The sequence below is a fragment of the Phalacrocorax aristotelis genome, chromosome 3, assembly GCF_949628215.1.
Source record: "Phalacrocorax aristotelis chromosome 3, bGulAri2.1, whole genome shotgun sequence".
NCBI classification, from domain to species: Eukaryota; Metazoa; Chordata; class Aves; order Suliformes; family Phalacrocoracidae; genus Phalacrocorax; species Phalacrocorax aristotelis.
Genome location: NC_134278.1, coordinates 69837191 through 69981369, shown reverse-complemented (window position 1 = coordinate 69981369; position 144179 = coordinate 69837191). Strand labels below are relative to the sequence as shown.

The following is a 144179-nucleotide window of genomic DNA, read 5'->3' as shown; positions in this document are numbered from 1 at the left end:
GGATTGTGTCCAGAGAAGGGCAACAAAGGTGGTGAAGTGTCTGGAGAACAAGTCTTATGAGGAGCCGCTGAGGGAACTGGGGTTGTTTAGTCTGGAAAAGAGGAGGCTGAGGGGAGACCTTCTTGTTCTCTACAACTACCTGAAAGGAGGCTCTAGCGAGGTGGGTGTTGGACTCTTCTCCCAAGTCACTAGTGATAGAGTGAGAGGAAGTGGCCTCAAGTTGCATCAGGGGAGGTTTAGATTGGATATTAGGAAAAACTTTTTTACTGAAGGAGTGGTCAGTCATTGGAACAGGCTGCCCAGAGAGGTGGTGGAGTCACCATCCCTGGAGGCATTTGAAAAATGTGTGGAAAGTGGCACTTCAGGATGTGTTTTAGGAGGCATGGTGGTATTGGGTTGATGGTTGGACTTGATGATCCTAGAGGTCTTTTCCAACCTTAATGATTCTGGTTCTCTAGGTGGAATCTAATTTGCACATCACTTTCACTTTCAAATCTTGGGAAAAATCAAGTTTAAGCTATTTGGATGCATGAGTCCTCTTTGGTGGTTGGAAGTTTAACAATATACAGAAAATATTAAATGACTGGAGTTGAAAAATGATCCCCCTGAGTTACATAAGCTGTAACAGGCATACACCCTTCACACACACATCAAGCATACTTACATACATACATGTATGAAAAAAATACAATATCGAGGCTGTGTGGGTTAGATCAAGTCTTAATCTCTATAAGTAATTTTATTCATATCTACTTTTCTTCCCGTGGTCTCAGATGCATACTTAGCAAAGCCCAAGAGATAACAAGCTCTTCAAGTGCATTTGCATGGACATGGGGCAAGGACAGTGACACCCCACCTGCAAGTCTGTGTTAAGTGAAAGAGTATATTTCAGTTGCACATTAAATTCTGATCCCTTACTCAAAACGGCTCAGAAATTCACACTGAAACAAACTTAATACAAGCCTTCCTTTCCATCTTCAGTCCACGGTCTCATATTCAACAGTGTTTGAATGTTTTTCTTCCCACTACAAATTGTTAATCACCTCATTGGTTTAAAAGGTTTATCAAAAAAAAGGGTTAACTCATAAAAGAAATTTCAGACTTCAAATCTACAGACGCCTAAAAGGCAATTTAGAATAAAAGCATTATGATAACCTAAATCATATACAATGCCACATCAGAAAATCTATTTCTCATCTAATTAAAATTAAATACATCTTTGGCATGAAATAAATACCAATAAACTAATCCACTGCATTTTCTCAGATGTCCCAAAGACATGAAAAATAAATCTGAGTTTTCTTTCTATTTTTTTATTAGTCCCTGGCAAGCATAGAAAAGTTTTTACTCAAGAACCGCAGCAGAAAAATTATCATAAACTCACCAAGTATTTGCTCAGATTTTTATGCTAATTGACTTCCTGTGTTTTCCCATTCCTTGCATGTTCTCTTCCTGTTAAGGTAAAAAGCAACTGACTTTGAACAGCATAATTTGCTCGTAGAAAGAAAATTTAGACACACATCCTTGAATACTTGAGGTAAGTGGATTTAAAACTCAGTGTTCAGAAGAATTTACTTGGAAACTTGATTATAATCAGCTAGCTTTCATGCTATCCTGGAACCACAATAGTCAGATGTCACTTGTGTCCCAGCCCTAGAAGATCTCTCCCTCTGTTTCTGACTCATCCAGGGGGTTCCCCTCTTCACCCTCCTCCATATCAGCTGACCTTCATCTGTGTAGTCCCACATTCCATTTTCCACATGGCCACACACAAGCTCTCCCCATTCCTGTTTACCACTGTCCTCTTTTTTCATGCCAGAACTCCTCTGTAACCATTTCTTCACATGCTCCACTTTTTGTGTATCTTCTTGGAAGGCAAAAGGTTCCCTTGTGTCCTTGAACCTTCCTGTTCCCTCTTCCTTCCATCTCACAACTCCTCTGAGGTTGCTCACAGGCCCAGTGTGCCTCCTCTCGAAGGAGGTGGAGAACAGTGGGTTTGAGGGAACTAACTTTTGGACAACATTGAACCCTGCACAGCTGAGGTGGTAATACCAGGGGAAAGAGGGTTCTGTTTTGTGCGCCTTTTCTGTATTGCAGATTTCATTATCTTAAGCCCCTGTAGCACTAGAGGTGGTAGGGTAAATACAAGACATTTCTGAAGTGCAGCCCCAAATAGTATGGTAGAAAGAGGAGAAATCAGAAAGGAAGGATTAGCAGCAATTCAGTGGCCGTCCAGAATTGCAGGCTGATATTAAGTTAAAAAGGCATGGTTATGCATGCAGAAATCTCAGCAGAATGCCTGCTTGCTTCTAAAAAGTACAGCAGCACCTTCAAGGACAATAAACAGCAGGATTCTGAAGTTTCTTCCTCATTTATGCCTTGTATGACAATTCCTCAAAGCAATACAGTGGCTCCTAACATCTTATCAGAGCTCTGGCTCAGTAATAACTTTATGGGAAATGTGACACCCAAATCATCAGCATCACTTACGGACAGTATAAGGTTCCCTTGGAGTATTCTCAATTACAAGTAATGTAACACCTCAAGAAAACAGCATGGTGCACAGTGCCCTTCTCATTAGCTCCTCAGTACAGCGTAGATATAAAAATGCCATACATTACTTAAGAAACCCGTTAGTAAATTCTAGCGATTGGGATATGGTGACAACCTCTGAGCTGGGGTTTATTGTCATAAATTCAATGACAGTTTGTCCCATATCCCCTTACAGCTACGTTCTTTTAATTGGCTTTGCATGTTTTTGAAGAGTGAGCTTTTCTCTTGGAAAGTCATCTTTGAACATGGAGAAGATTACTGATGATGGGACAAACTCTACCTTCATTAACAAATTGGTACAAATCCAGACAAAATTTTACTTTATGTTTCAGATGTGTACAAATGCTTTCAGACGAGATTGGTCCTTGGCTGTTGTATAGGGAAGTAGCCCAAACAGACAGAAATTTTACCTCTTACATAGCAGAAAGACAGAATAAACTTTTGGCATTTCCAGTTTTTGTCTTTTCCTCCCAGTTGTTTGATGCATATCAGAGTAAATACCAGAAAAATAGAATCAAAATGCTTACACTAATCCTGAAGTCATGTGTAACCCTTACTAATGTCTCTTACTTCTGTCACAGAATAGAGGCTCCACTGGCCTTTGACAGAGAGAAGCATGTGCCAGGAGTGAAACCTTAGAGAGACTGACCAGATTTGCAATTGGTAAAAATCATCAAAGCTCCACTGGATTTCATACTTTTGCAACTGAATGAAGATGGCCTATAGCTTCAGAGAAGACAATCTGTAGGTGCTTTTTCCTAAGCCTTTGTATAAAATCTTAGCATTAAATCATGAAACAATGGCAAGACACTAACTACAAGGCAGCAAAAGTAAGATTTGAAAGGATAGCGTGACAAAGCAGAGAAATGTGTACCACAGATATAAATGTTTCAGAGCTAAAAAGCAAGTGCTACTCCCTTGACATTTCTTTTCTGTCAAAATATAATTAAAGAATAGCAAAAATGTGATTCAGTAATGCATATAATTATGTCTCCAGCTGTAGACATATTTGCTTGAAGTGATGAAAATAAAGGCATTCCTAGGTGCTAATGTTGACTAATCAATCAGCTATGAACGGGTAACACACCTTCAACTGAAAAAAAGGAACAGGGCATTTTCCTACATCCATCAACGCATCAGTCAAGAAGTCAATCAAGAGAAATCAGGATAGCAGAAGCATTAGATGTGTACCACAGGCCCTGAATTAATGTGAATTACTGGAATTAATAAAATATTTCTATCAGAAAAGTTAATATTACCCCAGCTCCTGCCAGAAAGGTAAAACTGTTGATGACATTTCTTGAAAAGCCTGAATTGTAACTTTTGCATATTATTCTTCAATAAAGAGGGAGAAATTATGAGTTTCAACATGTAGAACAGTTTCCTGATCCTTCTTTGGAGAGAGAGAGTGCAGCAAAATTTGCAGCTGTTTCCTGCCTGCTTGCTCTTTTCCAAAACATGTGTCTTTCCAAAACTGTGGACTCCAAAAGTCCCTCGGTGGAGGGAAAATGCATTTTCACCTAAGCTACCCGATGACACACTGTCACCCAAATTGATCCCCCCTTCCCAATCTTGACAGAAGAGTTTGTTTTACCATTTGATCCCTTGCCCCTAACTCTAAGAAGACTTCATCCAGAAACAGGGAATGGAAAAAGAATTTCAAATGCACAAATGAGTAAGTGAAGGTCACAGCAGACCCTGGTTCACCATTCACAGTGCACATTGCTTTGCCTTGCAACCACTGAGGAAATGGAGGAGGCTGCACCACAGTCTTTTAGGGTAATCCCCACACCTATGCCTTCCACTCTTCACAAACCCAGAGGTGAAATCATAGCTAGGTGGCCCAGAAAGACCATGCAAAAGTCTGTGCCAACTGGGAAGAGACTGGCAAGTCTAGTTCCTGCTCTCAGGTTTACTTCTGATTTATTGCTTACTGTTGGGAAGCAAGCAAGTTGTTGGCCAGAGTCCTCTGCCTTGTCACTCATGTAGATGCTGCTCTGGAAACGCAGCAACACAGCAGTGCTGGCACTGAAGGGACATCCAGGTCAGAACAGAAGGTATCAAGTTAAAGTGCTGTTGGCATTACAGTGAAAATGGTGATCATAGTACGGGATCCTAAAATCCATCAAAGTCCTGCCTTAATTGTCATAATAATTTTCTAGATGCTTCTTCTCTCTCCCTATAGAAATCTAGCACCTGAACAGCAGGCACGAAAATCTCCAGTTATTTTGATGGCATTCTTATTGTATTCTTCCTCTCCTTCAGACATTTCTAATTGTTCCTCCAATGTCTCCGCAGCACTACTTACCTCATTTATTGTAAGCCTAATGCAATGGTAGTACCAGAACATCAAACTGCCTTGCTGATCAGCCAAGCAGTCCTTGTCTCCAAAGGGAAAAATACTCCTAATGAAACAAAAAATTCAGAAAGTCTAAATTATTTTTGTTATCAAAAAAAGGTAGGTAAATAAGCAGGGTTTACAAAGTCTGTAAACGTCTCTGATTTCTACTGGGATATTTCATTAGCTCCATTTTTAATTCATGTACAGATAAAGGGTCACATTTCTGAAAAGTGGTTTCTATTAGCTGTGGGAATATTATGATTCAGTGTTCTTCTCACAATAAATGTAATGTTCAGGGAGTCCTTTATATGGATCCAGTTCAGCAAAGCTCTTAAATAGTTACACTGTAGTGATGCCATGAACAAAGCAACATCATACATTTCCTGTTTTTCCAAAATGGTTATTGGAATACCTATTTTGACAGAAACATTTCCAACAACTATACACCACACACAAAAGAAAAAAATCAGTAAAGGAATTGTTGAGTATTCTTCCTACCAATGGATAATCATATTGGCAAACAAACTGATCCTAAACTCCTAGGGAAAAAGACCTTCTGTGTCTGTGTGGAACAAGTCACATTTAAATTCTGCTTTACGACTGGGACTCCACAATGCTATTGTACTTCATAGTACTAACAGCAGTCCAACCCTTGCTCTCAGGGATATCTCCTTTCACACACCGTGACTGCTGTGGCACCCTACCTTCACCCAGGAGAAGCTTCTTGTACCACTGTATGTCAGAAAAATGAAGGAAAGGCACTTTCTCAGCAAAAGCACCTGAGTGCTGCTCTAGCCACCCTAACCCAAGAGCACACAAATAGAATAAGTTTTTTGATACTTCCCAGCACAGGTAGACACACTCCCTGACCATCACGAGGAACACAGACCGCACCGCAACCAAGTCCACCCTGCATTCCACCGAGCAACATCTTAGCGATGTCAGCTACAGGAAATGCTCTGGGAAGTGCAGAGATGGACAGAAAATGCTGCGTTGACCTTCTAGATGTTTTCAGTTAGTTCAAAAACATCTTGCTAAATGTCTAAAGGAAAAAAAAATAAAAAATAGTTTAATGCCATTGGGTTTCTTTGCTGCTTTTTAATAATTTTTCTAGCCAGATAGCCAACAACGATAATACTTCATTTGTATCAATTTTTCTTAGCAAGTAACATTTCAACACAAAAGCACAAACAATTAAGACAAAAAAGTTTATTGAGGATTTTTATGTTAAACCACTATGCACTTTTGGAAAAGAAAAGGAGGTAGAGAAGTAGAAATGCAGGATAGCTTGTTTTCCCATGAGTCAAAGGCATCGGCTCTTGTCTTTCTATGTCATCTTGCTATCAATAAGCTGTTGCTAGGATGTGTATGTTTCCATGGCAATGAGTGAACTCTACAGCTTCACCAACAGTACTGTTCTCCACCCTCCCACCCCCCTTTCGGTTTCTGAGACTTTATTTTCTCATACGTCTGGAACAAATATAGAAATGAAATTAGGACAAGATGGGCAAATCCTGCATCAGGCTAAAACCTTCAAAGGCCTGAGGACTTCAGTGTGACTTCAGGTAATGTCACTGAGAAGAGATCGTGGCTTTAGACATAGTTTGCAGTTGCTTTCTTTTATTTCAGACTTCTGACATGGAGCAGAGTACTGTATCAGTCTCAGAAAATGGTCTGAAACCTGGAAGGCAGCAGCTTGTTGAGAGGAATCTGAATTTTAAGCACCAGCTTTGCTGGGTTTGGAAGATTTTGGAAGACAGAGGCTCCTGCGCAGGTGCTCCTTGGAGGCAGAGGTACAGAGGCCGGGCTTCAATTGCCACCTGTTGGGTCTGAAATGGCAACTGCAGGGCTGGGAGCCCCACGGGGCCGCCCCACTTCCCCAGACCCTGGTACCCTGGCTGGGTCGAGGCTGCTGGGGCGGCAGGAGCCTGCCTGCGGGGTGGCAGGCCTGCTGGGCACCCCTGCCCCAGGCTGGCGCTCCCCATGGCAGCCAGCCTCACCCTGGCAGCCCAGCCACGTCCAGCCTCTCTCCATGGGGAGAAGATAGTGGCTTCCACTGCCACGGCCTTCAGAGTAGATCATGCTTCAACTTGGTTGTCAGGTATCTACTTTTGCTTGGCAAACAGTTTAAGTAAGCAAACATTGCATCAGTAGTAGGTGAGAAAAAGACAAGCAGTTCCTTTACTTCCCCTCTCCTCCTCTCTGTTTTTTACATGAGGAAAAACACCTTGGAAGGTAATTTGTTGGCTGAAAGTCTCCCTCCTTAGCAAAGGAGACAATGGGTGTAAGGCCATATAGATCTCACCTCTGTTGCTCTGCTTGCTCTTTCTTCTTCAAACAAAACAAAAGGAGAAAGGGAGATAAATGGCAAAAGAGGAAACTGAAGTGCCCCTTCTCAGCTTGCCTCTCTGTGTCTGAAGCACTCTGGGAGCAGCTGGCATCTCAACAAGCTGGGTCTAAAACCTGATATCACACCCCTATTGCTAAGAAACTCCTGGCTGGCTTGCCCTGATGTTCCTTTCAGGAGACTTGCAGCCCATCCAGTTGCTCAGTCTTTATCTTCAGCCTGTCAGACTAGTCACCCTCAGTTCAATTTTGGATATTTTTTAGCTAGACGGCAAAGCTAGAAGGAAGAAGAAGGAAAAATGTAATAGAAAAATCATATTCAAAAGGGTAGGAATCAGCAAGAAATTTTTATTCAGCATACAAGAAGCAGTAGATAAGGTAATCAAGGAAATACTAATCTGTAGTTGCTTCTTTGCCTCCATTCCTCAGATGGCTTTCTAGCAAAACGATGAGTGGCAGGAAATCCCAGCAAGTATACTTCTTGTGGTGGTGGAGTTCAAGGGCAATGGAGATGATTAGCCATGCTAGAAATGAGACCAAGAAACTCATAAAATACTTTAAAAGATCTTTGCTTTAGAATGGATCAGATTGACCAAAAGTGAGAGGCACATTTATTCCATTTTTCTTAATGACAGGAAAATACAATTTCAGAGCCCAATTCATGAGCTCTTTACATCCCACCCCTTCTGCCTCACAATACTTGTGTGGCAACTTGTGCTAGACTCTCAAGTACACTCAGCATTATTCTTTTTTCCTTAGGAATAATGCATAAATATTTCTGGCACTAAGTACTTTGTGTGTTTGTTTGCCAAGTGGTTTTGACTGCTCTCCTTAATTATGAGACAACATTTTTCTTTAAACTACTCCATTTTCTAGACAGCCACCTTAGGCATAGACCATTTCCTACAACAAAAAGCATATTTATGGAACTACATTGTTAAAAAATTAATGGTCTGTTACTGCTTTTCATCATCTGGCTTGTCCCGTTTCCCACAGTCAGCTCCATCACTCAGCTGAGACCCCTCAATCAGAGTCACCAGAGCCACATATTCTGAGGTCTAGTCAAGATCTTCAGTACCAATGAATTTATCCCCTGATAACCATTGCCTTCCCTCACTGATAAATCTGCCTTTACACCGAAGATATTTTTCTGTGCCACACAGGAAGTCAAAGTGTTTTTCAGTGTTTCCTCCTGAGAGGCCAATGAATCAAAAGTAGATCTGCCTCTGATCCACACACCTATTTGAAGCATTTGTAACCATAAAAATATTGTTTCTCAAGTTGCAAAATTAGTGTAGGGCCCATGATCTGTTACTAGCAATAGCAGTACCAATCTTACTGAGCCCCTTGGCAACAGCATTAATGGATTTTTCATAGATACTACCCTCACAGTTGGCATAAGGCTGTATTTTGCAACAAGTGTCACCTGAGGATGCTGATTTATGACAGCTGGGGATCTAACACTACAAACTTTGTAGCTCACAATGAACCAAATGTTGGTGGAGTAAGTTATATGATGGTAAGGTAGCACATGTTGGGCATAATCAGGTTGCTAAAAAGCTGGAAGAGGGCACTGTTACTAGCACAAACTCAAGAGAATTCAAGAGAAAAGTGGAACACACTCAGAGTTGCTTCTATTTGTGCTAAATTCATTGTTTGTAAAATGAATTCAGATCCTTTAAACTACTTAGCAAAATGTTGTCATTTATCCACTTTGAGAAAATTTGATTTGAATAGAATGTGGGTCAGCTTGAGGCATGGCATAACTTACGCCTGAGCATTTGCAGTGCAGATGAAGACAAACTACATCCTAGAATCTGGTCCAAAATTCCACACAGGCTAGTGGAAATCCTGCAATGGATTTCAATGGGCTTTGGGATTCCCTTTAGAAGGGAATGAAAAGTATTGAAGGTAGGAAGAAGCACTAACAAAAGATAATACTTTTTGAAAGGAATCAAGCAAAGGCTTACATTAAGTTCCTAAACACCAGCTTCACATGACACTCAAAAGCAAAAAGACCAGCGTGTCTCTCAGCTGTCTTTTTTTTCTGCCGGTGCAAATAATTTCTGGGGGTAAGATGTATGTCTCTACTGCAACCCAATGATAAGAAAACCCCTTTGGGTTCTAAGGCAGCTTCACACTCTGGCATGGGAATGCTGCTGGGAAGGCCACTGGGAGAACCCAAGGCTGTTGTCCGAGGCCAGAGATAACACAGGAATAGCACAGTACAGAATTGCCTTGTGCTGCTCCCATGGCTGCAGTGCTCCTGTACCCAAGCAGGCTAGTTTAAAGCAAATGTGATGAGTCCTCTCAGGTGGCATCCCACCACAAGGTATAAACACACTTTGGCCTTCCATTGCAGCTTACAGTTCTCATCTTCCCTGACTTGAACCCAGCGCTAAAACCTCTCTTTGCAAATTGGGAGAACGTGTCCACAAAATAAGCTTCAGGTTACAAACCCAGCCTTTTCCCACCATGTCCCCCAGATTCCTACCAACATTTTTTGCCTTAATATTCTCTTATAGTAAGGCCGCCATGGGAGCGAGGAGATAAAACAGTATAAGATTTAAAAATTAGTACACTGTAAATTAATTTAGATCAATAAACATTAAAATTACCCAAATGCAATCTTCTAGGCTTTGCATAATGTCACTATGAGGAAAGTCAAGATTTCTTCCAAAGGAAGTCATTTTACTGATGAATGATGCAAAAGTAGAGGCAATATCTGAGCTATTTAGTGAGCAAGATTGCAGCCTTTAAATAAGGTGAGAATTTGGAAAGATTCTGAAAGGGAATATTACGGTTCTTAGCTCACTCAAACACATGTTCTTATGCCTTACAATGTTTAGATTCACCTATCTAGTACTACATTCTCTTAATTTGTCACTTTTGGTTTGAGATTAATTAATTGTAATAGCCTGTAAAGATATTTAAACATATTTCAACTTAAAATGTTGAGATATCCTTTCATACTGGACTCATGCCTGTGGATGAATCAAAAGAATTTGAATCTATTCATAGTTATCTTATTTAGCGATGGAAGTTGATGCAAACTGAGATGGGCCTTTGCCAAAAAAAAAAATACTACATAGTAAAACTACACAAAATATCTTAAGCTACACAAAGTATCTTGCTATTCTACATTATTTTCAGCATTTACCAGCATTTCTCAAATATTTTGCTTTCTTCAATCGTGCCGGTTTACACAAGATAAAATTAATGTTGTCTTACTACCAAGCATCCTGATGTGCATTGATTTGTTTTCTCTATGTATATCACTTATTTGTTTCAGTTTCTTGATCTAGGGCTGCCATTGCATAAAAACTGTCCTTTTATGTACATTCATGGAGTTTTATGTCTTGCATATACTCAAGACAGTTTGCTTTTCATTTTTGTTACTGCTAATAAAGCTTACTTTTTTGACAGTTTTATTCTGAAAACAACTTTATTTCACCCCTGAGAAATGTAAGACAATATCTAATTTAGAGATGTAGCATATCAGGAAATCTGGATTGCAGTTTAACTTGAACAAGAACCAGCATCTACCATGATTAGACATCTGCTAAAAGGAACAGATTTCAGTCCTATCAGAGCCACACAGCTTTTCCTCATATCTGAAAGCCACATTATAGGGACGAAGGGAAGCAAGGTAGGGGGTGGTAATTTTAGGATATTCAATCTAATATTATTTTGGCAGTACTTGAGAGGTGGTAATGTGCCTTCAGGACTTCGTATGGCCCATGGAGAAGAGAAAACGGCATGGGAGGCTTCCTGGAGGCACCAAGTCATCACAACAAGTTTTCTCTGGGCCAGCTGGGTGGGCATGGTCATCTGACTCTGACAGCAACTGTTTACAATTGGGAAGGGGTGGCTCAGCAGAAGGGATATGAGGAGTTCCCTAAAGCCACAGGGCAGCAACCAATGGTCATAGCTTGAATACCTCCTTTGCCCATGCCAGGACCCTGTAAAGTCAGGCTGGCTGCTGGTGAGGGAGAGGGACAGAGCTGAAGGGAAGGAGGGAGTTGGCATCACACTTGTGCTTTTGAAGCCCTGCTGACCTAGACTTTGCCTCCATCCCCTCCCTGTCTCTCTTCTCCTCTGTGTTTCTATGACCTTTTTCCTCCCTATGTCCCTTTCTAAGGGCAGGAGCAGCTAAGGTTGAGCCCAGGTGTGCTCCCTCCAGCTTTGCTCTGCAACATCTTGCTTACACCTACTCCACAAATAAATTTGCAGTTAGCTAGAGCTTTGGCCTGGATTCTCCAGAATCAAATGGAACATTATTCCTGGCAAAATACTTAGATCCTCCTAAGAATATACAGCAGATACAGACTTTTTCCAGCCATCAGTTTCAATCTCCTATAGCACCGGCTGTTATATCACACATCCCTTTCACAAACTGGTGGAGATCCAATCCTGACACTAGTTAGCATTTCAGACCCTTTACTGGTCTCAGAAAATGTTTCCAGAGCCTTGTTGTTCAGAGCGGAAACCTCCTCCCAGTATTGAGCTAATTAATGGTTAATTCATGCCCACTAGCTTTGCTAGCATTTACTTTAACCTAGTTATTTCCCCTTCAGCAGTTTGCCCCCTCCATGCATTTTCAGAGAGTAATGTTACCCTCTCACAGCTTGCCTTTTGCCAGTTTAAATGAGTCAACCTCTCATAATGTCTTCTCATACTGTTTTCTCTTCTCCTCTTCCTCACCCTAGCAGTCCTTTTCAGCACGGACTTGTGAAGTCTTCTTTCCTGAACAGGGGGCAGCAGATTTGAACTTGGTATTCCAGAGCAATTCCATAGTGCTTTTTAAAAGGACTGAACATTTTCCATCTGTACTGCTAATACTTAATCTGAGACTTTTTGGAACAGCAGTTTGGTTCTTTTAATGCAGGACATTTTCAATTCATAGTCACTCCACGACCAAGCAGTATAGCTGGGTCTTTCTCTTCCTCTGTAATTTCCAACTGATGAATTACAAGCTTGTCATAGAAACCCACTTTATTAGTCCCTAAATTCATGACACTATTTTGTATAATTAAATTGTAACTTATTTCTAGTACTAGAACCTTCAGTGTCAACCAAAATCCTCTGTGTGATATTCTGCTTCTGTTTTTTTCTTTTGTGCTAGGCCTAGTTCTGTATCTTCAGTAAATTTCAGTAGCCTTCCATTTCTCATGCACCATTTCACCTTACCTGAAATGTAGATCCATAACATATATCAGTGGGAGTGGTTCAGTTTGTTTTCTCTGAAACCAGAGAAAGTTGGAATTAATCTTACTCTATACCCAGGTCGTCTTTTTTAATTATTTATAGCTGCTCAAACAAGATGGTTGATTATGGAGAATTTCGCCTGTTCTCCTATTCTGCAGAGCTATTTAAAATAGAAAACTTTTATTCTGGAGAAATAAAACAGTGGATCTGTTTGAAGACTGGAATATTAGAAATACCTACATCTATCCTCTGCTCTATTGTGAGCCTTCTACATGGTCTGTCCCATCACTGGACATTTTAGAAAAGGATGGACAAACATTTGTCAGAAGTATATTTTGCATGTTTAGTTCTGTCTTGGGGCTGGGGATGAACTAAATACATTCCCAAGGTTCATTCTAGCCTTAGAATTCCGTGAAGTAAACCTACTTCTCTGTCTATCCATTTCTCACTCCACACAGATCTCAATCAATCTATTTATCTATGGGTTTTATATATGATCAGCAACTATTGCTCAACTTGTGTTGGTACTGTATCTTAAACATAGTCTTTTCTGAGGTTATTAGACCACAGGTCAAGAGAAAGCATTTCATCAGTTCCAGCAGTATTAACATACTTCCTACAGTTAACACACAGTTAATATAGAATAAGGTTAGGAAATATTCTTTGCATGGCCTACAGTACAATACTGTACATAATACTGTATTATTTCAGACAGTCTGAAGTTCTGATTCAGTTTAATCTATTACAGATATCAGCTTATCTATAGTTACTTGGGTAGTAATTATGTTCCTCTCATAGCACCTCAATAAGAAAACCTCATTGTATGGTATAAGTTCTCACTTTGAAAGTGATCTTATCTAGATAGTATTGACAAGTCTGGCTCTTTTTTAATGTATGTTCTTTTATTATTGTGGAATGCAGCTCTTGCCTTCTTATCTGATTTGCTATTTTTTGTAAATTGCTCAGTGAATATAACCTCTAGGAAAAGAATATTAATGATTAATTGGCAGCCGAGATGGAATATTAGCAAGCATGTGGCTTGGTAGCTTAAAAGTTTGAGCATTCAGACTAAAGTGAGGAGTCCTGTGTTCCCGCCCCTGGTTTATAGACCATTTGTGTATTCTAGCCTAATGGCTGCTTAACATAAACACCCAAGTGACGGTTGAAATGAAAGCCTCAAGCTAGTTCCCAGGTTAACATCCTAAACATGTAGCTAAAGATCAGACCTTTTATTTTACCTTCTTTCACAACTACCCTCAACTCTTTTACAAACAACACCACAACTGTAACAGAAGAGCCTGACAATATTTTCCTAAGACAAAATCACAGTCCTTGGAGGAGGAAAATAAGAATTCCTTTTTTCAGGGGGAAATGTTAAGTGATGGCAGGTGATGCAGAACTCTGCGTACGTGTTGTAACCAAGGAGCTCTTGCTTAGCAAGGGGACACCTGCTTGGAAAGAAAGCAATGGTGACTGCGATATCACCTGCAACCTGGGCAGCATGCTCTGAAAAGATCAAACTCCTCAATCTAGGCAGGCAGAGGAACACCTTCAATGACATATGGACTTCCTTTATTTTGCAGTAAAATGGAAATGTCACACTGTCTGATAGAGTGCTTCAGCTGAGGGAAAAGCTGCTAGCAGCTCATGGGTGGCAACAGGATGTTAGTTGTTTTATTTAATATTCTCATGTAACTGTCAGTGGGGATAGTTGAAATGAACTTTAAGTCAGTGCCAAAGTCCACCATTAAGTCTTCAGATGTCTACATTTCTTTCACAGATCTTACCATAACCTAACATTTCTGTAATGCATATATCTCCATCCAATATTATACACAGCAACTAGCTATAGTGGTTTGGAAGTCTCCCTTTTCCCATTTTCAGTATGTCACGATCACCAAACAAAACTGAATGTACAGATGTTTTACAGAAATTAAACACAGAATAACTTTCTTTTGTTCTTTAATTTATGCTACATTAAAGAATTGGTAAATGTTGAACACTGACTTTCTGCTTGTCACAAACATCACCTTTCTCTGCACCTACCCAAAATTCAGTATCTCACTCTCCCTGTAAATTATTTTTTAAAAAAAACAAAATTGAAGTCCATAGAAACCTGAATATATTCCTAACTAGCTTTCAAAGAATCTATTAGTGGTTGATACCTACATACAGTTCAGCTAGTCAGCAGAGAGCAATTTGGCCATCAAGGGAATTACTTGATCAGAAGAAATGCAAAACTGGGCCTATTTATTGATTCATTTATTATGCTTGTTTAACTGCTGTCAGACATATGACATATATTGTAAGTTCCTTGTTTAAAAATTCATAAAGCACGGGGCACGCTATAAGTACTTGTCTTTCATGTACCAGTGAGCAGATTGCAGGTGTCACACTGTTCAGTTTAACTCTTTTCAAATTTTTGCCCACATGGCAACTCGTTCCCCTGACACCAGAAGCAGGTCCATCTTGCTCTCAAAGAAACCGTGGACTGAAATCTTTGGAAGGACTGACTGTCATCAGTAAAAGTCTACTTATTGAGTCTTCTCCTTTTTCTTTTCCTTCCCACTGTTCTCTTAATCATGTGCTTTTGACTTCATGGAACAAAATCTTTAGACATCCCATGTGATAATTAAGAATTTGAGATAAAAGCTATCCAGACACCCTACTTTCACCTCTGTTTTTAAACAAATTTAAAGGAGAAATTAAGGAAAACAGTTAGAATGACTGAATAGAGCAAAAAAATATTAAACTAAGATGGAAGATCATCTAATCTATGCTTCCCTAATCGGGATTAGTTGTTGATGAATGACGGGTGGGCCACTCTCCAGCTTTTTCAAAACTCTCCAGTGCTGAAGATCCCATGATCTCCCTAGGCAGGGGTTAGCTGTCCCCAAGGACAGGCAGTGTTCAGTCCTGTCTTGCCTGTGACACAAGTCCCCAAAGTATCAGGCAGGGCAATGGCCCATTATATCGCCTCAGCTCCAGAATATGCCTCACAGGTCAGGTTTACACGTTGACTACTAAGCTGCTCATAGGTTTTACACTTAAAAAGGAGCTCAGCTATTACAATATAAAATAAATCCATAAAATATGAAATAACACCTTTGGAATGAAATCAAACCTCCTCCCTTACGGTTTCTGCCCTGTGTGTGACTTCAAGCCAACAGGTCCGGGAAGGCTGAAAACAGAATCTCACCATATTGAGTGCAAAAAATTATTTTATATCAATTACTCTGATGATTCAGGTTCCTGCAATGATTGAGTGATAGAGGTGTATTAAAAAAAAAAATGTTCCTTTCCTCTAAAAGCTGGAAGACTACCTGGATAAACTTCAGGCACTAAGTAATAACCACAACCTGTAGCTATCAGGTTTGGGAGAAAGAAGGGCTAATGCAATTACAGCCTCCAATGGAATATTTTTGCTACAGTTGTTTCTAGCTACTTGATGATGCATTGAACAGTATTTTAAATGCCTATCATTGGTGATTGAATGTATCATTGCATCGAAAGAAAAAATAAATATGAGATTAAAAAAAAAGCTATTAAAAGTCAGAAGGCAGAGCCATATTTAAAGGTAACTTGTTAAGGCACAAAATTTTGCCTAAGATCAGAGGAAAGTTTCAAGGAGGTTTCTGGAGCATGCGGGAAACTCAGCATGTATACGAATTCAGTGCCGGAGGAGCACCTCCTTGGCAAAAGACTATTCTTTTATTAATCACTAAGAGAAAAAATCTTAATGTACATAAAATGACTGTATACCATTTTAGCAAAATAAGATAAAATATATGTCTGCTGCATCCTTTACAGTCAAGCTAGTTCTACTGACTTTCTTGCTGGTTGAAACCCTTAACTCACCTCTTTTTCTCATGTCAGTATTCCAGTCATCTAGTTTTCAACTTAACTAAAGCTATGCTGACATAAACCACTTGAAACAGTTACTCATATATGCTACACTGCTACTTATGTTTTATTCTCTCCCTAGGGATTGTCATGTATTATTTCCTATCTTATCTGGCAGTAACGGCTACAGCTAGGACTGCTAGAAGGATTGGTTTAAATGCATAAATAATACAACTACCTGAAGAAACTGTGAATTTTTTTTTCTTTTTAGATCCAGCCCTGACTTTAATTAACCTAAAGCACGTATTTAAATAGGAGGTGAATGCATGGATACCTCTCTGGTTGAACTGCAAATCAGGAATTCATATCCTAAGGTCACAGCTTTCTTAACATTCATAAAGCATGTCTACAGATTCAATTTTTTCCTCCAAACATGGGAGCAATTCAAATAACACCAAAAATTAATCCATCACTGGGTTTTTGCTCATGCAGTAAACAGCACTTTCTTCCTGAGGAGAAATCAAATGAGGTAAGGCTAGCAGTCCTAAGCCACTTTTCCTCAAGCTGTGAGGCAGGGTCAAAGAAAAAGGAAAAGGAAAAAAGGAAGCATTAATTTTTTTTCCTTAGAAAAAAGAAGAGCTTGCTTTTCCATCTTTGTGCATTGTTTTCTTTTCCAAAAATAATTTTTATAACCCCAAGGCTCTCTGGCTTTGCATGCCTTGTCCCATTAGTTTTCTTAATGGAAAGCAGTTGAGGACATGCCTAGTAAATTCATTCCGCTTTGACATGGTAAAGGACAATGCTGAGCAAAAAGTACGTTCAGCTTTAGCAAAAGAACATAACTACCTCTCTGACTGCATAAATTATGAACAGGAGAAATGTATTTTCACTCCAGAAACTATTCTCAAAGGTAGTACTAGATGCATGTGCAAAGTATGCTGAGGCAAACTGGCTGTTTGGGGTGCTTGTTTGCATGCTAGCACTCGGGAAACTCCTCCATCCTGCAGGCCTCACTTGGCAGTGGTCCAGCCTGAGACCTAGGAATCAGCCTGAAAGGTGTGAGCTTCTTCCTGCCTCAACAGATGAGTCTGAGCACTTCTAAAGCTAAAATTAAGCAAGCAAATACATAATTTTTGCAACTGCAGTGCTGCCCAGTTATACACAGAGGTTTGTAAAGTCATAACTGGCACTGAATCAGTGAATAGGGAAGGATTCTTCTCTGTTTCATTAATTACAAGAAGAATGCCCTGTAGTGCTGCCCTGCGGCACTGGAAAAAGCTTTTTCCAGCTGCTACAGACTTGACAAAAAAATGCTGTTAGTCTCGTGTGAACCAGAGCCAAAACAGAGAAGTCAAACACTGGCATCGTTCCAATAACCACTATTTAAGTTCAAATTTGACAATGGCATCACATCAGATCAATCAGAAAACCAATTACAGGTCAGCAAGTCACCATTAAGAATGCTTACATAGTGGGTGGCAAACAGTGGCCAAAAAAATCAGAATATCATACCAGAAGAAACATGAATCATTGTAGAAAACATCTGTAAACTTAACATTATAGTATTATATCTTGGAAAATCATTGGACTTCATCCTTAATTGTATTGCCTACAAGCAGTCATGATGCATTTGGTAGTGGAAGAGACACTGACATTTGGAAATAATACATTAAATACAGATGAGTGTTACTGTATTTCAGACAAGAGGGCTAAATACAAAATGCCCACAATTCATTTCTGTCATTATTTACAGCTGACTGGATTTCTGATGAAAAAGTAACAAAAAAAGATAGGTGTAGGCTGTCCTCAGACAGTAGAAAATACCACATACCATACTTAGTTGTCTGTGAAAAAAAGTACAGGGTTACAAATGGGAGCCAAGGGAAAGCTCACTGACAGGTCCTGCTGGATTATTATAACTCATTATTACCATATTTATAATAAAACCCCTTCCACATAGGGAGAAAACAAAAAAAAGGTGGTCAAGGAATAAGAAATCTAAGGATTCATAGCTGGCATTGCAACAATGATTGGAGACCAGTTGTTTACAATTTCTTTTTGGAACGTCTCAGTAGGAACTAGCAGGTACCAGGTTCAATATTAACAAAAGAACATATTTCTCACATCATGGATTGTTAAGTCACGTACTACTGAATGCCTTGGATGGTAAGAGATTACACAGGTTCAAAGGGGATGGGATGAATTCCAAGAAAAAAAAAGTGATGTCTTAGCAAGTGCAAAGATATCCTCCCTGTCTTGGGAAATCACCATGTGAAAGCCTGTGGAAATCAGAACAAAATCTGAGGAAGCACTGCTACGTGCTTGTCCTCCTACTATTCTGTTCCAGACAACCCTGCTATTGATCACTATGAGAGTCAGGATTCAGGCTAGCATACTTATATTCTTACCCTGTGTGTGGTTTTCTGAACCATAAATGGTATTCTGCCTTTCCCAAGTAAACACAGCCTTGATCCTTCGACTGTCAGGGTTCTGCTGAAGTAGGTTAACACTGAATTCAGTGGAACTGCTGATATGATTCACTTTAAATAAACTGTAAGATCAGGATTCTTGTACTATTTAAAGACACTGTGTGGCTGCAATGATACAGGACTTCCTGAAGACACAACAGGAGGCCGGGGCAACACTATTATAGGATATCTTTAATGGCAATAGATGTCTATGTTCAAGCAACAGAACTTCACCCCATCCTGGGCAGGCCACTGAGAAAGGCTACTGTAGGGGAATAGACAGGGATCGGCGACCGGAAGATCACGGGATGTGACGGAAAGATAGACTCCTCCCCATAGGAGTGGCAGGAACAGGAAGCGCAAGAGCTATATAAGCGTGTGACGCAGTTAAATAAACGGACCTTTTGTATCCATCATATTGATGTCTGTGCATCACTGTCCCCAGGGTGGGTAGAGCCCTGTGTCCCGGAGATATGCGGCCCAAGATAAGTTCTCCCATAGAAGCGTACAGCAACAGGCTACAACAGTTCAGGACTGAGCCCTCTAATTCAAGTTCAGCAGCCCACATTTCACAAAGCTTTTATGCAGATAACTCTTAATGAACACTTAAATATTCTGCTGTCTTGGGACACAGAGGACGTACTAATGGTCTAAAAGCCAGAGGAGAAGGAATGCTCTGGGACCTGCTCTGGAGAAGGTCAGAAACTTGAAGATATTTTTCATTTAATTTCTTAATGTAATTCCAATCCTTTGAACATAATGTGAGAAACCACAGGGACTCCAACACTGAGAAATACGATGGTGTGGAGTGAGACCATTCCATGCACAGGCGCAAGACAGTGAACCTTATAGAGATGGAGTGATAGAAACAGACAAAAGATCTTGATACGTGAACTGGAGGTTCTGGGAATGATAAAACATTACACACAGTGCCATGACTGTGGTGCAAACTGATTTTGATTGCAACTCTTAATTTTAAAATTACAATTAGAGCAGATGAGACTAATAAGAATAATACATAGACAGAAAAAAAATCCTTGGAAAGTAATACTTTGCTCTGTGTGAAATTATTTTTTCTGGAAATTCTTTCTTGGGAAAATTTAAAATGTCAGGTTTGATATATAATTGGAACGAAAGTAAATTTTTAAAACTGTGAACTCTGAGAGACTGAATTTCTACTTTGTGTGTCTCAGAAAGGGATTCTGTATGGGCTTGAGAAACTTATACAGGAAAAAGTAATTTTAGAAGGAGACAGAAAAAGATGCAATTAAAAGTAAAACATTGAAATTTGCACTATCAGAAAATTTAAAACTGAATTACTTTTTAGCTGGTGGACTTGTGAATTACACCCAATTATTTCTTGGACATAAAGAGAAGGCATTCTAAATGAAAGTAGCATTATGGCCAGATAGAGAAGGCAGCTTGAGTTCTCTATTTGTGGAGCTGATTGGGACATATATTAGTTATATCAGAATGGGTCGCTTATTTTTTGGTGCCCCCAATTTCAATCTGGAATATAGACTCCTGACTCCTTTTACAGCGTCCTTCCAGAGAGAGATTTCGGAGGGAGGCAAAGGAGTTGATGTTTTTGTCTATCTGGAGGACTTCCTTTTTAGGAAGTCACGTGCTGTATACATAATATGTCCCACCACAGGTAAGCCGCCTTCTCCTTTCTTTTCCCTTCTTTCCCCTTCCTTCTGCTCTTAATGCTAGAAACAAACCTCACAAGTTTGGTGATCTTTGTAGGAGTGGGCAGTTAAGGCCAAAACAGAAATATAGATCCATCTTTATATTAAAGAACGTCACATAAACTGAACATTGATAATACCCATGCCTATACATCCTTAAACACTGTTCTGGGATTACAAGAAAACTAATTTTTTTAAGGTAATGGCTTCCAGCCTGCAGGGCATAAATCTATTTCCTAAGATGACTGGAAATGTCTGGTAATGATGCCTCATCCCCTCTGCCACACAAATACTATTAGATGGAATGAGCAAATCCTTTAAAAATGAGATATTCGGTTGTTCTAATAGCACATTGGGAAAAAATCAGCCTTCCACTCTTAAAAAAGAGTGCATAAAGCTACTCTACTCGTATTTCTCCATGCCACCACCAAATGTTCAAATCAATAGTTAAAAATAGCAAGATATTTATGGTGAGAAGACACTCATATCATCTACTGATATCTGATGACAGATACGGTGATTAATATACTTTGGTTTATTCGCTAGTGTTGCTTATAAAAAACCACAGAAAAAAAAAAACGCATGAGGAAAATGTACAGCAATACATACCAAGACAGGAATCAGCCCTGGCACCTCCCAAGTATACCTGCCAGAAGAGGCAGGTGGTACAGTGGGCACCCAATGCAGCGAGGGCACCACTTGGGATCTGAATGCATGCTGACAGATCAGCAGCAAGGAGCTGTCTGGTAAGGAACAAGACAGGGAGCGTGCCCAGCCCCAGTTCAGGGCTCAGTACCTTTGTGCCTGCACTGGTGTCTGGAAGCAGAAGCGAGGAATAGCAAACAACTCCTTCTATCACCAAGTTACATCAGGTCAACTGATGTTTTCTCCCCCACTCCTTTCTCAGATCCACACAGATCTCAAAGCAGCTCACAGACTCAAACCAGCCCCACTCAGTTGTTGCAGCTCACCTGCACCCATTTCCTCCTCTCCAGGGCTGTGACAACAGGCATCAGAGTCTATCCCAAAGGAAGAAGTTAGTACTCTATTATGCCACAAACTGACAAGGAAAACTAAGCAGAATGAATTCAAGAGAATATAGTACCTGCTGTCTTGAAAAGGCACAAGTCCACTGACTCCTGCAAACCTACCTCTATTTATACCCAATAGAGCAAAAAAGCTGATCCTTCTTGTCTTACAGTGCCATGGAAGGAAAGAAATAGATAAACTTAAGTCAAACTCCTGTTGCCTCAGTCTGAAAACAACTCATGGTTTTAGTCAACAGAAATTATTTCAGCTCCTTCCAGGGTAATATAAGACATGACATGTTCTCCTGGGCAAGTTATGTAAGCGAAAACCCAACCCCTACATGTAAATTAATGAAACTGAAGTCTAAATTCACTTTAATTACATTTGGGCACTTAACAGAGTAAGTTAGCTTATCCCTTTTTTTTTTCTCTAAAATCTTTTTTTTACTCTAAACTAAAGCCGGTTAGTAGCAGAGGCACCTGTGTAAGGGATTTTGAGGTCCAGCATAGTCCAGCATGGACACAGTCAGCAGAGAGACAGAAGATTCCTCAGGAGGGAGAAATCCTGCTCGCATACCATTCAGTGTACTTCCCACACCAGCTCTGTCCTCTCTCTCTTGTGCATCCTGCAGAGCTGGGACTCTTTCTTCTGTTCCTGGCAGGAAAGAAATCTCATTATGGCTAGGCTGGAATAACAGCAGGTGCCATAAGAAAAGCAACACTGGAAGTTGCTGCACTCTTATAATCCTCAAGCACAAAGGAAAACTTTCCTAGCAGGACCTGGAAGGTAAAAATAAGCTCATTGGCTTGCTGAGTTATTTATTAGAGCCAGATCCTCCATCTGTATTACAGCTGAAGGACTGTATGCATTTGCTTACATTTTATTTTGTGCTTTTGCTCTAACCCCAAATAGCATTTGATGGTACAATGCTCTCCTGGGTGCTTGCATTTCGAGAGGGCCACCTAACTGATCAAGTGGGCTATTGGAAAGCATGAATCACTGGGTGCTTTGAAACCAGCTTCACCATACTTGTATATAAAAAGCCTTTATTCATTCAAAGAGGGCAGACTGACTTCAGCCTTTCTTCTGTGCAAATGATTCATTCCAGGACTAATGAAACTTCAAGGTTTTGGCAATCCATCCTCCCACAGTCTGCCATATCAAAGGGCAAACTTACAATGATGATTGGAACTCTAAATTCATGTTCTAATTACTATGCTTATGCTACTTGACCTTACAAGTGGTGCGGAGACTGCAAAGACAGTCATGCATGGCAGGTGAAACCTTCACAGTGGCAGGATCATGGCTCCTGCCTTCTAGACTTCCTTTCCTTTGTGTCTATTTGCTCACCGACTTCATAGGCTTTTATAAGTTGTGGGACTGAGAATCGTTAAGATTTTCATAAAAATAAAGTCTTGAACAATGATTTGTCACTCTTCCTTCAACTGTGAGTGATTTCAATGAGCAAAAAGTCTCACACCTCCTAATGCTACATTTGGCCAGTACCACTGCACCAGTTCAAGTGGCCTTCTAGCCAAGAAAAGAACACTTCTACCCAGCAGTAACTTGATTAAAGGTATATACACATGAAAAATTACGCATTCAATGGGTAATGGCCATTTTGTGTGCTTCCACTGTACATGGCGTCTGAGGATTGCAGAACACTTCTCAAATGTTAATTGAACTTTCATAATACCCTTCTGAGATACATAAAAGATGTAATGCATGCTTCAGCTCCTCAGTAAAATGTACTGGCTTCCAAAAGAGAACTAAGAATTTATCTGACAGTATATAAACACTTCAACAGGAAGTGAGAAATGGCAGCATATTTCTTTGAAATAAAACAAAGGGAAATCAGTAGCAGTTTATTCTAGAAGGCTGAGGCTTCCTTTTGCATCAGATCTACTGAATCATTAATGAACACGTAAGTCAGGAATTCATTTTGCTCTCCTATTAGGACAGCAGACATACAAGTGTCCCAACCTCCTCCTGAAGTACTGGTGCAGCAACAATTCTGCCAAAAAGTGCCATCCATTGCTTCTCTGCTCCACCTCCTGAAACATTTGCTATTACTGCATGGTAGCTGTACCATCAAATATGGCTATTGTACAATCTCCCAAAATGGGCCCTGACACAGCTGCAGGGGGAGGTTGTGCAGCCCCAGGCATCGCCAGGTAGGTGAAAGGCTTATTGTTGCTGTTTCCTTTCCCCTTGGCAGCCCCGCTCCATGGGACCAAGGCTCTAGCGACCTTATTTGCCATGACTCTCTGCCCTGGTGCTCCACACAGTTATTTAGAGCAATAGGAAGACTTTTCCCCCCAGAACTTACAGTCTAAGTAAACCAATATACCGGAGAGAATCTGTTCCCCCAGGTAATGATAACTGACACCAAGTCTTTCCTCAAGTTCCTGTTGCCCTGTGCAGCTCCACTGATTTCTGTGGAATTATATCTTCCTTACTCTGGTAATATCAAAGCCAAATTAGTCTCATAGTTTTTTTTCTGATTAAGTGCTTTATGGTACATAAAGATAGTAACATCCACAAAAGGAACAGTTTTGTAATTTGAATGTGATACTTCAGGTAGCATACCCAAAACAGACAAGAATAAGGCTAACACAGATATTACTATCCTATCATTTCAAGCACCTCACATACATAAAAACACTCAAAAACAAAAAAAAATTATGCAACTGCGGCATCCATGTTTTTAGTCATCCATCACACAACTTTCCATTGCACTCCCCATATGTGCTCCCATTTACCTCAGGCAAAAATGCACATACTTCTTCACTCTGTTAATTCTTTCAGGCAAAGACAACATCAAAGTCACACTTCAGAGGTTACAAGAGATCCCAACTTAATAGACTACAGATATTTCATAGGAGAGAGAAATCAGAGAGAGAAATCAAAGAGATAAAAGTTTTTCTAACACAGCTGAAATCATGGAACTTTCCATAAATGATCATTTCTACAATCCAAGTGGGGGAAAAAAAGACTATTTTTTTTCTTTCACTTCAAATGTCAGTGTACCTCAACAGGACACCTTTTTATTGCTAGTGGCTGTTAGCATCCAGAATTTCAGTGACAAACTAAAGGTCATCTTCCTACATGTCATCTCCTACTTCAAATTAACTTTTGCAATCACTAATTTATGAAAAATTACAAGTGCTTATTATAGAGACAAGTGTAAAAGCCTCACTTGAAGTTGTTTTCTTTATAGTATTGTGTTTTATTTGGAAGTGAATCATCTTCTATGCTCATTTTTTAGTAACTGCAGGCTACTTATAAATAAACAGAAAATAGAAAAGGAAGGAATATAGAACAAAACCCAGAGAAATCAGAAACAAATGTTTCTTTCAAATTTTAGTTTCTATGTCACTTAAAAATATGTAAATAAATACAGGACATTCTTACAACCTTTCATCCTGATATAAGTAGTACTGTTACCTCTTCTATACAAATGTGAAACTATGACTCAGGCAAGTTGTATAGTTTGCTGACTCTGTAATGCATTTGATAAAGAGGCTTAATAATTCACTGAGCAGAGTCTATGCATGCCTGTACGCATTCACAACACAACTACCTTATGGCACTCTGAATGCAATAATACATCTTCATGTTCCACTGAATTGCTATGCCAAGTGGCACCAAGAAGGATTACTACCTGTTCGTAAGTGTCTCTTGTACTTGCTTCAAAGAAATAAGCTGAGGAGGTATACCTCTCCTGCAAAAATCGATCAGGAAAATTCTTTGTCTTCCTGCAATGTCTCCTTTCACTGGGTTCATCATTCAAAACAGATTAGTGTGGGAACAAGGCTACAAAAGTTCACCTCTTTCCTCAGCCCATGAACTGACAAGTCACAGGTGAAAGAAGGATCATCCCAAGACAGTTCTGCTTTCTGAGGCAAGGGGAGAAGTCTAAGTGCCTTTCTTTGGTGCATTATGTAGAGACACAATACTTGTAGGATGCAATCCTGAACATTTGGCAAAGATATGACAAGGATGAACGCAAGTAAGGCGCTCAGAAAGAGAAGTGTTGTGTTTTCTGTCATAAATCTAAACTGAAGCTCAGGACACTCCATCAGCATTCTGCTAAGGTAGTCTATTTAGACATGTTATTATCTGGCAACAGTCATCTATAGAGGATTGAGTGGGTTGAGTTAAAATCTAAGGGTTTCTTTACAGCAAGCATTTGCAAATGTTAAAGGGAGTTTGAGCACCAAAATCAGCAGTTCTGCCTGGGACTTAAGTTCCCTTAATCTACATTTCAGGGAGATACCTCCCTCCAGCTTGAAATCACAGCCACGACTTCTTCCACTGTTGGGTGCCCATCTCCATGTCATTTCATAAATCACTGCTCCTGCCATGATACTTTCTCCCTCATACATCCTAACCAGCACTTCAAGGACAAAGAACACCTGCCCAGGAGCTAGAAGGCCTCAGCTCATCTCTCTCATGATATCAAAAGGAGTTAAGGACAATTTTCAGCAGAGTGCCTAAAGAGTAGATGATAGTTCAGGGCAGATGAGGAGAAAACATGACGTGAAAGCTCTTTCTTTTTGGAAGCTGTCCCACTTTGCTTTGGATAACTAACCATTTACTTAGCTGGAGCAAAGGGACAATGATAATTCCCAATTCAGCAACTAAGGAGCTTTCCTTCCCGAGGTGAGCCTTAGTACTAGTTCTTAATCCAAAGAACTCTGTAAGGATAAAACATTTAGCATCTAGTGATAAATGGCAGCCAAAGAGAAGTGTGGAACTTTACATTTTGGAAAGGTTTGTGATCTGGTGGTTGTGGATCTAAACCTTTTGGTCAAACTGACCCTTTGTGGCTAAACCAATGACTTGACCTTTGATGACTTGACCATTGATGTATCTCAAAGTGATTGTTCCCACCACCCAGTGACCAAAATGAGGCTCAGCATCCCTCATTATTCGCAGAGGTTTCTATGGCTGCATCTGACGTGTATGAGAAGCCAGAGTTTGACATTAGACTCTTTATGGAATTCAAGGTTTCCCAGCATGTCTCTTCCTTTTCTGTTCTTTATGTCTTTGCTTAGTCTTTAGCCCTCCTTCTGCCTTCTGGTCTACATCTGTTAAGTGCAAGCTTTAAAGCGTAGTGCTCTGTTACAGAAAACAGGCAGTCTTCCAGACCAGTTCTGAAAGAAGCTGTCATGGTTCAGCCCCAGTCGGCAACTAAACATCACGCAGCCGCTCGCTTACTCCCCCCACCCCAGTGGGATGGGAGGGAAAATTGGAAGAGCAAAAGCAAAAAAAAGAAAACAAACCGGTGGGTTGAGATAAGAACAGTTTAATAATTAAAGTAATAATGGTAATAATTATTATGATAATCATAGAATCATAGAATGGTTAAGGTTGGAAAGGACCCTTAAGATCATCGAGTCCAACTGCTAACCTATCAGTGCCAAGTCCACCACTAAACCATATCCTCAAGCACCATGTCTACCTTTCTTTTAAATACTTGCAGGGATGGAGACTCAACCACCTCCCTGGGCAGCCTGTTCCAACATTTGACAACCATTTCGGTAAAGAAGTTTTTCCTTATATCCAACCTAAACTTCCCCTGGCGCAGCTTGAGGCCATTTCCTCTCATCCTATCGCTTGTTACTAGGGAGAATGATCATGATAATATAAAACAAAGGAAAAGGGAAAAAGGAAAAAAAAAAACCAAAACCACAAACAATACGACCGCTCACCACCTGCTGACAAATGCTGCCCGTCCCCGAGCTGCGATTGCTGCCTCCCTCCCCTGGTCAGGTCCTCCCAGTTAACATACTGGGCATGACGTTACATGATATGGAATATCCCTTTGGCCAGTTTGAATCATCTCTCTTAGCTGTGCCCCATCCCCTCCCGGCTTCTTGTGCACCCGGCAGAGCATGGGAAGCTAGATATGTGCTTGACTAGTGTAAGCGCTACCCAGCAACAACTAAAACATCGGTGTGTTATCAACATTACATTCATACTAAGTCCAAAGCACACCACTATGCCAGCTGCAGTGAAGAAAATTAACTCTATCCCAGCTAAAACCATGACAGCAAGGCACGCTGCCCACAAGAAGATTGCACAAAAATGTTTCAAGGAGTATTTTGAGTATACATTGCAATAGGAGACAAATCAAGCAGGAAACAACAATTACTGTCATGAGTTGGCAAAGAGAGTGCCTTCTTTCACACTAATTGGTAATTACTGGGAAGACAAAAGAGACATTAATTCACCTTACAATATCGGTTACTGTGGAAACATTTGAAAAGAAAAGCCCATGGCGTGCCTGTAGGTAATTGCTCCCAGTTGGGTTTGTTACGGGTGCCTTTTGCAAAAACTGTTGTGAGGACAGTGCTTTCATGATTTATATTAGCTTCTAAAATTATCTCCCTTAAGTTACTATGGATATGGTGGTGAAGTCTGCTTCCTCTGCATGTGGAAGAATAGAGAGATAAAGGCTGTGAGGAGGTGTGCTCAGTTTTTATTCTGCCTCAATCCAGTGGTGTCTCAGCTCTGTCTTATGCTTTCATGGGGGAGCAAGCAGGGTGTTTGTAGGACATACCAATGGCTTTCTCTCTTTATCCCCATTCAATATATTTTATTCAATTTGGTCTGAAAAAGAAACAAAAATAATAGAAAAAAATCCTAAAATAAAACATTTACTCTTTGTTATTAAACTTCACATTTATTAGAAAATATTTTTATAGGATTTAAGGTCCATAATCTGAGCCAAAAAAATAATCTCTTCCCTGCTTCTCTTCATAGTTATTTACAGTCTATCTAATATAATTTTTTATTAGTCCTTTGAAATCTTCCACCAACTTCATGAAGTATACAGGGTTCCCCAGTGGAGCACTCTGAAACACTATTATTCCTTCAGATTTTCTGAATGACAGAAGCTTCTTCTAGGAAGTTTATTTTTATGTTTTACATTAACAGCAAGCATATTTCTGTCAGTATTAAAATAAAAAGCTGGGGTGTGTGAATATATGTATAAAGATCATTTGCTATCACTGCTGGCTTCTTATATTAGAAGCTATCTCAGTACAAAGAATCACTATAGAGTTTAAAAAATCAATAATTATCTGAAAAACACAAGCAATATCTCCCCACAAAACTCTGGAAAACCTGTTCTTAACTTTTCCAGTGGTGCTAAGAAAAAGAGATCATAACTCCTTGATTAAGATTTAAATTTAAAATACTGTCTTTAGGACGTATTCAAATTCAAAAAGATTGCTTGACAGGCAAAATGCACACATACATAAAACTCTAAATCACCAATTTAACTACCACAGCATTGACTACTGTGTCCTTAGCCAACCAGCTGGTCTAGCTGTCAAATTGAGAACACAGAGTCCAGAGTTCTTGCTTCCCTGTGCACCAAACAAACAGGTTTAAGCACCTCTGAATGTCATCCATCAAACTGCCTGCCAAGGATGTGACCCTTACATTAGCTGACGTGATACAGCAAGGACAAAGGTGAGTCTGACACCCTGCCCTTCTCGGTGCCTCAGAGATAACAAAAGGTATCACCTTCCACTTACTCGATCCTTCTCTCAACCCCTGCCAAGAAAAGACAGTTTTGTCTTTGAATATAAAGCTGAAAGAGATTGATTTTAGACAACAGTTAGCAATTCAGAACAATGAACAGACATGGGTTCAGATCCTTCCTTTACCCTGTGAAAACATCTGGAAAGCAGTCATTATTCCTCTAGAACTTGTCTGATCAATAGGAGAAAATTCAAGATTCAGTAGGTGAAGAAGAGGAAAGCAAGCACATAAATCTATAATCTAATAATTAGATCATAAAGACCTTCTCTTCCCCTAAAAATAAATTATCACTTAATGCAAAATACACAAACAATCTTTGCAGCAGGACCAGAAATCTCCCAAAAGCCCAAAAATCTCCCAAAGGCACATACCCTTAGCAAAATAATCCTCGCTCTCCTTTTGTGGAGGATGAAGTTCATCTAACCATAAGCAAGAAGTTTCTGAGCAACTTTAACAATGTCTATGGATCTCAGATTTCTCCAGGATTAAGGAACAACTGACAGGCTCATAATTTTGAACCTCAGAGCTTAAACTGTGCTGACATCCCGCTGACCAAGATCCAAATGATATTTGATATTTTTGTCCATGACAGGATGTTATTTGAGTTCACTTAAGGCAAATTACAACTCCTAAGTAAACTGCATTGAAATTAAGGGAGTATCTAAAGGGACTGAAGACAAGAAGGAGTAATTCACTAACCTAAACAAAGCTCACTAAAAACATTCGGAGGTCCTTCCAGAAGAACACAGAATTAAATTCCATTGAATGCTCATAAAAAACAATGTATCCTTTTATGGGAAACATTACCAGGATGATCCCCTAGTGTGCTGAACACCTAGTATTTATATCTAACCAACCCTTAAAGTACATCTCATCTGCAAATGAACCTCCCAGAAGAAAAAGCATACATATCTCTGATTCAGGCAAGCTGCTGACACTGCGCTGCCATCCATCGGCTTCAGTTGCACACTTTCCTCAGCACTTTCATCTTGTCTTAGTGTATTCACCCCTTGTGAGCAAACAGCAGCGAAAAGCAACAAAGTATGAACATCATAACACAAAGAAGCAGCAATCCTTTTCTGTGCAGCATGACTTGTGCAATGCATATAACACCAGGATGTCACTATGAAAAAGGGAAAGAAAATTTGCCAAAGCCTTGCCAGTCATTATATTTTAAATCGGCGTCTTGAAATTTAACAAAACCTTGCTATTACAACTTAAGAAGGCAACAGTTCCTGCCATTGAAAAAAAGAAAAAAAAAAAAACCCTTTGCTAACCAGCAGGAACTTGCAGATTTAATTTTAACATGATGCTTTCAGTTCTTGTGGTTAAGCTGTTTTCAGTAGGGGGCTTTTAAAAGTAACTTAGCATATATTTTTCGTTAAGTTGCATAAACTTCAGATTGGAATAACAAATATTTTAATCTTGACCAGCACAGGGAGGAGTAATTTCCCAAGACAGGCCCGTTCTGAGAAGTTAGACATTGAAAATTCTCTATGAAGAGATGTATGAGCAACTGAACCTGAAATCAGTGCTTGTTACTGCTTGTGCTTTTTGGACTTTCACCCCTCTTTTTATATAAAGAACAACTGCACTGTTGCATGCCAAAAGACAAGTCTGAGAATCTGACTAAATCTGACTAAAAGAGGTGTCAACAAAGAGAAATATGCTTAGCGGTACAGGGCACCTGCCCCAGGGGTAAGTTAATCAGCTGTTTAAATCAAATCCTGTCTCCTCTCTCTCTATCTTTCCAGTAGCCAGGATCCAAACATTTTCAATTTTCCAACCTTAGAAGCTTACAGCTGGCTTTCCTGAGGGCTGAAGATCATGATTTTGCCTTGAGAGCAAGCTGCCATATGTGCTCCACCTAAACTTCAAAAAACTGAGATGCATATTCCGATATGGATATTACTGTTAGGGAAGACAATTATTCAGACTTGGCATCCTATTTTTTTTTTCTCTAAGCTGTGAAATTTTAGAAAGGCAGGAAGGTGCAGCTCATATTGTATTTTTATTAGCTTTCTACAATTTTGTTCCCTGCACCACAGGAACCAGGGGAGACCTGAAGCATACCAAACATGAGTGACTGCATGGCTCTATGGATGATCCAACTATGGGACCCCCTTTGAGGATCAAGAACTGCTAGGAAGAGATGCAATCCATCTGCAGTGGGGCAAAGAGAGAAGCACTGGTGGGAGATGTGGCAGTTGGAGGCCGTCTTGAGCTTAGCAACCATGAAATGATAGAGTTCTCAATTCTTGGTGAAATAAGAAGAGGGGTCAGCAAAACCACTACCATGGACTTCAGGAGGGCAGACTTTGGCCTGTTCAGGACACTGGTTGGGACAGTCCCTTGGGAGGAAGCCCTGAGGGGCAAAAGAGTCCAGGAAGGCTATGCATGCTTCAAGAAGGAAGTCTTAAAGGCGCAGGAGCAGGCTGTCCCCATGTGCTGCAAGACAAACTGGCAGGGAAGATGACTGGCCTGGCTGAACAGGGAGCTTTTGCTGGGACTTGTGAAAAAAAGGAGAGTTTACCACTTTTGGAAGAAGGGGCAGGAAACTCAAGAAGAGTACAAGAATGTCATTAGGTCATGCAGAGAGAAAAGTTAGAAAGGCAAAAGCCCAGCTAGAACTCAGTCTGGCCACTGTTGTAAGAGGTAACAAAAAATGTTTTTACAAATATATTAACAAAAAGAGAGTAAAGGAGAATCTCCATCCTCTGTTGGATGCAGAGGGGAACATTGCCACTGAGGATGAGGAGAAGGCTGAGGTACTTAATCCCTTCTTTGCCTCAGTCTTTAATAGTCAGACCAGTTATAAGGGTCGGATCGCAGAACAAACCCCCATAACGCAGAAGGAAGCAGTTTATGACGTGCTGAGCCACCTGGACACTCACAAGTCTGGGGCCAGATGGGATCCAACCAAGAGTACTGAGGGAGCTGGCAGAGGTTCTCGCCAAGCCACTCTCCATCATTTATCAGCAGTTCTGGTTAACAGGGGAGGTCCCAGACAATTGGAGGCTTGCCGATGTGACACCCATCTACAAGAAGGGCAGGAAGGAGGATCTGGGGAACTACAGACCTGTCAGCCTGACCTTGGTACCGGGGGAGGTTATGGAGACGTTCATCTTGAGTTCGCTCTTCAGGCATGTGCAGGACAACCAGGGGATCAGACTCAGCCAGCATGGCTTCATGAAAGGCAGGTCCTGCCTGACCAACCTGATCTCCTTCTATGACCAGGTCACCCTCTATAGTGGATGAGGGAAAGGCTGTGGATGTTGTCTACCTGGACTTTAGCAAAGCCTTTGACACTGTCTTCCACAGCACCCTCCTAGAGAAGGTGGAGGTTCATGGCTTAGATGGGTGTACTCTGCTGGGTAAAAAACTGGCTTGATGACCAAGCCCAGAGAGTTGTGGTGAGCAGAGCTAAATCCAGTTGGTGGCTGGTCACAAGTGGTGTTCCCCAGCACTCAGCATTGGGACCAGTCTTTTTTGGTATCTTTGTCACTGGGTGAGGGGATTGAGTGTGCCTTCAGCAATCTGCAGACGACACCAAACAGGGCCGGTGTGTCGATCCACTTGAGGGTAGGAAGGCTCTGCAGAGGGATCTGGACAGGCTGGACCGATGGGCAAAGGTCAACTGTATGAGGTTTAAAAGGCCAAGTGCTGGGTCCTGCACTTGGGTCACAACAACACCATGCAATGCAACACTACAGGCTTGGGGAGGAGTGGCTGGAAAGGGGCCCACTGGAAAAGGACTGGGGGCTGCTGGTTGACAGCCTGCTGAACATGAGCCAGCAGTGTGCCCAGTTGGACAACAAGGCCAACAGCATCCTGGCTTGTATCAGGAATAGTGTGGCCAGCAGGAGCAGGGAAGTGACCGTGCCCCTGTACTCGGCACTGGTGAGGCCACACCTCAAATACAGTGTTTGTTTTTGGGTCCCCAACTACAAGAGGGACATGGAGTAGCTGGATTGTGTCCAGAGAAGGGCAACGAAGGTGGTGAAGTGTCTGGAGAACAAGCCTTATGAGGAGCCGCTGAGGGAACTGGGGTTGTTTAGTCTGGAAAAGAGGAGGCTGAGGGGAGACCTTCTTGTTCTCTACAACTACCTGAAAGGAGGTTGTAGCGAGGTGGGTGTTGGACTCTTCTCCCAAGTCACTAGTGATAGAGTGAGAGGAAGTGGCCTCAAGTTGCATCAGGGGAGGTTTAGACTGGATATTAGGAAAAACTTCTTTACTGAAGGAGTGGTCAGTCGTTGGAACAGGCTGCCCAGAGAGGTGGTGGAGTCACCATCCCTGGGGGTGTTCAAAAAACATGTAGATGTGGCACTTCAGAGCATGGTTTAGGAGGCATGGTGGTGCTGGGTTGACGGTTGGACTTGATCCTAGAGGTCTTTTCCAACTTTAATGATTCTATGTTTCTATGACAGACCCACAGGCTGGCCAGCCTTTGAGGAGACCTTTGAACTAGGAATGATGGGGAGGGAGCGGATGATCAACAATCAAGTGAGGAAGTGGTGGACTGTGCACGGTGAGCAGGATGATGTGAACAGGACATAATTAACAAAACAGGGCAGAAGGGGGCCTCCCCCAAAAGTATGCACACAAACTACAAGCACCTACATGACAGCATGGTGCAGGAAGATCTAACACCTCTTCTGAAAAACCCACATGACTGGATGTCTCTGTGAAGTGCCTGTACAGTGACGCATATGGCATGGGGAGAACACAGGAGGAAACATAGGCCTGCATGCTGTTGCAGGGCTATGATCTCATTGGGATCACAGGGAAAAGGTGGTATAGCTCACATGTCTGGAGAGCTGCAATGGATGGCTATGGGCTGGGGAAGCAAGGAGGGGAGAGAGCAACAGGAATGCAGAACTATGCCTGGGGATGGATGAGGAGCCAGCTGAGAGCTTATGGGTCAGGATTAGTGGAAAAGCTAGTATCTTAATTGGGCAGAAGATCTGTTCACAAAGGACAAAGAAACGATCGAGATATTCAATGCATTCTTCACTCAGCTTTTACAGATAAAACTGCCCTTCAGTAATCACAGGCCTGAGCCCCTGGAGAAAGACCGACACAAGACTTACCCTTGGCGGAGGAGGATCAGGTTAGGGAATGTTTAAACAAACTGGACATATACAAGTCCATGAGCCCTGATGGGATGCACTCAGGAGTACTGAGGTAGCTGGCTGGTGTCACTGTGAGGTCATTCTGGATTATCTTGGAAAGACTGCAGTGATCAAGGGAGATTCTGGAGGATCAAAGAAAGCAAATGTCATTCCTGCCTTCAGGAAGTGCAAGAAGGAGGCTCTGGGTGATGACAAGCTGGTCAGCCTCAGCTCACTCCCTGGGAAGGTGATGGAGCAAATCTTTCTGAAAAACATCGCTAGACACCTCAAGGAAAAGAAGGTGATAAGGACTAGTCAGCATAGATTGTTACAGTGAGAAAGTCATGCTTGATCAACCTCATAGCCTTTTACAGTGAACTGACTAGCCTGGTTGATGAGAGGATAGTAGTGGGTTTTGTTTGTATTCTCTCTATCAAGGTTCTCAACACTGCCTCCCATAAGATCCTCACAAACTAATGACATATGGACTAGATAAGCAGACAGTGAGGTAGACTGGCTGAGTGGCTGATCTCAAAGGGTTGTGACCAGCAGCATAAATTCCAGCTGGATACCAGTCAGTCATTAGTAGTGTACCCCAGGGATCAATAAGGGAGCCAGTGCCGGTTTACAACTTCATTAATAGCCTGGACAATGGGGCAGAGAGCACTCTCAAGAAGTCTGCAGATGATACAAAACTGGGAGGAGTGGCTGATACACCAGAGGGTTGTGCTGCCATTTGGAGGGAGCTCAGCAGGCTGGAGAAATGGGTCAGTATGGAATCTCATGAAGTTCAGCAAAGGGAAATGCCAAGTCCTGCCCCTGGGGAGGAATAACCCCTTGCACCAGTACAAGCTGGGGGCTGAGTGGCTGGAAAGCAGCTTGGAAGAACAGGCCCAGGGGATCCTAGCAAACAGCAAGTTGACCATGAGCCTGCAGTGTCTCCGTACAGCAAAGGAGTCCCATAGACTCCTGGACTGCATTAGGAAAAGCATTGCCAGCATGCTGAGGCAGGTGATCCTTGCCCTCTGCTCAGCATGGGTGAGGCACGTCTGGGTCCAGTTCTGTGCTCACCAGTACAAAAGAGACATGGACATACTGGAGATAGACAGGCAAAGGGCCACAAAGATGATTAATTGGACAGCTGCTGCTGACGAAGTTATGCATTAGCTTTGCCATTTTTATGTGTAAGAATAATTAGGAGTAAAACTATCAATATATTTAAAACTTTCCATTATTTCAAATTAAGAGTATTCATATGGGAACATGAATGATGGCAATTGTATCAGTAGAGTTATAATGGACAGATTTCCCCACAGTACATCAAATGTACCTCTTTCTTATCGCTTCTTGCAAGTGCTGCAGAGGAAATGAGAAACAAGAACGGACTGGGAAGGGAACAGGACATGAGTTTGAAGGATGGAATAAATAATGCAGTCCTAAAAAAGATCCAGAAAGGATGCCCAGGAAAAGGTTTCAGAAATGTAAGCAGATAGAAGCAATGAAATGTTAAGTTTGATAAACATGTCAGGCAACAAGATCTCAGAGTTGGATTTATGGAAAGAATCATAAACTCACACTTCACACAGGAGCAAATTGAGACTATTTCCTCATTTGAAAATACGTAGATCTTGTCAGATTTTAAATTCTGTAGCTTTTAACCATTTCTAAAATTAACCAGAACACACATTGGAAAATTCTCGAAAACATTATCAACATTTTCCTTCTCCGTTTAATTTTAAAAATATTTTATTTCTCAAAATAAAATCACATCGAGAAATCAAAAAGCTAGGCATCACCATAACTGCTCTGCAGCGATTTCACTAGTGTTCTTCCACTCCAATAAATCAAATTCATCTCTTTATTCTGCAACAGTGTTTTATTTAATTTCATGAAAAAAATAATGGGTGTCAATTGCTTAGTGTCACGCAATGCTCCATTTTCAATGCTACCAAAACGGCATTAAACTGTGATTTAGAAGATATATTTGTTACAGGACAATTTATGATTGCTTCCTAGAGTCTTCTGTTTATTTCAAAATGCCTTCTGGAACCCGTGAGGCCCATAACAAGTACTTTACTAGTGCATTCTGAGGATTTCCTAAAAGTATGTAGATTTTATTTTATATTGCCTATTTGAATGTCCTCCCTTCAGCAAAAGCTAATTGTATCACCACAGAAACGTTTTTCCTTACATTACCATCTGCAGCTGGCCAGAAGACTCAGTCTCTTTGCGGCCAGTATTTCTCCAACAGGTGCATCCTTTGCATATGTCTAATGCTGTCTTTCTGGCATATCAGAGAAATCAGTATTTAGTACTGAGATTGCCAAAGATGACTCTTAAGTTATGTGATACATGACTGCACGTATGCAAGGAGCACAGAGAGCAGCAGGCAGGGGAACCTAAATAATGCTCAGCCCTGGCTACTCCAGGGGCCACCACAGAAGCCATCAGCCCGTCAAAGATCCATCTCCCCACATGGGAAGGAGCACCGGGACACAAGGGCAGGTGGGAGAACCCCAATAATGCCATCAGAGAAATGAGATCCCTCCCTAGACTGTCCCCAGGCTGTCACAGGGGAGCCTCAGCCCCATGGCCAGGCATGACACCCAGCACCATGGGTCAGCCAGAGAGGGGAACAGGATGAGGCCGTTGGTGCCGTTTGTGCGTCTGTAAGTGCTGAGTGTGCGTCTATGCTGGTCTGTGTAGCCAGCTGTGTGCACAGGTATGGGTTCTATACAGGTGTTTGCGTGCATGACTACAAGCCCAGCCTTGCTAGTGGTTGGACCTGAGGGCACAGAGCTGCAGCAGCCTCCCCTCTATTGAGCTACTGGATTTGGAAAGCCTAACCAATGACCATGAATTAAACTTGCAGAGTCGAAATATTCAAGAGTTAGAAAACATAAGATTCTATGAACTTAAGTGTTCCCCTTACTACAGAGTTTAATTATATCACATACTAACTTCCTCTAGACCTCTTTCAGTACAGTGGTAGTTTTTCAGAACACCTTTCATTCTTCTCATTCAATATGTAGCTTCAACTCAGCAAATGCAAATCTATTAGTTTCTTCAGGGATACTTCTGTTAATACTATCCTTAACACTAATGAATCTGCCTAGTAGCCTTGCCATATTAGGGAGTCCAAGTCTATATTCCCAAACCATGATGCCCTTCAGACTTGTTACACAAACACAAAAGCTATCACTCATAGCTACATTTATTAAATGTTGAAGATACATTTTATTTTCCACAAGTTCAGAGGAACTCAGAGATCCTAGAAGTCAAAGTACTTATTTTCAACTAATGCATTTAGTATTGGCCACACTGCAGATTACCCTTATTTGCAGAGTTACTGTCACAACTTAGCAAGGAAACACAGGTGACCTGGGTCACTAATACAAAAGTAATGCAAATGACTGAGACTGCTCATTCAATGTGAAGAAGGAAAAAGCTGAACACAGAAACTTCTACTTTCCATAAAGATAATTGACTGGAGACCAGCCTTGTATATGAGTTATTAATACTTTATTATTATCCATATGCTAGAAAACAAGGCAAAAATGTTAGTGTCAAATTTGTTAAAGCATTCAATTAATTTTAAGGACCCAAACTGTAGCAAGCATGTCATATAATCCCATGTGCTGGTTTTGGCTGAGAAGGGGTTAATTCTCCTCACTGTGGGGGTCGGCTACCTTTCCAGCTTCCCGCGCTCTGCCGCGTGGCGTGGCAGGGGGGGCTGGGAGGGGCAGGGCCATGGTGGGGGCGGCTGACCCCGACTGGCCAATGGCAGGTTCATTCCATACCATGTGACACCATGACCAGTATATTGAGGGGGGGCAGTGGCAGCGCGCGGGCGGCGCGGCGTCGGGTCGGCGGGCGGCTGCGGCGCGTGCGGTTTGTTCCGGCGGTTCGTTCCCCCCCTCCCCTCCCTTCCCCCGGGGCTTTGCGCCTCTCGTTGTTCTCCTTTACATTGCATTTCTACTGTTGTTTCTTTTAATTTTAATTATTAAACTGTTCTTATCCCAACCCACGAGCGTTACCCTTCTGATTCTCTCCCCCATCTACCGGTGGGGGAGTGAGCGAGCGGCTGTGTGGGGCTGAGCTGCCGCTAAACCACGACAGTCATTTTGGCGCCCAACGTGGGGCTCAAGGGTTGGAGATAACAACAGCTGCTGGTCACAGCACAGTGAATGATTCACAGTGACTTGAATGAAATCAAGAATGATTTCAAATGGGGCCCTGAGCAACGACAAGCCTTTGAACAGATTAAACGAGAAATAGTCCATGCAGTAGCTCTTGGGCCAGTCCGGGCAGGACAAGATGTAAAAAATGTGCTCTACACTGCAGCCGGGGAGAATGGCCCTACCTGGAGCCTCTAGCAGAAAGCACATGGGGAGACCCGGGGTCGACCCCTAGGGTTTTGGAGTTGGGGATACAGAGGATCCGAAGCCCGCTATACTCCAACTGAAAAAGAGATATTGGCAGCATATGAAGGGGTTCGAGCTGCTTCAGAAGTGGTTGGTACTGAAGCACAGTTGCTCCTGGCACCCCGACTGCCAGTGCTGGGCTGGATGTTCAAAGGAAACATCCCCTCTACACACCATGCAACTGATGCTACGTGGAGTAAATGGGTTGCACTGATCACCCAGCGGGCTCGAGTAGGAAACCCCAGTCGCCCAGGAATCTTGGAAGTGATTATGGACTGGCCAGAAGGCAAAGATTTTGGATTATCACCAGAGGAGGAGGTGACACGTGCTGAAGAAGCCCCACTGTATAACAAACTGCCAGAAGATGAGAAGCAATATGCCCTGTTCACTGATGGGTCCTGTCGCCTTGTGGGAAAGCACCGGAGATGGAAGGCTGCTGTATGGAGTCCTACACGACAAGTAGCAGAAACTGCTCAAGGAGAAGGTGAATCGAGCCAGTTTGCAGAGGTAAAGGCCATCCAGCTGGCCTTAGACATCGCTGAACAGGAAAAGTGGCCAGTGCTCTATCTCTATACTGACTCCTGGATGGTGGCAAATGCCTTGTGGGGCTGGCTGCAGCAATGGAAGCAAAGCAACTGGCAGCGCAGAGGCAAACCCATCTGGGCTGCCACATTGTGGCAAGATATTGCTGCCCGGGTAGAGAAACTGGTTGTAAAGGTACGGCATGTGGATGCTCACGTCCCCAAGAGTCGGGCCACTGAAGAACATCGAAACAACCAGCAGCTGGATCAGGCTGCCAAGATTGAAGTGGCTGAGGTGGATCCGGACTGGCAGCATAAGGGTGAACTATTTCTAGCTCGGTGGGCCCATGACACCTCAGGCCATCAAGGGACAGATGCAACATACAGGTGGGCTCGTGATCGAGGGGAGGACTTGACCATGGATATTATTGCACAGGTTATCCACGAATGTGACACATGCGCTGCAATCAAGCAAGCGAAGCGGGTAAAGCCTCTGTGGTATGGGGGACGATGGCTGAAATATAAATATGGGGAGGCCTGGCAAATTGACTATATCACACTCCCACAGACCCGCCAAGGCAAGCGCCATGTGCTTACAATGGTAGAAACAACGACTGGCTGGCTGGAAACATATCCTGTCCCCCACGCCACTGCCCGGAACACTATCCTGGGTCTTGAGAAACAAGTCCTGTGGCGACATGGCACCCCAGAGAGAATTGAGTCAGACAACGGGACTCATTTCCGAAATAGCCTCATAGACACCTGGGCCAAAGAGCACGGCATTGAGTGGGTGTATCACATCCCCTATCACGCACCAGCCTCTGGGAAAATTGAACGGTACAATGGACTGTTAAAAACTACACTGAGAGCAATGGGGGGTGGAACATTCAAGCACTGGGATACACATTTAGCAAAAGCCACGTGGTTAGTCAACACGAGGGGATCTGCCAACCGAGCTGGCCCTGCCCAGTCAGAAATCCTACATACTGTGGAAGGGGATAGAGTCCCTGTAGTGCACACAAAAAGTATGCTGGGCAAAACAGTCTGGGTTCTTCCTGCCTCCGGCAAAGGCAAACCCATTCGTGGGATTGCTTTTGCTCGAGGACCTGGGTGCACTTGGTGGGTGATGCGGGAGGATGGAGAAATCCGATGTGTGCCTCAAGGGGATTTGATTTTGGGTGAAAACAGTCAATGAACTGAATGGCACAATGTGAACTGCTATATAATACTGTGTGTCACCTCTGTGTTGTATCAATGATATCAGAGTACGAGCCTCCCAACCCATGGAAGATCAACTATGAAACAAGCCGTACAGCAGTGATGGAACGATGACTGACTCGGTATGCAGCAACCCACCGCCACACACCATCTCTCCCACCCGGAAAGACTGATACAACAGATGGAGCCCAGAGTCATGGACTGGGTGAACTCAATGGACATTTTAATGGGCATTTTACAGGGAAGGTCCATGAACTAAGGGACTGATGTCTGTGTATTATGTTAAAGGATGGGAAGGGGAGGGGTGGTGGTTGGTACGGTTGTATTGCATCATATGGGACCTGGGCATGGTGTAAATGGTATGGAATAAGGGGTGGAGAATGTGCTGGTTTTGGCTGAGAAGGGGTTAATTCTCCTCACTGTGGGGGTCGGCTACCTTTCCAGCTTCCCGCGCTCTGCCGCGTGGCGTGGCGGGGGGGGCTGGGAGGGGCGGGGCCATGGTGGGGGCGGCTGACCCCGACTGGCCAATGGCAGGTTCATTCCATACCATGTGACACCATGACCAGTATATTGAGGGGGGGCAGTGGCAGCGGGGAGGTGGCGCGGCGTCGGGTCGGCGGGCGGCGAGCGGCTGCGGCGCGTGCAGTTTGTTCCGGCGGTTCGTTCCCCCTCTCCCCTCCCTTCCCCCTCCCCCGGGGCTTTGCGCCTCTCGTTGTTCTCCTTTACATTGCATTTCTACTGTTGTTTCTTTTAATTTTAATTATTAAACTGTTCTTATCCCAACCCACGAGCGTTACCCTTCTGATTCTCTCCCCCATCTACCGGTGGGGGAGTGAGCGAGCGGCTGTGTGGGGCTGAGCTGCCACTAAACCACAACATCCTAGCACCCCAGAATCCACAGCAGCCCTCCAGGCCATTTGAGCTACTGGCACTGGTGTCCCTCATTTCCAAAAATCACTCCTCACATGGCTACTATAGAACACAAACTAGTCAACTCTAAACATACTGCTTTAATGATGCGCACACAGATTTTATGCCAGAAGTCAGGACAACTTTCATTTCCCCAGGTCAGCATCTGGTTCCCTCACAGCTAAACACCTGTAAGAGGGAAGGAAAAGCTCTGCTACCTCAGACCAGTGATCTACCTCGCATCTAACCTCTCTGACACTGGCTTGTACTAGACACCTAAACTGAGCTGGTTTTGTCTTTGACTCCATTAGCACCTGTCCATCTCCCTGTTAGGAAGGCCTAACAGGCTAGGACCACAGTCCTAGCCAAGCCTCTCACGTCCTGGATCTTTCCTTCACTACTGCCTACCTCCTACCAACTGCTCCGTACCCTGAGCTCTGCATTTCTTCTCATCAGCTACCACCATTTACCCTAATCTCTTCTTCATCTGACCAGCTTTTGGGCCCCTGCCACCAAAATCCACCCAACTATTTTCATTGTCTATGAAGATTAGGAGCAGAATTTTCAAAAGGGCACAGGTCAATACTAATTATTTTTACAAATCCTGAAGTTATATCCAAAAAATATTAAAATCTACGGTTCTAGATTACGCATATTTGTCATCATATGAATTCTGTAGCCTAAGTCTAAGTTCCAGGATTATGTAGCATCATTATATAAAAATCATACTTAAAATCCTTATACATTGACCAATGGCTGTTTTGTTTACTTCAGGGAAGAAAGACAAGTTTTGGATAAAACATTAAAACATTGCACTGGCACTAAGGAGACAGAGACATGCTGATCTCAGTGTGATTTGGGGTAAATCTTAAAAACTTAAAGAAGAAACAAGACATAGAGAATTTGTCTGAGCTACCTTAGATAAGATATCAGTCCATGTGTTCACAGTCAGCCCTTCTGGCCACTGAAATATTAATAATAATTAACAGACTTGCCTCTAAATTCTTAAATAGCATTTTCTGTGCCACACATTCCTTACATTGCATGGTGAGTTGGGCTCTGCCTGGACCCCAGCCAAAGCTGAGACCAGGTCGTACAGCCTTCTAGTATCATATATGTGATTTAAAACATCCTTCACAATGCTGCTACCAAGATATTATCACTCTATCATCTTGAGGATGTCCTTGAGGGGAGAAAGCAGGATGTGCCTTTGGAGGACTTCAGAACAGTAAGGCAATGATGCAAATGGCTCTGGGATTACTGAGATAGTGCCCTTCTTCCCCTCTCGTGTGTAACTTCTGCTCCTCACTGTGCTCAGGATACATGGACGTAGCACAGGCTCTTAGGTAACACACTGCAAGGAGAGGGAATACTTCCACCACCAGAGAGAACAGCCTGCTTCTAGGACCCTTCGTGCCCTTTCTAGACCCCTTCTTTCTAGAAGAAACAGGTCACACCACCATGCCACTAGTACACAGGCCATCTTTACAAAGTGCCAAGCCACAACAATCCACCTCTCAGTGCTCTTTCTTATCTAGACTGTAAGCAAGGCACATGGTTTCCATTTAGTTTAGGACTCATGGAGAGGCTGTGGAAGTGAATGTGCTATATGAAACTCTGGTTTTGCTACTTTTGTATGTTCTTATATATATATATAAAACTGCATCAGAGTGACCACTACAATAGTTTATCTTTGACAAACTATTTTCATCCTAAAATTCTCTGCAAGTGTTGAGTCTTTCTCAAGCCTTCAGCCCATCCATTTCTAGTTACAGCCCCAGACACTTGCTTATTGCTAGCGCTTTGGCAGAAAAGAGACAAGCAAAAATCTGATTTGAGATGGAGGTTGCAATTCTGACCCCAACCTGATGTCGAGGCATCCATTTAAAATGTACATGTCTTAAAGCTATGTATTTCCCTTTTCTACATGCACTACACTACTACCCACAGGAGGGAATTACTGGTCTGCAACTTCACAAACACCTTTTCAGCAGGATATTGACTACACCGAAATTATTTGAAGAAAGGGTCTCATGCATTATTATACTTAAAATGTCCTTCACCATCTGAGAACATTATTGTAAAGATATATTTCATATTGCCTATGCCCTTGAGGAATAACATTGGTAACAACTTCACAAAGAGGTGCATTTAACTATCATTCCCCTACCTTGAAATTTTGCTTAATGAGGCCTATCTTAAACAAGCTCATTCCCCAGGGCTTTTTGCCAGTCCTCTCTGCAGCCGGAGTTTTCATCTGCACCTGCCAAAAGGTTGATTTAATCAGGTATAACAATTCCTCTGTCTTTAGTAATAAAGACTTGTCTACAACACCAGATTTACCTGGGCATCTATTTTTAAGGCTTTTTTAAGACTCTTATTTTTAATACACCAAAGGTCCTTCTGACAGAAAAAATGATACAAATTTGGCTATGACACAAGATACAGAGTGGATCTCCTAGCGGCCTTGATTTTCATTTCCCATCTTCCTCATCCCTTCCACAGCCAGGCAGAGGTGTACTCAATGGGCTAAATACCAATTGTCCAGGCTCACATTAAACTCTTCTGATGGCTTTGGTGGAACAAAGGGCAAGCACAGAGAAAGGCTCCTGCACACTATGCACATACCCAGAGATAAAAGTCTTTGAGAATGGCCCTGTTTTAAAGCCTTGTTGCTCCCATTCTGTGTATGACTAAACATGCCGTACTTCAGAAGGGGATAAAGAGGCAGTGACTTTGACCATGTGAAATCTCAGAGTTCTTGCTTTCATTTCCCCTTGTCCATAATTTTTTTCCAGCAACAATGTAACTCCGATTCTAAAGCTCTTTTTCTGAATATGATGCTAAATGGCTTTCTCCTGTCAACAAAGGATGCTGAAAATACTCTCTCTGGACATGAAGCAATACATGCTATCCACAAAAAGGGCCCATTAACAGCTTACTTGATCTTCTTCCTCCATTCCACTACATGCCTGATGAGACTTGACAGCATATAACTTGAAAAAAGGGATACAAGTTACCCAGATCTATTGTCCCTCTCTAACATCCAGTGACACCCCTCTCCCTTTCCCTTTTCTTCCTCCCCACTAACTAATGATCAGAGATACTCTGGAAGAGCATGTAGTCTACCTCTGCTACTGTTCCCTGATTTAATTGGCTCCAGATCCCATTGCTTGTGGCATGGAAGCACGTGAACTCCTCAGACTAAAATGCCTGGGGTTTTGCATCTTTCCGTCAGGGTGCAACTTGCTGCTGCTTCTCCATTTCTGCCATTACCACTCTTGAAGTAGCAGGAGGTGCTCTGCACATGGTGAGCAGATACACTAAGCCTGTGTCCATGATGAGGCAGAAGGAGCAACCACTGCCACTCTAACTTCTTCCTGCGCATTAGGAGGTATTTTTTCTACCTTACCAAGGATCCCCTCTGATTTCATAGATAAGACAGGAAAAAAGCTAGGTCCTAGTAATTAATGATCAGCCATCCAGCAGGCAGTCCTGGAGATGCACCTCTGTGCTCACTTGGAACAAACTGATCACGGAAGTGCGCTGATGCAAATAAGTGGTGTGCAAGTCAAGCACCAGGTAAAACGCATGTGCAATACAGAGAACAGTTTTGATGTCTTCCCAATCTGTGATATCGCATCCGTCCGATAACAGTCTCACCGCTGGCCAAGGGAGAGCATCCTAGGAGCTCTAGAACAGAAAGTCCTCTGAAAGTCCTGAGGATCCGTGAGATCCGAGCCATTTCCAAAGCACAATTCTGTTCACAGTCACCTCCCCCAGCTCACCACATTTTGTTACTGGGCTCCGCTCTCTCTTCCCCAAGCTCTAGAATCATAGAGGGCATCGCTTTGTTAAGATCCCTGCCTCATTACGTTAATCAGTCGCGCATTGACCTCCTCCTTGCCGCGCTCCTTAGCCCGGGAAGTCAGTCTCCCCCGGTACTTTCTCTAATGCTCGCCACCGACGCCTGCAGCGCTCGCGAAGGGAATATTTTGAGCTCTTTGCTTTCAAGCAGGGGAAGGGAAGCCTGCTGCCGCGCCCCCCGCCCCCTCGGCCCCCCAGCGGTGCGACGGCGCGGGCAGACCCCGCTCCGCGCCAGGTGCGCCGCGGCGGGGGCTCCGCTCGCCGCGGGGGGCGGCCGCGCGGGGGGCTGCCGGTGCCTCCGCCGGGGCGGGCGGGAGCCGGGCGGGGGAGCCCCGCCCCCCCACGGCCCTCTGCCGCTCCCGCCGCCGCAGGCCCCTCCTCCCCCCGCCCCGCCCCGCCCCGCCCGCCGCACACATGTGCCCGCACCCAGCGGCGGGGCGCGCCGTCGGGGCGGGCGCTGCCGCCTCCCGGGCACCGCGCACCGCGACAGCACAGCGCGCACCGCGACAGCACCGCGCCGGGCGTCCGTTGGGCGCGGAGAGCCGCCGGCCGCGCTGAGGCCGCTGCGCGCCATGGCCGTCGCCTACCTGCTGGGCAACGGCTCCGCGCCGCTCCTCGCCGGCGCCCTGGACGTCCCCTTCGCCGCCAACGCCTCCGCCGCCTGCCGCCCCTCCGCGCCGCCCTGCGCGGCCGCGCCGCCGGGCCCCTGGGGCAACGCCTCGGCTGTGGCGGCGGCGGCGGCGGCGGCGGGCTGGAACCGCTCCGAGCCCTGCGGCGGCGCCAACGGCAGCGCGGGCGGCGGCGGGCCCTGCGCGCCCGCGGGCGGCGGCCCCTCCGTGGTCACGGCCATCGCCATCATGGCCCTCTACTCCGTGGTCTGCGTCGTGGGGCTCTTCGGCAACTTCTTGGTCATGTATGTCATCGTCAGGTGAGTGCCGCCCTGCCCCGCCACGCCCCGCCCTGCCCGGCCCCGCAGCCCCCGGCCGCTGCCGTCGGGGCGGACGGCGGGGAACCGGGCTGCGGGCCGGCGTCCCGGCTGGGGATGCTGCGGCCCCGCTCCGGCAGGCAGCGCGCAACGGGCCGCCCTGCGGGGTGCGGAGGGGCTCCTGCCGCCGCGGGGAAGGGAGGGAGGCTTCTGAGAAAGCGCCGGAGCGGGTGATCGGGGACGGGAAACTTGCGGTGGAGCCGTGAGGACGGGCCGGGCCGGGCGGTCCGTCAGAAACCGCCGCGGGTCCGAGGATGCTCTACGGCCCCTCCGCGCCGCAGCGCCTCTGCGAGCTGCTCTGGCCAACGAGGCCCGAATCCCGCACCTGTGCGCTGAGGATGGAGGATTTAAACAGACTTTAGCCACTGCCTGCGAGCCTGTGCGGGTACCGGCTCGCACACGGACACCCGGCACACATCCACGCGTCTCTCCCCCCGCCTCTCCCAAAAGCACCGGCAAAATGTAAATGGCATCGCGGCTAAACGCTTCTCTCTGCCCGGGCTTATAAATCCTCTGCCTCAAGTCGTGATAGATGTGCTTATATTCATATACATGTCTCTCTCTGCACATACGTGCATATACACGTGTATAAATACGCCAGGATCGCGGCCGCCACCGGTGATCCCGGCTGTGCTGCAGCACTTTGCAACTTTCCCGCCCCCCCGCCCACCCGGGCTTTTACGGGTCACTCACAAGCGTGTCTTTCACGCAGGAGAAATCCCACACCCGTAAATCGGCGCAAAGTGGGTGAGAGCGAGAAGAAACGGGCTGCTTTGCCCGCCTGGGAGCGGGTCGGGCGGCTTCCGCGGGGGAACACTGCCACCTCCCGGGAGCGGGAGCGGGAGCGGGAGCGGGGCGGCGGGACGGGACGGGGCTCACTGAGCTGCCCTTCCTCCGTGGCTGCTCGTCGTTTCCAAATGAAGCATCCGCTGAGCACTGCAGAGCCCAGCGGGCGCTGCCGCGGGGGGTGTCTCTGGGGCGCGCTCTCTCCCTGCCAGGGCAACCCCAGCACTTCCAGTTTCCCCAGTTCTAGAGAAGGCATCCCTTTTCCCTTTGAACGCTACGTTTCCCAAGGAGTCGGGGGTAGCAGCCGCCAGGCATGGGTGCCGTGGCCGCAAGGAGCCAGCAGGCAGGAGCAGAGGCTGGCACCCAGCATCGCTTGCAGGCCAGCAGCACCGCGGTGGCTTCATGGTGGGTGCAGTGTTGACAGCACTAGGTGTAAAAAACCGGGGGTGATGATAGCGGTCCAGGTAGGGGGCTGGAGCAGGGCAGAGGGTGATTCCTTCGGCATGTGTTGGGGATGTCACTGCAAAGCCTGTGCAGCTCATAGACCTAATGGGAACATGAGTAATGCACATCAGTGGTTCAAAAGATAGTAGTTCAGAAACCTAGTGGTTTTAACTATAGAGACTGCATTTTAAATGCACAGAGCTGGGGAGATTCTCTTCTGCCCTGTGGCTGTGGTCAGTCCGAGACTTAAGCTATATGTGTAAAGACACAGCTGCAGAAAGGCTTCTGAGCAGAAGCATGGCTGCAGTCAGCTGAGCAGTGTTCAATGCATTCCTCTGGGAGAAAAAGCAGATGCACAATGTGACAGAGCCAGGATAGCTGTCAGCAGAGGAATATGCCACAGGTTGTCCCTGGAATTATATATTTATACTAGGCGTAACCCATACTAGGTTCATATTTCTTACATTAATTAATTGAATTACACTTGCACCACAAAGCCAAATTGAATGAGGCACTTGCACTTAGATTTCCATCTAAAGAAAGCATCTTTCCCTGAGGTTAAAGCTTAAAAACAGAAGCCAGAAGCAATAGGAGAAAGCAAAAATGGGTTTTCATTTTACAGAGGAAAACACAAATAAATGGCTCCTCCAAAACCATCCAGGAGTTCTACAGCAAAGGCAGGACCAAACCCAGGTGTCCTGTGCAAGAGCAGCTTTTCGTATGACAGAGTTCCTTCCCAGTTAATAGCATGCAGCTGTTTACCAATCTGGGATGAAAAAGGATTTACATGTTAATGGTGGAATAGGATCTGCGGTTTAAGCAACATAAAAATATGTTTCATTTCTGTGCTTCTCTATAGGTTTAGTATATCTGGAGAGCAATAGGGACAGTATTCCCAATCATATAATGTGGCTATTTGAAATGGTGAGTGTATGTGCTCATACTCATGTATCCTTGGCTCCAGCTACACATAGGAGGCAAACCTTTCACTGGTTTGGATTTGGCATCATATGAAGCTACCTTTCTTAATTTACCTTTCACACCATGCCTGCTCAGGAAGAACAAAACTTTGAAATTAGTATTAGTTTTGAGAAGAATTGAGACTACTGGAAATAAGATTTTAAAATTATACTGGTACCTAGTTTGCCTTGAAAATACTAGGAGGTGGGAGGTAGATGCTTAGACATTTGAAACTCTGTCCCTACTCACCTTTCAGAGTCCAGCCCCAGTGAAAGCAACAGTGACTTCATATTCAGCATGCTGCATGCTAATATCTCATGCTTGGCTTCTTTTGAAATATTTTTAATAATTATTATATTGTTCTTGTAAACATTATTGCTATTACAATTTTTCTGCATGAAGCAGACCTGTGGGTTTGGAGCCAGAGCCGTGCAGATGCTTGCCTCATGCAGAACTGTCACCGTCAGGCCACAATGCCGCCCTGTTATCCCAGCTGGGGCAAACAAGGGTCAGAAAGCAAACACGTCCAACAAGGAGTTAGAAATGTATGGTCATTATCAATGCAAAAATTAAGCTTTTCATGCAAAGCAGGTCCATGGATTTCCAATTTATATACATGTTACTTTATAATTAATGCACTCTCATCCACCCTCCTTATTCTCCTAAATGGTTGCTGTTCAACTGAATACTTTCATCCTTGAATTAATATTTACATGCTATATCTGTAGTGTGTGAGGCAGAACCCCATGTTACTAACACTGAGCTGTTTCCTTTGTCAAATACAAAAGAATGCCTTCTGAGTGACAGCAGTAATAGTGAGGTTTTACTGCCAGCCATGAATTTCCTGTAATCTGAAAAATTTGCAGATAAATTTTATTATCTGTTTTCCTCATGTGCTTTGTATAAGTGTAAATTACTAATATGAACACAGTGTTGTTATGGCTAGGTCAACAGCAAGTGCTACTTCTAGCTGCTGCAGAGTACTAGACCGTGTACAATTAGTACCGCGTGGCATTGAATTAATTTACACAGCAATCTATAGGCTTTTCCAGCTTTCTCATCAAGTCAGTGGGATATTAGTCACACATTAGAATGGGAAGAAGAATATACCCTGTAATTAAGGCAATATGCTAGAAAGCTGTAATAGATCATAGATGAAAATCTTTAGCATTGCTGGTCTGGAAGGGAGGAATAGCTCCTGGGGGCCCCAGTCCTCCACGATGCCAAGTGGCTTGAGAGGAGTGTAATTCCACCAACAGCCACTAAAGACACTCAAGTCAAGAGTGATTCCTTAGTTGCTTTGCTCTTAATTTTGACACATATAAACAAAGGGGCCTCAGGTTCTCCATGATCCTTCACAGGAGGAAGGAAATGTCTTGAAGGAAATGTCTTGTCCCTGTGATAGAAGTTTACCAGCCTCTGCCAGGGGGTAATTGTTTGACTAGCAAGCAGCTCCCCTCCCTCTCCCAAGATCAAGGGAAGCAGACAGATAAAACAGCATGTATACCTTTGTATTCACTCTTTTATTTTTTTTATTATATTGATACTGACATGGTCAAAATTTGTCCAAAAATACGTTAGCCTGCAACCTGAGGATAACCCCCATCTCCCTGAGGGAGCAGAGGCACTGCGGGATGAGTGAGAGCTCTGCAGCCCCACACTCATCTCCAGACCCTGTGCCACCTTGTGTCTGGCTCTCGCTCACAGGATAGCACACCTGCCCCAGGAGGGCAGACACCTCCCACCCCGGCTCTGCTAGCGGCTACCACCAGGGACTTCTGGGCAGAAAACATCCCCTTTTACTCAATCTCTCTTGGAAAAGCTGCTTTGATCCCACTGTATTTTTCCTGGAGTATCATGCTGGTAATGACTCCCATGAAAAATAACGTTAAACACTTCCTGATTATTTTTTTTTTAATTTCCTTATAAAAATAAGTCAAATTGTACTGACTTTTCATGGCTTCAGTAAAATTAGAAAATATTGTAAGAGCATATTGTTTACATTATGTAATTATTGTCAAGCTATATAATTTTTCTAGATCAAAAGGTGACGTATTTACAAAAATTTCGACCATAACCTGACGTAAGCCCAAGTGTCTTAGGATCATAGTCTACCTTACTATTGTTTTTTTCCAGCCGTAGCCAGCAGCTGGCATTTAGTCAAAGAGTGCAAGAAAAAGGGGCATCACTGTGTGAGAATCCTTCTAGCAGTCTCTTAGATTGCAAAGAGGCTTTCTGAGCTGAGTTTGAATCTGCATTCATCCAATAGCTTTTTATGGGCACTTCTAACATGCAGCATCCCCAAAAAAATCAGAATCAAAAATCAGGTTGGATATAAAAGGTTGCAAATATTACCACCTCTGAACAAAGCTACTTTGAAACAAATATTTTTTGAAGTAAAATTTCAGAATTCTAAAACATTTTTAAAGATTCCAAGATGATTATTTTTATGCTTAGGTGTTCTAAGATGGATGTTGTGGAGACCCTGACTGATAGACATTTTCAAAAATTATTTATTTTCACTATGTTTCCAAGTGAAAACAAGTTTTTAATCCTTGACAATTCTCTTCAAAATACAAATCCACTCCTTATAACTTATATTTTTTAAAAACCTGAAAGCAACTATTTTCTAAATTGCTGTAGTTAGGCTGATCTCAAATGAAGTTCTTTTTATAGTCATCTGTGTCTTCTTTGGTTTATACCGTGAAGTTTGGGCTTATGGTATCATATATATAGGGGGAATGGTATCATTATCTTTCAAAGCCCCTGCTCCCTTTTGGAAGATGGCTTTTAATGGTATTCAGTAGCAAGGAGTTCCACAGCTTAGCCCACCTGTGTTAAGAAGCATTCTCATTCATGCGTTTAATGTTAAGCACTTCACAATTTTATTTGTATTTCCCTTTGAATTTACATGATGAAAAAAGGTAGAGATGGAAGACCGTAGCTGATCAAATAACTGTGAAAGACATGAAATAGCATATTTTTTCCACCTTCTTACTGAGAAGTGTTCAATTATCAGCTATAAGATCTTGTAGCTCAGATCACGAATAAAACTTCAAAACAAAAACGTTTGTGTAAAATGGAGCAACTCCTCCTCATTGTGGTGTGTGGAACAATCCCAGCTGAGAGAAGTCTCTTTCTTAGGGAGAACAGGGAGCAGCAGTTTTTTATCTTTTCCTATTTTCCCCTCGCACAGTGCTAACCTCCAGCCCTGGGATGTGCTGCCTCTACAGAAAAATCATCCAAGAAGCCAGTTATCCTAAATCCTGCTCGTAAGGTGATGGTCTCAGTACCTCCCTCAGAACCCCAGTTTCAGGCGCAATCTCATCCTTGTCCCATGGAGACTACATCCATGATTCCCAGTACTTTTGATTGGGTCTTCTCAAAAGACATAATCGTGCTCCTTCTTTCTTTGATGCCTGCCTCCACCCTCTCCTGCTGTCCCCTTTCCCCCTGTCACAGGCAAGTCTTCCTCCACATTTATTCTCTCTCCAGTCCCTTTGTGTCACCTCTGTCACTCCTTGCCAGATCACACTCAACAGCTTCACTAGAAGATTGCGATCTCGTGTATGTGAGAGGCCATACCTTGTATACTTAGCAGGGCTTTGATCTGTACAGTCTGTGGCATTGCCTCGAGCCCCATGCTACCTCCCTGATACCCTCGGACCGGGGAGGATTACCACTGCTGTTCCCCATCACACCTTTAAGGATCTCACATCTACTAGCAGTAAAACTGTCTTCAAAGGCTTCCCTGCCAGCTGCCCTGCTGAGCAGGGGATGTTTCATGTACAGCTCTCACCTGAGGTGATCAGTCTACAACTCAGGGGGAGGGAACCAGTGCCTTGGAAACTGGAAAAAATAGCTGTTAACTTGTCCCTGCTAGAAAAATGTCACCACAGTTATCATAGATGTAGTCAGTGGTTTTACTCTCATCATGCTTCCCTGAAGGCAGAGGGGAGACAGTTAAGTTGAAGACACCGACAGTTTTCCTTTCCATATCTTCCTAGCAAAGCAAAAACTTCAGCAATAAGCACGTGCTGCTGGATAATGGCAACGTATTGGAGTTAGCCTTTTTAGTACCATTGATTTATTTCAGAGGTGTGTTACACAACTCTGCGAAAGCAGCAACCTTTACTGGAGACCCATACATGCCTCCACCAGGCAACCAGAGACTCAGCTAAAGGTGGTTTAACAAACAGGCCAGATTAAGTCCTGGAGTAATTGGCAAATAATTTTTTCCCCATTTAACTAAGCTGGAAGGGAAGGAAGTGTACCAGCAGATGACTGGGCATTGGAGCATACATATTACTGTCATTTGGTTTTCATCATTAAGTAGCTTTTTACAGTGCCTGGGAAAAGAAAAAGAAACAAGGGTAATAGGAGTTATAAGACATTGCAGTGTCTTAAATGTTTGTGTGGCAAGTTGATATGAATCTATAAAAACCTGTTCTTGGCTGGTTCCCCTCCCTTTTTGGAAAATAGAAAGAATGCATTGCATCAGCTTTATTTCGTACAGATTTCTGCCAGGATATTTTGCATATACATGTAATTTAAAAAGGCATGAAAATAATAGGAGCAAAATAATAAAATGGTTACCTGTTACGATGACTGTGGGGTTTGTGTGTTGTGTCCGAAGAAACCTTGCTCGTTAATCCTCTCAGGCATCAGGGAAAGGACCAGCCTTCATCCCAAAAATAGCTATTTTTCCCAAAGAAAGAGCTTGTTTTGTTTTCCCTGGGGAGGGACTAAGTCCACTGATTCAAACTAAAAAGCAGAAAGAGGGCCTCTTTATGATGCTTTTCGGTAGGAAAAAAAGCAGGAAGAGCCCTAAAGAAAGCAACATGTGAATTTTAGCCCAAAGCCCAATACCATATTGTAATTAATTGAAAACAGGATGAGTCAGATGCCCTCCCAACTCTCTTAGCGCCACATCATTCCCACAAAGATGGACACCAGGGTCTGAAGAAAGTTGCCTCTGCCTAAAAGGCTTTCGTTTAGTTCTTTCTCTCCCAAAGCTGAGGTCTGAGAGAAGTCGCTAATCGCTTCTGAGTACAGGAGAAGTGGCCCTGAGCTGGTGCTCCTCCATGAGAAGTGGTGTGCTCTGCTTGCTTCTCCTGCCTGGGTCCTGCAGGCAAATACTGGTGGATCTGCACGTGCCGTGATGCTGCCCCGATGCAAGGAAAGGACAAGCTGGGAAGTCAAAGACGCTAGCAAGATAATCCAAGGGAAGTAAACTTTGGTGAAATTCTGGCTTAATTTCATTTGTGTAATGAAAGAGAACAAAGTAAAAAAGGAACTGGGCAGTTGGAAAACAAAGTATTAGGGAGAAAAGAGGTAGCAGCTGAAGAAACTACAGTCCAGCAGTTATCTGCTGGATGTTCGGATCCAGATTCCGCACACACGCTCAGATTCCTTCAGGAAATGGACATCCCCTTGCCAGTGTGTGACAAAGGGAGGGGAAGGCTGCTCCAGCGTAATGTATGTGAAGGCCTTGCTGTGTTCCCGACCTAGTATGCTAAATAACTAGGCCGTGCTATTTTAGATATAGTACACTCCCTTACTATGTCATGCCTTGACACCTAAAGTGATGCTTGATATTCGTATGTTTTTTCATCTCTGTAACTAAACCACCGTCACGGTCACAGCAGTGACCAGGTAGCGCTGTGCTGGGAGTCAAGATGCAAGGCTTTAGCAGGAGGAGACAACCACTGCCTCTGTCTTTCTCAAAGGCAGTAAAATCTTGTTCTTTTCGCCAGTTCAGGTTTTACCCCCAAACTCAGGATTAGTGCTGGAAGTAAGTGAATGTGCTGCAAATTGCACAATTTTGTTGTAGCTAAGTGTGAACATCTTCTGATATAATGATGTACCTGCTGGAGGGTTTTTTCAATTTGTTGTTTGGTTGTTTTCCCTGAGGGCTTATTATTTTTAATTTAGATCCTTGTATATGATCTCTTCAGAAGAACATAAATCAAAAGGGTGAGTAGGTTGTTAACCACAGTATGGCAACTCGGTCTGGGTGGCCTGACCACCCAATAACATGTAAGGATTGTACACAAATTTATGGTGCTTGTACCCAGAGCTTGAACTTAATGGTTTAAGGCATAAGCATTCTGAAGTAGCCATGAACAGAAAAATCAAAGACTGAATCTTAAAGCTGATTAAAGCCTATGCTCCCAGACAGGCAGGTTAGGCTTATCCAGAATGTATATGACTTTAAAACTTTAATAGGTAGCAGTCTGCCACAGCACAGGTCACAACTGTGGTTGAGATACAATACAGGTCTTTCACTCTATAGAAACCCACTACCATGCAAAGAAAGGAAAAGTACAATAAGATAGGATGGCTATCAGTTAAGTCCATCATTTGAGAACTTTTAGCTCAGAGGTACTTTCCAGAATATGGCCTAGCTGACAGACTTCATTTCAGAGTCAAACATACTAACTGGATTGGCAGAGAGAAGAAATTTTTGAGGGTTTTTCTGGACCATCCTGAATATGACATGATCTTTGTCAACACTTCGAGGGCTCAGCAAAAATGGAAAGTGCCTGATATCTCAGGAAAGCACACAAAAAAATCCAAAAAATCCCTCTTTCCTACCAGTTTTGAGCTGCATACACAAGATGCACCAGAACAGCCATGGAAATAAATGTTCATTTAAATTTGTTCAACCGGGCATAATTCACATGTTTTAATCTTCCCACCCAAGGAGACCTCAACTAATCTAATGTATGCATGTAATGATTCTTCATTTGTTTAACAAGTCATTTATGCAAGAAGAACATGAATTTGAAACACTAACCTGATCTCCTCAAGCATCAACAAGAGATATGTCAGGTTGTCTGTATGCAAGACCTAATTGCTGGCTGTTGTTTCTTTCCCAAAGCCAAACCATTTTCATGAATGACTGCTTTCTGCAAAGAACCTCCTGTAATTAAGCTGTTTTTTTCATATATTTTGCATTGAACTTAAACACAGATCAGTTGAAGCAGTCTTTGTCTCCAAATCAGCATTCTGAGGACAAAAGCTTGCATGCCTTTGTGTCGCTGAAAGTGGTTATTACCAGTCTATCATTGGCCAGCCCATTTCCAAAGTGCAAAGACTGTTTCTGCTTTTCTCCTCACTGTTGTTAGTCAGATGGGAGCAGTTTTCAAATTAATTTGTAATGGTATGCATTACTATATTCATTGAGCTAAACATGGACCCTCTCTCTGGCTTCTTTGCACCAGCATAGTGGCACAAGGACGTTATAAAACTGATCTGGTACAGAAGGGCTGAAGGGTCTGGAGTGGGGTATATTTCAACAGTCCAGGTGAATGTAAATGGCTTGTCCAAGAAGCGGTAGGAACAAGGCTCAAGTGGCAGTATACTAACTGTGTCTATTAGGCTTAGATAAAGTGTGATGGGAACTAAAAATTTCATTATTTTTTAAGAAAAGATATGGTCTTCATGTTATTTGTTCTTTACTTTTGAGCCATGGAGGCTTATAAGAAAAGAACCTTCAAAAATTTTTGGAGGTGATAAGGTAAAGACTAAACCATTGGAGTGGGCGGGCCAGAAACAGAGCTGTGACACGTCTTGCAGAGAGAGGGGCACAAGCTTACTCACGTCTTTTGTCGCATGACTGTGAGGTGGAAGGGGGAGGTGCTCGTGGCTCCTGCTCAAGATGCTGTTACGCTTTGTGCAGTGGAGCTGGGGGGTCTCTCTAGGTTAGTTTGGTAAACCTTTTATTTGCTTTGCAAACTACAAGTGGCCCATGGACTGCCAGTTGAAGAGGTCATTTCAAGGCTTTCTATTTATTGAACGCTAGGAACCTAGTGACTATCCGAGTAGGATTCTCATGCTTTTCTCTATTGCATTTTCTTACTCCAAGCAAATCCCAGTTGAGTGGACCTCTACAGCTCAGATCTTCAAACTTCAAGTATATTTCAAAGCATTGCTGGATTGAAGATAAAGGCAAGGCTGAGTTTTCCCTACAGAATTAGACAGACATGAAGTATATTCTTAGTGTGGTAAATATCATCTATCATGTACTATTACCAACAAAAACATGCTCCAAAAACACAGATATTTTATGATACAAAACCCACACTGAAAAGATAGAAAGGGCATACTAGTGAGTGTCATTATTATAATGAGCATAATTAATTTTATTATGTATCAAGAGCAGTATTGAGCTAAATATTCACCAAAAAATTGAATCAGCATGTTGCTCTATTAGTCCTTCATTGCAGATTTGTAAAAATAAAAGTGATGTTGCCCAAGCCAACTTCTCTCTTCACTTGTGACCTTGCTCGTTGTCATGCAAAATTGAATATACTTAATGTTTTAGATGCTGAAATTTCAATGTAATCTAAATACCAGCATTCAGATTTTCATGGGTTTGCATTTAAGACTCACTCTTTACGCATCTGTTCATTTTTAGATTCTCTAGTTGACTTGAACGAAAGTGTGAAAACAGTATCTGTTAAAAGATGGCATTTATAAACACAATACTTTTGGTATTTTAAGTCATACCAATATCCTATGACTTTAATTACATATAAAATTCAGTCCCTCTGAAGTATAGAAGTCTCATCACATACACATGTATGTCTGGATGATGGAAATGTTTGAATGTTTGTGCTGCTTCTTCAAATAGGTAGACTGACACCTTAGCAAAAGATAGCATAACAGATAAGATCAACGCTTTGAAGAGCTCCATTTTGAGGGACTGTTACTTTTCACGCTGTTAAAATTACTTTTAATCAATTGCTTCAGTATTTATTTGTTCATACCAAAAAAAATTCCTGGGGACACTGATAATCTACTTATTTGGAAAAATACATTTTTAACAAAATGTACCTTTCAGAAATAAGCCCTTTATAAAATCTTGAAATATTCAGTACAGAGAAACACCCAAATCCCATAGAATTGACTGAAAAGAATATTGTGGATTTCAGTAGGCTTTTGTTGATTAGGCAATTGTGGAGGTAAATACTTTATCACCACAAAAGCTCTCCCTCCTTTCTTTATAAGAACAGCATGATTAGAAATATAAAGATTACAGAGTACATCAAACAAGAATCCATCATTAATAGGCTATAGAGCCCATTAAACAAAATAAGTCCAAGAACTTTTGAGTTTAAACTGACAATGAAAGCAAGATAGCAAACTTGAAAAATGTGTAGCACATAAGTGGGATAAGGCCCATGCCGGTCCCAGTGAAGAAACTTTATTCCATTTATTTAGAGCTTTTCACTGCCCATCTTCTGGCATGCTAACCTGAGAGTCACATATCAGTTGACATTTTTTTGCTGTATCAAGCATTTCCTTTAAATCATAAGAATGGCTTTAATTACTGATAAAAAAAAAACCCTGCATTATCATTATCATCTGATGATGTGCTCTCCAGACAGAACTTTGCCAGCATCACATGTGATGGCAGCAGCACTGAGCAGCATACCTAAGCATCCTCTCTTGTCCAGCCATAAAGACAGGGCAATCACCTCAGGGCTGAGCAGGGATCAGCAGCCTGGGTGAAGGCACAGGATCCTCATCGCCTTTCATTGTCTGTGCAGAACTGAGAGCCACTACCCCTCTGCTGCTGTTGCTGCCTGAGCAGATCAGACTAGAGCAAGCTAGATATGTCTGCTCACACGCAATCAAACCTCCAGGTTAGCTCTCTGGACACAACCTTGGCTAGTCCTGGATCTGTTGTCAGACCTATGGAGGACATGCATTTTTCATAAACATCGGGGGACACGGCAAAAAGACGACTTAGTACAATGTTTTCATTCTGGGTAACAGTAAAGTCATTATAAAAATGTTGCTATTTTCATTCTCTTCTGCAAGATTCTCCAGCAAACTGCCCAGAAAATATTTTCTCCTCCCTCTGAACTGTTTTTAGAGCTGCAGCTTATTGTGTCTCTCTCCCACACTTCAATCCTGTACATTTTTTCTAAATAACTCCCAACACAGAGACGCAAGGATGCTTGCAGCATCCACCTCTTCCTAAGTTAGTATTACAGTCTTGTTGGCTAAATGGAGTGCTCCTGTAAGAAAAGTTTTTACGGTACTTTCAGAATATACAGTTTATTTAAAACTTGGAAGTATCATACTCAGATCATGCTTTCTCAAGAAAGCAGTCAAAAGCGAGCTTAGGTCTACCTGAAAATCTTTTTTTAAAAAAAACCTAAATTGAGATTAGGGTTGTTAGTGGCTCCTCATGCAGAGTGCTAGAAAATAAGAGAACAAAGCCGGTACAAACTTTTTCAGATGTTCATCATAAAAGCTATCTAGGTACATTCATCAAAAAGTTTGCATTGCTCTAGACCTTACCAAAAAGGTTCCAAATGTATGTTCCCTACACAGCTTTGTCATGGGTTTTTTTGCAGCTGGCTCATGTTCTGAAGAGGTCAAAGCCGGAGAGAAAAAAAAAAGCATTAAATACAGAATTTTACACTTTGTCTTCCCCAGCAGGTTGCCTGAAAGATCTTTTCAAATGGGCTATTACTCTTGAAAAATCACTCTATAAATGGTAAAATGTTGGATCAAACGCTGTACTTATTAGTTTGCAGAAGCAGAAGGAAGTTTTACCAAAAGAACAAGCCATCTGAGCACCCGAAAGCCAAGCAGCCACGGTGCCCAGAAACCTTGGCAGCAATCAGGACAGCAGGGTACCATGGCCAGGAACATTTGTGTTAAATTAGCTTTTCTTTCTTACACCCTTTAGCTAATGCCTCACTGAACTGCAGACATTATTGTAGATAAACCATAGCAAGTTAATTTGGTAAAAAGCAGAAAAGATGATCTTTGACAGTATCTAGCACATTATTCCACAGAAGTTTCTTACAGATGGTGCGCAGGACTCAATTTTGTTTAACGTCAGTTGTGGTCATTCACATGCTTTGCTGATTTTTTTTTCTAGGTACACGAAAATGAAGACTGCCACCAATATCTATATTTTCAATCTTGCATTGGCAGATGCCCTAGCAACAAGTACTCTGCCATTCCAGAGTGTGAATTACTTGATGGGAACATGGCCATTTGGTACCATCCTTTGTAAGATTGTTATATCCATAGACTACTACAATATGTTCACCAGTATCTTTACACTCTGCACCATGAGTGTGGATCGCTACGTAGCTGTTTGCCACCCAGTTAAGGCCCTTGATTTCCGTACCCCCAGAAATGCCAAAATTGTCAATGTCTGCAACTGGATTCTTTCTTCTGCCATTGGCCTGCCAGTTATGTTCATGGCAACTACTAAATACAGGCATGGTAAGTCTGGCTTTCATTCCTAAATTGAGTATTTCAATGTTTAAACTCCTTTCTGCACTGTTTCACTTTATTGTAGAAGCATTGAATTAACTTCTGACCTCCAACCTGTATAAAGCAGGTGTCAGTGCAAAGGGACCCCTTCAACAATTTTGCCTCTGGCTGTAGTTGAGTGGACACAGCACTGCACATGATCTGTCTTTTACAACAGGCAGCTCCAGCTCCTTCTGTGGGTCCGTGCGAGTCTTGTTGGCCCACACAGTTACTGTAGCGTTTGGAAAAGCATCTGTGTCTTCCTGCCTTCTGCTGTGGGGCGGTTATGCACTGCCCTACAACACAGAAGCCTGTGCTTTACCCAGGATATGCCCACTGAGGTTGGCAATCATAAATATGTTGCACCTAGTCTGGCAGGATGTGATACAGGGCAGAGATCGTGTTCTGGATCACTGGTCCTCAAAGACGTTCATGAAGTGAGAGCATCTCAACATAAATCCAAACCCTCCACTGTGTAGTTACCAAGTGTCATGTCATTCTCTTCCCCATTGCCCTGTCATGCCCAAAGTCTCAGCAGATAAGGCTGTTAAACCATCTTCTTTTCACCAGGTTTTATATTGAAAGTGAAAATTAGTCAAAGTTTAAGCGTTTATGACAATTCAACTCTTTTTCTTGTCCAATATACATGCAATTCCATGTTGCAATTCATGGAATTCCAATATTGCAATACAAGCAATAAAATGGAAAAGAGAACACATTACTTCAGTTTTGTTTTTCTAACTCACACTTCAAAGCTGTTTTGCAGCATTGTGTCCTGTCAATGTTTGTGCCAATGACAGATCACAGATTGCTTCATTTTACCTGTTGACTTAGTAAATCTTCATATATTTGCCTATGATATTTAATAAAAAAGGTTTAAAGAAAAGCAAATGCAAAACTGACTCGCTTGTTCTTCTCCACTGTTTTCCTTTCTCTGCAGGCTCTATTGACTGCACACTTACATTTTCCCACCCTGCCTGGTACTGGGAGAACCTCCTGAAAATCTGTGTGTTCATCTTTGCCTTCATTATGCCAGTCCTGATAATTACCGTATGCTATGGGCTGATGATTTTACGTCTGAAGAGTGTTCGCATGTTATCTGGCTCCAAAGAAAAGGACAGGAACCTGCGGAGAATCACGAGGATGGTTCTTGTAGTGGTGGCGGTGTTTATTGTCTGCTGGACTCCCATCCACATTTATGTCATCGTTAAAGCCCTGGTCAACATCCCAGAAACTACTTTCCAGACTGTCTCCTGGCACTTCTGTATTGCTCTAGGGTATACAAATAGCTGCCTTAACCCAGTCCTTTATGCATTTCTAGATGAGAATTTCAAAAGGTGTTTCAGAGAGTTCTGCATCCCCACTTCCTCAACCATTGAGCAGCAAAACTCCACCCGAGTCCGACAAAACACTCGTGACCATGCTTCCACTGCCAACACTGTGGACAGGACTAACCATCAGGTATGACTAGCAGTGGAGATGTCATCTCGGGATCCAGGCCTCCCGCTTGGAGATGACATGTATTCTGAAGTTACAGTTTATACTGATTTGTAGCTATTTGAAGGTCTAAACACCTTCAAGGTTATATCTGAAACTGGTGTATGCATACACAGAGACCCCAGCCCTGCATGGTGCTAGTTGTTCTCTCCTCTAGTTGATGCTCAGAAGCTGAGAGCTTTCAAAGGTACTTTGCATGACCAGGTCCAGCGTGCATGCAAACACAAAGCACACAAAACAGTGTATCATTTGCAGGATGTTTACCACAGGTGACTGCTATAGAACTCGTTGGAGATTAATCACAGATTTCGCTATTCATACTTCTTGTCTGCTGATGGAGACAGGAGCGGGACAGAATATAGATCTCTCTTCTTCTCCCATTGGAACAGTGGATAAAAAAAGAGAAGAAAAGTGCTTGTACATTTTTGATTGATGTACAAAGAAGGCCTACCTGGCCTTGTTTGTCCTGGCAGACATGCAAGAAGTAGACAAAGGCTTGTCTACGTGCAGTTCTTGTATCAGATAATTACCTGTGTTGGCTAAGGTGGGTTTTGAGAGATTATATATATGAAAATATACACATAAATGTTAGAGTATTGTGCCATTTTGCCATTTAAGGTATACTAAAAATATACCTTTTTCATGCAGAAAACACCTTTGAGAAGTAGGGATTTTATGGCACAGCAGATACCAAGAGAAATAGTTTGGGGGTTTTTTGGTTTTTTTTTGTTGGTTTGTTTTTTTTTTTTTAATTCAGGCTATTTTTACTTAGCTTTTGCAAAGAAGCTCTTTGTTATGTGTTCAACATCCGTATTCCTGTTATTAGTCCTGAGAATTTCCAATCCCCGTCCCTCAGTGAACGTCAAGCAAAACATGAAAGCAAATCATATTACATTCATGAAAGTAACTCAAGCGCATCACAAGCACTAGAAAAAGTTTGAGCCATCTCTGTAATTTTTTAAAAGAAGAACAAAAGACCTTGTTCATTCCTTGCCATATCACTTTTCAGCAATATACTTCGGTTGCTCCTGCACCAGTTTCTCACTGCTGCCACTTCAGCCAAAAGCTAGCTGCCTCCTCGAGGTGCTCAAGTCAATGGCTTCTCGTGAAAGCAGTTGCATAGCTGCCACTCAGCTGCTGCCAGAAATCCCAGATCAGAACATTACCATCTCCAAACAGACAAAATAGTAATTGCACCAGAAAAGAGGAGGGAGCAGGCTAACGGGAGAAGCTTTATTAAGCATCTGCAGTTTGTGTTGCCACTCACCAGCGTCTGATTCACACATGCCAAACTGTGGCCTGTGAAATCAGTTAGCACCTGCTCAGTCTTACACAAACTTTGGTGGCGGAGCAGAACTGCCAAACTTGGCATAGGCACATACATATATGTATGTATGTATATACACGTCATATTTACTAGGAGTAGCGAAATTTTATTAGACAGATTCAGCTGTTAATAATGCATTTGTAAGCCTCAGTGGAGTCAATTTTGTGCATGTGTCTGCAAAAGGATTGTAGCAATAGCTAGTACAATTCCAAGTTTTTACTGTGCAGTGTGTATGCACACATTTTCTATATCTTTATATTATTTTTAGGAAAGCTGTAGCTTTCTGAACTCCTACCCTTAACAAAGGTTAATGTGGTACTGCTCAGAGGCTGAGTGAAATAAAGTCTGTTTCCCTGGGCATTGAGCAAACACAGAATACAAGATGATCCTTCCCAACCTACCCCAACAAGGGAGAGAGCCAGCTGAGGCAGGGATGGACCAGGCAAATGAAGCGAGCTTTATAGTGGCAGTAAGGAGGAAGCTAGTCTCATAGTTGGGTTCTTTGTTGGTTAGGAATTTTTCTTCCATTCAGGGGATAGTGATGAAATTAGTTAAGAAGAGGTAAAGCACATGTGGAAAGAAGTGAAGGGAAAGATGCTGAAGGGAAAGGGAGGTGAGAGAAAGAGTGCAAAGGAGAAAGGGGACCATCAGGGATGAGGTCTGAGTGAGGAAGTAAGGAAGGAAACTGAAGCAAAGAGCCGCTATGCATGGAACAGAAGAGGTGTACGCAGAGCTGTAAGAACTTGTTTGACTACCCAGCTTTGACTACTTTGGTAGCTCTCCCTAGCAAATAGCTATCAGTTTTCCCCAGGGCTGGGGAGAAGACGACAAACTTGGAAGCTCACGTCTTCACAGATGGGTGGATAGAACCATCTTCGGATGGTCTGGTACTTGAAAGAATTTGAAGTGGCCGTAAATGGGCTCAATTTAACTTCCTGCACCACCATCCCTGCAGTCCTTGCTTTGGCAGCTGCTCCTGCCACCACTGGTTTATTTCTGCCAGATGTGTTCGCTGGATGCTGACCTGAGCCTTCTCGCTGCTGCACTCCCTGGAGTACATCACACCAGCTACGGGCGCAGTCTTTCTCACTCTCCACAATGTCTATAGAATACATTCACACCAAGCCATGTTCAAATCTGAATATTAAACTTAATTTATTTTTTTTCTCCAGCAAACATTTCTGTAAGAGACAGCATTTTTGTTGTCTGCTACAAACAGAATGAGATACAAGGTTGTAGGACTAATCTAAACAAAAAAGGTTCTTTGGGATTAATTAATTACAAGTGTAACATTTAATTTTTTAAAAAATTATCATTACTTTTTTAAATAGAGAAAGCCCTAGGGTGAATGCAGCTTTTGCTCTCAGAAAAGAAAAAAGAAAGAAAAAAAGAAAGGAAAAAAGAAAGAAAAAAGAAAACCCAAACAAACCACTGCTCAGACAGTGAGCTTTTGTAAATTCTATTGACAGGGCAGTCTTTTTACAGGTAGGTGCTTTCTGAACAGGAAAGTCTAGCTAGTGTATCTGTATTGATCTAAGCATACTGACAGGTTCTTTCTTGTACAGACAAGGCCTTGGAGAGCATTTGGTATGCATTCTAATTTCAAGACTCTATAATACTCAGCACACTTCACATCGTTTTCGAAGAAACAGATGTTCTACAGGTTGCTTTTTTGCCAAGTGAGCATTCTTTACTCCTGCTAAAGTTAATGTGAGCTGCAAGCACTCAATCACTCAGCAGCTCACACTCTTAAAAATAAGCATTCACTGGTGGAAGGAACAACCGTGTTTTCTCAGTGCAAAAGCAGTAACAGGAAACATCATAAATATTCATATTATTCTGAGTTAAGATACTGGCCTTTGGCCTACTCTATGGCTGTTTGGCATTACTAACAAGATCTAGATGAAGCATTTGATTATTGTTTTATCAGCATTTACAAAAAGTGGAAGAGCCAAACAAGTCCAAAACTCCTCCAGAAATGCAGCTTCTTTCAAATGCACAGAGTGGCGTCGGATTCATAACACTGATGGTGTGAGCCTTTATAGAAATGGCACATGCTCAGTGAAGCAACACGTTTCTAAGGGAGAAAAGGCAGTGGCTAATCAGGCATGCAACAACTGGAAGAGTTGTAATACTGAAATGTTTCGTGGCTGTGGGGGATGTAGCCTGTGTTACACTCAACCAACCTCTGCAGTAAAAAGCATAGGTTACATTTTTTCCAAAATGAGCTTAAAGGCTTGGCTCCCAGTACTTTCCAGGGAGACATATGCAATCTTTTAAGTGCCTTTGCATGCAAAGTTAAAGTGAGAGTAGGAGTGATGGAATCCTGGAAAAATTGCTTGCAAAACAAAACTGCTTACTTTGAACTTTAATCTGTATGACCCAATATTGGTAGGAAATGGTAATAAAGGATCAAATACTAGCTTTTGCAAATGGCTGAGGTTTTTTGACATCATTGACATTAACCTGATTCATAACAAACATCTTGACAAGTATTTTGAAATAGCTTTTACTTCAGGTGCACAGAGGGTCTCTGCTTTAATTTATCTCTGAGGTTAAAAAAGTTTGAATTTTTTTTTAAATTTAGAATTCATTGATAATTCTTTTTTTCTGAAAACTGTTATCCAAATACCTTTTATTTTTGTTAATATCTATCTGTTAATAACAAAAAAAAATCCTAAATCCTTAGGAAAATGGAGTATTAATAATTATAGAAATCTGAGAAATTTAATTTGTTTCAGTGGGTTGTTTCTTTGTGATCCATTTAAGTTTTTATAGCACTCTCACCTGAGTGTATCCAAGCAACTAAGCAAATTATGTATAGGCACATTGTTAGTACTGTTTAGTCATCCTATGTAACTATTTTTTCTATTTTTAGCTTCTGATGCTTTCTCCTTAACCACTGAAGTGTCTAAGTGCCATAATGGAAGCTGCAAATCCTCCTCATATGCTGAAAATTAGACCTTAGATATGTTCAGTAACCAGAAGCTCTGGTGTTCATGCTCAGCACTGAAAGCTTTGCCCTTATTGCTTGGATGGGCAGCCACATGTAGAAATAAAAAGGATATTAGATTAAAGAAAAAACTACTTTTAAGTTGAAACAAGGAAAATTGAAAGCTAGATTAACTTTGATTAAACAAATGAAGAAAGTACTTCCTTGCATTTTAATTTTCCTGGTGCTATATGACAGATTGCAAACAAATATGAGGAATGCTGGTGAGTCCTGTGCAGAAACATGACAAAAGCTGGGCAGATTCTGTAATTCCAAACCTCGTCAGATTCACATCTGCCTGTATTAATAGAGAATGGCCTTTCTGTGTATTCTTAGAAAATTGACATATCTCCTTTGTAAATAATACTGTATTTCAATAGTAATTATAAAGTATTGATTTCTTACGAAGCCCATTCCTAGCAAGATAATGACATCTATGAAAATCTTGTCTAAATTCAATCAATCCCTAAAACTGGGCTTTCTTTTGTAGCTGATTTGCACTGACATGGCCCTTTGTGAATCTTCTAGGTAACAGAGAAAACAGAATGTGTTTGTCAGACTATTTCATGAGAGGAATCAAGAGTCAACTATTCTATGAGGACCAGAACTGCTTAGGTGTCTTCTAAGGTTGCCTGTATTTGCGGCATTCCTTAAACTGTGAATTAGAATAAACAGGGAACAAAGCATTTACATTTTTTCCTTAATAAATTAGAAGAAGTTCATTGGTTAAAAAAATACAAAAGAAATGCTTCTGTTTTATCTAATTCGTAAAGATAAGTAAATATTGACTTCAAAATTCATTTCTGGATCTAGACTTCTCCAAAAGAGAGGGACATTCACATGTAGGATCAGGTCAGTTTCTGGCCAAAAGGAGCTGAGGAGATGTATTCCCAATACAGAATAAAGAAGATCCCTAAATATAGCATGTCAAATTGAACAAACATTTCAGTTATGTTGTGGCCTTGGAGAAATTTATCTCTAGTTCTGAAGTCCTAACAGCCTCCACTCTGCTGAACATGCTTGGAAAGCAATGCAGTTACAAAACACACTTTCCTTCTCCCTGCCTCAAAATCCTTACCCCTGTCCCATTACTTTTACAGGAGCACATCCCCTCTCTTGTCTCAGTCAGGCTTCATCTGTCACTCTACTTTCCATACCATAAACCCTTTATTTGCGGTGTCTCCCACGCTGTTTTCAACAGGTTCTACTGCTGCAGAACAACATTTGCTGGGCAGTAAAAAGGGTTGCAGACTTTCAGGACATGCTGTGCAGTAGGCAGATCTTCTTGATGAAAACATCTGTAGTGCCATTGTGCCTGTATGCAAATAGGACTTAACACGGATACTGTGGACACACAGGGCTGAGAAGTTGTTGGGTTTGTTTGCTGATATAAGTCAATCTGACACAGAATTTAAACTAGACTTTAACTCCAAATCCAAAACTTAGCCAATGTACTGACATGAGCACAGAATGTTTCATCTAAAATATTAACTCCCCTGCAATTGCCACAAAAAGAGTACAGGGAGGGAGTGAAATCCTTCTATAATCATGAAATTCATAGAGAGATCTCCTCTAGAAAGAGAACAACTGGCATGGTATGAAATATATTCTACTTCTAATTCAAATTCCAGATCTCCTAATGTTTTTTTTGTCTTTGAAAGTCAGACATGAAACTTTTTCTGTGATCGTTTCCTTTGCCCTTGTTGCTTTATGGCAAAGGCATAGTCTTGTCTTATTCTCTGGGCTACCTGGTTAGCTTCATACAGCAGGACAGTAGCTGCAAATGAGCAGTAAATTCCTCTTAAAAAAAATAAACGACACATACAAACACACACATAAACTTGTGGGTGGGAAGAAATCAAGTAATTGTTCATTGTATTTGCAATTTCTTTCCTTTCAGTTGGAACTTCAAGAAGCTGAAACTACTCCTCTGCCGTGACAGGGTCTCCTGCCGCATAGCTCTCAAAGCAATTGCACACCAGCGCCACGGTGTGTCTGGGCAGTATGCTATGGGAATGTGTAGGATATGCTTTCCCTCAAAAAAATACCACAGAGGAAAGTGCCCGCTTTTCCAGTCGGTCAAAAATTGCTTCTGCAGCACTTCTACATTGCGCATAACAGAAGCATGAAACTTAACAGCAAGCAGAGCCGAGAGATACGGGAGCTTGCCAGGCTCCAATGTTCAAAACAGTCACGTTTACCAGGAATACATACATTAGTCTAAAACAAAGCTACTGTACCTGTAGCGATCTGACGTGCTCTTGACAAGTTACAGTAGTGTTAAACAGGTTGGAATCAAAAATTCAAAGGCTAGACAACTCCAGTTTGAAAAATGAAGGTGAGCTTTTAATGATGGGAAATAATGGGAAATGAAGTTGTAATAACTGTTGGGTACTTGATTTACTCTTAAAATTTATTTGTAGAGGTGTTTTCTGTGCAGGTTTTTTGTGTGCTGATGTCTCACAAGATCATCTAGAGCAACACATTTGCAGTTCAAGAGGTTTTCTCTTACAAGGATTGCATGTTCCACAGTTTCAAAGGGAAAATATTTCTTTCAGTGCTCACTTAAGGAAAAACAAATCTCCAAGCTTCACCTTCTGCTTCTGTTTCGCACATAAAAAACAGACTTTAAAATCAACACAATGAGCTATCACTTCTTCTAAAAGAGATGATTAAATGAAAGTATTCCATGTTGTTACTGATTGTCAAATGATCCCCAAAACAGCATAGACTCTATTAACATAAATGCCTATGTGAACAGAAATCTAGCTATAAGCCTGTCGGAGCTAGCACAGGCTGATTATGACTTCTCTTTCAAGTAATTTCTCAAATTTCCGCTGCCCTGTCAGCAACATTTTGAATTTGTAAGTCATTGACAGTCCCTATGTGAAGTGCTTGGAGCAGTTAATGCATTAGACCTTTTCTAACAAAAAAAAAAAAAAAAAAGATAATAATAATTTACATTTTTCTAGACATCTGGTTTTTCTTAACCAAACCCATAATATGTTTGCTTTTCTAACGTAACACAGTCTGCATCTCCATTTTGTATTACCTGCTAAAACACGTTGACATTTATGAAAGAAACATTGTACTGAAGTAAATGCCACCTTAGCTGTTTTCTAGTATGAAAAATAGAAATATCCATGTAGCTAATTTGTGGTGCAAGGGTATTTTCTAGCCATTGTTTGGTACTTGCTTTGTAAATAAATCATCGGTAGTTAACCAGGGGAAAATGTACATTGATGAATTTAGGTGTATTCAGAAATGCAACTCTATGGAACAGGGTTGGTTTGGGGTTTTTGGTGGTTTGTGTTGGTTTTTTTAAATTTCTACAGCCAAAATGTATTCCTTATTTTCATTGTTAAAATCTATGTAACAATACGCTTTTAATGTGAAATTGTTTTGCCATGGACTGTGTAATAAAGATTGAAGGCCAAATCCTTGCAAGTTGAAAATTAAAGTAATATTTGAGTTTCATCACTGTGTTGCAGCTAAATATGTAGCCCGATATATCAGCAGAATATGAAGCTAGATACAGCAGAAGTGCCTTAATTTTTTTTCCATTTCTGTTGAAAATTCCACTGTGCTGTCATAGGGATTTAATATTTAATTTTGTATTAATTTAGCAGTATATCCTCATAGTCATCATTAAAGTTCAAACCAGAGTCGTCACCATTCAAAGAGGTTTTGCATCTAATTTTTAAACAGCATAAGGTAGGAACTCAGAAGAATATGACATATTGTTTTGCACTACACCGCAATATTTGTTAGATATCAAGAACAACATAGAATACACCAGAAATGCAAATGGATTATCGTTGTAGGTTACTACTATCTGACAGGTTCTGAGTAGTCTGCCATGCCTGTATACACCAACCTCACAAAATTGAAATACGTTGAATGACTATTTGAAAAGTGTTAACTGATGGATCAGAAACATGTTTAAATAAACTTAAAATCATAGTTTCATGACTAGTCAAAAGTTCATCAGTTTTCCAGAATTTACATAATGAATTGAAACCATTAGTTCTTCTGTACTTAGAATGGAATGAAGCTCACTGGCAAATTACTATGACTTGCCAACAGACAGCTTAATATTTTTAAAGGTATTTTCAGTTTCTACAGTCCAATAATTAATTGAGCAACCTGACTGCAAGTATTTTTAGCAGTCGTAAAGTTGTTGTAGCCTTGATGGTCTAAGGATATGAGGAATCAAATTTTATTAGCAGAGCATTAGCAAAAATAAGTTAAGTGTCTTGTTTTTTTTCCAGAAAGCTTGAATGTTTGTTCGTAATGCTTTGCAGTAAGTAGCAAATTACTACACAACTTCTGTATCTGCACTGTAAACCTTTAATAAAAATGTTTGTGTTTCTTTTATATGTGCAACGTACTGTATTCAAATACACGTTGATTAGCACATAATGCCACATATTAATAGCTTAGCTTTAATAAAATGCCATACAATCAAACGATACCAACACAACTTCCTTGAAGGTTCTCAGATGAATTACCTGACTGCTTTAAAGAATATGTTGCATTTTTTATTTTAAAAAGGGGAAATCCCAATAGTTCATTATTTAAAAAAAAAAATTAAAAGCATATGGGCAGAAATTGGGTTTGATCCAAACCGCACACGTCCCCCCTGTGCTGAGAACTCACTGTAGGGGGCTCAGCGCCAGGAGCCAGCCAGCACGGGAGCCTGTCTCCAGCAGCAGAAAGACCGGGTGAGCAGAAACTTTTCCTTTCCAGGTTCTGGCAGATGGAGGTTTCCCAGACTCTTTCCTATGAAATTAAACAGTGTGGGCACATGCCGAGGCACTGGAACAAGCTTGCTTGTACCACTAAACCCAGAGGCAGGGTAGAGCTTGGCACTGCTGCCTGGCTCCCTGCTGTCCTGCATGCCCCGATACAATTTAGAGGCTAAAAGAATTTACTAGCTTAAATGCAAGCTGTTTTGTCCCAGCGGGTCTTATTGTCTGACAATGCTAGCAGGCACATTTTCTCTATTGTTGTACAAGTACTCATAATTTTTAAAAGACTTTGGTGAATTTTTCTTTATGGAGTGACTGCACAAATTCCTTATTCTATAAATTGATAGAGGTTGTTACCTAAAATGTCCTCTAGCAAGGGGTCCCAAGGTTGAGTTGTGCTGAAATAGTCTTGTTTTGTTGATTTTTAAAGTTCTGCCAGATATTTTATTTGGGCATAGCTATGTCTTATATGTGGGGAAAAAAAAGAAGTGAATAACAGACATTCAGTACATCATTTGAGCAAGGTGATATGAATATGACTATTCAGTAAAGAATAATGACTGTTTTTATTCTCTTCTTCATGCTGGTCATAATTTTACAGATTTTATTGTATAACTCCTCAGTTGTTTCTTCCCTAGCATGCTCATTGCCATTTTGAACACTCTTGAGCACTACATGGATGTTTTCAGGGGATTACGCACAAGGACTCTTAAGTTCTTTTGCCGGATCAGTAACAACTAATTTACTACCCACTGTTGTACATATGCGATTGGGATTTTTTTTCTCCATATGCACACATTATTTTGAATATATCAACTTTGCGTGCCATCCATGGTTTGATCCCCCAGACACCCGATACCATGAGCTCTTTGTCATATCTGGCCTAGCTTTGACTATCTTAAGTAACTGTGTTTTTATAAATGTTACTTCACTCTTACATGAAACGTATGACAAAGTAGGACATCAAGTTTCTGGGACATCACTGGAAACCTCCCTTCCACTTACTATTACTACTGTTTGTTTCTTGCCTTTCATTCAGTTATTAGTTCACAAGTTTTCATTAGTTCATTAGTTTTTTTCCTTTATATCATTATACTTTTAGTTTATGTAAAGGCCTTTGGTGAGGTACTGCATCTAACAGGTTTTCCAGGACTGATGCACACTGTATCTCAGCTGGATCACTTTTTTCCATATGCTCATCAGCTCCTCCAATGACTTCTGAAATGCCGGGTCAGTTCTTCGTTCTGTCATACTTGCCACCTGTCTATCCATTCTGCTCTTCTACCTACCTGACTTAGTGAAAAACCAGAACTACCTGTCAGTAGTTCCCCTTTCCTCAGGCTCTTCTTTTTTGTAAAAAAAAAGATGAGGTTCCCAACTGCCATATATTATTATAGCTCTAAAGTCAGTTTTAAAGTGCATAATACAAAACAGTAGCTCAGCAATTTCATACCTGAGTTCTTTTAGAACCCTTGAGTGAATAACACCTGGCCCTCACTATTTGATCATATTGGAAAATCTGATTTCTTCTAAGCCACTTCAGCTGACACTTCATTCTGAGATGCCTCTTCAGGCTTCTCCTCTATGGATGATGCAACATAGAAACACTCCTAAGTTCCTCTGTAATGAACTCTCATGTGAAGGATTGACACATCTTTTCATTTTCCACCATGTTTTTTATTTCCTAGTTATATATTGGACCCTGGCAGCCTTCCAGTTTGTCATGCTATGTTTACTCTAGGTCTGAATATTTTGTCATATTGCTAACATGTAACAGGAGTAATCAAAGAAGCTAAGTCTGTAGCAAAAAAAGCAAACTGACCTATGATCGCTGTCAGTCAGACACTGCATCATTTGTAGGAACATCACCAATACCAGAGAAGTAACTGACTATATCAAGAGATCCCTTCAAAACACCATTTCTATGATCCTGTGATTGCATAGTACAGCACACAGGGCCTCAGTGAGGTTTTGCATATAGAAGAAAGCAAATAAATGCTCTATATAAATCACCTTGCTTTATGTCCATTCTGCACCCACATTTCTCTGTGAATATAAGTGAGACGAAGCAGGCCAGCAGCTGCTGAAGTCACTGCTCTCAGCCATTCTCCAGCCTGCATAAGACCCTGGAGAAGAACCATTGTCCGCAATGAGCACATCAGCTGACATCAGGAACTAGCCTAATGACACAACGCAAGAGGATCCCGCAGAGAGAAAAAGGGTGAGGCAGAAGCACATCAATCCCTGAGTTCCGTTTGTTTCATAGACACCACCTGGCTAGAAAGTAAGTGAACATCCAGATAGAAAACCATGTTTTGGTGTCAAGACAGGATGGGGAGGTAACATGAAAGAAACCACAGAAGGTTCAGCTCCCAAGGGCACATTTGTGTGTAGTGGGCAGCCACAATAGGTCAGCCCCCTGGGCCTGAACTGTGGAGCATGGCCTGAACCGCAATGCCACTTGGGGCAGCACTGACAATTCAGTATATCCAGATTTCAGCCTTTCAATGATTTTCTTGATTTGGAAGAGATGAAACCCCACTATGTGATTTTACACCTTCCCTGATGCACTATCTACTGCCTGGAGAGGAAGCAGTGATAAATTCTGTTTATGATCCAAGGGAAGCTGCACAGACAGTGCACAGCTCCCCAGCAAGACACAGATGACCTCTGGTATGTAGAGCCATCTGCAGCCTCCCAAAGTCCCACAGTAAAATGACTCATTTTTTTAAGGGCAGGACCTAGTGTTTTCTTTGGAGGAGGATCTTTGCAACCATTCCATACTCCTGCTCTCTCTGTTAATATTTACAGTAAGGATCAGCACAATAACTATATGCAAACCTGTATTCAGTTTTTAGTGTAGCATCAGGTTAATTCCACTGCACTAAATTCACCTTTGGCATTAACTGAAGAAACAGAAGATATTTTTTCTCTGTGTTGGATAATTCAGTGAAAGTTTTGGAGTCATTTGTAACATCAGGCTAAATTCCTAAGTGCTACATTAGTGAGAAATATAAAAGTAGTATGGCTAAAGGTGAAAGACAGACATTTATTGTTTATTACTCCAATTAATCACCTCTAATCCAGCAGCCTTTTCTAGAGTACATGTAAATTTGCACATACCCACAGATTCACAGATGAATATGCTGCTATTTGTTGCAACAAAACAAAACACCTTGAGCTTGAAGAAAGGTGTGCTAAAGCCTGTAAAAATTATTGAACACACAGTGGTTTTTGCTTCATAATACTTTGTAGATAACATTTTATTTCACTGTTCTTTTCATCATAAACTTAGAGGGAAAAAGTGATGCTTCTCTTTAGACTATCATTGATATCTCTGCAAAAAGCCCAGCAACAGGCATCAAATACGTTAATAGGAACTACACATTTAACTAGAACAATCATTTCTAAAAAGGAATAGGGCTGGAAGTAAAAGCATTACACAAAGAACAGAAGATTGCTGCTGTGTTGGGGAAGGAGCAGCAGTATGATCACTGAGCTTACACCAGACAGGAGGTAATACAGCAACTACAAAGCAGAGGCAGTAATGTTAAAGGGAAAGGGATGGAGGAGTGGGAAGGGGAAACCTTAGTAAAACAGCCTGTGGCGATAACCACCACTGTAACATTTAAAAGTTGCCTTCGGTTTTTCTCCAGTATAGGTAATCCTGATTTCACTGCATTTTCCTGCATAATAAATTTACTTATACTGTTCTGTTTGGGGTCTTTTGCTCACTCACTTCTAAATTGTATAGTATTGTTGATGTATGTTTGTTCAGGGCCTGTAAGAGATTTTCTGAAGTTTTGCCATGGTTACCTAAAATCTACTGCTACTAGTGACCTGTATTATTACTTTTAAACCAAAACGCTCCAATGATTTTTTCAGATCATGTTTTGCTCATCCTTTACAGGCAAACTCACCAGTCCAGTGATTTAAAGGCCCAAACCAAATGCCATAACCTTCCATTCAGACTTTCTACAAAACCATTCTGCTAGTCTTTTACTAAGTCCAAATGAGCCCACAGCATGGGGTAAGTTTTTTTTAAGAAAAGTGGGGAGGAAGGGTATTCTTGATTCAATTAGTTTAAAGGACAGAAATCCCATTATATTGTCATGATAATTCTGTGCAAAACATGCATCTGTTACATACATTTTGCACAGGGGAGCTACCTGAATTGGCCATTGCTTCACTTCCTACCTATTAGAATGCCCTTTCTGAGAGCTTAAGGACTCCCTGCTATTAGAAGCCACTTCCTTGGACATTGGGTCTGTAAGAGATGCTTCTTAGAGGGGTAACTTTGATCTAGTGAATTTATTCTCCCAACTTTCCCTTGAGTAAATTCAAGGCAGAGAGGCAGGCTCTTCCAGGGCAGTTCAGAGCATTTATCACTGGGAGCCTCATCTGAACCAGGATGAGGTTCAGCCTCATTAGGAAAAAACAGATCATTACAAAATCTTTCTACTTCTCTGACTACATTAAATGAAACAATTTGCACTTATTAATTTTCTTCCTATAACGCATGGTTTTCAAATTTCCATTCATTATGTATCACTTACTGCCAACTAGCCTGCTAATACCAGCGTCTGTGTTGGTGTGGAAATGAGAACAGTACCCAAAGTTTCAGACACATGCATAACATTTCAGAAATGCATTCCTACACTAGCTGCTTTCCTTCCCTAAAAATCTTCCTGAAAAATACATCAGGGGTGTGTTCATCCAAGGGTTATATTCTCCAAGGGTTTTATTCACTTTATCAGCATCATACCAGGAGCTCCTACCCATTTAATTGTTTGCTTTTATCTGCAAATAAGTCACAGTTACTCTATTTCATCAGGTTTTTTGTTTCTAGATCAATGATTTTGTATCTGCCTGTATTAAGACATACAAGGTTCAAATGAGTCTCCCTTACCAAGCTCAATCACCAAAAGCCAAAATAATAATGAGCAAGCATAAGTTTGAACATGAAATTGAAGTAAACTCTTCAAATTCCCAAAAACTGTCTTGAGAAAATTAAATAGTGATAAAATAAATAAATTGTGTTTTAAAATACTTTGTTAGCTATCCACATTCAAATTTAAAACTTCTGGCTGGTGAAGGGTCCAGAGAACAAGTCTTATGAGGAGTGACTGAGGGAACTGGGATTGTTTGGTCTGGACAAAAGAAGGCTGAGGGGAGACCTTATCACTCTCTACAGCTACCTGTAAGGAGGTTCTAGTGAGGTGGCTGTTGGTCTCTTTTCCAGAGTAACAAGCAATAGAACAAGAGGAAATGGCCTCAAGCTGCATCAGGGGAAGTTTAGATCGGATATTAGGGAAAATTTCTTTACTGAAAGAGTGGTCAGGCATTGGAACAGGCTGCCCAGAGAGGTGGTTGAGTCATCCTCCCTGGGGGTATTTAAAGGACATGGAGACGTGCAGTGGTTTAGTTGTGGACTCGGCAGTGTTAGGTTAATGGTTGGACTTGATAATCTTAAAGATCTTTTCCAACCTAAATAATTCTATGATTCTGCTTCAGCACAACCAATAGACAGAAACATAGGTAGTGTGACTGCAAATGTGTAATTCTTCTGCTACTCCTCCTATTTTTGTATAATTAACATCAAGTTTCTCTGCCACGCTTTCTTAGGTGGGAAGAAAAGCTTTCTTACAATTATCCCATATTCAGATTCCAAATGACAGAAATAATGATGGCAATATAAAAAGGCAACATAAATGCTCTATCAAATACTTTAAAAAAAATTAGTATTGTGTTGTTCTGTAATGAACTGCATTAAGCCCAAGACCATCAGCACAGAAGGAGTTTATAGTTATTAGCAACACCAGTGGGATGCCTCCTGTTCAGAGTTCATCTAGTGATGATACTCATTTTCTCCATTACCAAGAATTAATGTCAGTGCATGAAATTCTGATCCATCATAAGCTGATGCTTAGATTTGGTCTGATCCTCTCTTGGGGAAAAAAAGTTCTCTTAAACATTGTGTAATAACTTTTCTGTTAGTCAGTGTTATGGTGCCACCATTCTCTGCTTTTATCTAATTGCATCATGATTGCATATCATGATATGATATAAGAAGCAACCTTGCTTTGTAAATCTTTCAGAGCAAGAGGGTTTGACTGCCCTCATCATCAGACCCCTAACACATTCGGATCCACCAGGTTGTGTTTATCCCTCTGACTCATCATCCAGGGAACTGGGAAGAACACTTTCTTCTGATGTCACGTACTAACTGCACTACAAGAGAAAAATAAAATAGATATTTACAGAAAGAGGCTGTGACACTAAACAGATGTGCAGAAACACCCAAGTAATGCATCATTTGCATGTGAACAGTGCATGCCTTGGGCCCTCCCTTTCCCTGTTTTTTTGTCTTATGATTCTCTAGAACATCAGATACAAGGAAATACTCCAATGAAGGAATACCACAAAATAATTGAATTTGAACAGCCTGTATCATCTCTGCATTATTGACTAAACTAAGCAAACATCCAAAAACAGAGGTTGAATATGTACATTTACAGACTTGTTAAGCAATGAGAAAGAATTTGGATTATCCTGAACTAAATTGCACCTTATTCAAAAATATATTGCTTCTTCCAAAAATTCGAAAGAAAACATTAATTGTTAGAAATATGGGTGGGGGGGGACAGATGGAGGGGAAGGCAAAGGGGAAGAATATGATCCTGTGCCTGGTAAAAATTCAGCCAAAATATATGAAAATACAAGTAGTTTTGCCTTCAGTCTGTTTGCTACAATGTAATACATGGAAGCACTAATCAGGAGAAAATGTTAAAAAGTACAAGAGAAACAGCAGATAGTCAAATTAGAAACTGGACACCAGGGGAAGGTAAAGTGTTGTTCTTACCTACTGGTTTGAAGATTTCAGTATTGATAATCCCTATATGATGTATTTTCCAATCAGTTTTCAGTCCTGCCACAAGAGTAATGAATTTGATCCTATATGATGCAGATAAAAGTTTGAAACAAAGCAAAAATTGAAAGGAGATCTTTCAGTTTATTTGTAGGAAAAGGCTCCCAAGAGAACTCAGCATAACCTTAAAAACCATAGTTCTGAGAAAATCAAATAACCCAGAAGTCAGTCACTGCAAAAATTATTGAATGGTCTTTGGAAAATCATATCTAATCTTTTTTCATGCTAATTTACCAAAACACTGACCCTCTACTGAAACCTTTTTTGGTCAAAAAAACCCCATTGAATAATAAGTAGCAAGAAGGACAGGGACACCCCCAAGGGACCATGGCTGCAGGCAACCCACGCTGGGGCAGACACTCACCTGAGGCCACCAAAGTACTATTTTGACCACTGCAGCTAGCACATTTTAGTTGATTTCCAGAGCTTTTCCTCAGTACCTGAACCCTGATGAGAAATTTGCATTAATTGGCAAGAATTAGTCAAGACTGGCTTGCTCAGTGACACAATCTGCCATTAGTGCCCTATCTTTTTCAGTCAGTTTGGAGACATGGAAGGCCCTGATGTGGATTTCTAAAGCAACCTCCCATTATTCAAAATGAGAGGCAGACACCTGTAGCATAGGTAAGCTTCCTCATGCTGCCTTGACTTTAATAACAATAAAGCAAAAAAAAGAGGGAGTTCGGCTGTTGAGCCCCATTCCACGTGGTGCCAGTTGAGCTCTCCCCTCCCTCTTTAGCTGAGTGAACTGGCACAACCCAGCTCAAAGCCAGCTCAGCTGCGTATTTCTTCTGCAAAATCATCTGCAGTTGCACATGGCTGTATTCTGGCTTTCAGGAGAGACAAAGTCACACAAGAAGAATTGGGCTTATGAGGTCTAACTTTGCAGTGGGTAATGTCAACTCCAGGATGCAGCACCTTTTTTTAGAGGGGACACTTAAGCAGGAAATCTCTTCAGCTTTCCTCTTCCCTTACACAGAGTCTCCTGAAAGTATATAGGGAATTGGCTGATGTAGTTGCCAAACCTCTCTCTATGCTATTCGAAACGTTATGGCAGTCAGGCGAAGTCCCTGGGGACTGGAAGAAGGGAAACATTGTGCCCATCTTTAAAAAGGGTAGAAAGGAGGACCTGGGGAACTACTGTCCTGTCAGCCTCGCCTCTGTGCTGGGGAAGATCATGGAACAGATCTTCCTAGAAGAGATGCTAAGGCACATGGAGGACAGGGAGGTGGTTTGAGACAGCCAGTATGGCTTCACCAAGGGCAGGTTCTGCCTGACCAACCTAGTGGCCTTCTGTGATGGAGTGACTCCATCAGTGGACAAGGGAAGAGTTACAGATGTTGTCTTTCCGGACTTCTTCTGTACAGCCTTTGACATGGCCCCCCACAACATCCTTCCCTCTAAATTGGAGAGCTATGGATTTGATGGGTGGACTGTTCAGTGGATGAGGAATTGGTTGGATGGTCACATCCCGAGAATAGCAGTCAACGGCTCAATGTCCAGATGGAGATCAGTGATGAGTGGTGTACCTCAGGAGTCTGTACTGGGACCAGTACTGTTTAATAGCATCATCAATGACACAGACAGTGGGATCGAGTGCACCCTCAGCAAGTTTGCAGGTGACACCAAGCTGAGTGGTGTGGTTGACATGCCATCCAGAGGGATCTGGACAAGCTTGAGATGTGGGCTCATGTGAACCTCATGAGGTTCCACAAGGCCAAGTGCAGGGTCCTGCACCTGGGTCAGGGCAACCCCCAGTGCCAATACAGGCTGGGAGTGAACAGATTGAGAGCAGCCCTTCAGAGGAAAGACATGGACCTGTGGGAGCAAGTCCAGAAGAGGGCCACACCTCTCCTATGAAGAAAGGCTGAGAGAGTTGGAATTGTTCAGCCTGGAGAAGAGAAGGCTGTGAGGAGACCTTATTGTGGCCTTTCAGTATTTAAAGGGAGCCTATAAGAAAGATGTGGACAAACTTTTTAGCAGGCCCTGTTGTGGCGGGACAAGGAATAATGGTTTTAAACTAAAAGAAGGTAGGTTTAGACTAGATATAAAGAAGAAATTTTTTACAGTGAGGGTGGTGAAACACTGGAACTGGTTGCCCAGAGAGGTGGTAGATGCCCCATTCCTGGAAATATTCAAGGTTATGTTGGACGGGGCTCTGAGCAACCTGATCTAGTTGAAGATGTCCCTGCTCACTGCAGGGGAGTTGGACTAGATGACCTTTAAAGGTCCCTTCCAACCCAAACCATTCCATGATTCTATATTGCCAGCAGCAACCCACATATGAATCATCAGTCCTCAAGATCTGAAAGAGTCAGCACGTTACCATTGATTGTCACAGTCTGTATTGGCAACTCTATGTCATTCTCTATTTAATCAGTGGAGTAGCACTGCTGGATTTACAGCCCTCTGCAGTAGACACTTCTCATTACCGAGTTACAAACAGGGGACTGAGTGACTGGGTAGGAGCGATTTAATCAAAATCACATGTGTTATCTGTGACTGGAAATTGAACTTTGGTCCTTCAAACATACACCCAACATTGTATACCTTAAATTATTTTTCCCACCCGTACACATTTCCTCTGCACAACAAAATTACAGGCAGGAAATTTATTATTATTCAGAGTATACCAGACTCAGTCTTCTGGGGTGAAATCAACACATTATGTTACACTGCCACTTCTAACTTGCCTGAGCACACAGTGCCATGTCATAAATCACTTCTTTTCATGAGGCAGGTTTCTTTGCTGCCCAAAGAAACACCCGGCATCACTTAAGGAGCATGGCAGGAGGGCCAAACTCAGAGCACGGAATGGCTGTGGAACATAAATAGTGAAAAGCCTGCACTCGTGTCTCCTTCTGTGGTTCTAAAATATCCAAATATATTTTTTTATTATTTCACACTGCCAAACTTTTCTACAGGAGAGTTCCTAACAGGAAGGTGTAAATCCATGGGCAGCCCTTTCATGGCAACCCCACCTATGAACTACCTCTCAATGGCTCCATGTCTTCAAATCCTTGAGTGTCTGCTAGGCTTCTCTGCCTCTCTGCCTGCACCAGACCCAACCCAATCCCACCTCCTAGCTCAGTGCATTTAAGGAAAGATCCCCTAGAAACTCTAAAATTCATTCTGACAATGTGAACTTATCAAATATAGCAGTTTTCAGTATCTCAACATCTACAGGTGAAGATTTGTCCTCAGAAAGCAGTCAAAGTCCCTGAATTTAGCAGGAAGCAGCTGAGGTCACCTGAAGAGACACAAGCCAGACATCCCTATCCAAGGCTGTGCAAGTTTGGTTTCACTTGAGCCACTGCGTTCTTTTTGCCAGTCCTCACGTACACTGAACAGAACAATTATGCAACACTTTTTCTTGCACAGTCAAAGTGTGACTTTGTCAGAGCTGATCCAGGATTTCTGCCCTCTGCTTCCACCTTTGTCAAGGCACAAAACTGCCCTCTAGAACTGAGATAAAATTTTAGGGGAATATTTATGGTCTTTGAAACATTATTCAGCCTTTGTCTACTTAGGGATAACACTCATCTAATTAAGGACTGATGAGCCTGCAGCAGTGCTGGGTTTAGAAAGAGACACCAAGTTACATTAAAGGCTATTCCAGACAAAAGTGACAAACAGGGCACAGGTAGAACAGGTCTAGGGTGGGCAGAGACTAACAAGCAAATGTCAGCACATGGCCTAACCCTAGCCCAAACATTAGTTGACACCCTAACCTGAGAATGCCACCCAACCCCAAATCAAAATTAAAAGAAAGGCAACAGACTTTGCTAATCCTAAAATATCCTCTGAGCATTTTCTGCTACCTGGAAAATAATCTGTACCTTCAGCTCTCACTATGCCAAACTGAATGCAACCCTAGAGACAAGTTTCTGTCTACCCCTGGATCTCCTATCTTAAATTAATCCCATTTGTTCATGAAGGACCTAATAATAAAGATCCTAAATTATTTCTGTCCTGAACCCTGACACAGTCTAAGCCTAAATTCGGTCATGAGCATCCCCTTGTCACACACCAGAACCACTGCTAGAAACAAAGCAATATAGGTGCATGATGAGGTGCTCACTTACCTCCATGACCTCTCCGACACCCAATATTAACTCACACTTTCTCTGACACAAAAGCTTACCTTAACTTTAGACTAATCTTTATCAGCAAAAGCAATTGGTCCAACACTGAAATATGAACAAGAAACCCTGGCCAGTCTTAGACACAACTGCAGTCCAGGACTTTCACAGGACGAGGCCAATAAACCAGGCATTCGGCCACTGCTGTCCTACGCCATGCTGCAGATGTTCTCAGGCAGAAGTAGAATTGCAGAACTAGACCAGGTGATCTAAGCTAGGCCTGGATCCACAAATCAGCATCATGCCAGAGAACAGCTAGCATGGGTGCTAATGTCCAGAGGAAAGGCCTGGCCACATTGTCTCTCATTCCTCTGGCCCAGCACCTGTGTCTGCCTGGGGTATGGCCCAACCAGGTTGCCCTGCGATCACTCAGAGCAGCCACGCTCCCAAACAAGCCAACACCTCCCTGCATCTGGACTTTGCTCCCGGGATTACTTTGCACTCAGATTTTTGTATGAACAGTGCTATCACACAAACTCTGCCTTCATCATTCCTCTGATTCTTCATGGGACAGATTTCCTTCCTTTGTTTAATGAAGGAGGTTCCCACATCCTCTTTTCAAGACATATACTGCCTCTGTCCTGAGACTCTCACCTGCTTCTTCCAACCAGTATCAGCACCATAATTCATCCTTTTTTGTGTGTTAGAAAACACATTTCAGAAACAGCACATAAGATGCAGCCACCCAAATTGCCTCAACTTATCATCAGCAAGAGGGGCAGAATAAATTATTTCACAGACAACAAATTATGTTCATGATGAAATACCACATCAAGCTGGAAAGGTGTTGTGCATGTTTTACAGCAGTATGAAATCCTATTTGCGACTCCTCCTGGCATTTGTAGAGTGAAATTTTCAAATCACACAGGAACGGATACCACCACCAGGGTCATCTTCACTGTTGCTGTAATTTATGAACTTAAGGGCTAGCCAAGGTGAACTGAATTTACTGTCTGTAACAAAAATAAGATTTAAGAAAACACACCTCAAGAACATACTTTCTTCTTCAGCAACAGGGCCACAAGAGCACAAGATAGGCCCATAGATTACCAGGACATGGCTGCCATTGCAAGGACTGAGGACATTAGAGAAGCCTCTGAATTTTCAGCTGTCTTCCTATGCCACACCATGACGGTGGCTTTCAAGTTTTACCAGACTTGCACAGATGTTTCATGAGGGACAGAAACATTCCGTGGTCCTTAACACCAGGATGAGAGCATTTTCCACAAACCAACCTCCAGTGTATCAACCTTTGTCTTTTAGAGTGGTCTGCAAAACAGCTTTAACAAGTTACTGGCTGAGGTTCATGGATGATAAAGAACCAGATACTAAAAATCATCCCCTCTGAGACATCAGTTGTAAGGCAAGTTGTAGACTTCCACTGATCTCATGCCCCTCATTTTCCCGCAGGCAATAATTACCCCTTCCCCCCCAAGATCTACTGCCTCTCCTTTCCTAGCACCTGCCTTGGCCCCCTGAGGTATTAATTTGCTTTTCCTCACAAAGCATCTTTTTCCTCAGACTGTACTTGGTTTCAGTTTACTGCTTCTGCTTCAGGTCTGGAGAGGCCCAGTGTGCCAGACAGCATCTCCATTTTTCCACCTGCAGCAAATGCTCTCACCTCACAGTAAAACTTTCTCAGATGTAGACTGAGACCATCATGCCTACAGCACATACAAACCTGTAATTTCCTCGCTTGCTGTCTCGCTAACAGCCAGCAGGCTGCGCTAAGGCATCAGTTTTCTTCCCATCAGAAAAACTTGCTGAGACCTGTTCTCAAGAAGCTGCGGTTTCCCACCGGCAATACAAGGAGAACTTGTGTATCTGCTTGAGACTGACACCACTCTGACCAGAAGTGTAAAGAGGAAAGATACACGTTTCCTCATCGAAATAGTAAAGCAGTTTGTCAGCATGCACAGCATCCCATGCACTACCAAGGCTTCTGTCAGAAAATTTTAGACATCCCCTAGTGACACCAAGGTCATTTCTTGAGCACAGGAAGATTATACGGGAACTTTCCCCGTGACAGCAGGTACTTTCTTCCAGCAATAAGAAACAGCCTATGACAATGTCAGAAGAATGATGACTGAGCTTTTCCAAAAGGTGAAGTAATGAAATAGGGTCAGATGCCAGGAATGGCACCGTTGCCCTCTGTGTTGCCAGTGAACATACTGACCCCAAGCTCATAGGGACTGTCTGGAAGCCCGGTGAAGCCCAGTGTTCTTTCTAAGCAGACAAAAGACAAATGTCCAAATCATGCTGAGCAACTCACTTCTATTCTTATAAAACTTTGGACCCAGTACTACTACCACAGGAGGGTGTAAATCAAAAGCCAGAGGAAAAATAAGAGGTGGTCTAAGCCAGAGAGGTGCAGTTTCATAGCTAGTGTAAACGGGTACATATAAGGTGCTCCAGCCCAATCACGGCCTCTCTCATGGCTGCACCAGCATCCCTGCAGCAGGCATGCCAGGAAGCATCCTAAGGAAATATAGCATTGTTTTTTGTAGAGTTTGGCTTTCAGGCCTAGAAACAAAATGTTTGGCCATGCATGAAGCATGGAAAGCAAGAGCACAGGCTGAGATCACAGTAAACCCCACATGAAAACTCTTCTCTCAGGTTGTCTTCACAACCACGTGTTGCAGGGGGAAAGGGAAATCTTGGTGAAAATGAAGCTATAGCTTTGCAGGAAGCTGAGTGAAAGTAATGCTCTGCTCCTAAAAGGAACAGGTCCTCCTCTTCTCTCCTGCTTACACAGTTCTTCTTCCTTCTTCTGCCTACACAACCCAGCTGTCTCCCTTGTGAGGGCTCTGGCAGGCACTGAACCTCTCCATGAGCCAATTTTATTCACCATTGCAGTAGACGACTATCCAGCTTGCTGCATCTGTTCCTTGCTGCCTGACTAGGTTGAGCTGACAGAGCTGCCAAATCACGAGCAAATTAGCCCGAGGCAAACAGTGGGAGCATGTAGGAGATTGGGGGAACAGAGGGGGACAGAGACATTCTTCCTTCAGGGCAGATAAGCCCTTAGACAAGCTCATTTCTTAGGAACTACACCTTCACTGTGCTGCTACTTGGCTGGCCTGTCTGGCTAAACTGAAACTCTTTTGACAAAGATCCTAATCCTCTTTTAATTGCAACAAGCTGCTCTGTGAGCTAAAAAAATAAATAAACCCAACAACGTCCCACGCCTGTCAGAAGAGACCATCCTTCCTTAAGGGTGGCTACAGCAGCCGGGTAAAGAGAATTAACTAATTTAACAGCAGTTTCAAAAATCACATTGCCAACTAGTGGAAGGCACTCCTTAATCAAATCATTCATTTCCTTCCTGGTTCCAGATTATTCAACTCAATAGTAATATTAGTCCCAAGGGGAAATCGCTTGTTTAAAGAACCAGCAAATCCTTATTTTATTGTATAGCAGTAAACTGAAAAATCCGCAGTGAAAAGTGAAAAAAAGGCTGAGCAAAATATTCTCGCATTTCAGTGTTTAATTGACAAGTGCAAACATAAGGTTCTCATTCTGCAAGATGTGTGTATCATTCCATTAAAATCAAATCACATGTGTGGGCAACAAGCAGTAAAAAGACAGCGCTGGGTGCAAACATTGTGCTTTGAGTTTGAAGCCAGTGGAAGAAAATATAGGCTTAGCAAATAAAATACCAAATTGGGATTCCATATACCTTCATGGTGCTGCAGGCCCTGGCCCTGCCTAACAGTTATCCTTACAAATACTCCTCTATGCGTGCCTTCCCCTGTCTATAGAGAGGGTAACGGAATAGATACCTCCATTCCTCCTTTGGGCCAGTCCTCCGAACTGAGAGCTTTGAACAAGAGCACTGCTATTAGTATGCACATATGGCATTTAACCAGGTGAGTTATTTTGCTAAATGTTCCTAAATAAGGTAACTTACCTGAATCTTTGCTAGACTAGTGCCAGTTTCTCAAGAGTGGGAGACATGTTTCCATATCCTCTTTTCTTTAGTTTTAGGTGGGAGAAGGTAAAATTTCCATAAGAAACTTCAGAAGTCAGAATAATTTGGGTAGCTCCTAAGGCATCTAGGACACAGGGAGTGTGAGAGTTCACATGGCTCCTAAGCTATGGTTTGATGACATAAGCTATTTACCCTATAGAAATGCCATATATCTACATTCTCAAAATGAACTTCATGTGGGCCAGATGGGGTACATAAGTCTCAGACACAGTGATAGCTACAATAGTTTCTCAAAGAAATGGATTTGCTGCATTAAAGGCTGAGTCATCTAAAGTCAATCATTGCAAGGTAATACATCAACATTGATGAACTATTAATGAATTACATGCATGTATCATTTTAACTTTCTGCCAGCTTATAAACCACTCCCTTTAGATTTTTACCAGGAGGAAATAAATTAGAAAAATATTCATTTTTACAGAGCAGACAGGTCTTGGAACTCCTCCCGTAGCAAATTTCAAGGAGTGTAATACTGTCCTCAACACTTGACAATCTTTTTTTTTTAGTGTTGAAATGCCTAGCTTTTGGCAAGTTTAGCTCCCGTTACCCTTATGCACAGAGACAAGAATTTGAGCCTGATCTTAGCTCTGAGCTGTTCTGTTCTGTTTTTCCTTTTCCTTTTTTCACCTCAATTTTTTTTAGTTAATAATGAAATGAATTCTTAAAAATGGAAGAATGTGGCAGCTTGAAGCAGGCCAAAATGGGATAAATCTTCAAGTCGTCAAGGAAATGCTGACTGACATCTTAAAATGTCTGCTGCTTTGAAATGCCCCACAGAAAACAGGAAATACCACTTTGCTCTACTACTACAAGAAAACCACTTTGGCTTCCTGTTAAAAGAAAGACACATCTCATATAAATAAGTAAGCCCAGGCCCTCATTGCAATTGGTCATTTTGTACCACCAAACAAGCAACACAAGAAAAAATGCCCAAACCCCAAACTTCAACTACAGTACATGGAGTTACTCATATAGAAGTATGTTTACATGGACTCCCTTGCTACTTCAAGAGTTAAAAAAAACCAAGTTAGATCTGTAACAGATGTGTAAACTTACAGATGTAGCATGCCCATAGTTTTTTCTAGTTAGAAATAATTTTAAATTCTGAAATTCTACATAGTTTTAAATCAAATACCACCTCTTTTCTTCCCCTCCTTCCTTGGCTACCCCAAAACAGCCTTTTCTCTCAATATGAAGGTTTCCTCCAAAAAGAAAATTATTTGGAAAAAAGTTGTAGCACATTATTTGTTCCTGTTCATTCCTGTTTCAGGTGAAACCCAGTATTGAGTAAATCATCAGAATTAGATGCAGAAAGGATTCACAGGTCCCACATGAAATCTCTCCCATCTTAGGAAAGGAAATGTGATCCCATCTCATTCTGGTAGCCTGTGAGATCTACACCACCAAAACAGAGAGATTCGATTTCCAGAAAAAAACACCAGAGACAGGCTGCAGAAACAGCTGAAATTAGATATTGTCATTAGCTACTCCAAAAGCTGCGTAGCTGGGCTTACTGCACCAATACCAAAAGGCTTTACTGACAAAGGCATGATTGTGCATGTCCACACATCCATGCACACACACTTTCTCCTGCAAAAGAACATAGAACAAGTCCATGAGGCAGATGGTTAAAGACTTCTGGACATTCAGTAGGGATGCACGGTTACCCTACGCTATGAGTCAATAAGGCAGGCCTTCCAAATTCAGACCAACAGATACTGTTTACCCTAAGCATCACTGAGCAGATCACAGAGTTGCCCAAGTTTCTCCTGCTGAGGTGGCTCCCCGCTGCATCCACTAGTTGCAGCTGTCAGCTTGTGCACACTTCTTTCTCTGACTGCGGCTTTCATGTTGCTGCACAGCCCCTTGTGATGAATCCAGCACCAGGTCAAAACTGTCCTCATTAAACTTTTGTTAATTAAAATTAAATATTTGTTTTAGTACAAATTCTGCTTCACATTTCCCACACTTAGCATTTGTTTTGGGTCTAAATAGTAGCTGAAGAGAATAGGGGTAGACTCCCTGCACCACACTTGCATAAACTCATACATTTGTTTTATTGAACACACAGAAATTTGTTAAAATAACAACTGCATTAAAGTAACTTGTTCAAGAATTTTCTGTTCTTAATTTTCAAAATCTTATTAATTCAACAGTATGTATCTACTGACAATCTGAAAAAGTAAATTTAAAGCTAGTTTAGGCTATTTAATCTCATTGAAACCAATTGCAGAGTTTGAGCAGTTCGAGGACGTTTGTCTGTATTTGGGAAACCTGCTTTGTATATGCTTATACAAGTACAGTGTGAAAAGAACCAACAGAGAGTGTGCAGACCTCATAGCATTTTGCTTTTCACAGAGCAAATCTACTTCAGCAAATGGAGTTGACTAGGACTTTGCTCAGAGCTGCAAGGCACTGACTAGTCTGGCTCGATTTGACAGGCCACTTAAGCTCCTGCTTGTTTTTAAGATCTAAGTGAAGATGCTTTTGAAGAAAAATGATGATTACATGCTTTGTTTCATGAGAAACTGAATGGTCTGCACCTGCAAGAGAAAATCTGAAGTGTACATTCAATTTGACCTCCATTATTTATCAATCATTTAGAGCCAAGTAGTTAAAATTGAAATGGACCAAGCAGATTAATCCCTACACTCCTAACTTTCAGTGTGTGTTAGGTGGTTAATTGACATGATGTCAAATTCAGGGGCTGTCCCTGTCCCACTTATGCACCTGCTTTGAAGAATTTCATTCAAGAATGGGACAGTCACAGACGTCCATTGTCCAGAGGGTCCTCTAGGAATGGTGAAAGATTAAAAAAAATACCTTAAAACGGGCTTGATTTTTAGGAAGTGATTATTCTAAACCAAATTGCAACAGGTATTGAGCTTGCTTAGTTTCTATCAACTTCTAGTTAGAATTAGTGAAGTGATAAAATCACTGCTCATATGACAATTTCCTGAAACAATAGCTTTTTAACCAGCCTGGGTTTTGTGTCTGCTTCCCCATTAAGTCATTGTCACCCACTTGCAGGTCTCAGCTAACATTTGTTCCCCACCAGCAGACTAGCTCCAGTTATTAAGTTCTGACCCAATATCAGCCCTTATCCTCACACTCCTAAGCCCTCTTACACCTGAGGCAGTGATGCTATCCCAAGTATAGCCCTGCCTCTGCATTCTATCAGGCCCCATTTCCCCTGAGCCTCTCCCATTAAAGTCCATATCAAAGAAGCCTACATTCTCCCTTCTGTTTCCCCTTTCTTGTAGCTTACTATCTGCTCCTCAGTTCTCATGCTCAGCACAGCCTTAACTGCCATTTTTGATGCATTGTGACATCATTTCATGTCTCTATTTTAAAAGAAAAGCTGCTGAGTGTTAAAAATGCAGTATCAACAGTCAGACCTATCACTACACAGGTGGAAAAGATTTCACATATTCCCACTAACACTATTAAATTTTGTTTTCTCATTCAAGCTATGATAAAACTTATAATGTATAAAGACAGGTGAATGTGGCTGCATCTATATAGTGTATTTTGCTTTAAAAGACAAACTGTGCTGAAAAATAATGACAAAGAATATCTTTAAGAAATAGCCAACAGAAGTACAGATTGCCACAGTTCCTGTAGTGGCATTACTTGAAGAACAGTGAGCTAATTCTTGCTTTTCAAAATTCAGCACTCTGCAAAGTTCCTCATATTTGTGCACATGCAAAAGATGGGAAGGTAAGAAACCCAAACCTTGTACTGAGGACAATGAAGCCAAAAAGTTATGATCCTGCAGCAAAACCTCTTAACATACTTATTTTTGTTTGACCAAAGGGAAATCCTGAAGCTTTCTAGAAAAATTATTTTCCTGTCCTAAGCTGTACAGATTTTCTTCATCAAAAACTCAAAGCTAGAAAGACAGAAGAAAAAGTTACAGCAGATGTCCCAGGGTAGTCTCAGTTGTAGAGCCATTACTGTGATTCATAATGGAACAAAAAACAAAGAGGCGTTTCAAGTCAACCTATAAGCACTCATCTGGGTGGGTCTGGTCCATGTGTGCCTATCTACATTAGGAAATTCAGCATATATAAATATATAAATAAAACATATATACAGTACATAGTCACATTCATATAAGCCATAAAATGACATATATTTACAAAAATATTTGCAGCTATGTTTTACACCTTCAGGTCCACATCAGGAATTTAATTATTTAGCTTCTGCCTTGTGAACCTGATCACCTTCTTAGGTAGGAATCTGGGATTAACTTGTACCTTACATATTCACAATTGTCAAAATTAAGAAAGAAGAAAATAATCTTCCAAGGAATTCTGCCAAGTCCATAAGAAAACTTGAAACTTGTTGAAGCATTAGCTGCCTCACTGAAGAGTAGATTACATGTTAGCAAACACTTAGAGAACTTTCTCTTCTTCATGTAGAAAGACAGTACCTTGATCTGGTCCATAAATAAATTTGAAACTCATAAAATATCAGGTAGAGCACAAACTGGGTGCCTGACAACTGTTTGTAATATAAACTCACGCATAATTGCTATTCTATTTGTTTCAGTTTAAACAGGTAGAGCAGTGAAAGTGAATGAATGTAGAACTGAAAACGCATACATCAGGTCACCTTAAAGGGTAAAAAGGTAGACAGTAGACTACATCCTGTTGGCATTGTTGCAGCTTCCTTTAACAGTAAGTTACATGGTTAAAACAATCCCAAGGACCTCACATTTATACAGTTCATACTATACAGCACTGTGACTTCCAGGAGTCGGAAATATTTCATTTACTTCTCCTGAGATAGAAAAACATTTCTTTGCTGCTTCATAGAATAGCCTTCTTAGGTATGCAGCCCAGGCTCGAGCATGCATTTTTAATTTGGGGGATTCGCCCTTTTGACACGAAATAAGTTTTGCAAGAGGAAATAAAGCTTTGGAGAAGGGGTTGTCTTCCTTCCAAAGAACACTTGCAAAAAACAAACCACAAAATGCAGCGGTTTAAAGCGCCTGTACGTGAAGACCCATGGGGAAAAATCTTGCTGTGAACCATCGAACCATGGCCTCAGATAGCACTTTCAGCAATAGGTTGTGGAGTCATCTCTTGCTCCTCGCTGTTCTCTATGGACACATCCTGGGCCTCCTGCTGCTGATAGATATCTTGGACCAGCATGATGTTTGTGTTCCTCCACTCTCTGTACTTCATCGCCGTCAACTTTGGGTCCTCTAGCAACTGGTTAATTGTAGCCAGGTCATGTTCCTTACACTAGGAAGAGAACAAGTGGTTATTTCCAACAGAAACTGCCAAGCTCATTGTCCATAACAAAAACACTGGGAACATTAGAGAACCCTCGCACAAGGAGAAGGCCAATTATCCATCCTTCTGGCAACTTGTTCCCATTTTCAGAATGTAGATCATCGAAGTTAAGCCCACAGGAGAAATTTGTCCCAGTTGAAGGCAAGACTATGATTTCATGTAGATTTTTTATTTTATAGGATTCTTAGCAAAACGTCATGAGAGAGTATTCATGTGAAAATTAGACATTGATATGCTGTCTCACAACAAGTTAGTACTTGCATGAAACCAGACACAACAGCATTTATTTCTGTAGTTCACACCAATTCCAACTTTCTCAAAAAATACTTATTCCCTGGCCACATTATAAATTTCTCTTCTCTGGGAGCTAAACAGAAAGTAATTTTGGACATAATCTGTGCACTGGCTGTAGAGTTTATGGGTGGCTAGAGCATGTGTGGCTGCTAATGTATTTACCACCAGCTCCTACTAACAAATCTAGTCTCTACTTTTAGAAAAGAGCAGCTCAGACAGTATATTGCAGGCACCCTGGTTCAATCATAAGACATGAACAGTCAGTGATATAGGGAGACTGAGACCCTTTGTGTCACAGAATCACAGAATGGTTGAAGTTGGAAGGGACTTCAGAAGTCATCTGGTCCAACCCCCTTCCTCAAGCAAGGACACCTACAACAGGCTGCCTTGGAGAGAGAATCCACAGACTCTGACCAACCTGTGCCAGCGCTCAGTCATCCTCACAGCAGAAGAGTGTTTCTTGATGTTCAGAGGGAACCTCCTGTGTTTCAGTTGGTGCCCACTGCCTCTGGTCCTGCCACTGGGCACTACTGAAAAGAGCCTGGCTCTGTCTTCTTTACATCCTCCTTTCAGGTATTTATATTTACTGATGTCCTCACATTTTCTGACACAACAAACCACTTTGCTTTTTCATCCCTAATTGCCTATTCATGCAGTGGATCACAGGATAGAGAAGCCCCAGTTAGCAGCTACAGTTAACAGGGGCACCATGCTGCACTAACAAACCTTTAGTGCTTTTGCCTAGATCCATCCCCTCAGTCTGTGTGTGAAAGCAATGGAAGAGTTCTCACTGTCTTCTACTGCCACCGGTTTCATCACGCCTGAGGACACCCCGTGCTAGGCTTGAAAACACCTTGAAAATGCTCCCACGCATTCACAACATTTTTTGATAGCAGCAGTAGTATGCTCACACATCCATATCCCACTACTCCTTTAATGAACTATCTACTATACTAATCCCTGTGATGCCTGAGCCACTTTTGAAATGCAAAAGCTTATTCAACTCTTGGTTTACACAGGATCTACCCTCAAGACTTAGTGCCACCCCTTGTAAAAGGGCTTGTGGCATCGATGCAGAGATATGTGCAGTTAGTCTAAAAGAAGAGGAGATGGGGAGGTAGAAGGGAGAGAAGAGTATTTCCAGTGGACAAAATTGGTGGTAAAAAGGTATGCCATGGAATTTTTCTGCAGTGCTAAATCTATTTCCCACATTCACTGAGCCCGTGATGCATTTACACACAGCTTCCCTCTCTTCCAAACTATCCAAAGCATGTTTTGTTAATGATATATTGTGGCAGCAACATTAATCTGTTGTTTAAAATGTGGAGTCAAAAGTCCAAAATTAAAATTGCACTGAACCTTGCATAAATCACTTGTCCCAAACTAATAGGGTTTTAATTGAAGCAGAGTTAATATGGATCAGATTAAAAACTTTTCTGATTTTTAGATTTCCAATAGATCATTTCCAATTATCTCACGTCTCATATTATATGTTAAGAAAATTTACTTTAAAAGCACATTATCTCACTGATGTAAAGGATATGGCATTTGCCTTTCAGACAGGCTAACTTAAACACTGCTGTGTATAGAACTCTGTGTCTGTGAGAAAATGTCTATGCTATATTTGTCTTGTCAATACTCCAATTTCTTAGTTTGAAGAAAGCAAAAAAAATCAACACATTTTATACATCACGAACACCCCAAAAATGTTTTTTCCATATTAAATACAAGTGTTAGACAAGCCTAAGGTTATAAACACTACTAATCACAACTTATGTAATACTCCCACACTAAATCAATGCAAAGTTGTCCTTGCTCATGGCTGGCAGTAGGCTCCTAGGTTTCCATTCAGCTCTAATGAATTTGATTGTCCTGCAAGATACAACTCCATTTTGTACTAACTTGTTCTTAGATTTATTAGGGAGGCTCCTATTGGGGAAAACTTTGCAGTTTGTTTCTATATTTAGTTTCCTGTTGCATAAAATAGGCATACTTTTTAAACTAACTTTCTGTTATGTAATGGGCTCACTTTATTGCTGGTGCAGATGAACACTGCTATAGTCAGTACCATGTCACTGAAGACTGATACTGAGGAGAGACTTCACCAGGTCTCATACAGAGCCTGGAAGCCCTACAACAGGGAGAATATCTATATTCCTAGTCACTTTTTCAACTGTATATTCAGGAAGTTTAACACAGGCCAGGGTGCCAAAGCCAAGCTTCCTGTTGCAACTAACAATCAAATCAATGATTGTGCAAATAGGAGAAGTTTTTCATGCATTTCTCCAGCATACAATGCTTGAAGCCAAATACACAGACTTGAAAGAACACACTCAGTTCCTGCTTCTAATGCATACAAAAAGGAACGTAAAGAAGCCCCAGGTTTGCCGTTATTCTTTCTTCTCCTTACAATTTAAATGTTACGGTTAAGCTTTCTGTTTCCCTCAGTACAATTCAGAAGCAGGCTTTGAAATCCCATGACACTTAATGCTGGCGAGTAAACAGCCTCATAAATCCCCATATTCCAGACAGATTTACTGGCCCTTTCATGGAACGTCCCCTGAACCCCTCCACCCGTCCAGTTCATGATATGTTTCCAACATAAAAGCAGGATGCTTTTGTTATTAAAAATATTTTAGTTACAGGAGGCCTTTACAATAGCTTTGGCACATCCTGTACATTCTCCAACAATCACATAAGGAAAACTTTTTTTGGCTCAGGGTCATTTTCATGTCCTTTATCATCAACGTACTTTGTCTGCTCTTCCTTTTTTAAGGGACCCCTGTTTAGTGCATTCAGCCAAGCTTGCAAGTTTTCCAGCTAACTAAGAGGTGCTTGCTTTATTAAATTTTCCAAATGGGCTGGAACTTCTGCAAGAAGAGTCCCTTCTGAACTATTGCCTCTGTTTCCAGTTCAAATTTAACAACATAACACAGATCAGTATCCAGAATGAAGTAGAAAACAATTTCAAAAACTTAACCAAATTCTCTGGGGCTTTAAGTAAATATGTAATTAGAGTTTGGCTGAAGTCTAGGCTTGCTTCTTTTTTCATCCAAACTGTTTCTTTCTCTCAGGCTTTTCCTTGGCTCGCTCTGCAACCTCACCTTTAACGTGCTGTTCAGCATTCGAATTTTGTGGAGTTTCTCATTAATGGAGGGGTTTTTGCTGCGTTTGATAAATGACTTCCTAAGCTCCTTCTTCGTTGACAGCCGACGATCACCAATGGGAGACAGGCTTGCTTGTTCTAATGACTTGTAAAGTCGCTCCATCTCATCATCATCACAGTTTTCCTGATCTGCAAAGGAAAAAATAAATTGGGTATGAGAACATGAATATGCCAGCAGATAGCAGAGGTGTTAAGTTCGGCCATCAGAAAGGCACTTAGCCAAGTCAAAAAGTAACAGTAGAAGAGTTAAAACCAAGGGCAATTTTTAGGGTAATTTATAGGGTAATAATGCATATAAGCAAGGCACTCTACCAAACTCAAATATTTTTAAGAATCGGGTCATGATCTGAACAGATACAAGCACGTATTTCCACTGAGAGAGTGTTATTTTAATGCTCCAAATATATCACAGACTTTAAACAACTGTCATTAATGCTGCTTTTGAATGAAAACAGCTTTGATAACATCTACACCCATTGACTTTTTCCCTATATGCTGCACACAGTGAATTATGTGTCCACCTGGCAACTCACAGGTCAAATTCTATTTGGTGTACCAATTCATCACCATGTTTGATAATTATTGAAACTAGAGTTTAAAAAAACTGAGCAACAAAATCAAACATAGGAACATTTCAGAGGCCCCAAAGGAAGGTCCCTAGAAAACAGATTAGAGTAGAAACCCTTGGGGCACCTGACGTTTAACTCCTGCTGTTCACAGATTGCAGCACAGAATTTGCTTGTGGCGCCTCATAACACAGCCTTGATCATCTCCACCTTACTTATTCTGATGGCTCCCAAGCAGCAACACCATCTTCCATGACAGAGAGGACATGAAAGAAAAAGCTAGTGAAGAGCTGAGAATGAAATAGCATACAATAAGATAAAAATTGAAGCAAAGACATTTTTTCAGAATAAACTGACTTAAAAATGAACAGTCAGAAACTAAAAATGTACCAGGCATATAGAGGGGCACCTTGGCAGAAGGCCACTTTCAGCAACAGACTGCACAACTCATTTCTTGTCCCTCAGTCCACATTGCAAGCTTTTCTGCTTCAGTGTTTGCTAAAGGAAAATCTCAACATTATTGGTGTTTTCAGAGTGCTAATGAGTCCCTCAAGATCCACTGGGGTAACATTCATTTTTATTTCACTGGGTATGGTGGTGGTGGTCCTTCTCAACTGCAGTCTTCCCACATGCCAGGTGAATTGGCTGGGCAATTTTTCTTTTAATTAAAAGTTAACGATTGACTTCTCTAAATCATCCTCAGTCAGCAACCGTTTTCTGAATAAAAGGAAGAAATCCTTTTGCTCACTCTTGCCACAGCAAAGAGACTTGTCCAGGAGACTGCTCCTTATCTTTTCCACATTTTAAAAAGTACAGCATCCTCCTACACCCCTGTTCTTTCTAAATATTTAGGTTACAAAAAAAGGTTTATTATATGCTACAAATATTTGCCCTCACTGTATTGCTGGCCTTTTTTTCACTACTTTGTGATTATAAAAAGCCTGCTGTAACTTGACAAGAACTAAATATAGCTGTCAACATTGGTACAGTGCTGGGGGAGGAAGCAGAGAGCTGTTGTATATTTAACAAGCTGCAGGAAATAGAAAAAAATGCAAGCATAAGGCATAATACACGGCAGTAGTATTTCCTGAAAACTGTTGGCTCATGCCATGAGGCTCGTAATTATAACTAGCTTCCTGCCTACTTTCTTGGGATGAAGCAGCTGTTTGTTTCATTAGCCAGCTCCTGCACAGGTCTGGTTCAGCTCTACTGTAGACATCACACAGCAGGACTGTGCACAGTATCACTTTGAGAAATAAATTGACCTTTATCAGATACCCAAGAAAGACTATATAAGAAGAAAAAAAATTGCACTGATCCTGTCCAGCAGCTTTAAAAAGTAGTCAAGCCATGGGGGAAATGAGATCCCTGCTCCAGATATTTTTTGAGGCTAACTCATGATGCTCCTCGGTGTCCTAAAAAGTTTGCAGACCAGCAAGCACGAGAAAACACCCTCACTGAACACTCTTCTTTCACGCTAAGTATTCTGATATCTTCCGTTCACTTGTGGGTGAAGGTAAGGAGAACATCAGTGCAGAAAAAGATGCAGCCAAAGTCAGAAAAGCACAGCAAAAAGCTCCCCTATTACGCACTTGACCAGCAACATGCACTCAGTTCCTGCATTCTTTCAAGACTGCAGCCTTAAACTCCTCTCCTATTTCTTATTCTTCCACCCCCTAAAGGATTGATCAGGGTCAGGTAATTTCAGAGGGAAAGGAATGTGCCGGATTCTTCAGACTGGGTGGGTAAAGGGAGTGACAGTGTAAGTGGCTACATGGGATTTCAGGAAACAGTTGGAAAACAAGGGTGAGTGGAACCTAGAGGCGGTGCAGGGCCAGGCATGAGTCATATAGTACTTTTGTCTCCATCTTTGTTTACACTGATGAGCAGTGAGCTTCTTCCACAACAGTTAAAAATAACAAAGCATTATCTTAATATTGTGCTTTTGTATAGAAGCAAATAGCATTGCCGTTGACAAAGAGTATGTCTGCCAATAAACCTCTATAATTTGAGGCCAGGCTGTCTGGTACCTATCTGTATTTTTACCTTCAGTATCCTGAGTTCCCCTGAGCCAAGCTCAGAAAGCAAAAGTCCATATTTTGCAGGCTTGGAACTGCCACTGAACACACTAGATTTATGCTGTAAATCTGAAAGGGGGAGACGTAATGGAAGAAGAGGAAAGGCATTATTTCTAGCAATCAATTAACAAGACCAATAAAATGATCTGTGGGAAGAAAACATACTCAAACAATGGTGCATTATAGTACTTCACAAGCCTCTTCATGCCACAAAAGTAAATGAAGAAAATACTACCTATAGTTTGCTTTCTTGTTTTCCCCACAAAACATCCACTGAGGTTGGGTAATAGAGATAAAGCAACCCAGCTCAAGCCTTGTGCACGGACTGGACTTTTTGTCCAGGTTCAAATATTCACAGCACATTTCCCCAGAACTTGCTATTGCTTAATTCCCTTGCACCTGGAGTCAGAGCGCTGACCTGCAGACGAGCAAGGGTCTAACAGAAGCAGAGGCATTCACCAGTTCTGTATTTAGGCTTCAGTGACTTGGATTTCTCCAATGAAACATGGGCTATCTAGACCATAGTACTGAACTGTTACAAAATATTTGCTTTGCATCACAAAGTAAAAATTTATGCTAAAAGCACTGGTGTAAGAACAAACAGATTGTCTATGTCAGCCTCCCAGAGATAAATGTACCACCCCTACTCCAAGCTTTGTTAACCTCAGGAGGTTTATAATGATGGATATATTCCGCTGGTAAAAATTTTTAATGACATGGACAGGTTGGGCCCCACTAGCACTCCTCTGAAGTGAGTCTTTCCAGCCGGGTCACACAGCTAACATCAGGCACATTCAAAATCACTTCAAAATATAGTATCACAAGTTATCTCTTCCACCAGTACTCTTCAAGCTAAGCACTTTCTGCCTCCAGCATGCAAGCTAGGAAACTGAAATGCTACTACATCACTTTTTTATCTCATCGTATTTTAAAGATAAAATACAATAATTTTCTCTCAGGACCTACTGAAGGATTACTGGTAAGGAACAAACAGCAACAGTGGAAGGATATTACATACTGTGTGCATTTATGAGCGTGCACATGCACACAGGGGAACATGTGCATTGTGCACTTTTCCCTTCCCTTGGCAGTATTAACTCTAACCAATTCTGTTGAGTGATGCTACTGGAAGGATCAGTCTTCCTGGGCTCCTGCACCATGCCCTTCGTTCACAAGCCTCACAGTTGCTAAAGCTTCATAGCACTTCTGCAAAAATTCCTTAGCATTGTATAACTCTTCTAACGTTGTTAGACTCCAGTGGGAAAAGTGGAAAAGAACCAGTGCTGACCTGAGGAAAAGAGAAGTCCTGCATTGAGATATTTTAACATTCAAGAGAAAGAAGCCTTCTAGGTTGGGGTGAGGAAAATAAAGTAGCATTTCAGGCAAGTCAGAACTTCTGACAAATTCTGTTTCAGAATTAAAACAGAATTTTGTGGCTTGATGCCACTTATCTGGAATTTCCCTCTAACTAACAGGAGATATAGACAAGAGCAAGCTGCCAGAGGTTCAACACGCCAACTCTTCACCTTCTCAATTTTCAGCTTCCGCCATCCTGTCGGCCAACTTGCCACAGGTGGGAGACATTAAGGTATTGAGACTCCCCACCTTGCAGCAGCAATACAGGAGCCTGCCTGAAATCTCAACTTTAATGCTCTTTAAGCCTCAAAAGTGAAATTATCCAGAACTTTTCAAAAAGCAGCTGTGAAAAATCAAGCTGATTTTTTCCCAGACTAAAGATATAGAAATTGGCAATGTTTGGTAGAAAGAGCATTTTGCATTGAAAACCACCTCAGACAGAACATATTTTACTATGTCTAAGCTGAAATGTAAATACTTGTTCTCCCATTCTCTAACTGAGATCTCAGAGCTCTCCAACTGTGTATTAATCCCAGGAAGAAAATCTGCTTCTTCCTCCTGTCTTTGCTACTCTTATGAGCTTCTTGTGGCTGTGCCAACAACCTTATTTCTGATTCTGCCAAAATCTCTGATGCCAGTGCGACAACATAGAGACCCTGGCTGGGGAGAGGAGAGGAAAAAAATCACAAACCACTTCTGCCCTTACCTACCTACCTACGCACACCCATCCATTCTCCATACTGGTAAGTAGACTTTTCAATAGGAATATGATGACACCTTGAGGAATCACATTTTCCACAGAACAGAAATGACGGGAAATATTTGAATTAGGAGGGCATAGCTTAGGCAAACTCCTCACTGGCAAATGCAGAAGTAAAGGTAGGAGACAGTGGGAGAAAATAACAGGAAAAATATGTTACCACCAACAGTTAGATGCTCTTGACTATAACAGTATAGCGGACTCAGCGGTGAGGGATGCCACTTTAACAAACTGTGACTGAACTAGAAACAACACAAATAAGTATGTCTTTTTCAGAGAGGTCAGAAAACTGTAACACCATAGCTTTCACAGTGATTTCTAAAGCCTTTTCGATGAGTAGCAAAATAATCATTCAAACACGGTTGTTTTCCTATGCAGTTGTTCTCACCATAGGCATACTTCTTGACTAGTCTCAGTCACAATCTACCCATTTTCTGTAACTTTTGCAGAAGGAACAGAGGGGCCAGAGCACACCAGAGGATCTGTTCTGGCTATTACTGGCACAGACAGACTCCAGAGGGGAAGAGGATGTCAGTTCTGAGAAAAGAAAGAATTGACTGCATCCAGCTCCTATTTAACCAACTCCTTCCCACAAAATGAACCCAGATAGAATTCAAGTGGTGTGTGAAAAGCTTTCCAGGTTTTTCAAAATATCAGCACACACCAGATCTTCTACCAGTTACTGTGAGCTAAGGTAAAACAAACAAACCAGAAGTGGTACCATAAGAATTCCTTGCCAAGACGCATTAACTTCATATGATCATAAAACCCAGAAAATGCAAGGAAGAAGGATGTTATTGCTACAGTAGAAGATCCCTAGATAAATACAAAACACACATTCCTGTGTTCTTACAGTAACTCTCAGTTTCTGCAGCTTCCTTTTGTTACCATAGTTTTTGATGACGGTGGTGGGTCATAGTCAGATAATTTTGTTCCAGCAGTTGCCAGAAGAAATACAAAGGATGGAGTTTGGCTGCAGAGTGTGTCTAGCCACCCCAGACAGGACAAGGCCAGCTTCTGGATATGGAGCACGTAGTCAGATAGTTGTTTGTACTCTCAGCCGTTTCTTGTTTACCTTTCAGTTTCTTTGTGTCACAGGCAGCTTTGAATCCTCTGTCATTGTGCATGAAACAAGTTGCAACATGGAAGCATTAAATAGTCATGCCAAGTAAATGGAAAACTAATGGTGATTTCCTTTCAAAAGAGAAAACTGTTAAACTCTCCTTTTTTGTACCTTTGTATTACCCTCTGGTATTAACATCTCCCTGGTGCTGAGAACGGTCATAACACCTCTAAAGGTGGTTGGAAAGGTCATTAAAAATGCCATATGGTACAGCTCCTTGCACCAGACACTTAGAGTTGCTTAGCAGATTTCATTAAATTTTGATTGAAAAAAAAAAAATCCATGATCATTTAGTTGAATCTGTAGTTCCTTTTACAACGATTCATCCATTTATATCTGAGAAACTTTTCTTTCATTGTTTAACTCATTGCTGAGGTTTCCTTACTACGTATTTTCATGATAAGCTCTTCCCACAAAGCCACAGCTACTCTCTCTTCCTTCTAGATACCAGCTTTTCGTACATTGGCCTCTGTTTCTGCCTTTTGCCAACAAAAGTGCTCTTCAGTTCTTTAAAACTTTCACCTCAGCTCTAGGCTTCTATCAGCTACAACCAAAAATTCCCCATGCAGTTTTACTAAGCAGAATGTGGCCACAAAGGAGAGCATGTGACAGGTTTCCTCAGTCCTCACAAGGAGAATGAAAGAGCGTGGACACACATGAAGGCTCTGTGGGGAGTGGGTTCAAAGACCACATAGCCATTCTGATAACAGCAGGGCTGGCTTTACGCACAGGGGACCTACGCTTTCAGGAGAGATGCCAATGCAAGATGGACCTGTCTCCTCCTGGACGCAGTCTCATTACTCTGAAACATGACGAGGTGTCAGAAATGCACTGTTCAGAAAGGTTGTAAAGCAAATAATGTGAACTGCACTGAGGTTTTCATTCTTGTTTCGCATCAGATAACAAAGGTGTTCTTACCGGTTATTGTAAATCATGAGCGTTTGCAGCTAGCTTTTGCCCATTCATCTCACATTTGAATGTGAATTAATCTCACAGTATTTGTGCACATCCTTTTCAAGTAGCTGGAGGAGGAAATTTTGGGGGGATAAGCCACAGAACCAGAATTGATAACTTTCATTTGGAACTGAATTGTTATTTTACAATAATATCTTTTTCCACCTCATTCTCAAATTGAAGTAGCTTAACTAATCTCCTTGCAAATTATTTCTTTTTTTTTTTCAGTGTTCATTGCAAGGGCGGGGAGGACAACCCCACACTCCAATACTCTCCATCCCATCCCAATACTAAGCAGACTGATAAAGGAAAGAAAAATGCAGGTATGATGTATGTCTTACTTGCTCAACAATAAGTTATGATGTAGACAGTAACTAGTGAGGTTATACAGTTTCCATAGTGACTGTCTTATTGAAAGGATCTATTTCTGGAATTCCATCAGTGATCACCAGTGTGGTTAGAATGGAAGTGTTCTGTGATCAGGGTGGGCCATCAGCTAAGCAGTGAGCAATGGAAGAATTCATTATTTACCCAGGAATATTTTTTGGAAAATTAAACCACCTTGGAAATAGAAGGAATATATAAAAATGTGCTTTGATTTACATTTTAATCCAATTTTTATTGGTGAGTATTACTAAGTGTATCAAACTGTCCTTTAAATGATTATGAATGTGTTGTGTTAATTCTATGACCATCCATAAAAGTACTCGTCACCCTTAACATTATGATGGAAAGCGTTAACTTATGTGTTATTGCACAACTGCTGACAATACCAGAATAACATATTCTAAGCAAAAGTATAGATTTCTGAAGAGCAATCACTGAATCTTGCTCCAAGGGATCTGTAAGACACCATGCTGTATATGGCCTACGTTCTAACAGTCCACCTGAATGTACCTAATAATGTTTCCCAAAGGCATTACTTGGTCAAATTTAACCTAGAAGGTCAAACTACAAAAGGCAATGCATTTACTACATCTTTGTGACATTTTAATAAGGTACCCCATTTCTGCCAGCCCCAGCCTTATGGGAATTAAATTCCACAGGAACTCTCTCAAAATATCCACTCTTTCCACCACATTGAAATAATACATGTGCTCATTCTTGGTTTAAATTCTTACTAACCTTCATTGCTACAGAAGTCTCTAGCAGAGCAGCCTAGAAGATGGATAATGAAGCTGAATGCTTCAAATCTTTACAAGGATTTCGAATCATGGGTAGAGGCAATGCCCAAGGACATCACGTATTACCTCTCTAGGCAGCATGCTGAGTATCTTCTCATTTCAGCATATTGTATGCAAGAAATGCCTCTTATGCTTCAACTGCTTTTAATGCAGGAAGAAGAAGCTTTGCTCAAAAGGCAAGACACATTGCCTCACTATGGTAGGAGACTTATGACAGTTACAGTGACCAAAATCTGGAACTGTGCCACCTTTTTAATTTAACAGTACATTTTGGTAGGAGGGTGCCTTTGCAGATACCCATTTGCTTAAACAAAATCCAGTCTTAATGGACTTTCTGATTCAGGACCACAGCTGTTTTCCCTTGGTTACAATGAAGCATAGAGGGAATACATATTGGAAGTAAACGCAATTGCTTTTATTTTTAAAATTGGATTGACCTAACCTCATGTTCACCACTTCCTACGTATGCCATTTTGCTCAAGGTGTCAGTTATGTGACACACTTTCTGAAAATTTTGATTCAATTCTAACTAATAAAATACAGCTGTATTGAAATAAAGAAAGCTAATTAAAATATGTCTGTGTTAGATTTTTATATAGACATTATGATCTTAACATATAGGTAAAATTTTACAAAAGCTGTAAAGGTACTTACCAATTAGATACTAGGTTATACATTTAATGTGCAATAAACCAAATATTTGTTATAAACTGTGTCTCGCTGGAAAACTCTTCAGTGAAGGACAGAAAGGAAGGAAGGGGAAAGGAAGTTGAGGAAAACCCCTGAACTCCCACAGACAAAAATCTGCAGACAAAAATCTCCTCTCTCGTTAGCTCACCTTTGGCTAGTGATCTCTGTCCTGTTGCATCTGGCACAGCTAGACAGTGTGTATCCAGACCTAAAAAAGAGTTTTGGGATCCACCACTGGGTTTGGAAAGCTGGATCTCCTGGCTTTCTGCCACTTCCCCACAGTCTACTTCTGGCGGCTCATCAGAGTGAATCTGTACGCAGAAAGTTAAAGGCTGATCACCCTCTTCTGTGGCAGAGCTATTAACTAGGTCAAGCCAGGACTGCCTCTCAGAATAAACCACTTTGGACGTCAAGGAGGAAGATGACTCTTGGGAGGTGAAAGTGCTTTCAGGAGAGGAGAGAGAACAAGATGCTTCACTTGACTGAGTTGAGGTGAAAGAAGACTTCTGCTGATCCTGCTTTCCAGAAACAAACAGGGGGGAGAGAAAAAAAGCAAAATTATTTCCAAGTTATTCCTGTTCCTAGAAATAATAATGTACACATTATAAATATGCAGCTGAAAAGCTAACTGATCACAAATTCATGCAATCTGATTAACTAGCCATCCAAACAAGCCTGAGGTATGGCAGCCAATCTCCTACAGAGCTGTAGCTTCAGAAAGTAAGCCAGAGGTAAAAGAGATAAAAACCTGACAATGCCTAGAAACGAAAGACGAAGGAAAAATATTGTGTTGAATGTAGCCTTCCATGCTAGGTCTCACACTCATGTTCGCTCTTTACTTGGTCTTCACTTTATTGGTCTAATCAAGAGTGGAGAAGAGAAACTCTGAATCAGACATTGAACATGAAAGTGTCTTGAAGCATTCAATAAATCCACCAATGCCATAACAGATAGACAGAAATGGGCCCAAGCACTGAAATAGCTTGGCCTTCTCAGCACATAAAGCCATTTTACCTGGTCCATTCAAGGGACTAATCATTCACCAAGACAAGAAGGCTGACAGATAATATTATGGCAAGTTAATGGTGGAAAGAAAAAACAGACAGCCTTGGAGCAGAGGGCAGGAAAAGGGAAATGGTAGATTTGTGCTGCTCATTCACCTGCTAAGATTCATCCTTCAGCACATGAATCTGGAAAGGGACCCAAACATCACGAGAAACACATCAGAAATCATTAAGACATCCCAGGGCCCTCCATGCTCTTCTTGTCACCCAGCTTCAACAAGAGCGCACACAACCAGAGAGGTCTCAGAGACATCTGACCGTCATCATTAGAAGCTAGGAGTTGAATGAATGTGGGTATGATAGATGCAAAAATACAATTAAAGAAAGGCTGAGAGAAAGAACCAAGTTTTGAAAAGTATTTAGCTTCCCAGACAAGCAAGTAGATGGTTAGGTCTTTGTCTACAGTAGGCATTTACAGTGATGGAGTTGTACAATTATCTGGTCACCAGAAGCAACTCACACAAGAACTAGCACTAGTCTGCTTCTTAGCCACCAAACACCACTGAAAAGATGAGCTGAGAGAGCCATCCATGCAAGTAATACATACATAAACACACAAATATACATACAAATACCCAGAAGAAGATTAATTGACAGTAATAAACAAAGTAATGGAAGACAAGGGGAGACAAAGCCTTACAGTGAAACTCTTAGCAGAAACTATCAGAAGTGATGATGAGATCATCACGATATGAAAGCCAGATTTCTTGTATCTGCTACTGCAGAAATTTACTCGTTCTGCATATCTGCTACTGGCCAACACCAGAATCAGGATACCAGACTTGATGGACCATAATTCTGGCAAGTTTATGTTCTCAATACATATGTAGAATAGATCTGTGTAAGGATTAAAACAGATGATAACTAAACTGGAAGTACTGAAAATTACTGAGGTGTTGCTAGGGAAACCCAGACAAGCTGAAAACATAATAAAGGGACTAGCCTGGAACACTTATTAATAACCTGGTAAACTAGAAATAAGATGCATTCATACAAACCAAACCAAGAGTGACAATTTTTTGGATTATGACGTATAAAGTTCTGCAATTCAGTATTGCTGTAGTGTATACTACTTCCTTTTTACATTACAAAAAGCAAAGTAGATTTGCCTTCCTGTGCTTCTGATCTAGCTGTATCATGTAGCTACTAATCCATTCAGAAAATGAAGAGGACCAATATCAGATTGTGGGTCACCATTTGTTTGTAGCGCTTCCTTCACTTTTGTAAATTTTCAAAGCCATTCCTCTGAGACGGCCCCAAACACTGCGGGGCCAGACTTAATTTATATTCCTATTACAAGAAGTACAACATTGTATTTCAGGTGCATTTTTGTTTTAAAAAGTAAACCTTCACAAATGCACCCTAAAGCAAAGGACAAGGAGATGCTGTCATAAGCTACATGTATGAGTGATAAAAACACCCTTGGGAACACAAATGACCTGAAGCATTTCATCTAAGAGCTCCTATTGCAAAGAGAAATTGTTGAAGCTTTTGTACAGCCAAGCAGAACAACCGCACAGTAAAAGCTTTTGCTCACATAGTGTGGAGGGTCTAATTCCAATTGTTCAAAGACAGGAAAGGAAGATGTTAGGTCTCAACTCTATTTTTCTGGCACTTGTCCATGCAAAAGAAAGTGTCACTGAAATGAAAATTGTACCTCACTGAGTGGAATATATTTTTTATTTCATTCTCATTGTGTGTGAAATAAAAAAAGTGGGTGAGAAAAAAGATGACTGCCAGAATGTGTTTCTCCTTCTCTAAATACATATTGTGGTTTTGTTTTTTTTTTTTCCTTTGGCATAACAAATGTTTACCTAACTTACTCAAGTGGTTCCTTTGGAAGTTTTGCAATCATCCATATAATAATAAATCTCCATTTGGGGACATTTTAAAAAGTAGATGCTTGAGCCAGCAGATCATAAGAATTCCACTGGAGATCAATGAGTCTCTAGGCATTTCCTAGAGAAAAATTATCACCATGGAACACCTCAACTGCACTTTTGGGACTGCTGTAATCTATTGTCTCAATATAACTGCTGGTTTTTGAACTGTAAATCCATTCACATGTGGAGAAATTAATGCAGATGGTCAGTTTAACTTCTGTCCTACAGATGTTAAAATTTACTTGTTCTTCACTGGCTTTTTTCTTCCACAGTACCCAAAAGCATGCATAAACACAGAAAGTTCATGATCACTACTTTTCTCTTTTTCAGGTTTCAAAGTGGTTTGGGTTAGCAGAGAACAGAACAGCAAGTGAAGACTTTGTGCCAGAAGTACAGCAAAATATTAGCTGCTTTAACACATAACAGAGCTTGCACCTGGGTGGCTATTAGATTGCAGACTAATAGTTTTCAGTCTGGAGTTGATCTCAAGAAGTTTGGAGACCTTTCTGCTTAAGACAGCATTGGTTTGATTTTCCAAAATGTCCATAGCTCCAAATTCCTATTTTGCAGAATCCCATTGGTACTCAGGAGGAAGAAGTGCAACTTTAAAAAAAAGGTTAAAAAAAAAAAAAAAACAACAGAAATGAACCCCAGATGATGCTTTGGCATTCTTGATGCTGGGCTGGGTTTCCAGGATGAGTGTCTCTTCCAGTAGCAATCTGAAAAGGTTCAGTCAGGCCTTCCACAAGTTGTGTACCCACAGAGTATCGACCCAAATTCATCATATGTTTAGGACCTCATAGCTTGATTCAAAAACTCCACAGTGAATGAACAGGCAGCAAGCAATGCTTAACCAGCCTTCCCTGAGACAGCCAAGACCTCCACTCCTAGATCCGACTTCCCAGTGAAAGCTGTGCTTTCCCAATACTTCCAGTGGTTTTCTTGCTCCAGTACTTGTCCAGAAGGGGAAGGGGCATTAAATTGGGTATATAAAAGACAACTGACTTCAGTCAAGCACAGCTCCCTTGGTACCTTACTGCTCCCTATCCACCACACGAGCAAGCTGAGCGTAGGGCAGACACACGCAGCTGGAGCTTATTTCAGTAGCCACTCCTGGGGTGAAAAGGGGACAACTTTGTTCAGGAGATGCTAACCTTTGTCCATAAGGGTAGGGATTTTAAGATGAGGGTAAGGAGAAGGGAAATCAGCTGAGACAGGTAGAGGCAGGAGGGAAGAACCTTTTAGGGGAAGTCTAAGCAGGACCTCTCAGCATATGCACCATTGCCTGCCTTGCACACATCCCCTGCTGAAACATGGAGGTCAGCACGCAAGAAGAGCACATGGAAAGAAGACAACCGGAGATTGCCTCTGCAGCAACAGACTGACAAGCAGCAGGAAGCCAGAAAACCAGAAAATTAAAAAACAGCACCTGTTTAAATGTCATCATCTGGAAAAATGCAGGCATTCATTCAGAGGTGAGCAGACGGAAAAGACATCTACAGCCTCTTAAAGGCAAGCCACTGAGGTATAAAATTCAAGACGCTTCATTATCAGACCTCAGTCCAGAATAACTCGTGGAGACATATTGCTAAGGTTCTATTTTCTCTGATATTTATAGCCACTCAGCCACATTTAACTTCCAGTTAATACAGGCAATAAAAAAATCACGTTTTACACAGCAGTGAACACCACACACCCCCTGAGTGCCAGGTGGATTGTTTCACAGTGATTAATGTTACACAACTGTTTCAGGAGAGGAAGTGAAGACGGACTTATCTGACTGAAACAGAAGGGGGCAAGTGGGTGACAGTGTGACATACACTCCCAGCTTTATGCGAGCTAATTAAAGACGTGCAGACAGACAACCCTGCGCATGACATCTCCTTTTATTTTTGCTTGTGACCACACAATCTTCTCCAGCTCATCTATATTTTTCAAAATTATTCTTGCTTTGCTGCCTCTGTGGCCACCCCAGCTACTGGATGTCATTTCAGCATGCCATACAGGAACCACACCAATGAGGCAGAAGATGCTTCCCTTCTTTGAGATGCGATGAGATGATTTAGTGCTAAGTATATTACTGCCTAACCCTCGGTGTTAACTTTCAGCTGCAGAAGGGGAAGGCTTGAACTCAGGATTCTTTATTTCACCTGCATTACCACCCCATACCAGATTATTCATTTCTAAACATAGAGTTAAGTAAGCCTCATATCTTAAAGCCCATGTAAGGGGAGATGAGATCACTGGGAAAAGCAACAATATAGAAACAAGGTTAATAGGGCGATGAGCAGCTAATAATTAGGCGAGTCACTTCGATTAGATACATAAGGGTGCATAGTGCTTATTCTAATTTATGAAATGAAGTGAGGCAGGAAGGAATATTCTGGACAAATACTCTACAGCAAGAGAGAAGAATATTATAGATTTTGGGAGGATTATTATTTTCTTTTTTCATAGTCTATTTTTCAGAGGTAGAGGAAAAGAACAGGTTTTATCATTGTAAGAAGAAGCCTCTTTCCCTTCACTTCTCTTCACTGCTACAAAAGCAGCTTCAAATTCAGCAGTCTAAAGAACAGCTCACTCAAATAAATAAATACAAATCCGTTGGATGGTGCTACCAGGGTCACAAAAGGAAAGAAGGTTTGGGAATTATTTTAAAAAAATAAAAAGTATAGCATGAAAAACTAGGTTATGTAAAGAAATGACACAGCATGTGTACAAGGTAGACTGACACCTTCCTTTCTCCAGCAAGATAAATATACCTCCATCTGAGGGAGCTGTTCTTTGCGGTGCAAGGCTCCCAGCAGTGCAGGCTGCAATAACTGCACCCTCTCTGATGGGGCAGGAGCAGTCAGTGCATCCTCATTTCACAGGCACACAGGGTGAACGCTTCCAGCCACTGTTTTAGGTTATTCCTCAAAGGTCCACCACCTCAAGAAAGTTTTGTTCCAACTGGCTAGCAACTAGAAACAAGCTAATTACTGTAAAACTTACCGAAGGAGGAGGTGGTGGTTGGACTGTGTAGGGGGGAGGTGGTGTGTCTGTTATTTCTGGATCATCATGTTCACTTTCACTGTAGCATTCTAAGGCAGACATGGAAAATGAACAAAAAAAGAAAGCATTAGACCAACACTCATTTCCTCGCAGCACTGCGGTAACCAAAGATCACCAAGTAGAATGTTCTGGACTGAGGAACACGTTGTAACAAGTCTGTGTCTCCTACAGTAAAAATTAACCTACCTGTGGTAATGCTACACTACTTCATAGCAACCTTTTTTTTTTAAGTAAAAAAAATTGCTAATTTTCTATGGCAGGAAACACTATGTGGCATTGCTTTAGATAGCTTCACAAATAGGTTTGGGGTGAGGGAGGGTTTTTCCTCCCTTTGCAGTCTTTAAAAGAAAGGCTGCCTCATTTGTGGCATAAATTAGGGAGACCTGTTGCAAGTAGTAGATGCTGTCCCTTAATCTCTGTAACCAGTTAGTTTCCCTGGAGCTAGCAACAGGCATTGGTGTTTTGATTGCAATTTTGGAGAAAACGGATTGCTCACATGGTACTTCAGAAACCATAGAGCAGCCTCATGAGAGTCTTCTGTCACCACACAGTAACTCATACAGGCACACCATGCAGCATGGCAGTACCTGTGCGGAGCTGGTACTGAAAGTAAACACTACTCTAGGACTATATACCCCACTCATCTTTCTTTTTAAATAAAAATCAAGCTGATAGAATCGCAGTATCTCTTGATATGTAGCAGAGAAACAGTCATGTTGTTATTTCTTTCAACTACCTGCGTAGCAGGTGAAAGCATTTTCTCAGATTTTTTTTTTTTAAACTGCATTAAACAAAGTGATAATCAGTGATAAAGTGAGACACAGAAAAGGGGAGGCAGTAAGGTACTGGTTCCTATTCCCAGGGCCTGTCTGTAACCACTGGACAAGATCACTTCCCTCTGCAAAATCTCCCAGCACACATCAGCCTTTCACATCAACCTTTATAGGAGTGAGTGCTTGCATCCTGCCCCACACCATGTGTGAAGGGTGACAGCGCTCACCCCTACCCGACTGAGCTGGGGATGTGAAAGGTTGCGAAGATGTAGTTGGAGCTTAATGAGGACAACACGAGTGAGTGCCAAATGTCACAAGAGCAGAGGTCACTCCTGTGGACTCCACAGGAGCTGGCACTCTGCACTGCCTCTCCCTCCGCCAGTTGCATGCAGCAGCCTGTGCTGTTGAAGAGCAGCTGGGTCTCTCCGGTGGAAGCAACACTCCAGTTCTCTCCCCAAGCAGGCGAGGGTTGGTTTATGTTCTGGCAGTATTCTGTAAGAGCTGGACTTCATGGGTTCACACCACTAGAAAGCAGTGTGTTAGCATGGTCTCTGGGAAACCACCTGTGATTATTTCACCTTTAACTAAACTAACACCTGCCCACTTTCTTTTTGTGCATGTCATTTGGGGGGTTTAATAAGCACAGTGTGAGGGGAACAAAGTTTTAAGACAGAAGAATTTTATACATGATAGAGAGGTTTCCAAGATGTTAACGAAGTGAAGCTTAAAGAGATTCATTACTTTTTCTCCCCATACTATTTGCAGACTACTGTTTATAATAGCTTAGCTGCTATTCTGTTTACTGGAAATATGTGCAGGCACATCTTAGCATAAAGGACTGAGACTGGCTGCAGTAAGACCTATATGAAATCCTAAGGATCTATTAATGTCTTCTTGAATAACTCTTAATAAAGAGCTTACTGTTTCTACAGCTCCCTTTTTAGGCACGCTGAAGAACTGAAGAAGACTCAACAGCTGTTTCTGATACTCTAAATAGGCAAATGAGCTTTGGGGGATGTTAAAATGCCTAGAAAGTACATGAACACACAAGGAATGCCATAACAAGAGCCAAGACCCTCCTGAAGAATTATAGTGTGTGATACAGCAGGGAGAACCAGGTCAGCAGGAACAGAAGTGACTGTGAGTAATGACAGCATTTTTCTGAAACGTAGCAATGCCTCTGCAAGGGCACGTCCACGCAGGCCCGTTGGTAGAGTGCTGAACCCATGCTCAAGGCAGCTGCTGGAGCACCTGTGACAAAACACACGTGGAAGGATGAGGAGGTGTTTGACACCAGAATCAGAGTGCCTTTTTCTGAAGGGGAAATGGGCCACCAGCTTCAAAATCTTGGCTATGTTATTTTTACTGCAGGATAATTAGATAACCGGCTACAGAGGTTATTGAGGGGATTATTTTGTATCTTTCCATCATTTTTTAATTAAGATTAGTGGGCTGACTCATTTTGAATTGTTTTAGAATTCTTGACTCAGCTAACACAACCAATACTACATTTTTTTGAGTCTTTAAAAGAAAAAAATTTGTTTTCATGTGTAGAATTTTGACCATCCTCACCTTCCATCAAACTCTTCTTTTGTGAAAGCATGGACAACAAACATGTTTGGACACTTCCTCCCTGAGTACAATGCAGTACATACAGAGCTTGCTACGCAGCCTCATACTCAATATAGCCCTTTATCCTAATTATCTCAGACTATTTTGACCCAAAATTGGGTTCAAAGAGGACACAGGCATTTTGGAAGAATTTGGGAGTATGGAAATTAACAAGTCTGCTGCCAAGAAATAAAGAGCAACCATGAACTGAAAGCAAAGAAATTGATGAGACTTGCTGAATCTCCAGGAATCAGTGGTATTTATGTTTACCAGCCCAAAGCTGGTTTTAATGGCAGAGTATAAATGGAGCCAAAGTATAAACAGAGCCAGATCAGAACAATTAATAATGGCATTACATGTCCAAAGTCTGGACATAAACCACAACCTTATTCTGGGAAACAACAGAAAGGAGGCAGAGAGGAGCATTTCAGAGCTTAGACAAAATGGCTGCATCACCTACGTGTTCATACTACTACAGTTACCAGTTTCTTCTTCACAACGCCAGCTCCTTCACAACATGAGCAGTTCTAAATAAAAGGCACTGGGTACCAGTACTATAAAAATGCAGGGTCAAAAGTCCAGAAGAAGAAAGATACATACTCCTCAGGTCAGAGTCCATCTCTGGTTTGCTAACATAATACTACCCACAGTGCAGCTCCCATCACGCATGTCCTCACCAGCAGCTTTTCCAAGCGCTCTGACAGGTGACTTGCTTTGTCCTTTACCCAGATTTGTGATTGAATTGCAGGTATCCTCGCACCAAAAAGTTGTGTTAGGTCAGTGTGCAAATTAAAACAATAAATTGCTGAGGAACTTTACCACCATGAACTATTGGGCTTGGAAATTGTAGGCCTCAGTACACCACTACCACCCCTCCAACGCTGCTGTTGTTGAAACCCCCAGAAACAGAGGAGACAATAGGGACAGAACTACATTGCACATGACGTTCCTAAGCCAGTGAGCTCCTGGGCCATAGCACAACCCCTGTAATATACCTTCCCAACTTAAAACCCAGAGTAGCACAGCTGTTTCTCTTCACACTTGGTAGGCTTAGCAAGCCAGCAAACTCCATGAAGCACTTACACACCTCGCAAGATCACTGAGTGTCTCTCAGTAGCACTGTTTCTCACCATTTTTTCTTTTTCTGTGGTTACTCTGTGCTGTGTCAGAGTGGTTTCTCTGAGCTCAGTCAGTAGACAGACCCAAGTTGCCAATTGAAAAGAAAGAAAAGAGCTGACAAAAATTGGCCAAGCAAAAACTGTGAAGAACATGATGTAGTTAATACACTGAAACTACTATTAGGAGCATACCTTCCTCATTCTTCCCATTGGGTGCCTGTGGGTCTACAGCCATCCCCAGCTTGCTTAGCCACCTGTGTTAGAAAAAGAGGGAATATAGAGTTAGGGACACTGTTTGGACATGCTGTTCGGACACAGTTTTGCCCCTTTCAGATGTTTTCTAAGTTACTACATCTATTTTCATTAACCTGAATACTAAATGTCAAAGTTTCCTTCTATTTCTTAAAACATCCTCTAGAAAGTCACCGGTTACCTGAATACTAATATTCCCCATGATGAGCAGGAATAGTTGCCTGGGACTTCTTTCCCTGATCCTGAAGAAAGCACTACTGATGACCAAGGAATTGCATTTGTGGAAGCTAAAGGAAAAGTGTGTGTGCTGTATAACACAGTGTCAGTGGCCTGGTCCTGCTGTTAGGATGTTGTCTTTCACCCGAGATGAAGCAAAAGGCATGGGAGCCATTGAAGATCAATGAAGATCAATGCCCTGGTCAAAGCTATCATAGCACAATCTAAGAATCTAAGCCATTTAAACTAGACTTTCTGACCATTACATACGGCTTTATTTAACACCCTATATACTTTTGTTTTTAGTAAGTGTCACTTCCTGTGTTGCTTTAGGCTATTAACAGGGTTTTTTCATTTCTCTTTCTAGGTGGCTCCATTTTTCTAGTGCTAGAAACAATCTCTGGATATCATTTTTGTATATTGTGTTTGCCTGTTGGTCATTCAGATCTATCCAGGTCTTAAGAAACTAACAACTAAAATATCTCAAGCCTTTCAGATTAAAACTCAAGGCCTAAATAAGGAATGTACGAAGGGCAGGAATTAAGATTCATAACGCTGAAAAAAACATTGTGTCTAATCTCGATTTTGCTGAAGCAATGGGAAATTTGCTAGTAAGATCAGTGTCAAAGTATCTGGATTTTTAGACTGCAGTATGAACAATAGAGCTACGTAACAATTCAAGAAAACAAAGTGTCATTTCTGTAAGAGTGGATTATTGACTTTGTTCTAACAGCTTGGAATCATAATTGAATGATTTTTTAAATAAAAAAAATCTAAACAAAAGAAAAGGTTTGCTAAAAAACACAGGGCTTCATTGACCACAAGGTCAGACAGATCACTAATAACCATGTGCAACAGGCCAGGTTGAAGGCTAGCCAGCACGCATTTATTTTTCCTGTGTGCATGACAATGGCAAATGCATGCTAAATTAATGAAGCAAATGACTGTATTAATAAATCCACTGTTGATTTAATAGATATATATGCATGAAGAATTACAAAAGGTCATGATCCATCAAACATTTATGCACAACAGTAACTCGACACACGCGAATGCCCCAGTGAGCGCAGTGGAACCACTCACATGCATATGTATTTGCGGGACGGAAGCCAAGAGAGCAGATGGCTTTTAGTCTGTTTTGACATATGCGTGAGTATGCATGTTCTTTATGTATTAAATGCATGTATTTTATACTTTGCCAGGGAAAACATCATCAGTTACAACAGTGAGGAATTAGTATTAGTGGAGTATAGTGCAAGCTGCCCTAACACTAGGCTACCTAGCTTTAAGCCAAAATGACATTTACTGGAGAAGCAGAGTTTGAAGAAAATCGTTCTGGGGGCATAAGAGCTGTGACACCTGCATAGATTTCAATCACTCACTCACATGAGTCTAAACATTTCAGAAGGGTCACTAAGACACAGAGAATTTCTAGCTGGGCTCCAAACTGGCTGCTAGCACTCATTAATGTTCTCCATTAGCTCTAATTTTCCTTTTCCTTCTCCCTACATTCTTCCCTCTCTTCTCTCTCAATGAGGGTTACTCTCTCTACAGAAATATTACTGTCCGGCAGTCCCTCATTCTCAGTCATCCTCAGCCCATCTGCCTCTAGAACTTCTCATTCTGTTCAGGAGCTCTAGTAGGAAACACAGTGATACAGAAATGGATAGTTATCTCCCTACCAGTATGCTCTGTGCTGCTCCAAGTTAAAAGGGCAACATGTTCTTTCCATCAATACTTACTTGTATGCATCTATAGAGTACAGATTTATGAATATACATATATGTACACTGCTGTAGTATCGTGCATTTCTGTATCTATAGCCCTTTTGGAAGGTCACACATGTTCTCTCAACCTCTATTCTTTTCTTTTGTGGTAAATATGTATGAGGTCTCCTGTTCATAGAGGGAAAGAACACTCAATGCCCTATGAAGAATCTCACAAAGGTGAGCACATCTCACAAAGCAAAACCACAATTAAAGAATGACCTGACTATCATAGGAGCTCTCTTCCCATTTAAATTGTACTGCTTTTTATCCAGTATTTGGCCATTTAATGTAATAGCATTGGGAATGGACTGCAATCTGTAGTAAAAAAGACAAAGAAGATATGAGATGTATCTAAATCAGCCAAAGCAGGATCAGTAGCAAGTAATATCTATTTCTGATATCACACTGGTTTCTAAAATGGCAGTTTCATATCCATTTTTACTTCTTGCATTAAAAACTGTATTAATACATTATTGTTCTTATGGACATCTGTGGAAAGAAAATTTTTGATCTGTCATGAGGATTGTTTAACTGCAACATAGTTTGGTGGTGAAGTAAATGCTTACTTACATTAAAGAAACAACCCTTTCTATTCCTTTAACCCTCCTTGCTAACTAACATGCTATTCCGAAAGCAGACAATATTGTATTTTAGTCCTAGATCACTTCTGGGACAAAACTGTATTAAGCTTTTCCCTGTCTTTCCTTTCTTCCCTCGCTTCTCCCAAGGTGATGAACTTTTTATGAAATCTTTATGCCTCTCTAATGGAAAGGGATTTATACCAGCAAATGTCAGGAAGATTAGTATCAAAATCAGGCTAATAATGTGATTCTGATTTCAGCTGGCATTAGTGAACAAATAACAGTATTTTCCTTCTATACAATGATCAGAAAACAAAACAGACTCAGTAATTCCCCAAATAACTTTGTCAAAAACCACTTGACAGGGAGGGAATGAACTCTTAAAGGGTGTTCTCAGGTGCAAGACAGGATGAAACATGGCCAGTTGCTCCTACTTACGTGTTCATTTCCAGAACATTTTCTGCCGCAAAATAAAATGTCTTGATCTGTGGGTGGCTGATCTTAATAGCACTTTAAGAAAAGAAAAATAGAAGAGATATGAAGAAAACTAGTTTACATAAGAAAAGGAAAAAAATAGCTAAATGAATCGTTTAAAATATTTATTCACTCCACCATATTAATCCAGATCAGTTTATCCATTCATATAGCTCTTTCCTAAAATTCTAGTCTATTTTTGTCTCATTTCCTAGGCCACACATTACTCAGGGGGTATAAACTACAGGAACTAAAAAGGAAGGAATGAAGAATAAAACAAAGACCTTCATTATGCCATTACATAATTCACTCATGTGCCCACATCTCGAACACTGTGCAGCTTTGCTTCCCTCAGCTCAGAAAAGCATAGTAAACCTGGAAAAGTTCAGAGAAAGTAGCAGCAGTGACCCAAGGTACGGAACAGCTTCCATAAGTGATGGAAGGCTAAGACCCCACAGCATGGAAAACTGATGTTTGAGAAAAGGGAGATCTACTGCAATAAAATCACAAGCAGCACATGGCGCGTGGGTAGGGACTGATTCTTCACTGTCTTTTCCAAGCCAAGTTTTAGGAGGTCCCAAAGGGGCAACTAGATGACAGGTTTGAAACAAACAAAATGGAGTCCCTTGACATGCCAATATTTAACGTGTTGGTCTCAGCCCCAGACTGTGCTTTAGTTGAATAGCCATCAGTAAGATTTTTCAGAGGGGTTTCTTTTTTCCTAAAATATTGTCACGAACCTGAGACTATGTGACTTTCCTCTTTCGTTCCTCATTAGATGCCTGACTGTCCCATGGAAGCACACACTATTTGACTGGGCCCCAGCAGCCCCAGTCAATCCTCACAGTTGTCCTAACTTGCTCCATCCTAAATAAGTAATGAGCATGTGTTTTCCTCCCAGTCACTGACAGCCAACAGCTGCAGAAGTGAGGGGCAACATTTTCTCATGGTCCTGTACTATGTGACTCAACCTGTCCTCTGAGAAAACAAAGTGGAGCTCCCCATATTCAAAAGAGCTGTCCCCGTTGTTTGGAGGAGTCAAGCCCATAGTTAATCTCAAGAAGACCTACAGCTAATGTCAGCATGAGACCCGAACAGGAGAATGAAGGCTTTCTCTTGAGGGACAAAATAAAAACCATGCTGAGTTTTATAACTTTGAACAGCAGCAGCACACCTCCAAACCTTTGAAGTGTACTCAGAAGCAGCTGGAAGTCAGTGCTGCGTATGGAGTTTGAAGAGAATATTTTGAAACTTGTACCCGGTTAAACAAAGTTGCACCACAGCAGCCTAAAGAATAGTCCCAACTTGGAGGGAAGGAGGATTACTTGCACCTCTGTTGACCTTCCCGCCTAAGAGAAGGTATCTAAGATAGAATACGATGTCTTTAGAATCAGTGATCAAAGAGAAGGAGGGGGAAGCATTTGGCATTCTGATCTACTTTTTTATTTGTAGTTTTAACAGAGCACATCTGGCAGAGAGTTTTCAAAAATATTTTTGCAATATGGTTTTCTTTCAGTAGCTCAATTAATATCTCATTATTTATACAACACAGAAGAGCTCCCCACAGCTTCATTGTCAGGCACTACTGAGATTCAATTCCTTGCTATGTTGTAAAAATCCTGCAAAACTGGGGGCAAGAGATAAACTTACTGCTTTTTTTTGCATTCAGTTGCTCGGTCCACACTGAAGTCTGGAAGTCTGATGAATCCTTCTGCTTTTTCAGCCTGCAACAAAAAAGAAATTTAAAAATCACCACATCAACCAATTGGTAAACTACCAGACTCCAATGCTCAATGATATTTAACATGCAAGTGCTTGGTTTTGACAGCTTTTTATAGTATGAAAATATATGCTTATCACCATGGGGACAGATTAACACCCGAAGTTTTGGCTGATATTTGGGAACACGAAATATTCCTATACCAGCTACTCTTGGTGCAAGTCCTAGATGCTAGAACGCCACTACTCCTATCTCTGCAAGTGGCAGAATGTGAGCGTAGGGTTTGTTGCACATTTCCAAATACCAAAGTATCTGAAAAAGGAAGGATCCTCAACTCCTACAATAGTGCTGAGGTAGATTTCACCCTCTTCCTCACCTTGTAGCATTTGTATCAGAGCACCCTTAGATAAGATGCATAGGTAAGTCATAACTCTAGTCCAGAGTCTGAAATTGTCAAGGGCAAAATTTAGGTTTGGATCAAACCAGGACTAGAAGCAGCAGGAAGGCAGAGGATCCCGATTCCTTTACAGCCATCAGTGATCACACAACTTCTTTCGACAAAGAGGCCAGCTAAGCTTTGTCCATAGACCACAGAAAAAGAAACTACTGAACCTTAGCTCTAAAAACATAAACCTCTCAAAAGAGATAGATGACATAGGAGAGAACAAATAAGAGTTATATCATCCGTTCATGTCTGGAAGTTACATACAGTCTCAAAGGAGCATTTGTTCCGTTATACAGCACATATGCATGTTACACAGATGCGTAACAGCACCACACATAATGATCTATGTATATTTGAAAAATACATGTCTATAGCGATGGGAGTTCAAAAGTAGCAAGAAATTATCCTAGACAGAGATGGAGGAGGGTCTCCCCTGGGTAACTGTAACATGGACTGTTTTGTAGGGCCACCCATGTGAAGGGTAACCTCTGTGTGAGCAAGGCAGAGGCAATATGGGCTGCTCCCTCCCCAGGAGGTGAAACAGTGCAAGGGGTGGCCCCACGCAGCTGAGCTCTGTAGTTAAACGCTGCAAACCAGCCTCAGATGGCTCTGGCCAGCCAGCTGTCAGTCCCCCCCAGAAACCTGCAGGCATCGTACAGGAGGTAGCAAAAGCCAGGCAGACGTTTACAGCACACTGTTTATATGCAATCACCCCTTTCTGGACAGGAGAGCATTTACTGAACATTGGCACCTCTGCTCTGGGTCAGCTCGACTCTGTGTCAGAGCATGGCTCCAGTAAAACCGAAGCTACCTGTTAGCCTCAAATCCCTGTTCTTGCTGCCTGCAGCTGAAACGTCTTCCTTCACTACATCTATCTACATTCACCCCATCAGCCGCAATAAGACTAGGACTCCTCCTAAGAGGAACGATAATGTAGACAAAAGTCTGTAACACCTATTTTCAGGAAAAACTGTACTTCCCAAAATACAGAAAGTGTTCATTCCTGAATCACTTTTTTGCTGCTCCCAGCCCTTATCCCTGGGCACATTAAAATTCTGAAAATGTACGCTGAGTTAAAGCAGGTAAAATATACACAGCAATTACAAAGTCAGAGGATAAATGAAGATGACTGACAGTATCTCAAGTCACATTATGCATGCATATGAAGAGACTATAAAAAGATGTTCATCGAGACAAGTCTGAGTTTTAATGCTTGGAAGTATGAATTTCTGAGAACTGAAGGATACAGAATGGATTTTTCAGTGGGTGGCTTCCCCGCACCTCTGTGTATCTGTTCTTTGGTATACAATAAACCACAGCATAACCATCATTCCTACAGTTTACATGTATTAAATATCCATATGAGAGGTTTATATTTTGCATCTTCAACAGTAAATGGTTTTGCTTGCTTGAGGGCAAAAAAAAAAAGTGGTAGAAGGGGTTGGGTTTTTTTTTTATTTTCTTTCAGTACAGAAGAAATATCTGGGCTGGATTTTGCAAGGTGGCTGTATTTGTACAGAAAAGTGCTTATTTGCAGTTGTGGGTTTTTAACTTTCTCTGATTATATTTGTACCTGTCAAACTTGTTTAGAGCTTGGCTTAGGGAGCTTTTGTTTCCATTCCACAGGTTGGAATTTAGTGAGACTAAACTCACTGACACAAAATAACAATTAACAAAAGAAAAAATTACAAGATTTTTTAAAAGGTGGGGGTTTTTTAATATTTCAATCAGTTAGACTTGAGCTAGTATTTCTATCCCAGATCCATAGTAGACTAAGTATATAGGGATGAGCGAATGAGTAGGGGGTGAGTAAAGGAGGAGCTTTATCCATGGGGTGCATTGCACTAAAGATAGACAATGTACTATCCTGTGTTTCTGTGCCAGAAAGAGTGGTTGCTTACTAGAACAGGTGCAGCAAGAACACTGAAATTCCTGTTTGGTTCCAAAGACCAATTTAAGAACACCAGGGACCAACTTCAAAAAAGCAGTTCATGGGGTATCAAAGCCATTATTTGCTGGATGCAAAACTTATATAATGCCAGATATTTCTCTGCAGCATCAATCAATAATCCCAGATTTTTTTAAAAAAAAAAAGAAATAAAGACTCTGTAAAAAAGAATATAACCAGGTACCTTCTCACCCACACACTAATGAATCCGTGGCCTGAGATAGGTAAACCATCAGGTAGGTGAGTGGGTGACTAGGGTTTGGGGCAGGGGGGTTCACCTGACATGTTACGACTGCAAACACAGCTCAGCCAGTTTCATCTATTGGTGCAGTAGCCACTGGACTAGACTGCATCCTGTCAATTGCTCATGTGCTACACAGACACTCATGAGGAAATTAAGTCCATGCTATGCCATTAGATAAGTCACTGTCTCTGCTGTCAATTCAGTTCTACTTTATACAAATATTTGATCATTCAGATATTCTGTTGGGCTACTGAATTATCAGGAACCTGTAAGGCAGTGTGGGAACACTCACCTGGGGTGCTTCCACCCGTGCAGAGATAGAACTTGGACTTGAACCACTGACATATCCAATGAGTATCTAAAATAGAGGAATACTCTCTAAATTGCTAACGGAAATAGGTCTGTAGGCTTTGATTCAGTAATTTATGTTTACCAGTTTTACAACAGAGAAATCTCCAGACTTCTTATGCAATGTTCTTATGCAGTATTTGGCATGTTCCAGTTGGTAAAAGATTATGCTCATTGCGGTCAGGTTTTATATGAATTCTGTCAGTGATTTCGCATTTGCTCGTTTATAAGAAAAGGTTAACATTTCATTTTATGTATGCGTGAAAGGAAGGAGGATAATGGTGTGAATTTTAAGAACCACATCTCCTTCCTTTTTTTTCTTTTTTTGAAATGCACTAATGGTACAAGTCTCAAATGTGACATCTATGTAAGAGAAAACAAGGGTTTGATGGGTATGTAGTTCCATAATTACCAGAAAAAAAAAGGAAGAAAACAAAGGAAAACAAAACTTAACAGTAAAAGCTTATGAACGTTATTACAGTCAGCAAACAGAATTCCAAACAAACACTAGGAACAGAACAAGTGGAAGGCATCTTCTTGGTCATTCGTGGGATAAAAATGACATTTTAAAACATTAAAAGTGTATAGAAGTCCTAAACATTTTCTTTCCTCTGAAATGTTACTTTTAATGTGACTTTAAACATGTTATTATTAAACTCACATATTTCACTCAAACTTCCTTCAGATTTTATTGCAGTGCTGTAATATAGCCCTAAAAAAAGTCAGATTAAAAGAACCTTGACCTGTTTCCTATTTAATCAGGATGTTTAAAAGAATAAGCTGTTATCTCTTGTGGTTTTTATGCAGGTTATCTGTGCTTATTCCTATGCCCAATTGTAGGAAAATCATTTCAATAATAACAACCTCTGCAAATGCTTAGGGCAAAAATGAGAGTAACCACTTTTTCACAGAAAAAGCTTTTCACTAAAGAAAAAATTCAAACATATTTATGAAACATAATGCATGAATCCAATGAAAGAGGCTAATGTCTGTCTTAGCTTGTCTCAATACATTGCCTAAATTTTGTGGCTTTAGGAGATTTAGTAAATTATTTAATAGTCCTTTTTCAATAGTTAAAGTGAATGTAATGATGCAGAAAGATTTTAAAAAATAGCACTGTAAAGTGAAAATATCTAGTCATCGTGGAACAGCTCCGATCTGCAATTCAGGGTACCCCCGATAGTTTCATCACAGTGTTTCGGCGCTGCCCCCAGAAGACCCAGGCGCAGTTCAGTCCTCAAGCCTCTTTAGTCTTTTTTTCTCTCTGCCAACTACACCAGTGAGGCAACCTATAGAACTGTGAAAAATTTATGTAACGTATTTGACCAGAGGTCCCCGAAGCCCTCAGCACAAGTAAACGACACCTGTGACTTGTTGTCATTCATGTAAGCAGCATCTATAACTCAAAGGTGAAAGGTTTCTGTTTTAAAAGTCTGCAGCTCCTGGCAAAGGTGTTGGAGTGTGGACCAATTTAAATGCAGTGAACAGGGAAAGAACCCTGAAGATAAATAGTGAGTAGATCACAGTCTGCAACCTTTTGATTTTATATTTATATTTCTTTTCAGCTGAATCCCCATGACAACCATCATTAACATCCTGCAAAACTGTATTTCAACTCTATTTGGAAAACCAGCCGAGCTATCCTAAAGGCCCACAAGACAGAGACGTTTAGCCCTCTGTCCCTTTCCAGCCAACACTATCCAACACAGCCTCAACAACCACAAGGAGGCAGGCGCCTGGGATTAAATGTGACGATCTTCCCCCTCCATCCCTCTTCATATGCAGAGGTACTGATTCCCTCGAGGGTTTCAGTATGAGAACTAAAACTGCTGACGGGGCAGGCAGGATCACATACTGTCCTCTTTAAACATTTGTCTTCAAGGCAGCTGCCTACCAGAGAGCAGTACTCAAAAGAGAGAACCAAACATTAACAAGAAGCAGTTGTCCCAGGAGTCCGGTGTTCCTGAATGCCCCCAGAAAGTCTGACTGCTCACATTAATTTTCTGATATTTCCTGTGTTGGTTTCCATTGCAAAACCGACCCTTCTCTGTTTCTTCCTAGTCCAAAACAGCTTCCCCTTTCCAGGTGGGGGCACATCCATGCTGCAAACAAAAGTTTACCTGCCTCATGTGATATCCATGTTTTATAGAAAGAGCAAGCATACGTGGGAAGAGGTTTCAGGGCAGTCTACCCAAGCCTGCTGAGACCACTGGAGCCCTAACTTCGCCAGGCCCAGTACTTCAGCTAGCTGGTCGAAAGCTAATTTAGATTTGCCTGTGTGTTCTGGTTTGCTGTCAGTGAAGTAGAAGCTTGGTTCTTAGGGTGTCTGATCTGCTGTTGCTGACCCTTCTCAGCATTTTATTATTTCTCTTTTGAGCTGTGGCTTTTGCAACGTATTTTATGTTAAATTGAAGGAACTACTGTCTGCAAGTGTCACAAGTGTCCTATATCTCCTCCCCCAATCTGCCTCACATACAAGACCCAGAACCTTGGCCTGAAGGCAAAGTAAATCAGGATGACAGAAACATCCAGAGTTTTGGAGGCGCCTAAAGACAGACTTCACCGAGAACACGATGTCAGCTGAGGTTACCTACCCAAATCTAGGACAATGCAAGTTCACGTACAAATTCCACCCACTCCCTATTTTCTCCATCTCCATTAGAAAAAAAAAAGGTTAGGTCTAGCACCCTGTTGCTATGCTACAGTTGTCAGTGTCTGGTTGACTGTGGTTTCCACACAGCCGCGAACAAAACACGCTCATTTCTCACAAGAATGAAACTGGTCAGGCAGAGCTACAGGCAGCCAGCGTGCCCCGGTTCCTTTGACCTCAGCCCTGCTCTTCCACCACCACCTTTCACTTCAGCCTTGAAAAGGGCCTGTCACAGGAAGCTTCCGACATGTAGGGAGCTGGACTCCTCCTTTTTCAACACAACTATGAACTTAAGGTTGTCATCTTGGATGGCCTGTTGGGACCAAGGATTAACTTCACTGAATGCATTGGAAGTACAGGCAGTATTGAAGCCAGGCCAGATACAGAAGTAGGAAGAAATACCAAGCAAGCCAGTGAATATGTCACTGCTATTTCTGCTTCATCAGTCTAGAGGTGAAAATATCTGTGAAAACACAACAGGTCTAATTCATCTCATATCTGACTTTAAGCATGGCTCTGGTCTCATCAATTTAAGTAAGCAGATCTTAACAAAGGACACCTCCTCTCCTTCCCACACCCTCTAATTACTGCCATTCTGCAAATGTTGCCTGAATCTACAATCATGCAGAGGTTGCACTTTAAGTTGCCCAAAGAAATCTCAGGTTTTTAATGTAAAACATTGTGCAAAAGTCAGCAAATGTTGAAAGCAAAGAGGTGCTACCAGCTAGCGTGTTTGCAAGAAGAACTGTGATAGGTGAGAAGTCAGGGCTGACATAAGGCAACAGTATTTTGAAGCCATGTCAGCTCTTTAGAGTATATGAAATAGACCGGAATGAGGCTGCCACCCATTCTTCAGCCTTGTTCATTTTGGGGCATCAGTGACAGCAGAGCGGGTATGAACCAAAAGGATGAGTACAGCCAAATGGCGAACGCTGTCTAGTAGCACTGGGATGAGTGTGACCATGGCTTCTCTGGATCCCAAGAGGGGAATTTAGCCAGGCCACAACAAGTAAAGCAAATGGACGACTTTGCTCCTCTCCACTACCACCCTTCTCTTCCCAGAATGCAAAATTTGCCTGGTCTTGCCTTGTTTTATTTCCTCCCAACTATATATCAGCCATCCAGCTCACCTTTCTTAACACTGCTCGGCCAGAAGTACAACAGTGAATTTGAATAGTCAATGTTAATAAGGTTTTGCAGGGTATTAATGCCACTGATGAGAATATGTGCCAGGCCATGTCTTTCAAGCAGAAATATTGCAAGCATTGAAAAAACAAAGCCTTTTTTTTTCCCCTCTACTTTTCCAGTTTCTTTTCTTTCTTTCTCTTTGTCTCACACATGTATTTGACTTGAAAGAAAGCTAAATCAAACTACTTGGTACTACAGATAGGAGATTTTTAGAGGTAGCAGTGCAAGAGAGCAAAGTGAAGAGAATAATTATGTCTGAATCTTCCTAGGATGGGCAAGACACCACCTCTGCCCAGTCAAGCCAAGCTGTAGCAAACAGCCTGGAGTAAAGCCAGCTGTTCCCTAGGACTCACTGCTTTGCACTCAGCCATAACCTTTCATTAAAAGGGTTACTCTGGATTTCTCACTGTCTTCTACCCACTGCTCCCTTTTTCAGTTTTTAATTCCTAGTTCTTCAGCTGATTACAGGAATTCAGGGCCTGCTGTTCTTTGCCTCAAACTATTTTCCACTCACACCGTAAGTGGAGTAGGCTTATTTGGGCTGGATCAGCGGGAAAAGAAATGCTATCTACACTGGCTGTCCTGAGGAGCTCATCCTCTGAACAGAAAGCTGGACCTTGAATTCAAAACATTGTGTCCTCCTGCAGGTTTTACTTCTAGCATCAACTCCTCAGAGCAGGAAGTTAAAAATCAGCAGAATGTGAGAACCTTTAATTACAATGCTCTGGATGAGACATCAGCAAGACCAGGAGTAAAAACATCACCAACAGACAGTGCTCATACCTGCAACCCTACCAGTGCCAACTGGTATAAAAAGAAAGAAAAAAAAAAGGGGGGAGGGGGGGAAAACAAACAAAAAGGCAAACAAATAAACAGATTAATCTCAGTGTGGAAGGGGATGGAGAGAGAAGGAGGAGAGGGGCTTCTGAAAATTAAACAAAATAGAAGTGAAGTAGCATTCCTGTTTTGAGTCTTGATAGTGAGTGTCTGCAAACTGCCCAACTCAGGAAAACCTTTCCCAAATTCAAATATCACCAATGCCTGCAAAGAGCAGCTCTTTAAAGGGCAGAACAGACAGCAAGTTAACATTTCACAAGTACTTACTGAACTAGAAAATTCATAGTTTTCTGCATGTTTCACATTCATATAGACACTTCCCAGATTACAAGAAATGTCAGGGCTGAGAAATAAACCCGGTCATTTGTACATCTCCAGGGTGCATTTAAATCTAAATTTAAAGAGAAGCTCCCCTTCTCTTGGTCCCAGTAGATGCTGCTTGCCCGGCACCCAGAGCTGGGTGGACGCTGTACTCACCAACTGACTGCTGTACCAATACAATGATGACTCCTTCAACACACACCAGAACTTCTTCCATTTGTTGCCAATGAAAGCTCCTTTTTCCTTCTTTTTGTAAAGCCATCCTTGGCAATCAGCTTGCCCCAGCTCTTTACACGATATCCTCCGGCGGCTCATTGTAAAGAACCCTGTGCCATTAAAAATACAGTGTTCTGCCTGTTTAAAAGTGCATTACGAGGAAAGAAGATGCTGCCAATTAAAGATATCAACCTTACCGAGCAATCTCAGCGAGTCATCCAAGCATATTTTAAAATATACTTAGAAGTGATTCAGTTTTATAATGGCTATGACAGTAACGCACGTTCATTTAAAAGGCATTCTGATGTGCAGAAACAAAATAGTAAGCTATAGATAATGCAGACTCTAATTACTGCTAAGATAACCATACACAAGTTTTTGTAGATTAAAAATATATCCTTTGATCCTTTTAAGAGAAGCATGCATGTATTTCCCTTCACACAGCTGCACTAAAAAGAATACATCTATTTAAGTCAGCTAGAGAAAACTAATATGCCAAGTACCTGAAAACCGCGTGTGTGTGTGTGTGTGTGTGTGTGTGTGTGTGTACACGTACATGTACGTGCATGCAGCTGATTCTACCTCACTGATTTCCAGCTTTGATTCAATTAACATACCACAAGGATTTAGTCCAAAGGAACAGCCCGTTGTCATTTTTCTCAGAATCAGTGCAAGAATCGGTAGAGTTAAAAAGCAGCCTTCCACAAGCTGAGTAGCAGTATAAAATCCCCACGCTCCCCAGGAATAAGACACACTAAGAAAATAACAAAAAAGGAGCCCAGAAGAGAAAAGAAAAAACAATCTCTCATTACCTTGACTTTTCTTTTTTGTCTTCTGACGCAAGGGAACCTGTAAGAAATGCAGGAAGGAAAGAAAAGAGGAAATTTCAGATTGTGTTGCAACATTTGTGTAGAAAGGGGAGGGGGAAGCTAGAGAAGGACGTGGTAGTGATGCTGGTGGTATATGCAGGATGAAAACACACAACGCACTCGCTGCTGAAGGGACGGTAGTAGCTGAAGCGTAAAATGTGTTAATTAAAATTGATGTATATCTAGTTGAGCAAAAGCAAATATAACTCTGTTATACATGTATCTATCTACTAGTGTTTCCTGTTTCACACCCACGGGCAGCTTCTACTTTGCTACGTGTTTGCCTGAATTGTATTCTCTGTTCAGAAGTTAAAAAATATAAGTTAGAACTCCAGCATTTTAATGCTTCATTACAATCCATGAGGGGGATTTACAAACATGGGGAGATTAAAAATACATGCCAGGTGTTTTGTTGTCCTTTGGCTCATTATAAGCAATCCTGAAAAAAAGAAAAAAAATTATTTTTCCACTCCCCCTTTTTTTATTTAGTAAAGAGAATGTATTTCCCCCTATGCAAGGGTTTTGTAAAATTTCATTTAAAAAAATAATCACACAAACCTGTCAGATTATCCACACCATAAAACATAAATATGCCAGAAGTTTGCCATGCCATATATGAGAGTTTTAGCCACTGCAAAAATAACACAACTGAATTATATTTACTTATTTGCAGTCTATATATTTCATTCCACATAAACACATAGAAAGCGAAACTAAAACAGAAGACCATGGACTGAAGAAGAGGTCATTAGAAATGTAAAGTCTGGCTTTTGAAGTAAATTCTCCCCAGACAGGCTGATTGGTCGTGCAGTTGTGGACAAAGCACTTGACTTCTCTTTGCCTCAACGTCTCCACCTCTGGCATGGGAACAAGAACATTCACCCTTTTACTATTTTCAGGAAGGTTCTGAAGCCTCTGGATGACAAATGCTGGATAAGGTGACGTATGATTTAACATGCTTGGCCACAACGTTGCTATGCAAAGCTGGTAGCTACCTGATCCGCTGCAGAGCTATGCTACGAACATAACTAATTCAGCCCCTCTGCCTAGCCAGGCAGCTTTTCAGGAAAACAAAACCCCATTTCATATTATTCTTGAAGGATTTGATGGCTCTTCTCACAGGCAAATTAAAGGTGAGTAAACCTACACCATCTGGAAACAGCAACCGAAGAGACCACCGACACCAGTGTTTATAAGAGCTAGAACTTTCTCTAACCAGTGATGCAGCATGTATCAGAGCACAGAACCACATATCGCAGTGGTGTGCTTATCTGTGCTTATCTGGTGCCTATTTGAGATGACCTGAACAACACGCTTGTGGGAGGCTTTACCAGGAATGAGTAATCCCAGACTCCTGCTTAATCATCACATATTCTTTTTTTTTCCTTTTTTTTTTTTTTTTTTTTTTAAAATCCTACCACTGCTTCTCTCTCTCTCTCAGACTATTCTCCATGACAACAGACAAAGAAAAGCAATGAGAAAACACATCAGCTGTATTGGAGGCTCTGCTATTTCCCTATCCTATACAGGCCACCCTTCATTCCAAAGAAAATAATGCACTATTTAGGACACATGGAAATAATATGTGGCCTCAGTGAATCAATGGGTCACACAGTCACACTAGTTACTTTCCTTTAGAGCTACCCAAAGTGGTAGTAAGAAAAGCAAATATGAATCAGCTTTCCTTGCACAAAAACCATGTAGCGGGGCAACATCACATTCTTGCCATGATACTACAGTGGGGTCATTTCATCTTTAACCAATATGAAGTTGTACAACAAGAAGAGCAATACTGAGACAGGATGTGGCTCTCTGTAAACAACCAAGGAAGAAGTAGATCTTTCCACTAACCTTATTCATGATCTAAAGCAAAATAACTTGGTGTATGGCTCATCTGTCAAGAAAGGGTTAATATCCCTATTAAGTAAATCTTCTGTCAGAGCTCGCTTTATATACAGACTGAGGGGGAAAAAAAACCCACCCAATTACCTAGTAAGAGCTCGGGGTAGCAAAAAAGATTTACAGATGTGCATTTTTTATTTAGTGGCAATGATGGTATCCTGCTGCAAGCAACAGGGGTGATGGATCCCCATCTCTTCTTATTTTGTGGGGGGAATTGGGAACTTAATGTGGGAAGGAAGGGCAGTTTCCCCAGCCAACACTATGTTTAGTTTGCCTGAATAAAATCTGTAATAAATCTGTAATAAAATCATTGCTGAGTGAGATTTTGTGAATTAAGATAGAGTTCTAGTTTTCTTTCCCAGATTTCCTGAAAGCTGAAGTAATTTTCAACAAATTAACCTTAAACATGGAATTCAGAATCTTTTAAATGTTTTTAGTGCTGTTCAAAAGCCCAGCATCATCTTATTAAAAAAATACCCGTTTTGCTCTGCACAAGAGAAACATCTAATCCCAGACTGCAGCAATTAAATCTGGTGTTATTCACAAAATTGCCTTCCCAAATTTTGTTGATTTATGAACAAACAAAAGCAACCACTTTCTCCAAAGCACCCGTGTTTGGAGTCAGATATTTTATGAAATAAACACTTTTCAGTAAAACTATATTCATCTTAAACCAATAGAAAACATTTATATAAATGAATCTACCACAAAATTCTTAAAATGCTTTACCAGCAGGGTTCGGGTTCAGTTTTCCATGAGAATACAACACATTAGCAAGTCTCAAGTGGCAAACCTTTCCCCAAGAAGTAAATTAAAGCTTCCTCCGCTGAAAACTGGCTTATGAGAGTCAACAGTCTGTCATTTCAGTGAAGCTGGGTGAACACTGATTTAGAGATATTTTTAAGTTTTGCTCCTAATAGGAGACATTAACATCAGTGCAGAACAAAGAGAAAACTGTGGAAGGCCGAGTTATTACCAGTGAAACCAATGGTATCGACCAGGGGCGTAACGGTAGTTTCAGTTGTGAAGGTACTGTAACTACAAGACATAGTCACTGGAACAATCTGAAACAGAACCAAATGTCATGATATTACTATGCTTCTGACAATGGTGGATGTTTCTCTATAACGCTCAATTTCCTGATGGCAAATTATTTATTTCATTACCCCAGGTTCAACTGAAAAACAAACTTAAAAAATCAGATCTATATCTAGCTCTTGTTGCTTCCACGGAGAATCCAAGAGCAATAATCCTCAAAAAGTTCTGAAATAAACACAAAATGTTACAGTTATTTGCAGCTTTAGGGGTGTCGTCATTTATGTGCAAGGCTGGCAATACAGGGTAGGTTTTGATTTACTCATCAGTTAACTGAGACCTGAGGGCTGAACTCTGATAGTGATCCTGCAGGACAATACAGGCATCAAGCTTGCTACCTATTAATTCTTCACTTGGGAAACAACTCACGAGCTGGTTGCAAAGGGAGCTGTACAACTGAGCATTGTTCACAGCCACTTCTGTACCAGGCAGGCTCCACTGATGAGCAAAACGTACAAGTGACAACTTCAGTGAGACACTTCTCACAATTTAGAATTCCTATTTTTCCACAGAATCACAGTATGGTTGAGCTTGGAAGGAACTTCTCGAGGTCGTCTAGTCCAGCTCCCCCACTCAAGCAAGGACACCTACAGCTGGTTGTCTGGGACCATGTCCAGACAGCTTTTTAACATCTCTAAGGATGGAGACTCCACAACCTCTCTGGGCAACCTGTGTCAGTGCTCAGTTACCTTCACAGTAAAAAAAAAGGTGCTTCCTGATGCTCAGGGGGAAGCTCCTGTGTTTCACTTTGTGCCATTGCTTCCAGTTCTGTCACTGGGCACCACTGAAAAAAGACTGGCTCTGCCATTTTTGCACCCTCCATTCAGGCACTTAGATGCATTAATAAGATCCCCCTGAGCCTGTTCTCCAAGCTAAACAGTCCCAGCTCACTTACTCTTTTCTCATATATTAGATGCTCCAGTCCCCTATTCATCCTTGTGGTCTTTCATTGGACTTTCTCCAGTACATCCATGTCTCTCTTGTACTGAGAAGCCCAGAACTGGACACAGCACTCCAGGTGTGGTCTCACCAGCACTGAATAAAGGGGAATAATCACCTCACTTGACCTGCTGGCAATGTTTTGTCTAACACAGCCAAGGATACCATTTGCCTTCTTTATAGCAGGGGCACATTGCTGGCTCATGTTCCACTTGATGTCCAGCAAGACTCCCAGGCCCTTTTTGGCAAAGCTGCTTTCCAGTTGGGTGGCCCCAGCATATACTGGTTTCCCCTGGCAGTATCATTTGTGCTCACATGGCATAACAGCAGGGGGTAGAAGTCAGAGGGCTGGACAAGCTTTGGCAGTCCCTCCACAATATCCTGGATCCAGGCCCCTAGCAGGCAGAAAACCTCTCTAGATGGTTGGCTGGGCCTACACACAGGTGCCTCTGTCCTCCACAGCAGGGAGTCACCATTTGCAATGACTCACCATTTCTTCCCAGTAGCCTTGCATGGTTTACAGTTAGGTGAACCAGTTCCTTTGCTAGTAGGCAAATCTAGCTCATCTTCAATTTTGAGGGCAGTCAATCTACTTTACAGTTGCAAGTTCTTAGGTGGGGCAGGAGCCTTCCTCTTGATACTAGAAGTCATCAACTTCCATCCTTCCCCTTCTCCAGAGGTTTTGCTTACTACAGAAGGCTAGACACTGCCAGCTTCTCCATTGCAGGTGGGGACTCAGGCTTTTGAAGCTGCTGTGTCTCAGAGAAGACACTATCTCCTTCCCTTTCATTTTCTCTGATGCTGTGCAGCCTACTCATTTCCTCCTGTATCTCCTCCACTTGCCAGCACAGCTCCTCCAAGACAACACACCTCTTGCAGGGCAAAAGGCCATCTCTCCTGGCCTCAGAGAGGCCCCAGACACTTCCTGCAGTCTGGGACTTGGAAAGCTTCATTTGCCATCTGAAGTTCAATCTGTGTGGAAGTCTCTGCCCTAACAGGCACAGCTGCTTCCACATCTATTGGGGAAACTGCCTTGTTACCACCATTTCTAAGGCTGCTACAGCAGTACAGTTTCAGCTGAGGCCCCCTTACTTTGCTCCTTCTTCACACCCTGCTGCACAAACTGCTGGGTCTGTTGGCTATGCTCTGGGCTGGGCTCTTGGGTCCCTTCTGAGCATGAGTCAAAGGATGCCTGACCCTCCCTAAACAGAGGGAGCTGCATCAAAGGCTCCAGGCACCCTGGGGGGTCAGGGGCAGCTGATCATAATCATTAGAAGCTGCTATAGCTTCCTCCAGCCCACACCCTTGTGGCTCCCCTTACCTTTACCTTGCCTGACAGCAAGGATTTGCAAATATATAGCATGGGAGCTACATGTTTCCAGCCTCCCTTCCAAATGGGTGGCCTTGAGCAATCATCTCTGGCAACCAAACTCAGGTGGGCAGCATCCCTCTGGAGAGCTGCTGGGAACAGTCGAGGATTGCCCCAGGGGATACTTCTGGCTAGAGACTGAGGGGCTTGCAGCCTGCAAAATCTGCAGGGGAAAAAATGGGATGAAATAGGTGTATGAGACTGTTTCAGAAGAAAGAAAAAACTTGTTCTACAAGCAAAAGCAAGGGCATGGGCTAATACTGAAAACCAGACTTCATGTCTCACGAAGTTCGACTCACAATGCATGAGGCTGAGAAAGCACCAAAGGCAGCTATGATCAGTAGTTCATCTTCTAGAGAACTGTAATTTCCTTAAGATTCTCAATGGCTAGCCAGATGTGTGGCTAAGAAAAGCCCTTGCTGAGCATATCTAGCCTAAGTTACTGCTTTCTCATACATTGAGGGGTAGCACTTGGAAGTGAGGGCACCCCTGGCATCAGGCCCATGCAATACATGTCATTTCATCCTTAGAGCAGAACTTGGGCAGCCTGAGGCAGTCTTACCACTTGGCCTGACCCATAAGCAAGATCTTGTTTGGATATTGATGTTGTCCACAGTCTTCTATGATTACAAGGACACAAATCCAACATATGACCTCTTCAGCTGATCAGTAACTCTGGCATAACTTCAATTATACTTACGAGAGTATTGCCATCAGCTTCCATGAATGGTTTCAAAGCTTAGTGGGAAAGCTGTAAAAAAATAAAGTTTGTTTACTTAAGTTCTGTGTTATATTTTCATATAACATGTCTTGGCAGTAGAGTAAAAAAACTGTTTTAATATGCTTTGATCTGCCAACTTTACCCTCCCCACACCACCCTCCCACTCAAAAAAAAAAACCTTTTCCAAAGACAATGCTGTGTTATGTGAACTGATTTTACTGATTTAGAAGTCAACACTAACTCAAAGCTATCCAAGCTTTTCTATGAAATAAGCAGAATAAAGCTCATGGATGTGGTTGGGAGGTTGTTTTTTGTTTGGTTGGGTTTTGGGGTTTGTTTGGTTTGGGTTATTTTGGGGTTTTTTGTTTGTTGGGGTTTTTTTGTGGGTGTTTTTTGTTTTGTTTTGTTGTGGTTATTTTTAAGGAAATCCATAGAGAATAAATAAGTAAAACTGAGGGTGGATTGGGATTGGAGTTTTTTTGTTCATTTGGGGTTTTACTTTTAAAGAAATCTATAAGATTTTTACTTCTGCTTTGGCTAAGTAATTCCCAGTGTTTTCTGGGAACTCTAATTAGGTAATCTGCTGTTTCTCCTGAATGGGATGAGATCTCATACTGGACTACCTGTTATATAATGAATTGTAATTTCTATTCTGGAGAGAACAAATCTGTGGAATCCAACAGTAGGCACTAGTGTTACCCATTTAGGTGACAGTTCAGGTGATTTCATTTGGTATACACATCCAATAGTCAACTCTCTACATGATTTTCCTTTGGCTGGTAGAATGATGGTAGATGACAAAAAATCGGTGCAGTGTACAAGATGAAGGAAAACATACCAATTTCTCAGTGCCAGCAAAGTTCCTATAAAACTCACCCCTCTGCATATGAAAGAATCATTGAGTGAAATGGGAGAGGATAAAAGACTCTGCTGAAGTGAGCAAGAAAGGATTTCCAGAAATAGAGCCACACTTCAGAAGAATTTCTAACAAGAACTTTTTCCTGTTACAAGAAAGAGTAATTTAAGATATATGCCATTGCTCATATGTAATATTTGTTTTAGTTTGAAAATAAAATCTTAAAACAGAAAATAAAAACCCACCTACTGGCTTCCAGCAATTTCAAACCAAAAATAGAAAGGCAAACAAATACATACTTTTCTGGCTCCCAACTGTTTCTGTTTAAAAATAGAAAGAATCACTTTCTATAAGTGGCTCAAATTGAAGTAATATCATGATGAGGAGAGATGGTATGGCAAATAATTTCAAGGATGTTTAGAAATCATAGCTACTATAAACAAGCAGAGGAAACACCTTTAGTTATACAACGAAATTAACATCGAGCCTCAAATACCAAGAGAGAAAGCAAGGGAATAACAGACAAAATTATAGTATTTATTGGGACACATGGCCTTTTTCCTGCCATTTCATTTTATGTGTGCTCTGTGTTTGGGGAGAGTGGGGTATAATTACATGAACTGCACAGTTCCAGGAGCAAGAGGAGAGTGTTAGTTAACCAGCGAGGAAACGTTTCTGCCTGCATGCTCTGTGCCAAAGGAGTTGAAATGGATTTCAACAGAACCTTCTCAGTGACTTTAATTCAAGCTTTTGTTTGGTTTTCAGAAACTCGATAAGCAATCTTTGAGTCAGCATCCAATTTTCAAAAGCAGCATTGACTTCTGTCTCATTCTATTTAAGAGTATAATTTATTATTCCCTGTGTAAAAAAGACATTAAGAAAATCACACATTCACTACAGAAATAATTCTTATACACATAACCCCAGTTTATTTCTCCTAAGTAAACCCAACCTGAGCAAGATTAGTCACACTGTGAAAGAGCACTAGGTTTTTTATGTCTACTCAAGAGCACCCAACTGTTGCAAAACCAACATTTCAGAAGGGCATAACATGTTTATCTCTGCACTAGAGTAAAATAAGAGTTTTGTTCCAGTTTTTTGCAGGTGCACTGTGGGAATACCATCTATCCTTTTTAAACAGACAGGTGAATTAGGAGAAGAAGCTGGATAAATACAGACAATCAACTAGAGCTAGTCTATACCAACCTTATTGGATGGTCCTGCAGGGGCTGTCTCTGGGAACCATAGCCACCACCAGATATTGCCTTCCCACAGGCTGCAGTTAGCATCCCCTGCTGAGCTCTGCCGCACACATGCACTCTGTGCAATGGTAGATGGTCACAACATGGCATCCCAGAAGCATGCTCAGGGCTGGTGGTTTCGCTGGCAGAAGATCTTCCCAGCCCATGAAAGCTACACCTGAGCTCAGGAGCTTGGCAAGCCAGCAAGAGTTTAGTAGGAGACAACACTTGAGTTCATACCACCAGAAGGGTGTCTTGATTCCTAACTGGAACAGCTGCAGCAGAAGGCTTGGCCCGTACCACTTCATTTCATAGCACTCAAGGTGCTACATTACAGACTGGGGACATCCATGTGTGAATCCTTGTCCTGACTTAGGTGGACATTGAATTTGAAGTGGGGTCTCGCCCCCAAAGGTGTACCTTAAGCACCAAGGTGAGGATGTGGGATTCCAGCCCTCTTCCTAAACCTGTCCATTTGCAACCAGATGAGAACTAGGAATAGAAAGAGAGGGAAATCCTCCAGCCTACAGATTAAGGCACCCACATGGAAAACGGGCACTATGACTGCAGCCTACTGCGATGGATGTTCAATTCACTAAAATTGCAAGCAGAACAAACAAAAGAGAAAATAAAACAAGGCCCGGTGAAACCTCTCCCATTTCAAATGGCTTTATAAAGGAGAAAACAAACTTGAATCTCTCACTTCCTGGAGGATAAAATTTAATGGATCTACTGGATAAAAACAAAAGGGATGGATTTACATTATGAGTTTGTAAACCACACCTACATCTCTCTGCCTTTATTTAGAAGTGCCTGAAACAACTAATTCAATTTCAGTCTGAATTGAATACAGTATGTCAAAAGTTGTTTCAGATAAAAGATTTCTAATTCAAGTTTTTGAGGGTTTTGTATTTTGATTCAACAACTGAACTATAAATATCAGTTTGTATAGCTTTATTAGTCCCATTTCACTGCTCTTTCAAGAAGAGTAATAAACAAGTAGGTACATGAGTAATAGCTGATGCAACAAATGTGGAAACACAGCAAGTGACTTATCAGAAATATCTTGCAATCATTTCCATTCGACTACGTCATCTCTTCTGAAATAAATTGAAATCCCTTTGTTAAAGATCAAAGGCAATGTTAAGGGTGGAAAAGGGGGGAAAAAACACTGAGGTTGCAATGATTTTAATTGCAAAAAGAAATCTTAATTAATGAGTAATATTCCCCTTGCGGAAGTCAAAATCCACAAGGCCTGATGCTGTCTCTTACCAGTTATGAGCTACAGTGAGCATGTCGATCTGCAATGATCCTGGTATAAGCCTGCCAGACATGCCTTCCAGGCATCCCTCAGATGACATCCAGAGTGGGCATATGCCTTCCTGCTTCTGAGCAAAATATTTGAGATATGTAACATGACTCAAACTATTTGTGTTGCAGAAGCACCCAAAATGTGCGTAGCTCAATTTCTGTTCAGATGGCGTTGACACAGACTACTCAAAAAAAAAATTCCACTTTACCAAACACCAAGGCAGGGCTATAAGACAACCTGGAAAATAAGTTTTTTGCCTTCCATTTACATTTCCCACACTGGTCACCAGCTTTAGCCTCTCTGCTCGCTTTCTGTTTATTTGGCTGCCTGCAACAATCTGCACTTCAGTGGGCAATGAGTTGGCAGGCACTATGAAACTAGGGATAGCGCAACAAACATTTCCCTAAAAAAATCAATGATTACTTAATCACATGTCTCACTTAGCAGGCATTAGGAATACCGTTGCCCCAAATCATAGCAGCGCTTGGAGCACTGTCCTGTGTCAAGGAGACAGCCTTATATAATAGTCCTAAATTATCAGATTACCTCTAACTGGGGTTCTTGCAACAATGCAGGGGGAAAATAATCACAGTGATTTTAAGCTCATAGCTGTCCTTTGGGTTACTAGAGATCAATTTAATCTGACAGAACCTTACCGTTAACTACTAATTAATCAGATCTAGTCAGTTACTTTACTGATTAATTAGCTATCTAAATCAACTATCTTACTTGTACAAGGAGTTTCTTGATCTGTAGATTTTCTCTCATTTACTGGGACACTGAGAAAGTCAGATATTAAGCTGGTGCTGTGCCACGGGGCAATGACAACAGACATGAAGGCGCTTTTCACAAAAGCTCATGGACCATCCCACCCCAGTTATGTCCCACCCACCCTGGTACCCCATGACTTCGTGTTTCCAACTGCAGATGAAACTACAGATTCACCATTAGCATTGGAAACAACCAGCCTATTAAAGTATAATCATAAGTCATAATTGCCAGAGTATACCTTCAGCTTTGACCACTGCTGTGGTTTAGCCGGCAACTCAGGTCCACACAGCCGCTCGCTCACTCCCCCTCTGGCAGGATGGGGGAGAGAATCAGAAGGGTAAAGCTCGTGGGTTGAGATAAGAACAGTTTAATAATTAAAATAAAACAATAACAACAACAGCAACAATAATGCAATGGAAAGGAAAGCAATGAAAGAGGTGCAAAACCCGGGGGAGGGGAACGAACAACCAAAACAAACTGCACGTGACGCAGCTGCTCGCTGCCCACCAACCTGACACCGCCAGTCCCCAAGCCACAGCTGCACCCCCGCGCACCAACTGCCCCCATTAATGTACTGGCCATGGCATCACATGGTATGGAACGAACATCCCATTGGCCAGTTGGGTCAGCTGTCCTGGCTGTGGCCCCGCCCCTCCCGGCCTCCTGCCCACGTGGCAGAGCATGGGAAGCTGGAAAGGTCCCTGACTACTACAGGCACTACAGTGATGAGAATTAACTCTTTCTCAGCCAAAACCAGCACATTCTCCACCCCTTATTCCATCCCATTTACACCACGCCCAGGTCATGTACCATCCAATACAACCTTACCAACCACTACGCCCCCCCGCCCTCCCCATTCTTTGACATAATACACAGACATCATTCCCTTAGTTTATGGTCCTTCTTTCTAAAATGCCCATAAAAATGTCCATTGAGTTCACCCAGTCCATGACTCCAGGCTCCATCTGTCGTATCAGTCTTTCAGGGCAGGAGAGATGGTGTGTGTGGTGTTGGGTTGCTGCATACCACGTCAGTCATCGTTCCATCACTGCTGCACGGCTTGTTTCATCAGAGTTCATCTTCCATGGATTGGGAGATTTGTACTATAATATCATTGATATGGCATATAGCAACCACAGAAGAGATAACATACAATATTATATAGCAGTTTGCATTATGCCACTCAGTTCATTGGCTGTTTTCGCCTGGAATCAAATCCCCTTGAGACACACATTGGATTTCTCCATCCTTCCACATCACCAACCAAGTGCACCCAGGTCCTCGAGCAAAAGCAATCCCATGAATGGGTTTGCCTTTGCCTGAGGCAGGAATAACCCAGACTGTCTTCCCCAGTATATATTTTTACATGCACTACAGGGACTCTATCCCCTTTCCACAGTATGTAAGATTTCTGACTGGGCAGGGCCAGCTCGATTGGTAGATCCCCTCGTATTGACTAACCAGGTAGCTTTTGCTAAATGTGTATCCCAGTGTTTAAATGTTCAACCCCTCATTGCTTTCAGTGTAGGTTTTAACAGTCCATTGTACCATTCAATTTTCCCAGAGGCTGGTGTGTGATAGGGGATGTGATACACCCACTCAATGCCATGCTCTTTGACCCAGCCGTCTGTGAGGCTATTTTGGAAGTGAGCCCTGTTGTCTGACTCTGTTCTCTCTGGGGTGCCAAGTTGCCACAGGACTTGTTTTTCGAGACCCAAGATGGTGTTCCGGGCAGTGGCATGTGGCACGGGATATGTTTCCGGCCAGCCGGTGGTTGTTTCCACCATTGTAAGCACATGGCGCTTGCCTTGGCGGGTTTGTGGGAGTGTGATATAGCCCATTTGCCAGACCTCTCCAAATTTATATTTCAGCCATTGTCCCCCATACCACAGAGGCTTTACCCGCTTCACTTGTTTGATTGCAGCGCACGTTTCACATTCATGGATAACCTGTGCAATAGCGTCCATGGTCAAGTCCACCCCTCGATCACGAGCCCACCTGTATGTTGCATCTGTCCCTTGATGGCCTGAGGTGTCATGGGCCCACTGAGCTAGAAATAGTTCACCCTTATGCTGCCAGTCCGGATCCACCTCAGCCACTTCAATCTTGGCAGCCTGATCCACCTGCTGGTTGTTTCGATGTTCTTCAGTGGTCCGACTCTTGGGGATGTGAGCATCCACACACCATACCTTTACAACCAGGTTCTCTACCCAGGCAGCAATATTTTGCCACAATGCAGCATCCCAGATGGGTTTGCCTCTGCGCTGCCAGTTGTTTTGCTTCCACTGCTGCAGCCAGCCCCACAAGGCATTTGCCACCATCCAGGAGTCAGTATAGAGATAGAGCACTGGCCACTTTTCCCATTCAGCAATGTCTAAGGCCAGCTGGATGGCCTTTACTTCTGCAAACTGGCTCGATTCACCTTCTCCTTGAGCAGTTTCTGCTACTTGTCGTGTAGGACTCCATACAGCAGCCTTCCATCTCTAGTGCTTTCCCACAAGGCGACAGGACCCATCAGTGAACAGGGCATATTGCTTCTCATCTTCTGGTAGTTTGTTATAGAGTGGGGCTTCTTCAGCACGTGTCACCTCCTCCTCTGGTGATAATCCAAAATCTTTGCCTTCTGGCCAGTCCATAATCACTTCCAAGATTCCTGGGCGACTGGGGTTTCCTACTCGAGCCCGCTGGGTAATCAGTGCAACCCATTTACTCCACGTAGCATCAGTTGCATGGTGTGTAGAGGTGACCTTTCCTTTGAACATCCAGCCCAGCACTGGCAGTCGGGGTGCCAGGAGCAACTGTGCTTCTGTACCAGCCACTTCTGAAGCATCTCAAACCCCTTCATATGCTGCCAATATCTCTTTTTCAGTTGGAGTATAGCGGGCTTCGGACCCTCTGTATCCCCGACTCCAAAACCCCAGGGGTCGACCTCAGGTCTCCCCATGTGCTTTCTGCCAGAGGCTCCAGGTAGGGCTATTCTCCCCAGCTCCGGTGTAAAGCATATTTTCTACATCTTGTCCTGCCTAGACTGGCCCAAGGGCTACTGCATTTGTTATCTCCTGTTTAATCTGTTCAAAGGCTTGTCATTGCTCAGAGCCCTGTTTGAAATCATTATTCTTCCAGGTCACTTGATAAAGAGGGATTACTATCAGACTGTAATTTGAATATGCATTCTCAAAAAAACCACAACACCTAAAAAAAGCTTGTGTTGGATAAACTTAGGCTTGTTAAACAAAAATCACCCTTTGAAAAGCCAAAAGGATTCTTAGCACAGGCCTAGCAGCAAAAAACTGTATTTGTCACATTATAATGCCATTGGTTATAACCTTATTTTCAAATGCATTTAAAACTATTCAATCCCCTCACCTGCAAGAAATTCAGAAAGACAGCTTCTGACTCCATTTGGGAGAGGAGCAGGAAAAACCAAAACGAAGTTCACTGCTCCTGTCTCAGAGACAGAAAAGGTCTGGAGACATTAATTCTCATTATCTGTTCAAATTGCTACCAGCCATCTTTAACTTATGTTTGCAATGAGCAAGAGAAGACAGCCTGCTACACCACACAGAAAGAGCACAGTAAGAAATATCTGTTAGAAGATAGCCTCCCACCAGCATGAAAAGGGAGTCTTGTCCAGGATGGGTAACATCACAAGCTGGTTGGCCCTGTGAGATGAAATAAAAATTTACAGGTTGCAAAATATGGCTTCAATACTTTTCTGCATCCATCAGTGCCTCTGGGCAGTCAGGATTTACTATGATTCTTGCTTCTTAAACACTACAGCCTTTGCCAGAACATCTGCACATGGAAATAAATCATAAAAGATTACTATTTGCTATTGCTGCAAATGCAGCTCTGACTACATCAGACACTTCCTTCTTAAATCTTATGGAAATTAACACTTTTCCTTACTCCTTTTCCCTGGGGTTGCCCTCATTGTAGTGAAATCTGAAAGGAAAGCGGTGAGAGTTTTTCTAAAAGAGAAATGGTGAAACTATTTAGAGAAAATTAAAAACGGAACTTGTTCTTTCACAGGAACAATTTCCAGGTTTTCTCAGAAGATCTGGATTTTTTTGATGTCATGAGTCATATTTCACCAAACATTTCCCCTTAAATTCCACCATGTTATGGCTCTCCCAACACTTTATACAAAGTTAATCCTCTGCCTATCTCTCTTCTTTTTCTTCTAAGGAAAGATTCTCTCTCTTCTCTGTTTTTCTTCTAAACTAGTCCCCAGCTGTTTATGTCCTTTTATATTTAAATGAGCGGATTCCAATATAGAGTACCTCCATTTTTCAACTTATTTCTTGTAAAAATATCTTACAAGTTTTGCATAAGAAAAACAAATAGAGAAAATAACTTTTAGACTTTCTGGTGATAAAAAATTGTTAATAAGGACAAAATAAAATTAGTGTTATCAACTGTTTTAATGGCAGGCTATAGCTCTCAGTAATTGCAGCCTCGGTATCTACTTTTATGGTCATCTAAGTAAATTATTTGAATTGTTACTTCAGTTTTCCCTCTCATGCTTTGTGCCATTTGGCAACAAGACCCCCATGGTCATACAAATAATTACCATACAGTAAATGCTTAGAGAAAAGCAACCCTACGCTTGGTATTTCCCACTGCAACAGAGCTATAGCTTATATCAGCTGAAGAGTCTGAGGCTAACGTAAGGATTTGAAACACCCATAATTTAAATTGTCTCAGTTAAAACCAACTCCCCCATGACACAACTTTCAACACACACTTTTTCTGACACAGGGAAGGAACGGTGTATTTGTCATCCGAGCTGATCTCTCAGGCTTTACTCAAGTAAGTGCCACGACACATCCTGTTTTTGCTGGCAGCTATATAGCTTCTCATGCCTTCTGAACAGATGTTACAATTTAGCACATCTGTTTTGCAAGCATTGTTGAGCATGAGGTTGTAATACTCCTGTCTTTTTGAAGTCATGGATTGGAAAGATTGAAATATCATCAAAAAAATTGGATACATCTCCTTTAGGAACATCACTGGCAGAACACAGCTGAATTACTGCCTCACGATGGATGATGGTGCTTGTCAGACACACGGGCATGACCAGAAATACCTCAGTGAGCACACAGAGCTCTGAGAGAAACATCTGAACACAAAAGTCCTACCCAATACCAGTCAGCACTTCATCTTTCTGGGCAAGAGCTGTTACTGTCCATTCCACCCTCGTTCTTTCAGTGATGAAGAAATATCTTAAAGAAAGTCAAAATGTGAACAAGACAAGCATCACACTTCAATGACTTTAACGTGCCAATAGGACAATCTTAAATCCCATCAGCCAGTGTAGATTTTATTCACTAAGAAGTTAACACCATAATCATGACCAGAGTAGATTTCTCTTCAAGGTATCATTAGTTCTCCTTTGTACTTCTCTTCCACAGAGAATCTCTGTGAAAATAATGTTTTCATTTTAAAACAAACAAACAAAATTTTCCTTTCTGCCCAAAACCCAGAGATTTTAAAACAGAAAATATAACAAGGTTTGTTAAAAAATATACAACTTTGAATGAAAAGTCTTGCCTTCTTATCCTGAAAAAAATGAAGGGAACTGGGTTTATCCAAAACCTCAAACTAGATAAACAGTCTAACAACTAAATGGCTAAATAGACAAAAATAATTAATTTTGGTTGTATTGTCTCACAATATTATTTCCTATTTTTCATTAATCTTTCCTTTTGCTGAAACCTATAGCAAAACATAGCATGAAAAAAGCATAAACTGGAAGCAAGCCAAAATATCATGTCCGAAGTTCATTAGGTCCTGATTTTAAAACATTTATTTTTCAAATTTCTATTCTAGGCTTTAAATTTCAATTTTATAACTTAGATACAATTGAGCAATAATATAAAATGCACTCAAATTCGCAAGGAGGTTGGCACAAGAAACCCACTTCTCATCAAGTGGACAAACTTTTGACCCTCTGTGATTTGTTGATATCAATGAGGAAGAAAATACCCAAGCTACTCCAAACAAGAAAATCAAACTACTCCAGAGGACTCACTCTCAAAAAGTTTGTTTGTTGGTTGGTTTGTTTGTTTTTAATGTCTGCTACTCCAGAATTTCAGCCCCAATTATTAGCAGAAGAAAGTGAGCTAACCACAAATATTAGGATAAAAGAATGCTGAAATGTTGAATTCAAGGTAGCCAAGGCTGAAACTCCACAGGGCTTTGTAAGTCAGGTCAGAAGGTCGAACAGCTGTTCAAACCGGATGCCAGTCAAGTTTTCAGCACATTTCCTAATGTGTTGCATATGCAACCAATATGTTCCTACTGTGTCACTTCATTAAAAGTGAAAGAAGGGGGAAGCAGCAGTGGAGAAAATATACAAACTTTAACTGAGCACCCAATGTCCTTGCACATCTGCAGGCAGCAATATAGGGCCCAAACATAACATAACGTGACATAGTATAAAGCAATGTTATGGGCCAAAAGTAGGAGCAAAGTAGTTAAGCATGCTGAGTAGCTGTCTCTGTCTCCTGATGGAAACCTTTGAGCTTTAAACAGGCTAGAACGCAACTATCATCTGAAAGTAGGTCTCATCAGAAATTATCAGAGTGAAGGAACTGGACAAAGTCCTACAGACTCAGTAATTAACCAAAACAAGATGAAGACGTCTCCTCTATTGTTGCAGGAACCCAAGACCAGGGTTAAGCTGCTGTGATTCACTGTGCTTCTAGGACTCTATCTACACGATGCATCTTTACTGGAAACGCAGTTTATGCTGGGCACAGATAGCGCATCCAGAAGACCAAAAACTGCTGGAAGATTTGTTTAGCCCTGCGATGGCATGTACTATGCAACACTTTAGAGTACAGCTTCAAACTTCATCTCAGCAGGAGGAAAAGTGCTTTAAGTGCGTTGGTAGTGCACTTGGGCGCAACTCACAGGACTCCAAATAGAAGCACAAGACAAAAATCATACCTGAAAAGAACCCCTCCAGTGCACTAAATTGCTAGTACATCATCATCTTCATCATAAAAATTTCTGGTTTCTCATTCCACCCCACCTTCCCTCCTCTCCCAATTCCCTATTTTGTTCTTAATTGAAGATATGTTCAACAATAAATTTGGGAAATGGTGCTTCGTACTTAATACAAACATCTTCACACTTTTGCTTTCTGAGAAAATATCACTATTTGACATCATCCCCATTCTCCTTGCACTTTGTGAGATCCACACAAATCATTTAAAGACTGCACCAGGGAGCTACAGAAAGCTCAGACACGCGAGCAAGTTACTGTGTGTCAGCTGAGACACACTATGAAAGAAATTTCAGCTAAACTGAATTGCCGAGCAGCTGCATTTGCTTTAGATTAAGAGAAAAGCACGATGAATATGACTCAGCTGGTGCTTGTACCCAGAAGCTGTTCCTGGAAGAAGTTTATAGACTTGGATGGACCAAAGAATAAGACAATGAGTTCTCCTGAGACCTAGCAAGAAGGAACAAGGACAACAAAGCAGCTACAAAATGTAACAAAGCAAGGAATTATGTAAAATTATTTACAGTATTACCACCCAAAATATTGTTGAAGAAACTTTTCTGAAGTATTAACAATAGGGATTGCAGCATGTTTATTTCAGTTATGATGGACTATAGGTACTGTAGGAACATGGAAGAAAAGAGAAGGTAATTCTGCTCCTGGCAGCTTCCAGTTTAATATAGGGTACGACAAGAGGTTGCAGACAGGAATCAGGAGGAGTCCAAGATAAC

General features: G+C 41.6%; 2 protein-coding genes across 3 annotated transcripts; one reads left to right on the top strand and one right to left on the bottom strand.

Annotated features, from left to right (window-relative positions):
• Positions 1 to 45500: 45500 nt before the first annotated feature.
• Positions 45501 to 68823, top strand: OPRM1 (opioid receptor mu 1). The gene is made up of 4 exons (XM_075087900.1): positions 45501 to 46011; positions 59165 to 59517; positions 60488 to 61008; positions 67264 to 68823. Exons 1-4 carry the CDS (start codon positions 45656 to 45658, stop codon positions 67300 to 67302), a joined length of 1269 nt encoding a protein of 422 aa, XP_074944001.1. The 5' UTR covers positions 45501 to 45655; the 3' UTR covers positions 67303 to 68823.
• A 20350-nt stretch (positions 68824 to 89173) lies between these two features.
• On the bottom strand, positions 89174 to 126222 carry IPCEF1 (interaction protein for cytohesin exchange factors 1). 2 transcript variants are annotated; one of them, XM_075087898.1, is made up of 9 exons: positions 126174 to 126222; positions 125302 to 125471; positions 117095 to 117168; positions 115409 to 115480; positions 112345 to 112406; positions 108591 to 108679; positions 102798 to 103167; positions 93877 to 94067; positions 89174 to 90427 (listed from the first exon to the last, which is right to left on the bottom strand). In XM_075087898.1, the coding sequence occupies exons 2-9, from the start codon at positions 125458 to 125460 to the stop codon at positions 90227 to 90229; spliced, it is 1218 nt and encodes a 405-aa protein (XP_074943999.1). In that variant the 5' UTR covers positions 125461 to 125471; positions 126174 to 126222; the 3' UTR covers positions 89174 to 90226. The 2 variants fall into 2 exon arrangements, with proteins under 2 accessions (XP_074943999.1, XP_074944000.1); XM_075087899.1 differs by having other exon boundaries at positions 102798 to 103164.
• Positions 126223 to 144179: the final 17957 nt, after the last annotated feature.

What these genes read in the sequence shown, in the direction of transcription:
- OPRM1 (XM_075087900.1), top strand. Translation starts at nt 45,656, where the DNA reads ATGGCCGTCGCCTACCTGCTGGGCAACGGCTCCGCGCCGCTCCTCGCC. An exon ending in AACTACTAAATACAGGCATG is followed by an intron (nt 59,518 to 60,487) that starts GTAAGTCTGGCT and finishes CTTTCTCTGCAG; the next exon opens with GCTCTATTGACTGCACACTT. An exon ending in TGGACAGGACTAACCATCAG is followed by an intron (nt 61,009 to 67,263) that starts GTATGACTAGCA and finishes CTTTCCTTTCAG; the next exon opens with TTGGAACTTCAAGAAGCTGA.
- IPCEF1 (XM_075087898.1), bottom strand. Translation starts at nt 125,460, where the DNA reads ATGAGCCGCCGGAGGATATCGTGTAAAGAGCTGGGGCAAGCTGATTGC. An exon ending in CAATGGGAAGAATGAGGAAG is followed by an intron (nt 108,680 to 112,344) that starts GTATGCTCCTAA and finishes TGTCTGCCTTAG; the next exon opens with AATGCTACAGTGAAAGTGAA. An exon ending in AACCACCACCTCCTCCTTCG is followed by an intron (nt 103,168 to 108,590) that starts GTAAGTTTTACA and finishes GTTTCTGGAAAG; the next exon opens with CAGGATCAGCAGAAGTCTTC.